We start from the raw sequence: 128,703 nt of genomic DNA, 5'->3' as shown, positions 1-128,703 counted from the left end.
CCAGCTCTCTCCTCTTCTGCCAACTCGACTGCTTCAGCTGAGACCCACCTCAAAAGCCCCATTCTCTTCCCATTAGTATAGTCCCCACACTTGCCCTTCAGCACGCCCTTTCCTGAGTGAGCCCATCGGCCCGCATGGGTCCAAGGATATTGCTTTACTCTTGTGAGTGTGGGGCTTGGGCCACTGTGACTGGTCATGTCCACCCTCCTGGATTTCGAGCCAATAGATCTGTGTTCATTCTTGAACTCTGCCTCTTATTCACTTGGCCCAGCCATTTAATTTCTCTGAGCCTCAGTTTCTACATCTGTAAAATGGCAACAATACTCTGAGCTTCTACTATCTTACAGGCTCGGATGGAGCCAGTGAAGCCATGTCTGTGCAAGCTCTTCTCTGGATGTCACAGCTTTATTCCTTCACTTTGCAAGTTTTGTTCATATTGAAGACCTAAGAGTAGAGATTCTTCATTCTCTTTTATATTCTTACTTTCTTCTCATCCTAACAGGCCTGGGCTTATTCTCTACATCTCGCTGCCAAATCCCCCAGCTGAGAATAAATTCATTTCTGGTACCACTGTGTGATCAGAGCAGGGACTTGTGGTGGGGAGCCCGGGAGGAACGTGCAGCCCCCATTTCTGTGGCTGAAAACCTGGCTCCATCACTTACTACATGGAGGAAATCGGGAATGTCCATTCAACCTTTATTGCCTCAGTTTTCTCATCGTTAAAACGGGGATAATAGTACACATGTCCACTACAGAAGGTGGTTGTGATGCTTTGGGACAATCAAAGGGTGTCCAGTCTTAGCACAAGCTGGGCCTGGCAAATGGTAAGCACTCAACATGTCCACCCCTCAGTTACCCGTTACTACCCGCCTTTCTGCCCCACCTCCTTTTTCTTCTTAGGTCCCTCATTCTCTGTTTCCTTCTGTCATCCCTGTCCTCCTGGCGCCCACAGGCAGTGGTGGCTGGTGCTGCCGGCACAGCCAGGGGCCTCTCACAGGACCCGGGCCCCCAGGTCTACTCCTCCCAACTGCACATTCTTCCCTGGCGTCCTCCCCATGTTTTCCCTGTGCTCCTGATTAGAGCGTACTTCAGCAGGGCAGGATAAGTCACTGATATATTAATTTGTGTTTTTATCTCAGCGTTTGCCCCGGAGGCCAGGCCTTTCCATGCCCCTGCCTCAGGGGAGGTTTGTGTTAAGAGGCCAAAGCCCAGACACCTGGCTTTTGTTTCTCCAAAGCCCCAAGCTCTGGGTGGATAAGCTGCCAGGAGGAGGGGGAGAGAAGCTGGGGGAGGGGGTTTGAGAGCAGGGAGAAGAAGAGAGGGACAGAGATGGAGGAACAGAGAGATTGATTTTGATAGATGGAAAGGAATGAAGGGCAGGAGACCGGGCTCCTAGCCAGGCCTTGGTCCCATCTGTGGCCGCCCCCTGGGGAAGTAGCTGGGCCACCAAGGAGAGCTTTAAGGCTGTCTAGATAACCAGACCCTATCTCGGGGCTCAGTAGACATTTCGCCGCTGTCCCTACACCCAGTGCACCCATGGGCAGCAGAACCACAGAAGCTGTGACATGCCTGCAGGCAGGGACAGTGGCAACCAGAGGGGAGAGCAACAAGATAACACAATCGACCATAGCATCCCACGTCTGCTGCCCTGAGACTGTGCCAGGGGCAGTTCTAGGATCTTCACAGGTATTAGAACAGTTGCTCCCCAAGACAAGCCCATATCCCCATGTACACAGACGAGGAAACCGAAGCCCAGAGAAGTCAAGAAACTAGCCAAGATCACACAGCTAGGACCCGGTGAAGCCAGGAGTCCAGTTCAGGTTGAAATGTTAAAAGAGGCCACCGATTTATTGTAAAATGTTAAGGATGAAATGCCGCATAGGCCAAGTAACAGCAGTACTGAAACTAAAATATGAGGCACTCCGAGTGCCATTGGAGGGGGTGGTGGCAAAGCCTGCACAGCAGACCTGCTCCCTTTCCATCCAGGAGCCTATTTGCAGACTTCACCAGCTCTGTGGCCCTGCTGAATTGTATTTCAATGATGGCAATATCGTCTTGGTTCAGATAAAGCAGAGGTGCAGAAGCGCAGAATACGAAGGGTCGGCAGAGGTAGCCTGGGTTCCCGTTCTTCCCCCTTCCGCACTGCCGCTTCCTAACTTACCCCGCATACGTTGCTTGACCTGGCAAGTCTATTTTCCCATCTGTAAATTCAAGATAAAGGAATCAGCTAGCTCAGCCGTTCGAATGACTGTCCAGTAATTAGGAATCACCATCACCATCATCACCTGAGTCCTTCATCGTGTGTCTGCCAGGCAGGCTCTGTGCTGGGTGTCGGGGGGTCCCTGCCATCGAGGCATTGTGGTCTAACCGGAGAAGAGTCATGAGGCAGCGATCTTTCAATGCAGTGTGCTAAGTGCTACACCTGGGATTATCCCAGCATCCCAGGGGGGCCAGGGTTAGGGCCAACAAGGAGCCTGCAGGGTGGGAAGGAGAGTGGGTTTCCTGCAGAAATTAATGGCCCGAGTCTTGACAAACAACGCTAACCTCTGCCTCTCAGTGGGAAGCGAGCTAGGAGTCTCCCCGCTCCCAAGCACACTCCTGATACAGCTCCAGCAGTTAATTTGAGAGTTCTGAGCACGGCATAACTTTCATCATACTGGGCCACGGACCAAGCCAGTGGTGGAGCAGCCAAGGCAGCCCCGAGCTGCCGGCGCATTCCATAAACCCAAATCTCCAGTGCTGCCCGGAATAAGATGTGTAAAGGAAATTTTCCATGTGTCAATTAAGCTCGTTGACCATGTGACATAAAGAGGAAATGTCAATGAGGGAGCCTGATTGGCAAAGTTCAAAGCCTCTGATTTGGATGCCCAGATATAGATCTGCAAGCTATTAAGAGCACTCGGCTTCCCAAACCCAGAGGTTGTAAAGAAATGCCTGCTTGGCACATAGGGCGGGGGCGGGGGGGGGGGGGAACACAGCACTGACTGGTAGGCTTGGGAAAATACTCTCCTCAGTTCCCAGAGCAAAACATACACAGTCAATGAGATCCAAAACCAGCTCCACTGTTCTCCTTACCTATAATTGCATGTGTCCCTGATGGACGCTCCGTTTCAAAGAAAGGGCTGTGCTTTTTGACCATTTTTCCCCCCCTAGATGTACTGGACTGACACAACGTTGCAATACGAAGCTTGACTTTGAATTGCTTTTCAGTTCCTATTCACTGTAAACTTAGCATCAAAGCCCGACCCCTGAGCTTCCTCAGAAAGTCCGTTCTGTTGCTGGCACAGTGATTGAGTCCACTTGTCTGTTCTAGGACACAGGAGGTATAACTAAGACGGAACACCCCACGTCCAGCCCATGTATCTATTTATTACCCATCTCACTGGGAAAGACAAGCTGAGAAAACCTGAGAGGCATTTATTTATGTGCATCAAGTACAGCAAAAGCCATCCCCTCAGACACAGGCGGGACAGACAGGATGCAAATCCCCTCACCGTGGTGGCGACTGGAGCCAAGGAACGGTCCCAGCTGCTAAGATGGGGCTCTAGAATCCCGAGCTCCTCCCCGGCCCCCAGCCCAACCCTCAAAGATTACAAAGACAATCGGTTGTGACAGATTGCTCCCCAGTCTTCCGCCTTAAACGCTATATGATAAATTCAACATGAAGTGACAGTCACAGCAAATGTTCAGGGCTGAATCTAAAACCAAAAAAAAACCTAATTTTACTGAAGTTAGAACTCAATGAACGAGAAAATGTGGATGTACACCTAGGGCATAATGCAAAGCTTTAATCTCTATGAATGCCATAATGGTTATTTATGGCCAGGATGATATTAATATTTTAAAACCCTTCAATAAAGAAGCGCCCTGAGACATTAACATTGTATTGTTACGCAAAGATAATACTATTTCAATGGGTCCTTCCCTATGTGGGTGTGTTAGTGGAGCAAGGAAAAGAACTGCGCAGGCTCTTGGTACCCCAGCGGCCGGCATCGCAAGGCTGTCATAGGTTGAATTTCTAAGAAATAGCTCTTCTTCCTTTTTTTATTGTTTGGGGGTGGAAAAACGTGTTGGGCCGCCATTGTCTGTTTAAATTAGGTAAATGCAATTAGGATGCGTCAAATCGACAGAGGTTCCAGTAATGGTTCAAATGAAAGTCTCCAGTGGCAGCCCTAAGCCAGCTCATTGCTTACTCTCAGTTTTAGCCATTGCAAGTCCACAGAATGCTGATGTCTTGCTAGTGTTAGGGTTAATATAGGCCGACTGGGTAACTCGAGATAAACCCTGCAGGCTTGCTTCAACGTGCAAACACTTAACACTGACATTTTTGCAAAAAGGAAAACTGGGTTCCATTCCCCGGGACTGACTCAGAGACCTTTCCTTGGTTTCCTGTCCACTTACAGAAGCCAGAGAATTTTTCTTTTCTTTTTTTTGGTCAATTTTTGTTTTTCCCCCACCCCAAGGATCCTTGCGCTTGCTGTTGGTGTCCATTTCTTGCTCATTTCAAAACAGAAAGTTCTGCGTTTTAATCCTCTGTAACAATTGCACTTGTCTCCCTTTTCATAGTCATAAAGATGACATTGTGTTGCCTGATATTATTTTACTTTTGTAAAGAAGGCGTTGGTTCAGGTAGCCAGTAGATGTGAAGAAAACACTGTGCATGTAAAAAGAAAAAAAAGAAAAGGAAGGAAAAATAAAGGTTGACATTTACAGCCAGGAGAGAGGGACAAAATTGCAAAGGTCATCAATGAGTAAACAGATATTAATGGTTAGCCGGATAACTGGTACATAAACAGGTCACATTAATAATTAACACCAGGAAAAACTTAGCACTTTCCATCAAGCTCAGGAAAGTAGGTGCCAAGTAAACTGTACCCCCAGATGGATGAGAAAAACCCAGCGGTGATTTCTGGTTGTCAGAGAGGAAAAAAATTCCAGATCCATTTTTACGTTTCTCATATTCTCACCAAAAACCAGTTGGAGATGCTGATGATAGAAAGTCAGTGGGATCGTGGAAGAAAACCTGGGGCACCCTTTATTTACACTGACTGTTCCCTTGTTTCAGTGTGTGTAAAATTCCTCAGGAAATTTATTTGATCACTAACGTACAAGGTCTCCCTAAAATGATTAGCTCCGTCATTTTGTTATTATGCCCACGTGTTCCGTTAAAACTTCTGAGGCGAGAGGGTTAAATTTTGCGTGCATCGGTTGGCATTCACCCTTGTTTTTGTTGTTGTCGCTTTTTAGAGATTTTATGTTTTTCAGAGCAGTTTTAGGTTTGAATTAAAATGGAGAGGAAGGCGTCGGGATTTCCGTAGTTCTCTGCCCCACACATAGCCTGCCCCACTATGAGCACCTCCCTCCAGGTGCTTGTTGCAGGTGATAAACAGACAGGTCATAATCACCCAGAGTCTGTAGTTTACGTAGGGTTCGCTCTTGGTGATGTAGGTTCCGTGGGTTTGGAAGACACATGACATGAACCCACCATCGTAGTATCATACCAAGTATTTCACTGTCCTAAAAATTCTGTGCTCCACCTGTTCCAGTTTGTCCCTCTTGCCACCCCCCAACCTCTGGTAACTACTGGCCTTTTTACTCTGTCCATAGTTGTGCCTTTTCTAGACTGTCACACAGTTGAAATCCTATAGCATGTAGCCTTTTCAGACTGGCTTCTTTCACTTAGTCATGTGCATTTAAGGTCCCTCCATGTCTTCTCATGGCTTGATAGCTCGTTACTTCTGAGTGCTGAATAATATAAAAAAATAATATGTGGACCAAAATGTATGTATCCATTCACCTACTGAAGGCCATCTTGGTTGCTTAGAAGTTTGGGCGATTATGAGTAAACTGCTATAAACACCCGTGTGCGGGTTTTTGTGTGGACATAAATTTCAGCCCTGTTTTTTATGGGGAAAAGTCAAAGCCAGATCTTAGGCTGTGATGGTAAAGGCATTGGTGGGTGGGATGGGGGGGCAGGCGGAAACTTTGGTGAGTGAGACGCCCCCCACAGACGTCGGAGGGAAGGCCCTTGAGCCCCTCAGTATCATCCTGGGAGCCCAAAGCATCACATCTTTTGATTTGTTTTTAAGGGAACCAGATGTTGTGTGAAATCTCCAGCCTTCTGGACTTTTAAGCATTGACAACTTTTTGGAACAATGCTTGGGCCAAACAATATTCATGTGCTATAAGCCATGATGTCCAGTTTAAATCCTGCGTCTACATTAAAAATAAACAAACAAAAACTTACCAAGGAGGAAGAGAGTCTGAGTGTATCTTTAAAATCTATTATACAGTCTCTCTCCTTTAAATACATAGTTCTCTCTATAGGAATATTTAAAAAAAAAAAGAAAGAAAACTAATAAAATAACACAATAGACTTAATAGAAAACTGGAACATCTATAATGACTTCCCTTTATTCTCAGAACTATGCGAATAAAAGTCAGATGAGATACTTTGATATACGTGGCCTAACGGTTTACAGATGAGTGGGTAGCACTGCTTTAAAATAGAATGTGAAGAAACCAATTTTTAAATAAATGTGTAGTTTGACTATCGAGCCCACAGGAGATATTGTGACATACCTCACCCGAAAATCAAATTATTTAAGGTTGGTTATACTAATAATAGCCTCTAATAAAACCAGACTAGCCAAAGGCAGCAAATAAGGTGGGTTTGAGAAGAGGACACGAGAAAACCAGGTAAACTGGGCTTGCTTGCTAGTTAAATGTGGGATGGAGTTTAACATTTATGAACCACAGCGGGTGCATGGAGCTGGTTCCGGAACGTGTCGTGGGAGAGGTGTTGGTCTAACGGCCTCGTGAGCTGGCCCCTCTCTCCTCCACAGCTCCGTGCCCACGCCGCGGTTTCTTCTCACCATTTACACTCGGCCCAGGGAGCCATGCTTTCCCGTCTTTCCCAGCCTCTCAGCCTCAGGCCTTCTTCACCCACATCACCCTCACTTTTGACACGAGCAGTTCCTTCTTTGTTCCATAATCTTCAGTCAAGTGTCTCCTCTTCCAGAAAGTCTCCCCTAACCCTCTCTAGGCGATCAGGGTGCTGCCCTTCTGGTTCCCAGAAGCCCCTCTGCCAGCTTCTGTCTTAGCCCCGACCTTGCACTAAGTCATGGGTGCCCTGACGCTTCGTATCTATGTCTCTGGGGAAGGCAGGGGCTACGTTATCATCCATGAGTGTCCACAACCTAGCTCTGTGCTTGCAAAACAGGAGGGCGGGGACGCCTTCCTCACCGTAAATGACATGAATGGACCTCAGGGCCATAATGCTGAGAAAAGAGACTCTGATAAGTAAAATCATAATGAATGAACCTGGTACACCTCCTTTTTTTTTTTCTTGATCTAAATCTTTGTAGTGTTCACTGCAACAGCATTTGTGATAGCAAGTTTTATCTTATGCATCTTATGAATCACGATAATAAAAAAACCAACAATTCATGTCTTCCGCTTCCTTATATGTCGCGTGGAGATGGTAACACCTGCCATGCTAGGCTCAGGAGGTGGCTGAGAAGACAACCGAAAATGATGTATATGACCCTATAGGAACAGAGTCACCCTACAAATGGGAAAGCCCAAAATGGGTCGTCAGCCACCCATCTCTGTCCACACATCTCTGTCTGACGCTATAAAAATTATCTGCCTGCGGTCTGTGGCCCAATCTGTATATGAACAAAGACTCTGCCTCTAATCTCAAGCACCTAGTAGGACACTCAGTGCTTAGCAAGTGCTCCCTAAATGCTTCTAATACAACAAGGTACATGGCAAACATCGTGGTAATTTCATTCATTCCAATGGTCCTAGACAACATTAAGTAGAACAGAATCTGAAAGGAAACTGGGAAACAAATGATTGAGCAGCTACCATTTATTTACTGGGCACTCTATCTTTTATCTATTAACGGTAACCTTGGGATGTAGATAAACTTGTCCTTATTTTACATGGAAGGAATCTGAGTCCGAAAGAGTTGGGTGTCCCACCAAAGAACACACAGCTGCCCACAGGACTGGGCCCAGTACCCCCACACTGGCCCCCCCCCAAGCTGAGTAACAGTCTCCAGCACATCTGCTAGCACAGAACCAGTGCCTTCCAAAGGTGAACAGAAACTCGGGGTGACTCTAGTCCAACCCCCAGATCATACATGACAAAATGAGGTCTGTGGCCACAGCCACAGAGACAATAAAAAAGATAGTAAAAAAGACAGTTTAAAATTTTAATATGTTCCCAGTCACAAGTTATGTTACACTTATATACTATTTGCATTAAGTTTACAAGTATATTTCACAATTCATAAAAGTGTTTAAATAATCCTACTTCGTTTGACTTAATGGACCTTTATTTAAAATAACATATACTTTCCATTTGGGCAGAATTAAATCTTTCATAAGTAAACAGTTAAGGTTTTCCTCACAAAATAACCGGTGACCACTGTCTGAAAATATAGGCCAAGACTACTGACTGAAAACCCAGCCGAGAAAGCTTAACTCGACAGAAAAAGGCCTCCTAAACCATAATGAAAATAATAATTAAATAGTAGAAAAGAGCAATCCTCCGCTCTTTTAAAAATTGAAAAAAAGAAAATAAAGCAAAACAAAACCAGCCCTCTGTGAAAACCACCTCAGTCCTCTATAAAAGCTTCCCCAAATTCCAAACGGCCCTGTTATTAACGATTCTTAATGCACGAGGTAGTCATTTAAGAATAAATCTTTAAGTAATTCAAAACAAGGACTCTTCAGTAAATAGTTGAAATTAAGGGGGGAGTTCGAGTCATCTGGTTTCCATTAGGATGATAAAATAGTTCACTTGAAACCTTTTACAAGATGCTTTGTTACTGGGAGGTGTCTGTGCATCTCACCCCATCACTGGCCATTTGACACAACATAAAAGGCTTCGAAAGCCATGTTAGGCCTCTTAATCAAAAACTAATTGTAATAGATATTGGGGAGTGTTAACACGGTGACCGCAAGGTTGTAGCCGTGGTATGGAGGCTCGGTGAACATTAAACACAACCCGAGTTGATAGAGCTTATCTCCGTTTCAGAGCTAAGTGCTAAGTACTACAGGCCCGTATCTCCTAGCTCTTGCTTTGTACCACTTTCAGAGTTAATTGCCCCATAAGGCTTCTCCTTCCTAATGAAATTTATAGCATTGTCAGAGAACTTGGGAGATACTGCTGCAATTTAGGAGATTTTACAGAAAACAGAGACATAAACAGAGGTGAAAAGAAAATACATACTTGGAGCCTAATGCATCGATAGCCTTCGCCCAGTGGAGCAGGACTGGCCAGGGGCACGATGAGGGTGGGTAGGCACGCAGCACGTTAACTCTTTCAGGCCTGAAATGGAATATTCACAGAGTGCACACTCGTGCAAAGTTACTACAACAGCTGCTATCCTAGGGCCCTGCTAAGCATCAATAAATACTTAGTGATCAAACTTGGGAGACCAGAAACATCGGCAAGCGAGGAATGGGAGACACCTGTGTGGCCCCATCCCTACCACAGTATCTGAGACCTGGCTGGCCCTCTGGAAATGCTTTCTGAAAGGCTGATGAATGAGTAAATGATCTTGCTGCAGGAATATTCTTTATCATTTGCAGAGTGCTTTTATGTTTGGTGCCCACAGCCATCCCACTTGACAGGCCTCAGGTTTCACTCAGGACAGGGCCAGGCCTCAAGGAGGCACTTTGCACTTCCCACCCCAGTCTTTTGGACTTCAGACGGACTGGGGGGATACTCTGTGAATACCCGGTCCTCTAAATCCGGCGAAGGAGGATTTCAGATGTTAAAGACCAAATGTGACTTTTGGATCCTGGACTGGAGCAGAAAAAATAAATAAATAAAAGAGGAAAAAGTGGCAAAACCTGATAAAGTCTGCAGTTTAGTTAATATTATAGCATTATACTTAATTATATATCTATATATTAATACACTTAGTTACTTTCCTGGTATCAGGATTATGTAAGAGATTAACATTAGGGCAAGCTGAGTGAAGGGTGTACAGGAATTCTCTGTACTATTTTGAGTTCCGTAAATGTAAGATTATTTCAAAATAAAGTGTTTGAAAATAATAACTGCACGTTATCAAGATACCAAAGCACATGATAGAACACAATGACATATAAAACGGAATGAGAAATCCTATTGCCTTTGTCCACTTTCAAAAGGTGTTTTTAACTAGTGCCCACCCCACCCTCTCAGTCTTCCTGTGACCCTCCTTACTTTGTGTTATTTCCATCTTTTTAAATGTATATATACATATATGTGTGTGTATATATATACACACACATGTATATATATGACCTAGTATGGTCTCTCCCAGGGATTGCTCCTCATGCTTGAGAAGAATCTGTGTTCTGCAGTTGGATAGACTGTTCTACAGATACCTGTTAGGTTGATTCGGTTTATACTGTTAGGTTGATTCGGTTTATACTGTTAGAGTTTTCTGTTTCCTTGTCGAGTGTCTGTCTCATTGTTCTATTTTTGAAAGTGGGGTATTGAAGTCTCCAGCTATTATTGTCAAATTTTCTACTTCTCCCCTCAATTCTGTCAGTGTTTGTTTAATATCTTTTGGGACTCTATTTTCACATGTGTATATGTTCGTAATTTTTAAGTCTTTGTAATGGATTCACCCTTTATATTGTAAAACGTTCTTCGTTATGTGTGGTAACAATTTTTTCTTAAAGTCTGTTTTCATCTGAATGAGTATAGCCACTCCCTTGCTGTTTTGGTTACTGTTTGTCTGGTATATGTTTTCCTATCTTTTTACTTCCATCTCCTCTGTGTCTTTGATCTCAAATGTGTCTCTTATTGACAGCATATCGTTGGATCACGTTACATCTATTTTGCCAATCTCTACCTTTGAATGAAGTGGTTAGTCCATTTACCTTATGCAATTACTGGTAAAGTGAAATATCTGCCATTTTCCTATTTGTTCTCTATGAACCTTATGTCTTTTTTGTTCCACTATTCATCCATAACTGCCTTCTTATGTGTTAATTAGATATTTAGTAGTATAGTATTTTAATGTCTTTGTTATTTGTTTTGTTTTTATTTTATTTTATTTTATATTTTTGTCATTTTCTTAGTGGGTATCCTGGGTATTATAATCAACACCCCAACTTACAGCAATCTTGTTTGTATTAATACCAACTTAATGCTAATAGTACATGAAAACTTTGCTCTAGTATATCTCCATTTCCTCCCCCGCTGTGCAATTATTGTCATACAACTTGTATCTTTACATGTTATGAGCCCATCTGCATAGTTTTATAATTCTTGCTCTATGCTACATGCAGTGGACTTTTAAATAAAATAAGAGGAGAGACTATTTAAAAATAAAAATACATTTATACTGTCTTTTATATTTGCCTATGTACTTACATTTACCAGTTGCTATTATTATTTCCTTTCAGCCTGAAGAACTCCCTGTATTATTTCATTAGAGCAGATGTGCTACCCACAGTCTCTCAGGTTTTGTTTATCTGGGAATAATTGTATGACATATTTAGGTATGGATCTCTAACTTTATTCTACTTGAAGTTTGTTGAGATTCTTGAATGAACAGATTCATATTTCTTATCAAATTTGGAAAGATTTCAGCTGTTATTTCTTCAGATATCCTTTCCACCCCTTTCTCTCTCTCCTCTTCTTCTGTGACTCCCATTATCTGTATTTTGGTACACTGAATAAGGTCCCATAGATTTTTTAGGTTCTGTTCATTTTTATTTATTCTTTCTCTTCCTGTTCTTCAAACTAGACAATCTGAAGTTAGCTATCTGAAGGTTTACTGATTCTTTCCTCTGTCAATTTGAATCTGATGTTGAGCCCCTCTAGCAATTTTTTCATTTAAAGTTTTGTACTTTTCACCTCCAGAATTCCTATTTGGTTCTCTTTTTATAATTTATATCTCCATGTTGGTATTCTCCAGTGGGAGAAACATCATTCTCAGACTTCCCTTTAATTCTTTAGATATACTTCCCTTTAGTTCTTTGAACTAGTTATAGTAGTTGATTTCAAGTCTTTGTTTAGTAAGTCCAACTTTGGGCTACTTCAAGGACAGTTTCTATTCACTGTTTTGTGTTTCTAGATGTGGGCCATATTTTCCTGTTTCTTTTGAAACTGGACATTTAAAAAAATATATAATGTGGTTACTATGGACATAAGATTACCCCCCACACTCCGGGTTTATTGTTGAATTTTTTATTGTTGCTGCTGCTGGTTTGGTTAGTGACTTTCTTAAACTAATTTTGTAAAGTCTGTAATGTTTGTCATGTACTTTATATTCAGCTAATGATTAGATAGAAATTTCCTTATTATTTGATCAATAAATCTCCCTGCCTTTCCCAAGAAGCTCTGAAAAGGGTGAATACTTTGAATGTTCAGCCAGCCAGCTGAGAACTCCACTTTGGCTTTCAGTTTCTGATTACACACAGCCTCAAGGTCAGCCAAGGGAGGGGGATTAGAACCTTCTCAGGTCTTTCCTGGGCATGTGTATAACCCCATACTTGCATGTGGGTTTCTAAATCCCCAGGAATATGTTCAAACCTTTCAAAGCCCTCTATAGACATTTCATTACCCAGTTTTTCCTTTTTAGTGCTTTACTCAGTCTCTTGTAGCTCTAACTATTATCACCACATCAGACAGCTGTATATTAAACAAAAAGCCACTAATTGTTTTTAACAAACACCCTAGTGAAAAGGCTATTTGTATAGAGTGGGTTCTGAGTCAAGTCCAATAAAGACAATCTCTGAGAAAGGTCAAATAGTGAGTTTTCTGGCAGTGGGGCTTTTGGGGAGTTTTGAATCCATTTTTCTCTCTTCAGTTGTTTTCACAAATACCATGCTGTTGGTTTTCAAGTCTACTGGAGAACTGGGGAGAGTGAGATTGGACTAGGGCAACTTCAAAAGCTACAATGCTTAGTGTTCTTAACACTTTCTTGAATAAACACTCTTCAGATTATTGCAAGCCTTTGGCTAATTTCCAGAGTTCTGAAAAAGTTTCTATTGATAATTTTTGCCAGTATTCCCATTGCTTTTATGGAGGAGTGGATTTTTTTACATACTCACTCTACCATTCCAAAATTGCTTTTCCACATGTTTATATTTTAATCTAAATAAGTTTATATCTTCAAAGTTTGTCATCATGGCTTGAGTTGGGTTAAAATATAACTATAGCAGGGGATAGTGTTCCTTTTGAGGTCCAAAATAGTTCTTAGCCAAACCCAGACATGAGTCACTTCAGAAGCACTTTTGTAGAAAATCACTTAAAATTATAATCTTAACTTTGTTAGGATACCAACAGTGATCCTCCAAATATTTGAATTTCAGTAAACATTTATGGATTTTATATTACATGCAAGGTCCTATGCTGGTTGCACTCGAAAATCCAAAGATATAATACACAAGATCTGCTCCGAAAAGACTTCAGGACTGTACATATCAGAAGCTAAATAATAAAACAAAGATATATGCCTCCCATTTGTCCATAGGTGATACAGGCCCAGAAAACAAATAGAATTATAAATACATACACATATATGTACAAATACTGGGGGGTGCCAAAAACAGTATACACATTTAAAAAGATGTTATCTTAAACTGTGTATATGTTTTTTTTGACACCCTCTGTATATATGTACATACATGTCTGTGTATGTGTATTCTTTGCCTCTTCCCTCCTCTGCAGTTTGCAGAAACTCCAATTCTCACCTTCGTATACCTTCATATTTCCCCAAGAAATCCTGAGTTCTTCAGGAGGTATCCCACCATTTAGACCCCACTTAACCCAAAAGCTGTCAGGTCTAGAATAGGTTAAGAATAATGTCCAAACTAATCCTGTTTAATGGAGGTTTAATGGGCTGGGTAGCAGAGCTTGGGCTCCACGAAATAAACGATCTATTTTGAACCCCTCTTCCTCCCAAGACTCATTCAAACTCACTCCTCAACCCGACTTGATGTGGGCTTTGGACTCAGGCAGAGCAAGATTTTTGTCCCCACTCTCTCCTTCTTAACTTCAAGATGTCAGACAGAGTCATCAATTTTGTCTGACTCACAAAAGGGGAATACTAATGCCTACCACACGGGTTGTAAGAATTAAATGAGATGAAACATTTACATTGTCTGGCCCATGGAAAACACTCCATAAATGTTTATTCATGTTCTCAAAGCACAAAACCCTTTCTGGAACATATCCAGGAGGGAACGAGTCTTATCCTGATGGTTCCCCAGATTTGTGAAGACATCTCTTTGCCATCATTCTTGTCTCAACTGAAGTGTCCCCTCCCCAGGGAGTACTTCCCCGACCACCCACCCAAAAAATACCCCCTCTTAGTCACGCTCTTTACCATAACTGGAGTGGCCAATCATCCCAGTTTACCTGGAACCGAGGGGTTTCCTGGAATGCAGGGCTTTCCATGCTACACCCAGGACACATTGGGCAAACTTGGAAAAATCAGTTACTCTAGCATCATCCTTTGTTTTTGTTTATTTCTTTTCATAGGCTTCTATTTACTTGTTTGTCTTCTCACTTCCTTCAAACTAAACTGTAAACCCCTTGAGTGTAGGGATCAGATTTTGTCTGTGTCATTCACAGCACGATTTGGAGATGGCCAATGCTACTTGGCACATAGTAGGCCCTAAATAGCTATTTGTTGAAAGACTGAGTGAGTTGTTGATTAATTGACTGACTCATTTTTATAACACTCACCCTTCTATGCTCCAAGTTTAACAGCATAAACGCATAAGGGATACAAAGTTTTGTATGACACCACAATTGACTTTAAAAAGCAGTTTGTATCCTTTTAACGACTGAATTGTAAGCACTTGAACTTGTGTGGCAGTGAGAACTTCAGGCAGCTGTGTTCTTTTTCTTCTGAGCCTAAACAATCCCATTAAAGAGGATTCACTGAAATGTAGACGTTCCTACCATTCACCCTGGAATGTGGGCTCTGTCCCATATGACCCAGTCTGTAAATATAACATTAGCATCTGTGATGGAAAAGCTCTCCTCCATAACACTGCATGCAGAAGGAAATCGCCGTTTTTCTTTTCCCCTTATAGCAACAGCAGCGTTACTTGTTACTTGTACGGCCCATAATTACCTTCAATGTTCCACAAGGATAGAAGGGCTACAAATGTTAAAACACCACCTGAGACCATCTCTTCAAACTCGACAAGGAGCCAGATAAAAATGATCCCCTCTCCCCCACTATGAGTTTACTGTATAAATGAGAAGACATAAAATAGTTGTCGATTTAATTAAAGTAATTGACTGAATTGCGTTTTGTAGTTGTGTATTGCCGTTAATATCCTTGACCTCTCTGCCACAGAGATGGGCCAGAGAATTTTTCCAGTGGATATTTATTAGGAATATTATCACCAGGAAGCAGCATCAACATATTCAAATTAATTTTCACTTCTTTATGGAAGATTGAAAGCGTAACCAGCTGCCGAAAGCCATCCATTCTAAACCATTTTTTATCGATTCAACACGGCTCAACCTCACGTACAACTAATAGGGAATTTTAGGTGTGTGTAGACAGGTTTCTGTATATATACCTACATATACATATATATATAATATTTAATTTTATTTTATATCTAACGCTGGCCGCATGGATCCCGTAAATCTCCAGAGCCCCAACATTCATTTGCTCTTTTGAGCACTTACCCGGCCGTCCTCACGCCAGCGTGTTTTATGTCCACGTGCATATTCCGCGACACATGGACGGTTGGTCTTATTTTGACTGCTCGCAAAGAGCTTAATAAAAGACAGGCTTTAGTGCATCAAAAGAACTTAGTCCACAGGTGTTCTGAACAGGGCTAACTTGTATGTAGAACAAACAATTAAGCGGCTGGAATTTGAGACTCTAAATTGTATCAGTTGAGCACCCGTCCTGAAGGGAGGAAAAGGCCTTTCATTACATTACCTGCGGGCACGCCGGCTCTGGGCTGTGTAAGGTTACAGCAGCTCCTATTCAGGGGGGCTAGCGAGCGAGCCGAGACGCTGCTGCCCCACGGCTCCCAGCTGAACGTCTGGACAGAATGCACCTCTGTCCCCATCTGTGTTTGCCTTCCGCCCCTTTGTACCTCCCCAAATCTTCTGCTGTCACTGCTTATTGATTATGCCCTACAAGGCAGCCACTGTGCGCACGATCTGACATACAGCATGGCTTCTGATTCCTCCCCACAGCACTGCCAGGCTTAGAAAGGCTAAGTTGTGTACGTAGGGTCACGCAAGTTTGAGTGCTGGAATTGGGGTTCAAAGCCAGGTCCGGTGGCTGCAGGCATGAAGCCTTGACCACCATACTGTTTCCTGCGCGGCGAGTATGCAGTGACCCAGGCTCCAGGCCGTGTCCCGGCCAACCTGCTGGCTACTCGTCCCGTCCTTAGTTCTCCTGTTCTCTTGCAGCTCTATCCTTGGTCCTCTTCTTTCCTTTCTCCCTCCAAGGAGCTTCCTAATTGTCCCCTTCCACTCCCACGATGGCGCCAGTCACCAGCCACCAGCTTAAAACTCTGTCTCTCTCTTGCACTACAGGCCTGGAAATGACACTTGCTGCTCCCTTCGCCACATGGAGAGGAGGGGGTGTCTCATGAACTCCCAGAACTGACCCGAGTGAGCGTCTTCTGCAGCAAGTCTGCTTCTGGGCGCCTCTCTCTTTCTGTTCCTTTTGCTCGCCGTCATCCCGTTCGTACCCTCTCTATTACCATAGCCCCCAACCCATCTCTCCATAGCCCCTTTACCCTCCTCAACCCATCCTCCCCTCCACAGTGGATCTTTCAAAAACTGAAATGCAGGGCCTCGCCTTAAAGCCCACTGATGGCGCCCCAATTCCCTTGCACACGAAATACTGACTTGTTGACTTGGCCAGAAAATCGGGCCTGTTTCTTTCCCTAGCTTCAAGTCGTGTATTTTCTCTTACCTCGGCTTTCTTCTCTTGCCTATTAGGTCACAGGGTCCTTCTCCTTTTCAGAGTTCCTAGGGTTATGACCTTCTCACGTTTCCTTCACACCTTTGCTCACTTGTCATCCTAACCCAGAGGGCTCCCCAGATGTCCCTAACACCCCAGCCCCCGGACTCTGCTTTGCTTTTCTCATAGCACAGAGCACCACTTGGCACATTCTACATTCATCTGCGTAGTGTTTGTTCTCTGTCTTCTCCAGCCAGGAGCAAGCCCCATAACGAGAGGGATGTTTCTCTTCTGTGTACTTTTGCATCACAACTACCTATAACTGGTTAGCACATAGTGGGTACTCCATAACATCTGATGCTTGAATAGTAACATGAAAAAATATATATGCATGTATAGTCCTCCTTTTTTTAAATTCACATGTAGTTATTATAGAAACTATAAAAGGGCTTTTGACATTTTATTTTGCCAAATTACCCTATCCTAGACAATCACATGTCAAGATTCAAGTGAAACCTAACCACGAAAGTGGTGATTCTGCCCAGCCAGTAACTTTTAGCTGCATGTCCATTGATGTCCAGACCACGTAGGCCAGGTGGTCACGTCAGCCACAAGCAGGGACCAAGCACCTCTTCACACAACTCACAGCACTCATATTGAACCAGAAATCAGAGGCAGTGGACTAATTCCTTGTTTGCTGATGGAATTTACTATGCAGATCTGGGTGGAGCCGAAAATCCAGAAAGCACAGCTGTTACAGCCACGGGTCCTTCACCTCTGGAGGCAGACCATCCCTTGCTAGGCAAGGGGTGTATCTAACGTACCTTCTCTGCCTTGCAGAAAGGAAGGCAGCCTTTTTAGATGCCACAATATCATAATATTCAAAAAATGTGAATGTCAGTGACTCAGGCAGTTGGAGCTCCATGCTCCTAACTCCGAAGGCTGCCGGTTCGATTCCCACATGGGCCAGTGGGCTCTCAACCACAAGGTTGCCGGTTCGACTCCCATAAGGGATGGTGGGCTGCACCCCCTGCAACTAGCAATGGCAACTGGACCTGGAGCTGAGCTGCACCCTCCACAACTAAGATTGAAAGGACAACAACTTGATTTGGAAAAAAAGTCCTGGAAGTACACACTGTTCCCCAAGAAAGTCCTGTTCCCCTTCCCCAAATAAATAAATAAATAAATAAATAAATAAATAAATAAATGTCTAACCACTATGCTGTACACCTGAAACTAGTATAGTAGTGTTGACTGTAATGAAAATTTAAAAAAAAAAAAGTGAATGTCCCGGAATTTTGGACATGTACAGTCCCCATAACAATAAAAGGGAGGGTTTTTTTTGTAGTGGTACTAGTAACAGAAGTAGTAGTAGCAATAGTAGTAATAATATGCCGCTGGGTTTGTGTTATCAATTTATTTGACTAGTGCACCACCTCCCCTACCCCATTTGTGTTTTTTTTTTTTTTGCTTGTTTGGTTTTTCACAGAGCACCTGATAACATCTCCTCACACTGGCATTCTGTGGAAGCAGTTTCGGAGGTGCTATTGTGCAAAAATCCTGGGCGACAGCATAGGGAAGCTTGACAGGGGCTGTTTCCTGGAGGGCCTGGTTGCTCTGTTAAGAAGCTCTGTGGTCACCGACCGGAGAGCTGGTGAGCTTCCAGACAGGATATGACATGACCAGTTATTGGAAAAGAGTCTTCTGGCAGCAGAGGGAAGCCTCAGACCCAGGACAACCAATGTGGTCCAGCTGCAAGGTTGTGAGGGTCCAAACTCAACTAGAAAAAGAGTGTCTTCATCCTTTCCCATTTCTCATCACAATAGCTCTTGTGCCCTCATTCGTTTTGTGAGGTTGTTAGAAAACGCCATGGCCATAGGCAGTAGGGAGAAATGGGGCATCTAGAGAACCCTGTGAGGATCTGAAAGGCAAGCCCTAGAAGCTAACTGATCATACCATCTGCCGACGTCAGTGGCCTCATTCCTCTTAATATTAAAAATGAAATATTGCCCCTGTGTGACTGGCCCCCACGCCTCCCATCGGTCTCCCGGTGGGACAGCAAGTGCCTTCCCTCCTTGGACATTTCACTGGACTGTAAGGTCCATGAGGTCAAGGACGCACCTGGTTTTGCTTCTCCTGGTGAGCAGCACATAGTAGGGGCTCCACAAACATTGCTAAGTGAATAGATGGACAGACGGCTGACCCTCTGGAACAGACGTGGTGTGTTTTGGAATGCTTTCCAGTGGACTCAACCGACCTCCAGAACAGTCCCCCAATACCAAGATTAACACATTATAAAACAGAACCTTCTGAGTGCATATATAACTCTTTCTGTTTGACTTGCTATCTCACGTGAGTTCTCATGTTTCTGTGAGTCAGAGCCTCAGCTGCCAAGGACCCTATTTGTCACTTCTCAGCAGGCAGAAACCCAAACACCGCCATCTTGGATGCCTTTATCCTTTTTCCTATTCACAGATCTTCCCTGGGAGGCAGCATCCACTATCTCTGTCACGTACACCTGTAGCATCTGGACTTACCTTCCCCGCTGCTAACACCTGTTGAATTACGAAACAAGAGTTAGTCTATTTCTACTCTGAATTCTTTGCTTTCCGCAGCCAGAATTTCAGGTGGAATTCAGTCACGGAATTCCACGTACCTGTCCCCACCTCGGACTCTGGAGGAATTGAGACCTTCCAGTTGAATTGCTTATGCAGGTTAGACTACACCACCATTTGTGTATCTGTTTCCAAAGACTATTCAAGGTACCCAAGGCCTCCCATGTGTGGCCCCAGCTACCATTTTTCTTCTCATCTTCCATGATGTCCCTCAGTGAATGTACAGGTCAGCCACCCTGGCTTCTAAAGAGTTTCAACATCCAGAGTCGTATCTCATTTTCACTCGTGTTTCCCATTGCCCAAACTGTTTTTACCACTTTCTGTGGGTGCTCGTGCGGTTGCCTTCTTTCTCAGGCCAGCCAATCTGCTGCATCAAACTGAGTAGGGCTCGTAGACACTGATTTGAATGGGGGTGAGGTGAGATTTGGACATTTTATGCCATTAAGTGAGTTTTGTTACTGCCGCTGTCTGTGGAGGAAACCAGTGGGTCCTTTGAGGCTCCTTCTGGAAGAAATTTCTCCCTTATTAAAAAATGCCAGATAAAGCGCAAAGATATAAGGAGTTAAAGACAGATATGTGCACGGTGCTGGGCCTGGAAATATTTCTCTGCTTTGATTCTAGACAGCAGTCTCCCCTGATGACTCAGCCCCAGGCACACCTAAGTGTCACCACACCATACGTCTCACAGCGAAAACATAATTCTGTGCAACTCTAGGCTACCTTAGGGCAGAAGTGGGAAGAGATTGTCTCCGGACCCAGCCCAGCCTTCTGAGGTCTGGTTCATGGTGTGTTGAGAACTGTCTAAAAATGAATGACCAATTCGGCCATCCTCTGCTTTCCCTCGGTCTCCAGAAACACCCAGAATGTTCTCCGAGATGCCTGGGGGTAAATTTTAAGTTCCATTCATCTGTGTACACTGCCTAACAGTAGTCAGTCAACATGAACACATACCTTTGGACATTGCCCAGATAAGTTATATTTGATCTAGTGACCTAGAGGTGAATTGTAGGTTATACTTCATTACACTCGTGAGCCAAGAGTAAGTTAGTAACAAACCTTCCTATTTCGCTCCAAAATACTGTGAAACTCCTTAGGGGGTCCACTGATTATACTGTAGAGGTTTGTATGAACCAACTAGGGTAAATAATTAGACTATATTTTTAATTAATATTGCAGTGCCTTCTAGCACAACGATATTTAAGATTATGATAGTCTTGGAATAACAGCAAGTGAAGGCGCAGTCTTGCTCTCGACGAAGCCAGAAAGAACAAAGACAGTTTTGTCAGACCGACAGAAATACCTTGCGATTTTGGCAACCTTATGTCAAAAGTTTCTGGTGTGTTAAAGGAAGTTTTCAATTTAGCAAATGCTCTGTTTGCCAAGGTGAATATTGGTCTTTATTACCAAAAATAAATCCAGAGAAAATGAAAGGCAGGTACTGTACATTTCTAGTTGGCATAATTGCAAAATTTTCTGTAATCATGTGAACTTTATGGGAATAATAACAATTAACACAGATTTCATAATGGGTACCATTTCAGTTTTTCTTTCATTAAGCTTCATAAAAATATAAGCTCATGAAAAAGCCAGTTCAATTAAAGCATGAACTTTTCATTATTTTTAACACATTTTACCTATTTTTAATTGATGAAAGTGTTATGTATTTTGCCAACCAAAGAATTTTTCACACTTCTTTAATTCAAACCAGCTTCATTTTTGCAATTCAAATAAACAGGTTATTATTTCGTATTAACTGGAAATCAAATAAAGTAATGGTAAAATTTATTAAATAGATTACAATGCACACATTATTTCCTAAAGAAATTTATTTTATACATTCAAAATACAGTAAATACATTTTTGTTTAACCCTAGCTAATCCTCACAATTCCTTAATCAGGAGTTATTCTACCAATAATATTCTACAAATGAGAAAACCCAAACTTTAAAGAGTTAGATAGCTTGCCCAAGATTGTCTAGCAAGTAGAAGACGCAGGATCCTAACATATGACAGGTGATATGACCGCTTGGAATATTTCTGTAAGCTTAAGGTAATAAGCTCCTTGGGCAAAGGTTGTATCTTCTCTTATTTATTTGTTTATTTATTTCTATTTTTGTTTGCTTGCTTTTTCCTTATGCGCTGTTGCTGTGCTAGGGACATATCAGTATCTCAATAAATACAGGTAACAAATCATTTGTATTCAGCTTTCTAGTAAACACAGCTCTCTATAACTTGCATTTCTATACGTTTATGGTCAGCAACCCCAAGACACTGCTAGAAAAAAAAAATACTAGACAATGTATCTCCAACTGCTGGCTGAGTTGACCAGCTGTATCTATAGGTCTTACATCTACCTCAATTATATCATGTCCCAAAGTCAATTAATTTTCTCATCTTCTACCCAACATTTCTCTTTACTGTCAAGCATCCCAATTAGAAATGCAGACGTCACCCTCTCTTTTTTCTCATTCATCCTCCATAAGGTCATAGAGTAGCCATCTCACCTGCTAAGTACCTTCCCATTCCATTCCCTCCTTTATATGTTCAGTGCCTTAATTCTGATCCTTATTTCTTTCCTGCCCAGAATTTAACAGCCTTGCATCTGGTCTTTTACCACTGGCATTCTTCTTCCCAGGTGCCCAGAGTTTCTTTCTGAAATAGAAACCATTCCCTTCTGAAAGACTTTTGGCAGCTGCCTCTACCCTAAAGCAGTATTTTCCAGTGTGAGATCCATAAGACCCTGTTAAAAACTGTGGAAAGGGAAAGACAAATGGGTTTAAGACAAGCTCTTTGAAATTTATAACACAGAGTGGCATGTTAGATGCTCTGAGAAGTCCTACAGGAAAGGACCCCATGTAACAGCCTAGCCCAGCGTTCCCCACATTTGATTTGCCCTTAAACCCCCCATTTTCCCAGACAATACCAGTGAACACGAGTGTTCTCCTAAGCACGGTTTGAGAAAATACCATCCTACCAGCTAAATTAACTACAGTGTCAGCTCTGCTCCAATAAGCACCACCTTCCTACCCCAGTGGTACCATGTTTGTGGCCATTGCCAAGGCGATCACATACTCTCAAGTGAAATGTGAGGTTTCTTTCAAATAGAATGTATGTTCCCCAGCCTGTCACCCTGAAGAACTCTTACTAATAACTTGAAGACCCAGCTCAAGTGTTACTCCTCCCTGAAGCCTGGCTCCAGTTGTTCTTGTGCTTGCTTAGCTGTGAGCCATCTTTCAAACCTTGCCCACATTTGTTCTGAAGTTCACCTTCTCTCCAAGACGACTAGGCCCTTTTATCTTTGTATCTGGAGCACGTAGCCCCATCCCCAGAAGGGAGCAGACACTCAACAAACGTTGCCTGAAGGTATCTTTTATTGCATTTGAATTCAATATCTCACAGATACCATGCTTCCCGAAAATAAGACCTAGCCGGACAATGAGATCTAATGCATCTTTTGGAGCAAAAATTAATATAAGACCCAGTCTTATTTTACTATAAGACCGAGTCTTATAGTATAATATAATATAATATAATATAATATAATATAATATAATATAATATAATATAATACTTGGTCTTATATTAATTTTTGCTCCAAAAGACACATTAGAGCTGATGGTCCAGTTAGGTCTTATTTTCGGGGAAACACGGTAGGAGGTTTCAGTGCATATTTATTATAACATTTCCCAAGAGAAGTCAACGTGGCTTTAAAGAACCTGTAACCCATCCTCACTGCAGCTGAGATCAAGGTATTTTCCCAGAGGGAGAGCCATGTGTGGCCTGCTCTGTGTTGAGGGACAAGATTCGATCTGTGAATCCATCTGGCCGTTTGGTTATTCCTGCCTCCCGCAACTTCATGAGTGTACCTCCCGCATCTGTACCTCACTAGAAGAGGTCCGTCTTCCCCCAAAGAGGAAGAGAGATGTTTTTCAGCCGCGGACATAGTTAATCAGTGGAAGACGCTAGTGAGCACAGGGTTTGGTGGCGGACGCCCATGGAGTGGCTGTCCTCAGCCAGAGGTTCATGGAACTCAGTGGCCCTCGCGTTATAGAGGCTTTCTTACTTCTCCCTAGTAGGGCAAGGTCCACCGAGAATTACTCTAGCTCTGCGTGGCTGGGAAGAAGTTAATTTTCAAAGAGTTGCGTCAAGTCTTTCTTTAATGATGAAGCCGACCTGTAAAAGACTCTGCCACTTTCCAGCTGGCCAAGCTCTGTCAACCTCTTCGCATCCCTTTTCCTCATCTGGAAGATGAGGATGAATGAGGCAGCGTTTGCAGACATGTGACACCTTGCTTGGCACATCGCAGGCAATCAGTAAAAGTGATTCGATTCTGCTTTCTCCTGAATTTTACAGTTTATAAAAATAAAAAGAGGAACCACTTACATGAAATTAATAACCAACTCAGAAATCTGTTACTAAGTATGTTTTGGACAGATCCATTTGTCTCTGCCATTCTCTATGTTAAATTAAAATTAAAACACACTCTTTAAAAAGCCCTGCTAATTCAACAGAACAGCATTCAAAATGATGTGGGTGAGCCGTACATTTTAATGCTGACGGACTCAATTTATTGTCCAAAGTTTAGCAATGTGAGAACTCAATGTCTGTAAAATAAGGTTCTGGTAGGACACGCGCATCAATAGAATGGTTCTGTCATAGGCGAGTTAGACATACTGCTTCGAATGGCACAGAAAGCCAGTGTTTCCTTTGTGAGCTTCCATTCTCTTGGAAGGGAGCAAAACGCATGAGACAATTTACACAAGCTGGGCAAGGAACAGGCCACAGCTGTCACTGGGGGCTGGACCAAGTCACGCACAAAAGGTCTGGGCCACTGCAGGCTAAGGGTGCCGGTGCTTAGGAACGTGGGGCCCCCTGGCACTGCAGTTAATGAGGCCACTGGTTCCCTTATTTTCCTTTCCAGAGATTATCATGATCAATTTGCATGATGACGATGGAAAAAAATTAAAACATTATTCCCAAAGATGAAGTTAATCAAGGGCTTGGAGACTTAGAGTTTCCTGGAGGAGAAGGGTATATTGAGAGGAGCCAGAGTTTGGTTCAGTGAAGCAACAGTGAATTCCAACCCCCTCCCCACCCCACCCCCTACACACACACCTTTTTTTATTCATAGCATCTTCAACCTCAATTAAACCCTTGAGAACCTCTCTCCCTTAAGAGCCTGTAACGAATTTAATACAAATTCGAACGGAAATAAAAGGAGCAAGGGGGCCAAAAAAAAAATATTCGAATGAAGAAATGAGAATATGAAATTGTGGGATGTGCTTGTGGCTGAAAAGCCATTTGCTCTTCCTTCGGCCCTGTGACAGATTCTACATGTTCTAAATTCAATCTCAAAATCATTCTTCCTTTGATACTTCAAGCCCGCCTAAGAGCTGGATGTCTGCAAGTGGCTCACTCTTTTCCTTGGGATGTCACTAATGCAGTGAGTGCCTTTGCATACTCAGCAGCAGTGCCTTTTTCAGATCCATTTTCCATGTCTTTTGCATGAAACTGGATCCAGGTTTCTTCCTTCTAGAGAGCCGTGAGTTTTCTCCACCGCAGAGAAAGTGTTGAACCACCTTGAACACAGGCTTGGAAGGGGAAACCTATGAAAAGAGTTCCCATCCCAGTTCCCTTTCCACAGACTGTCCCCTTAGGGGGAGTCATGGTCAAAAGCCCAGCACATCAGGAGGGAAAAAGCAAGAAAGACCTGTAGTCTTAACATTTCTCTTCATGGCGCTACCACAGAATGAGACGAAATAAGAATGCAAAACGGAGACTGTGCCTCTTCCACCTCGTATTAAGGATTTTACTTTAGCATCTAAAGCATCTTTACAGAAAAAGCCAAAGGAAAACAATAGTTAAACCAATAAATAGTCTGTGTCACAATTAACTTTCCCTGAAAGCTGTTTCAATTTCTCTATTTCATCCCCCTTACCTCAGCTTAGGGAGCCCCATATGTGTAAACACACACATGTTCTTTAATTATTTGTGTCACCTCAGTTTCTTCACCCTTTCCTCTTAATTCGTGCTACTCTTGATTCTCTGTGGTTCACGGGCCCCGGTCACCAACAAACAAAAACAACCCTCACAGTTTACGTCCAGCGAACCCAGAAGGAATGAAATACTGGATTTTTTTCCATGATTGGCCCAGAGGAAGAATCATGTTAAGAGGACAAATGGATACTGTTATGGTGACTTTTTACATTTTATCCACAATTCATCCATTAAGTGTTTCCAGTGACAAAAGTAATCTCTTTGAAAAACGCAATGCCATTATCCTAGGCCTAACAGCAACTGTAATCATTGAGTTTCAAACATTCATGTAGTAGGTACGTTGAGCCAAGCACCGTGTGAGGTGCCAGTGGGGCGTCCACAGACAGCTGTACAGGTGGCACCCAACCCGAGGGTGCCCAGCAGAAGGGACAGCTGAAATCCAGCTTGTTCTGCCACCAAGCCAAACACCCGGTGCTGGTTACACCTGGAGGAACGGTACCTTCTGGAATTCATCTGTTTCCGGATAAGCTGATTTGACAGAAGAAGCTCAGCGCCTAGGGATACAAGGAGTTTGTAACCTAATGAAAGATGTTCACGGAGGGTGGATAGAAATGGCGTGAAAAGCAGTCCTTACAAGAGACAAGGTGACCAGAGGGGGTGGCCATCACTTCCCCCTTCGTACTTCTAGCCTCTTTCCAAGCATCGAGTCTTCTCACCTCTGTGAGCACGAGTCCGAGTCCCCTTTTTCCAGCGGAAGAAAATGAGCCAGAAGTAAATCGACTTACCCCAGCCACCCAGCAGCTAATAAGTGACCCCAAGATCGCGTGTCCTCCCAAGGTAGAGGGACCCAGAAGAAGGAAGGTGGAGGGATCTGGTTGGAGCAGGAACCCGTGGGATTCAGCACAAGGAGGACCCTCCGGAAGTATTCATTGAACTGAACTCAGGGAGGAAGGCTGGAGAAGCACATTTGTGAGCAGGTCCAGGAGGCACCGAGGGTGTCACAGCAAGGAGGCCCTCAATGTGGGCTCGTTCACATCATCTAGTCCCCACCCTGCTGCCCCACCCCACCCCTCACTCTCCCATCAGCCCTCCAGGGTTTGGGGACTTTTGTTTCCAAGTCTCAGGGACAGGCAGGAGTTTGCACTGCTCACCCCAGTCTCACTCTTGCCTGCTCACTGGCCCTTCTTCAAGTTCACGGCCTTCCCTACACCAAGAGACAGGAAACCCCTTGAGGAAAGCTTCCCATCCATCTTCGTGGAGGTCTTTCATTTCTTTGCCAATAAGGCGATGTGCTTCACGACACATTCGATATACTTGACATCTGTCATAAAACCCAGGTCAGGCGTATCTGTCTTCCGTTAAAATAAGCCATTCGACTGCACTTCCTCTGCCGTGAGAGCCGCACCAGAAATAATTATTGACATATTGTCCGCGCGTCCAGCCAACCCCTCTTAATAGGAGCCGTAAATTACTGGGCCTGGTTTTCCCCGCTCTCATCAGAGAAACAAGGTAGCACTTACAGGACCAGCAGGAGACACCATGATATTAAAACTTGAAGGGGAAGCTGGAGCTGAAGTGACTGGCGTGAAATAAATACCTTCCTTTAACATCTTTCAAAAGTTAGTGACTGCGGCGATACACAGCTGTTTCTTTGTGGTGAGGCATGAATTTGCTCATAACACGTTCCTGAGATGAGTCTTACGTTCACACAGCCCAGAAAGAAGCTGATAGAAGTTTTCTGAGTGACGGCGATTCCTCTTTAGACTTAGAATGGTTCCACCTTCTAGGAGGAGTCCACATGGGGGAGAATTCTGGGCGCCTGGACTCCGCTTGCTTACTATGAATCCAGGAGAGAAGCACCAATCTCTTCTGATTCTAATTGTTCCCATGAGAGGCACCCAGGAAAGAAGCATGTCTCAGTCCTCCAAAGACCTGCCAGCTGGAAAACCTGTCACAGGATTATTCAAATCACTACTGCCCCTGAACAAAACACGTAACATGAAGCAAATATTTTCCTTACGGGAAGGGAGGGGGCTTGGAATAGGCGAAACTGTGGGTACATTCTAGATTCCAGGTCAACTTGACCAAATAGCTATTTGGTGGGCAGACATGGTGGGAGTTTCTGGGGACCAGGAGGGGTTGACACATCACAAAGGAATGCAAAGATGAAAAACCAGAGGTGCCCTTTGTTGGGGCCACCAGAGTAGACGAAGCAAATCTCTAAAGCCCACGCTAATAAAGTTGTTCTCAGCAGACCCAAATCGGACTTGTAAGAACAGAGGAAATTTGTGCAGACACAAGAGAAGCCCCCCAAATATCAAGTAGGGGGACATAAAAAATAATGTTTCTGGCTGGTAACATTCTTTCCAGGTCCTTCTTCTCACCCGGCCCTTGAAGAGATGCCAGACATTTGTGTCGGCACCCACAGGGCCTGCGTGCCCCATCCTTACATGAGAGCTGAACCGTCGTGCTCCAACTGGGATACATTGTTGACAGAAATGCAAGTGCTTAAGTGTCTTCTTCAGGACCAGGAAGTCATCTATCATTTGGACTTTGAGTTGGAGCATTGTAAAGAAGAAACTTTTTCTTTACACTTTACACTTGTGCTGCTAAACCAGGAATAAAGACTGCTGTTGAAAGAGATGCTTTACAAGTATCTGGGTGAGAGATTAGCTCTACAAGAGGCAGAGGAAATCGCCTATTTCCCCTTGTCCAACCCACTCAACTCAAACCGCCCCAAACTGTCAGTGGATTTGAAATGAGAGGAAGTTGCTAATTTGATGACCTAGAACAACATGGACGGTTAAGAATGTTAAGATAAGGGTGATGGAATTCATGTTTCTCACTCTCCGAGCAGATCGGTTGCAGGAATCACAAAAGCACCCGCCATGACAACTGGCTCAAACTGGGCAGCCTTAGTGTTCCAGACCCCAAGTTTTCAGAGCGATGTGTGTGGGGGTCACCTTAGCCCCAGTGGGCAGCCAGGCTGCCGTGGAGGTGGAAAGGGTGCTTCTTTACCGGGGTCCAGGCTAGACAAGCCTGTCAGTGCTGGCCAAGCCTTCCAACCGATGAAGGGGCATCTGTTCCCAAACTCATCTGTTAGCTGGCGACGTGTTGCCCCATGCCAGAGTCTGCTCTGTGAAGGGTTGGTAAACAGCAGGCCACCAGCAGGCAAGAGCATCAGGGCCTCTCCCACGTACTCACTTTCCCTTTCATGTGTAAAGGACCTCAGCAGGGTGACTGCAGCTAGCTGGTACCCGTGAGCAAGCGTGGAAGTCATGCCAGCAAGGTTGTTCCTTTTGCACTGGCAGCCACGGGGTGATTGACACACTGGAGAATGTTAAGTACTTTTCACATCAAAGCTTTGGCATGTGGCTTCCTTTGGAGGTTGGGGTGGGGGGGGAACCCATTCCACTGAACGCGTCTACACGTAGCAGATGTGCTGTGGACGATTTATCCTACATTCCTGCCAGATGTTGACATGTCGCCTAATGCCCAATGAGCGTGGCTCTTTTCGTGTGACTGAATATAAGGCAACATGGTTTCAGGCCAGCGCTGGCTTCTGATCCCAGGAACTACTCTGGTATTTGCTGCCCATGTGCCAAGAACAAAACGAATGTCGGCTTCCCCTTCTTTCAGGGTTATTGCTTCCCCGTGAGGCTCCGTACCAAACGTGAGCAGGCCTCTCGGTGTGCTGCTGTCATCTCTGCGATTGCGCTTTGGTTTTCATCATGTTTGGCCCAAAAAGCGCAGGACAGGGGTTCAGGTTTTGTGCTCACACACTCCTTTCCCGTGACTCGCTGGCACTGAAACACTCTAAGACCACACTCTTCTCCTGGGTTGTCGTCATCTGCTGAAGCCCAGATCTGTGGCTGTAGACTGCCTGCCATTGCCCGATAGCGGATGATAACATTTCCGCAGCCATAGTTAAGCTTCTTAAGTTTCTTCTGCACCTCGGGAGTGCTTAGCATATCGTGTTCTTAGAACCATAGTCAACGTGCCCCTGGGTAAAGTAAGAGTCGATACCACGTTCATGGGAGATTATCCAGGACTAAGCCACTGAGCGACTCGCAGGGTCTCACTCAGCCGGGCTCCCCGGAAGCACACCTGTCTACACCTCTCAGAGGTACACTGGGTCGCTGGATGTTGTCTGAGCACATCTGGAAAATAGAACTTCTGGAGGGCTGCATAGCTCTCCTTGTTAAGGCGGAGGGGATAGACCGAAAACGTGGATGTGACACGTACCAAATGGTACTAAGGCATCACTTGTTTGTAAGCACCCAAACCGTTCGTTATCCACTTTCACTTCAGATGAGGGGGGGTCGGCGAGGACGCTGAATGCAGATACAGGCTACTGCTCCCACCCAAACTGCAAACCCCTTTTCTGGCATTTTTAGGTGATCAAGACGCTGTGTGCGGCTGCCCTGAGATTCCACGTTCCATCCTCCACCGTTCTGCTGGACCACAGGGGAGCAGAGGACCGAGCCACTGAACACAAGAGCCCACAGGTGAGCTTACAGCAGGTATTCACAGGAGTAGACAGGACAGTGTCTGTCCATGTGGCTGTTTCCATGTTAATTGCAAACACGACCGTGTGTGAAAAGCAACCAGCAAAATGACTGCCCTTCTAACACGCTTCCTTCACTGGCTACAGTACTTGTCTATAGGTGGAGATTCAGACATTCCAGGTATGAAAAGCCCTTCCTTAGCATCTCGTATTCCAAGCCAGGAACTTCTTAAATGATTGAGTAATGTGTTTTAAGGTTCTTACTTTCCTTAAAATAGTAATTAAGAAAGCAAATGAGAGCTTTTCCTTGAGGGGCGCGCTGAGGGTTAAACGGGCTGGCCCGCCGAGCTCACCAGACTGTGCTCTCTTCCTTGACGAGCACGGGTGCCAGACTGTTCCTTCAGATGAAGACAGTATGCTTGTAGTGACGAACCGCACTGGCCATCTATCTTTCTTTTGTGATCTGGCTCTCATCGAGCTGAACTGAAGCCATTTCTCTGCCTGTGGCTGATTAAACGCAGAGTAAATCCGCATCTCTGACGAGGCTGTAATGATTCTCCACAGCCCAGCCCACACCTGCAGGATCTGGCTTCTCCATTTCCATCGTCAAATGAAGCATCTGTTTCAGAGAGGTGGGCTCTTTTTATCATCCAGAGTACCACTCTCGTCGGAGTGGGTGCGCCACCCGGGGTACACAAGGCTGCCCCTCAAGGAAAAGCTCACATTAGTTTTCTTAATTACTATTTTAAGGAAAGTAAGAACCATAAAACAGGTGACGAACGGTCTCCCAGGGAGTCTTGCTGTCCTCAGCATGAAAAGGACACAACTTTGGGCAAACACCTGTGACATCGACAAAAGTCTCCATGGCTCACATGCCATGGTCTTCTTTTAATAAAAACACGTCAGGAAATGTCAAGGGGAATCTTTGGAATAAGGCAATCCTTTATTTATCAATTTATTCTTTCATTCATTCAGTAGCTACTCTCTGAGCAACATCTATGAGTGATACGTGCTCAGTAAACCATTTGTGAAACGTGTACATCAGCTCGTACAAGAGACAAGCCAAACTGCTACATTGTCCGTCCCAGAATTAGCCTGCGGGACTTGGTTGAATGTTACACCTCTCAGCTACAACTCAGAGAGACCAGAACATTTTGTTACATAAATCCTTGTACCCAAAGATACAAGGTAGCACGTGTTCCATGAGTCATGCTCCTTGAGGCTGACCCCTTCTCAATGCAGCTGCCTGTCTGAGCGATAACTCCGTCTACAGTGAACGGGACCAGGTAAAAGTTAGGTAAAGATGGTCCAGCAACACAAGGGCGGTACCTGAAGCTTAAGGAAAAATGGCTGCTCACTTTCAGGCCAGAGACACAGGTCTACTGCCATCCATTTGGCAACCTCACTGCCAATTCCACCGTGGTCTCCTCATGGCTATGCTGAACATAGTTTGACACCCCCTCCAGCCCAGGAGGTCAGGAGCCAGTGGTGATGGGAGAACTCCTGTGACTCTAGGAAGACTTTCATCAACTGTCACTGACCTGACATGTGAATTCAGACACACCATTTGTCATCAGTCCTTTTCTTGCCTCCCTCGCATGGTAACGTTCTCCACTCCACATAAGGCGTCCAGCTGGGGGATGCAAGAAATGGGTGGATGAAAGACATGGAGGGGAACCCCCATCACTCGCTCTCTCTCAGGCTCAGATTCATCATCTGCGAAGTAATGATTGTAAGCCTTGCCAAGTCCACTCACCAGATAGATTTAGGAACCATACAAAGTCACAGGCAGACATCTTCAGGCGCGTCAAGTCTATACGAGTATAAACTGGTGTTTGATTTCTCAAGAGCCTTCTTTGTGAGTTCTGTCACTAGCTGTGACAGGGTTAACAAAACGAAAAATACACCACCCTTCAAAGTGCTTGTAGTCTAGTATATATGTCTAAGCACATTGAGTTAAAAAAAAAAATCTCATACACACACACAATTGTTTTGCTAGCAAATATCTTTGTAAAGGAAACCAATACAGAGCTCACTGAAGCACAAACTAAACCACCTCTGTTTGATTTTTTAATACCCTCAGACCATTCTACTCAAATAAGTCTATAACAATTTCCCCTTTTAGAAAGGAGGAATAAAGAATATATAAACAGAATCCTTTATGTGAAATTGTGTACGAGCTATGTCAGAATCAACCATAACTAAAATGCATCGGAAAGAAGTCCCAGGTTGTATATCTCTCTCTTCCTTCCTGTACGGGACCAGGTGGCCCTACATCCCAAGCTCACCGCTTGATAGACAGATGTCAGAGATGGCAACACACAGCAGAGAACTTGTGTTGACCAAAAGGTGTGTTTTTTTCCTTATCAAAATACAGGCATTGTTGATATATTGCCAAAAGTGCTTAAAGCAGATTATATCTGCATTTGATTTTGTGGATATACTTTGTGCACTTACTTTTTGTAAGTGCAAAGACAAAAATCTTTGAAATTTATAAAGATTTCTGGATTTTTCTGCTCCAGAGGTTACAAAAAGCAACCTTCACTGACTCTCAGACATACTATAGCTTGAATGTTACAGGGACGTGAAATATATGTACTGTTGCTGTGGCTTAAAATTTCCATCCTACTGCACTGAGTTGGAGTTTACAAAAATAGCATCTGCAACATTGCCAACAAGATCCTATAACCTTAACACAAAGTAAATATAAAAGTAGAAAGGAAATGTAACCTTTTTAAAGTTCTCTCTATGTAAATATCATGCAGAAATCACTGACTATAGAACACTCCAACGTCTCGTAATATCTGAACCATGCCAAAAAAATCACCATGCAAGGACGTTACTTTGCTCTTTCACAGATTTCTTTAAATTCCTATCCGCTTTCTGTGATGGTCTCTGTTAATAGTAAATTTAAGAGTCCAATAGAGTCATACTCACAAAAGCAACTTTCTATAAAACTTCTGGGTCTATTTATCTGTTGACACCAAATCTCACTCTATGCTCAAGCCATCTTCTAAAATGAATGACAAAAAGTCAACTGAAACCAGCTAAAACCAAGAGGAATTGATTAGTTCACATGAGTGACGCGTCTAGGAAGCTTTGGCTTTGGTCACGGCTGGATGCAGGCACTGCGATGGTGGCATCTCGGCCATGTCCCAGTAACTCCTGCTCTGCTCCGCTCTGCTTCTCGCTGGCTTCCTCCTTTGTCAGGCTCTCTTCTCCGGAAGTTATTGGATTAGATATGGCTACTCGAGAAAGGAGAGCACTTCTTTCTTTCTATCCCCCACCCAAGTCCCGGGGAAGCCTTGAGCTGGCTTAGTCTGGATCGTATACCCATCCTTGAAGTCATCACAGCCCTCAGAGCCATAAGGCATCCAATTGGCCAACCAAGAAGGAGGAGAAGGAAGGGGGGAAAGAAGCCCGAGGACTGCAGAGGAGAAGGAGATGTTTGGTGACAAATAGAAGTGTGACCCAGACTAGCTAGGCTCTCTTAGCCCAGAGGTGTCCTGCTCATTTTTATCTTCAATGTTATCTCAAAAGTTGAGCTCCCAATAAAGGAAGTGGATTATAGATCATTCCATCCTCATTTTTAGATTATTGATTGTATTGAAAGGAAATGAACACAGAGCTTTGAAGAAGGCAAGGCTTACGTGGATGACGGAACTTATTCCGTGGGAGGGAAATTATTTCTCTCCCAGCTTCGTTATACCTGGTGGAAATTATGATCCGTGCCATGGCACTTCCTTATACCATTCCAATAAATCCACACTCATCTTTCAATTCGTAAATTGGCAGAAGGAGACTACAGAGCGTGCCCCATTACACACTTACCATTTTTTTCTCAGATTCCAGAAAAACGATGGGAGTTCCCCCGTGGCCCTTTCTCACACAGTCATATCCCTCTGACCTGTTACACACAAAGGTCTCATTGATTGACAGAGCAGCTACACTGATTTGCAGGGCCAAAGGGTTGGGGATCCCGGAAATTCTCAACTGGTTCAACAAGAATGGGCACCACACCTTCGCAAAGCTCGCCAGTGAACAAGTCACAAAAAATGAGAACTGGGAAAAATTAGGGAAGTGCCTCAGGCAGCCAGGGTCTGTAGCGATGGAGCGTTCAGATAGGAGCAAATGAATATCAGGCAACTTTGCTTCATTCCAGTCTCTTATTTTTCCAACTAGGACTTCTGGACTTCTTTCAGAGAGAGAAAGAGAGAGCGAGGGGCCAACCAACCCAGGGGAGAATGTCCTCATGCCCTAATCCTAAACCCCCCACAGGCATTGCTCTTATTAAATTCTCTCCGTTCCTATGAATTTTTTTTTAATTGAGACCATCACTTTTTCCTTGATATTTCCTTTTTCCCTTAGATCTTTTTAGATCCAGGGGCAATAGCATTGCGTCAACTCATACTCCTCTATTCATAACATGCTATCATTATAATTTTGTGCCAGGCCCTTCAGCTCATTTGTGTATCACCTTTTGTTCCATTTCCCTTCATCTATTTTCCTCCCCCGACCCCTGGGCTTTGAAGGCTGTCAGGTTTGGTGATAGCCTGGAATTTGTATATCGCATCATGAAACACAGAGTATGTCCACAGATTTTGTTCTATTTCACTTTCTTTCTCTTTCACCCAGCACGGATTTTATGATCTATCTACACTGCTTCCAACTGCCGCACGGCATTGCACATAAGTCTCCTGATGTCTTACAATCTGTGTCCCCCAGTGCTGACCCCTCGTCGTCACCATGGTCTCGTCTCGCCCCCTCAGTACCTGTCTGAGACTTTCTCTGGCCTCACCTCCCAGGGACAGTGGGATTGGGCTCCACCTGTTTCTTGCTCACGACTCTTCTCTGGGGCGCCTACCATGATGACACTGTTGTGTTCCTATCATGTACACGGGAGAATCTGAGGCTCAAAGATGTACATTTGATGCTTAGTTTTATGAAATTCTCTGACTCCCAGGTTTGCACCCTTCCACCGAACCCACTACCTGACTTCCATGGGGGTCTTTTGATTCCAGGGCCTGCGCTACAGGCAGCAGGGACGCAGTAAGGCCAGAAAACCATCCCTTCCCTTCACCAGCATCCCTTCCCCCAGCCCAGAGGGAGTGGAGGCCCTACCCTGCCACAAGGGCCCAGGACTTACCGTGTTTCCCCGAAAATAAGACCTAGCCAAACCATCAGCTCTAATGTGTCTTTTAGAGCAAAAATTAATATGACTCAGTCTTACTTTACTATAATATCAGACCGGGTCTTATATTAATTTTTGCTCCAAAAGACACATTAGAGCTGATGGTCCTGCTAGGTCTTATTTTCAGGGAAACACGGTAGCTTGCGGTCAGCAGCGGTGTGTAATCAGAGGTGAGGGATAGCCCCGTTGGCCAGGGGCCAGGCGCGCTTAGCCCCCCCACCCCCACACACACACCCCGATGCAGGCAGATTAACAGCTGCCATCTGGCAAGCAGAGTCTCTCCAGGCAAACTGCAAACCTCTTCTCTGGGTGAATCACTAGTGTGTCCAATACCAGTCAGGCCCGGTGAAACTTTGATGGCTCTATTAATGAAGATGAAAACTTGAGATATGCCAAATACAGATTAAATGGCATCTTGGTAACATGATTATCTCTGAATTACTAGCTGCACAGTGAGACAGCCAAGTGACTAATCCCGGGGAAGGCTGGGAGCGTTGGACAGAGGGTTCCCTGGATCCAGCCTCCGGGCGTCCTTTATTACATCATAGTCCTACTTTACTCAGAGAAGATTTCATTTTTGAAGTTCTGAGGTTGCAGATTTAGAGTGGTCTGAAACAAGACGAGCGGGGGTGCGGGGAGTGGAGAAGGATAGCAGCATCTGGCAAATGTTTCCGTACGCAGATAGCACCGTTGATGAAAATTGCAGAAATAAAAGGATACGGTAGGAATGATATTGAGGAATGCCTCAAAGCCACAAGTCACCGTCTCCCACTTTCTTTCTACTTCTGTCTGCAGCTTACTATTCTAGTGAGTTCTGCTATGCTAGTGCTTTCAGTACCTTAGCTGCATTCATGCGTGTCATTTCAGTGAGTTAAGTATTGTCATTCCCATTTTCCAGATGAGAAAGTGGTTGTACTCTTAAGGAAATGCCATGTTTGACTTCCTAGTTTGCGGGACTTACAGAGACTTTGGGGAGGGTTCCAAAGATCATTTCCAAAACACCAGCCTCTCCAGAGAGACTTTGAAAATGTCATCGCTAAGACACAAGATTGAGACTTTGTCAAGTAGTGTTGTTAGGGGCGTAGGGGTGTTTGTGAAGATCTGTGAATAATTTGACAACTAAAATGTCTTGCAACTTAGCTGGAATTTTCTAAGAAAGTGTTTACTTGGCAACTGTGGAACGGACTATGAAACCGGGGAGAATCCTATTCAGACCCAAATGTCTAGAAATCTCCTTACAGTTGGATCAGAAGAGGCCAGAGGCACGGAGCATGGTTCAGTCTGTGTATCGTATTATCTAACTGCATCTTGAGAAAAACCCCACTCTTTCTCCTTTCTCTTGAAGTGCATTTCTCACTCTAATACTTCTGATACACTCTACCTTCCCCACCAGGAACTTAATTTTTGGTGAAGTCCTTGAAATCCCTTCCTGGAAAAACAAATGAGACCACATCCTCCATTCTCCTGGTTAAGAGTGTCATTATCACACGCAGATCCTCAAGCAATCAGCTAAATTCCATTGTCAGGCTGAATTTCTTCCCTTTCTTTTGCGATGCATTCACAAACTTATTCAGTCTTCTGCCTTCTCAATGGAAAAAAAAAAAAATTCATAGAAACTACCAGAAACAGCCCATAATTGTAAATGGTTTTAAAAAGCCGTATGGAAGGATGAATAATCTTCCTTTTTGTTTCCATCTTTCCTAAATATTCCTTTGCTTTGTGTTTGCAATACCTTCTATACCCAGCTTTGGTCAAAATTGTTGTTGGCCATTTGCCAGTTTGAAATGTCCTACAAAATGAATTGCTTCTTTTGTAAATAAGAAAAAACTTTGGAAAATATTGCTTTGAAATATTGTGCTGGAGTTAGAACTAGCCGGTAGCACTTTCTGTGGGGACCAAGGAGGGTGGTGAGTTTATTGTCTGTTTAACACGTATAAATCACGATCTGGGTAATATTGTGTGCTTGCCTTCATCTTCCAGTGTCTGGGGTTTGGGGGATCACACATATTCTCTCAGGAAAGAATCACATATTTCCTGTGTCAGAAAGGCCTTTCATTTTGGGTTAAACTTTCAAATGACACCAGTACCAGAGAGAAATTGGGACAAATGTTTAACCACTTGGCTGAGGCTTAATGAGGACACCATAATTTTCAAGTGAATGAGTTCACCCACTTTTACTGGTTTCCTTTTCTTATTTTTTTTTTACTTTAACAAGTTACTTTATTCCTCTTATAATTTAAATGACAACTTTTGCTAATATTATTCTTGCAAGGTAACTTATGATTTGGCTACTCTTTATCTTTCCTCTTTTCCACATCATACTATGCTTTTTAGAAAAATAAATAAATAAATAAATTACCTATATATGTGTATGTGTGTGTGTGTGTGTGTGTGTGTGTGTGTATATATATATATATATATATATATATATATATATATATATCTTAATGGTATATCAAGGACAAGTATCAGAGTTGTAAGATCATTCTTAAACCAAAGTGTTGTCAAAATTAACCCCATAATGCATTGCAGGGCTGTTCACTTGTAGGACACATTTATCATATAAATAATAATGTCTTATGATTTTATAAACTTAGAAATGACAGTGGAGCACACTAAAGGGAAAATTTTCCAAGCTTACATTTTTAAAAGAAAAATAGTTCTCAGTTTTTGCCCCTTTAAACTCAATGTAATTATAGATGTATATACACTATGAATCACTGTGCAGGGTTATTAAAATAACTTTCTTTCAATAATTTTCTTTCCTAATACAATTCTTCTTGAATCATACATCTTAATATAATATTCAAAATTATGAGGATAGAATGAAAAAACTTTATTGAAAAGATGGACCATTTAAGGTAGGATTGGATTGATAGTCAATTAAAGCTGTATCTCCACACTTCCATTCATTATGTGGTTTCTTTTTTTTTTTTTCCACCTCTGAAAATTAGCTGAAATAAGATATATTATGCCAAGATATCTGGGCAGGAAATTGCCACTAGGTGTGAACAAGAGACATCCAATCTCTCCCTTTTAATGAAAATACAATCAGTCATATCTATACTGAGAAAAAAAGACAAAATATGCCAAAGACGCAAATATTTAGAAAAGTGCGATTGAAAATCAGCACAACCTTTAATGAGAGGACCTGAACTAATCAATGAATGAGATCCAAAATCAATGAATGAGATCTTAAAAGCCTCACTGATTTTAAGACCCTCTTTCCACTTAAAAAAGTTAAGAAAAATCTATTTAAATGTCTATCTAAATTCAGGAAACAAACCAACTGTGTGTGTGTGTGTGTGTGTGTGTGTGTGTGTGTGTGTGTGTGTGTATATATATATATATATGCATATATATGACATCTTGGCTCTCCTCAGACACATTAAAAAAGAGTAAGAGCTATTCAATATATAAATTTATGAAATCATGTAAATACTCCGTACACACGTAGCCAAATCATAGCCAAATACTGAGCAAAAATACAGTTATGAGAGCCAGGTGGATAAGAAACACAGAGACCCTTGGTTTTTCGACACCACATCTCAAATGGCATTTCCTCTCAAAGCCAAGTTTCATGTTGGGAAACACTTCATTTTAAAGACCAAGGCCCAATATTCCAGCATCGTAAGGTTAAACAGAGAAGGTGGACAGAATAGTTTTAGTGGATATTTTAATGGAGAGTAATAGTTACAGATGTCACCACAAATAATATGTTAGCTTGAAACCTGTTAACCAACTCAGGCTTCACAGGTGTGTGTGTGTGTGTGTGTGTGTGTGTGTGTGTGTGTGTGTAAATTCAAGTGTTTTCTACAAATAAACTTGGCCATAAAACTCTTTCTTTAGTTACTAAGATGTATTTTTGTTTTCATGCGTGGCCCTGAACGCATTTCTGTAGTTGTGAACAACTACATTTGATTACAGTCTGTCAGATTTATCTTTTTAGCAGGAGAAAAGTAATATGTGTTTCTCCAGAAAGGAAATCAATGTGTCTTTATGATAGATGCGGAGGGGAAAGCTGGATGCTGTCACTTTAAGTGAAGGAGCAGAAAGACAGGGTGGCTGCCCGGCTATCGCCATTGGCTGCTGACATAACTCTTGGGAGGCAAAGCCCTGTTTAAATCTTATAATCCTTGTTTATAGGACAGACTTCCAGTCACTGACCTAATAGTTACGGCTCCAAGTTGTTAAATTACAAAGTCTTGCATCTGAGGTGTCCCCAGTTTGCTTTATTTAGATTTTCTCAGCCACATCTTCTAGCCAGAGCTCTGCCTGGTTGTTCTTAGGCACCGTGAGAAAGTCCTCCCCGCCCCATAGGAAGGACCAGGTCTCAAGGGCACACCCTCTTTCTTTCTCCATCAAACAGGAGGAGGAAACCTCGAAAGCAGCATCCAGATCGTGCCAGAGACAAATGCAGCTGAAAGCATCCTCAGAGGGATGTACTGGGGGACTTTGTGACAAAAATATGCCCAGAGATCTCTTCCGTCCTCTTGGGACCCACCCACCTCCCCAGATCCCCGAGGGGCTCCAGATAGAGCGGAGCTGGACAGAAAACAAAGCATCTGCCCTGGCATTGTGAGGTTATAAGATTCTCCACTCAGAGGTGGCCCCACCCCGGACACTGAGAAAACCAGGGTGAGCAGGGATGTCTTAGCAGCATGACTGCTTGTGCCTCTGACCGTTCTGATGAGCTTACAAAGCAGTGACAGGCTCTCTGAACTCACATGTCTTGTCTCATGAAGGACATCTATCAATAAAGTATTTCAACTGTTTGTTTACGGCCAGTTTCAATAATCACATTCCATGTATAAGCCCCTCTCCTAAGTTACTTTTTTTTAAAATGGTAGATTGGGTTTTGTTCCTTAAGTGATGGATGTTTCTGGAAGGCATTCTGTTGATGTGAGTGTGTGTGTGTGTGTGTGCACTCGGGGTATGAACCCAGACCTGATGAAACCATTAATGACACTGTATACAGAGCCCCTCGCCAAGGGTTTGGAACACAATCAATATTCTGCACAGGTCCATTCACTCCTTCGTTATCACTGCTGTCTCCCACTTACGTACCCTGCATAGTACATAAATAAGCGCAAATACGTAATGCACCTGCCGGAAGCTAAAGGATTCCCTCCTTTTCCCCCCAACATCCTCCTTCCAGCATCCCCAAGTTATTCAAGAATCAGGGTTTAAGAAATAATGCTTAATTTTTTTTTTTTAAAGATGATACAGGAACTGCTCTGTCGCATGGAATATCCTCTCTTGACAAACAATAGTTTCCAATTCGGGCACATAAACCTTCTGAGATGATGGTACCCATCCACATGTCTTCCTATACATATTTTAAAGCAATATCTTGACTTAGAGAAAAGCTAGACATAACCTGAATGTTTAATAAATGTGAATTGTTTAAATACATTAGTAAATCCAGACAGTGGAATCGTTTGAATCCATAAAAAGCACACTAAATAAATAGGTCTAGTGGAAAGGAGGTATTTGATGTCACATGCAACGGAAAAAGCTGCTTGCAACATAAACGCAGAGAGGATGCAGATTTCTGTATCTGCAAGGGTTTATTCCAGTGGCATCACAATGGCTGATTAGTAAGGAAAGGGGAAATTCACTTTTGGGGCGTTCTTAATCCTGCTCTTTGTCTATCCTAAGTTTTCTCTGTAGCACATTTCATTGCTCTTCTATATCAAAAAACAATAGAAGAAACTACATTTTGGTGGAAACCGCAGTTGGGCACTTATCTCCACCAGCTGAAACCGTCCTCAGTTAAGCCTTTTAATCTGCCATCTCATCAGCCTGTGCATTTGTTTGATAGATGGCTCCGTTGCCTCTGGCCTGTCATATTGTTATTTGCTTTGAACTCGAAACATCTGGGTGGCAAAGACTGTAGCTGTCTAATATTGTTTTTTTAGTGTTTGAATATACAGAAAAATACGTAAAAAATCTTCTGCTCATCAAGATGATTAAGAACAACTAGTCCTGTGTGTTGAAAGGAAAATCAACCTCATAAGCTTGGTAAACAAAGAGAAACAAAGGTTGACCCGCGTCACCGTCCTCTGTCCCCTACAGAGCGTGGCACGCTGAGTGCTCTCAAGTGTATTTAAAACCACCATAAATGCCATAGGTTCCTTCACTGCCTTGCATTTTCTTCCTGGTTTAACTGGAGATGCTTCCACTTCCCTTTGCTTCATGCTCATTAATAATTTTCCAAGTTCTCGTTTTTCTTATCCCTCTGAAAGTACACTTCCTATATTAAAAGGTAATGAACACGTGTTCAGGAAATAGCAAAGAGCTGAATTTATACTTTTATTGAATTTATATTTTATGTTTACATTTTCTGATTACAATCAAAAGGGTAGCTGGTATTTCATGTACTTCTTAAGGAAAGAAAGTCAGGGTTGGGCCTCTTCAAAAATTAAAATGTATCTGAAAACTGAAGATTTTAGTTGAACATCCAGACATATCTTTGTAATGTCAAATATACGGAAAAGAGGATTCAAGCAAGAGGGAACTGCGTGGTCGCAGGCATTATGTCACCCTGATGTGCTCAGACAATATACGTCTGTGTGACTAGAGAGCAGGATAGGTGGCATTTGGTGGCATTGTAGCATCAGACTTTAGCCAAAGTCTTCCTTTGCCATGTAAAGAAGTTTGGGTTTTGTCTCCAAGGCGATTGTAGAACTCCTACTGTAAGGATTTTTTTCACGGAAATGACATAATGCTATTAGCATTTTAATGTTTAAAATATTGTTCTGGCAACAGTATGAAGAATAGATTGGTAAGGAAGTAATACTGAAGGCTTTTGCAATATTCCAGACAAAAATAATTATTAAGGTTATGGGGTGGAGAAAAGGAAGCAGAGACAAGCAATAGTAAGTAGCTGTAGCACTAACAGAATTGGGAGCTGCTTTGGTGAAGGAGAAAGAGGAAGGGAAGAATCTAGAATAATCCTAGGTTCTTGCCTTGGGCAACAGAGTAGGTGGTAGCACATTTTCCCAAATAGGCAATACAGGAAAAAAAATATATAGTTTTTGTGTGTGTGTGTGTGTGTGTTTTTTTTGTTTGTTTGTTTTGTTTTTTCACGGAAATGAAAAGGAGGGTGGTGATTAGGGGAGATGATAGTACATTTTTCTAGGCATAGAAAATATCTTATAGGTACCTATAAGATATCTAAAGAAGTTATGTTTACTAGAATGGTACTAAGGTACTAAGAGCAGAGACCTTGCTGGTTCCGTTCAACCAATCAGACATGTGGCTTTCAAAATAATCATTTTTAGAACCTCCTCTGATGTCCACCAAGACCATTTTACAACCAGAAATATGGTGATTGTGGTCCACTCCCAAAGGAGTGATTGCAAAAATCTGACTAAAATTCCTCATGGTCTTACTACTCTTTGTTAACAGATATTAGCAAGGTTGTTTGTTGACTGGCCGAAAAGCAGAAACTGCACAATAAATCTCTGAAGTGGTCAGACTGGGCAGAATGAATGATAAAGTCATAGCGTTGGCGTGAGTTTCTGATATTGTTTAATCAGACATGTGGCTTTCAAGTTGCCATTGAAATGGTTAGGAGAGCCAAGTGTAATTGCTGTGATCTACATATACATAAAAAATTCTAAAGGGATTGTTGCATTAGCACGAGAAGCAGTGAGAAGTAGATAGCTCAAGTAGAAATCTGGAAAAGACATTAAGAAAAAAAAAAAGAAGAAGAAGAAAAACCTAGTAAATGGCTCTGCTACTTAGGAAAGTTGGAACAAATCTTCCTCGCTGGAGAAGCTTGAATTACCTGCCTAGCCCTTTAAGCATTTTCATGTACAAATCAAACACAGATGGCCCATTACGTTTATGACCTCCTGTCAATTACTCTAGATGGAGCATGCATTAATTATTGAAATATTTTCATTGTATACAAGTTTTTAGTGGTTACATTGCCACAGATAATTTCAACTTTCTGGTTAGAAACTGGTCTAAACAATTTTATTTACAAGAATTAATCTCTTGAATGTAGTAAAAACTACAAATACAGTAGTGGATTTTTCTTTTTCCATTTAACAAAACTAACCTAGAAATCCTGGGCCTCTATCTTTGGAAGTCAGTGTTATGTTAGCGTTGCATACAATACATAAACTCTGCCAAAATCTATTACAATTGTAGTAAATTTTGATTATAGGCGTTGTTTGTTATTTACGTCTATAAGATAAACATAATATTAGGAATAGCCCTCTTCTATTCGATGTGTCAATTACATCCATAAAATACGTTGTTTTGTAAATAGTAAAACAAAAATTTTTTAAAAGACTAAACTTGGTTTAAGCTTCAAATTGTTGCATCTACTTTAGTTCAAGTCAGGAAACACTTTAGATTATGTGAAAAGTCCACAGAGTGTTTAGATTTTGTAATGTGCCACTAGTTTTTGTCTGGCATGGCACACAAAATCCTGGGGCCATTTAACTGTCAAAGAACAACAGAACAGAACGGAACATTCCCATGAAACCACACTTGCAGAGAGTGTGAAGAAACACTTTGAGGAAACAGAGAAAGACATGTAGTTTCTGTCACTCTGGAAGGAAGCTATTCATTCAGCAAATATCAATTGAGCACCTACTATGCGCAGGGAAATTTTCTAGGCATTTGGAGTACATTGAGGAACAAAACAAAACAAAACAAAAAATAAAATTGATCGCCTCCTTTATTTACCTTTGCACAGAGAGAGAAGCTGAAGGTTAGAGAGGTGAGCTGACTAACCCAGGGTCAGCCAGTGAGAAGGTGTGGACGCCACAGTAAGAGCTCAGGCAGCCAGAGACCATGTTTTTGACCCAACATCACTCTCAAGCCTTTATTATTTCCAACTCACCTTTTCCAGGCTCAGTGGCCTATTAATCTGGGTCTTTGAGAAGTGAATACTTAAATGTAGTTAGCTGGACTTTCTTCAGGAGAAGTCTTAAGTTAGGCAGAGTCACCCTAAAAAAAAAAAAAAAAAAAAAAAAAAAAAAAAAAAAAAAGGTTGTCTATATCTCTTCTCTCAAAAATTATAGAAAAGAATGTTTAGGCAAAGAATGGGACAAATGAGATTAGCATCACAGGAATGCTGATTTCACAGCCCAGTGGGATGAGGGGGCCCCTGGGGGCAGCAGGCAAAGTCAACATGCAATCTTTGGCTCCTTTCTCTGGCCAAAGCCAAACAGGTCTTGAAAAATTTAATTCTAGCGAGGCACAAATGGAGGGGGCTGAAGGCACTCTGTGATCCATCGCGATAGGTTTGCACACAGTAGGAGAGACCAATTCTCACCCAGCTCGATGCCACTAAGGCTAAAAAACTATGGTCCCCTCTAGAATCCTGTAAGGGGATTTAGCATATGTGTCAGGTGAAAATCATGTACCAGTGATCAATGCTTTGATATTGGGCCCCTCTCACAGACATTCATAGGAAACACTGCTAATGAGGAGAATTCACGTTAAAATGAATGTCATATTAGTTAAGAGCTGTTTCATAAATTTGGGATGATAATTTTGCCAAATGGCAAAGTAGTGTATTTTCCTACCACTGATAATGAAACTCTCCCAAGTTTATTTAGCTCTTCATACTTTTTAAAAACTTTTTTGCTGTTGGTGAAAGAGAGAGGGTCAGATGGCTTGTCTGAGGTCACATCAGATTTGACAGAGAACAGCCTAGAATGTTTCCTGGTTTACTCCAGGCACTGAACACTCTTTAGGGCGTCTTCTTATTTGATCCTCACCGAAACAGATAGAGAAGGTGTTACCATGTCCACTGACCCCATGAGACTGGGGCACAGAGTGAGTCAGTGCCCAATTCTGTTCCAAGTGGCATCCCTGAGGATACAAAGTCCACTGAGGGTGCGTTGGTGAGAAGGAGGATATGGGCAGGAGAACCTAAGGCCAGCAGCCGCAGCGTCACCTGGGAGCCTCTCGGGAGTAAAGAATCTCACCCCACCTAGGCATAGGGACTCCGAACACCCCCTTTCCTCTACACAGTTCAGTTTAAAGAACACTGGTCTGTGGCATCCCTCTTCTACTGTACATTCACCTCGTGAGGACAAAAAATAGGTCGGCGTGACATAGACCAGTCTTAGTGAGCCCATGAGGGGTCCACGCGAGCTCTGCTTCCATCTCTAGCTTCCTTCCCAGTCTAATACTCGAGATTTCCATCACCCTCCGATAAAGCATTCCAGAATAGCCAGTTAAATTCTGTCGAACCTCAACATCAGATTCAAGGACTATGCAGTGTCTGGAGCATTTCCAAAGCTCACCTTCGAAAGATCTGGGAAAGCAAACCGCCATCTGCACATCTCTAAATGTCCAACCATCCTCCCAGGTCCCACTGTTCCTCAGAAACGTAGTAAAATACGTGGGCAAGTGCATCTACTCGTTTCCTTTGCCCCTCGTAAGGCCCACCAAGGTCCGAGAGTCAGGTGTGTTCACAGCTGCTGGCAAAGCTTGTGTGAAGTTCCTTGAGTAGAATCAAGACAGCTTCTCCTTGTTTGCAAAGTCTGTACTCTTCCCGATCCAGGACAAGCCCTCCAGCTGGTATCCTGGGATAAGGGAGGAAGGAATTCTCCTCCAGTCTAGCTCTCTCCGCTCAGCTAGGAGCAATACTGCTGGGGTAACACTGGGATTTTTATATCCATCCATTATGACAACAGTCAAAGAAATAAAATTACTTGCAATCTACCATCCCAACAAGTTCATGGTCCATATACATGTAAAGTTAACTTTAGGTATGGGTTTGCTTTTTAACTTTCCTTAAGAGTACATCATAAACCCTTTTTTAATAGTGCTCTAGACTTCATTCCATTTTAATGTCTGCGTGATATTGCAATATTGATGTGCTATGTGTATATAATCAATCTAACGCCTGGACACATATAGCTGGCTTCCAATTATTCATTATTAGAAATAAATTCTAAAAGCCAACTTTAGAGATTTTAGAGATTCGATCCCAATATTCAATCCCAGTGTGCTTAGATTTATTTATCTTTTCTAATATTTGACAGTTATCCTTAAAGAATAGCAAAGGCTGGCCCACGGCCAGGATTACTTAGCTAACTTCCATTAGTATAATATCGTAAGAGTATATACCATTAGTCACGAGGGGGAACAGGCAGAAAAGTATAAAGAAAACTATAAAAGATCATTCCTTTTTATCTTCAAAATCAGCTGAAAGTACATGTTCTCCTAAGAGAACCCAAAGGATCATTTTCATCTGTTAATTACTAGAGGTAATATAGACTAAATATGTTATTAATGTGTATGGCGCTAGCTTCCCTGTACTTAAAGGTTCTGAGTTACAGACAGTTCATAGTAGGCCATTTCCTGATTAGATGCCTGCGCTGTGGTAGAGCTAAATAGAGACTTGCTGTAGCCGAATATTTTAATACAACTAGCATCTGATTACTCTGTCACTTTCTGTTTTAGATGGTAGACAAGAAAACACAGAATGGCCTTAACCTTTATGTAGATTCCACGACTCCAGCCATTTCACATAGAGCTGGCCCAACATCTGTCTGACTTCTGTCCCCCGCCCCGTCCCACTCCCCCCCCCCGCCATTCAAGTACCTGTCGTTGTCCCCCAATAATGCTGACACTCGTTTTGGAGCCGGAGAGAAGACAGTGGAAGCCACAGGTAATAATCCAACTTTCCAAGGTCATTCCTGGAGTTGAGGAAAGGCATGGCAGGCCATGGGGAAAGCAGAGACAGAAAAGTTTAAGGCAGTGAGACTGTTTCGTTCTGCTAAGTAAAAGATACATAAAGGAAAAGGAGAAAATGCATTTTAAAAGACTGGTTTGAAGACACGTCGTGGAGGACTTTGAAGGGCAAGACAAAGAGTCTGGAGAATAAGAAATAATTTTAAGCAAGAGCAAATCAAAACCAGATTTGTGCTCTGTAAAGACGGAGCTGGGTAAAATGGATGGAAGAGAGAAGGGCATACAGAGACAAAGTGGCAATGGAGCTCCCAGAATGGTGAGAAGCTGGTAGGGAGGTCTGGATGAAGAGGCAGGAATGAGAACAGAGAGGGACGTGGGTGTCAGAGGCTACAGAAAGGAGCAGAAACCACTGTGTGAAGGGACAGGAGAGCAGTTCTTGGCAACGTCCCCAGGACCACCTCCTTCCAGCGCCCTCGGTCCCAAGCGGCCACCATGTTGTTAAAAGGCCATCTTCCCAAACAGTAAAAGTCTGTAGACCTCAGGTATAAAACTGGCTGAAACTGTTGTCTGAATTTGGACACTAATTCTCTGATTGAAATGGAAATGCATTACTGATTTTATCAACACAGTTATGGAGGACTCAGGGTATGGTTGGGTTTTTGGACCGAGTCCCCCCCAGTCTCTGAGTATCTAACCATCTCAGTGGACCTGAACAACCCAATGTCTAAACATCAGGCCAGTGATCAGGCTGCTGCGTGCCCTGGAAGAAGGAAAACTCAGTGGGAAAGGCCCTTGGGATGGAGAAAAACAGGCAGAGTTTTAACAAAGAAGAAGAGTGGCAGGGAGGTTTGAGTAGAGTTGAGAAAAGTTGTCTCAGAGAGTCTGGTAGGACTTTCGTTTAAAATTAAAATTACTAGATGATTTGGCAGTAAGGATTAAAACACAAAATCCACATACTCAGCCATGTCACTTTATGTGACATGCTAGAAAAATACTCGTGGCATGAGTATTATGAGTATTACGTATGTGAGTGTATGAGAAATACTTGAGTACATAGGAAGTATGACAAGATATGCACTAAAGCTGGAAGGAATCTACGTGCATATTGCATGGGAATGACTCTGGGAGCAGTGAGATAGCCACGCCGTGGGAAATTCTCGAAACATTCAGAAAGAATGATGCGTATCTGTTTCTACTGACTAACAAGGTGAGACCTCCAAGACCCCAATGAGTGAGAACGTCAAGTGCACAGTGTCTCTCCAGTGTGACACATGGTTTAGAGGTTCGCTTGGATGGAAAAGGGGAAGGTGGGCAGTCGGGGCAGGGAGTACTTACCTTCTAATGTTTGAATATTTACAAAGAGAGCAAGTGTGTGGTTATTGGTTTGCGTTTCCAATTTTATTTGAACATTTTAAATTCCTTGCTCCTAAGGTATTGCTTTTCAGATATCTGATCTTACATCAGAGACGTCTTTCCCCTAAATTGATTCACTTTTTAAAAAAAAAATGAGGCACTGGTTTAATCCAAAAATTAATGATTGAATAGTGATAGAAAGATAGATGATACATAGATAGATAGATGATAGATAGATAGATAGATAGATGATAGATAGACAGACAGACAGACAGACAGACAGACAGACAGACGGATGGATGATGATAGATAGAGATAGGCAGACAGACAAACAAACCTCCCATTGGCTAATCCCCATTAGAACTACCAGTTTTGTGCAGGATTACCAAGACAATTCTATTCAATATAACTGTGCGCCTCCCCCACAGCTTAATAATACAGCCAAATAAATATCAAATGGCATGCCAGTAAACTGCCACGGCAGGAACGTCTCTGTGTGTATGTCATATTTAAAAGGGAGCGTGAAGCATCATACCTGCCTGAGAGGAGGTCCTCGAATCGAGCCGATGGAAAATCAGAACTATATAATCTCCCCCGGAGTTTTATTCCCTGAAATATTTTTTTTTTTTTTTGGAATAAGGGGGGGAGTTCAGAAAGAAATGAAAGCCAATTATTTTCTAAATTAGAAACTTTGTCTACAGTACCTTTATATTGGCTCCAATTTTAGAGCACCAGGTAGAGCTAATGCGATTTTAATATAGTTTAGCAGACGGTGATTATTGCAAGGTCTTCTTTTGCCCCCTTAGGACTTTTTCACTTAGGAACTTGATGGTGTTTGAGGTAAAGTGTTATAAGAGGGACTCTAGCACATGCCAGAAAAGAAAATATTAACCCACTGTGTAGCCAAGAGCTGGATTAATCTTTTGAGCAATTCAGAAGAGAATCGGAACGTGAACCCTAGAAGCCCGTTCACATATTCTGAAAAGTGCTCAAATATCTCTACTTGCAACCGGCCACTTGGGTGGATTTTTAAGTATTTGGGTCCGATTGCTTTGCCTCCTTCATTCAAAAGCAAATTTTCATGTAAGTCATTTTTATTTTGCATGTGTTTGAAAGTAACAAGCACCGACACAAGTTTTTAAAAATATGTGTGTATTTTTGTGAGCCTAACGTTGAATACAGTCTGCCTTGCTGAGCACTCTGGGAAGAGGGTGTTTAATAAATAACTTTGCAGTGAAAAGGCCTTGAAAACTTCCTCTAAACATTAGACCCATGCTTTCTTTCTGAAACACATTAACAGCCTGCAGAAAGCTCAGAGATGCTGGTGATTCTGTCAGGCTGACTTCAGAATCCCTGACATTTCACGTGCATGAAAGGGTTTGCGCACATGCTCCACCCATCCCCACCCCTCCCCACCCTGTCCCTGCTCTCTGCCCACCCCCACCCCCACCTCTACCCCCAGCCAGTGTTTGGAGATCATGTTGACTGCAATTCTCCTGGAGAGAAAGATTGATAAAGCAAAGCAACCGGAGTTATTTCCTATGCATGAAATTGATTAAATGCTTCACTAAATGGCTTATAAATTTGCTTCTCATATTTCTGTCACCCACTGAAAAGATTACAGAAACTCTACATATAACCATGTTGTATACAATACCAAATTACAAAAGGTTGTAAAAACTAATGTTTTGTTTAAAGTTTTGAGCAGGACCATATGCCTTCAGTGACCTTGAGTAAGCTATTTTAATTCAAAACATTTCAGAGATTAGAAAGGGGAGAAATATTCAACTCCATAACCAACCAGATGAGTGGTGGGTAGACCTCACTTAACTGTTGCACTTCTGCTCCATACAGGGGCGTAGAGTGAAGCGCCTCCTGCCAACGCCTGGGTCTCCAAAACTTTTCCCAGCACATGTGGTGTCACCAAGGATATCGTTACAAAGGAGATAGAAAACGGGGCTCGAAGACCTCCCGAAGTTGAGTTTGCTCTATTATTTTTAGTTCAGAGACACATCCTAATGAATTCTGAGTCTCGCATGGCCTTGTAGGACTACAGAGAAAAGCTGACAAGTATTAGCCCGGGTGGTGGGATTATTTTATTTTTAGGTTGTTTTGTTTGTTTGTTTTTAATCTTTCACATGTCAGTGACGTGCTGTGCTCTCTTCCATGTGAGAATTCCATCCAACTCTTGTGCAACAATTGGGGGGATTTTAGCAAACAAGCGATTTATAGGCAAACATGTGACCTACAGATGTTACTGGGGAAACTAATCCCTTTCTTAACATGGCCTTAAAAGTACCTTTACTTCTGCAGGAAAAATGATATTCTTTCATAACATTTATAAGACATCATGTCCCCAGCAAGAATTAACATTTGGCGTTAACACACAGCTCTGGCAAGCACTTCAAGAGAACGAGTTTTACAACCAAGGATGTGCTTAAGATCCGACTGGCCTGACCTCTGTGGTACACGTCCCCAACCTCCTGTCACCTTCAGGGATAGCCAGTGTGGGAACCAAGATGCTGCCACTGCCACGGCCATCTGGAACCCAGCGAGGTGACATAACCAGGGCAGTTGTGTGAAAAGGGGAGTTTCCGTGAACTTTCTGAGTACATGGACAGAGTTGCAATGGAATTAGCTCTCGTTTGTGAAAATATAACGTAATCTCACTAGTAAAATCAAGGCTTTTTTCTTTTTTTTTTTTTAATGAGTACCTGTTCTGGGAGATACGCCAATAATTCAGGGATGATTTAACCAGACCATCAACAGCTGGACGACTTATTTAACTCTTTGGTGATGTTACATGAACCTTCCTGTTGGCTTCAAGCCACCACGTAATTAATGTTGACGCCTGGCACAGAGGGTTTCATAAATTATAACAAAGAAAGAGGCTTCTTATTAACAACCCAGAATAACTAGCTTCTGCCCGTCGGTGTATACCACCTTAAAAGGTGTCAATCCACGTTTCCTGAAGTGTAGTCCTCGGGACACTAATTCTACAAGATTACTCTTTATAAAAGAGTTTTGCTGATCAAATGGGAAACTCTCTCCTGGGGTATAGTCATGTGTGAGAGGCCGCTGCTGCAAACAATCTGATTTAACTCAGTTTCAGCTAGAGTTTCTCACTTGACCCCAGATTTTTTTTTCCCCACTGACTCTATTCCCTAAGCTGTACTCCACATCCTGTGACTATATATATATATATATATATATATATATATATATATATATATATATATATATTATCATTGACATTCATTATTATTCAGCTTCAGCTTCAGGTGTACAGTGCAGTGGTCAGGCACCTACACGGTCCATGAAGTGGTCTCCCTAATGAGACAAGTGTCCATCGGATACCCTATAAAATCTTTACAACATTATTGATTATATTCCCCAAACTGTCTTTCTTATCTCCATGGCTTTTATTTTATTTTATTTTTTTATTATTATTAAGGCTTAGAACCTTGCAATTGTTCTTTGAAACATACTCTGGGAAACACTGGTTTAAACCTACTACACGTCTGGCAGACTTGTCCACCTCTTTTGAAAGTTTGTCCGGCTCTGGGCTGCCCCTTCTATAAGATGCTCAGCCAAAAGTAAGATAATTCCCTGACCACACGGCAAGAAGGCCTTCATCGCTCCCCTTTCCCTGAGATACGGTGGCTCTGGGCCGTGCGCCTTTCCTCTCCTCATTAGCATGGTTGTGTGTTCTGTGCTATTTGCTCACTACTCAATCCAAGAGCCATTCGGCATCAAATGCCCTGATGAATATTAGTTACAGTGATGAGTAAGTAAATGCTTCACATACATTGATTTTTCTTGGATTCTTTTTTGTCTCTTAAGATGACGAACAAATCCACTTTCCCTTTCCAGTTTCCATAACAGACAAAAGTTTATTCTTTCATTTCTATAGTCAGAGTCACTCAAGCATCAGGGTCACTCAGGGAAACATAGTGGTGGGCAAGAGAATGAGCGTGACATGATTGTGGAGATAAGCTGGGATCTGCCCTCATCTAAACTTGTAACTAAATCATCTGTGCACGTCAGCCTCTTGGCGAGTACGAGTAACAAATTGCCCACGAGCAGCCTCGGGGTGACGGATGATGGCACTGCATTGCAACCCCTTGACTCTATGGCCTTGGTTCCCAAACCAAGTGACTATATATATGTATAAAATTATACATATATATAGTGTATATATATGGTGTAACAGCGGCCGTATTAAAACACAGATCTCTGAGCCACACCCCCAGAGTGTCCGATCCAGCCAGTCTAGGTGGGCCTGAGAATTTGCGTTTCTAGCAAGCTCCCCAGCGGTGCTGATGCTGCTGCTGGTCAGGGATCCCACTCTGGGAATTACAGCTGGACAGCAGTCCCGAAGCTGCCTGGTCAAAGTTCCCAGCGCCAAGCGACAGCCTGACATAGAATCTCTAGGAAGGAGACTCAGGAATCTGTATTTTCAGTAAACTCCCCAAGCGACTCAAAACATCTAGGTCTGGACCACTTCAGCCAGAGACGCAGGGCTTGCGTTTTAGATCAGGGCCTCGGGTCTCGAACCCCTACCTGCATCTGAGCATAGGGCGTCTCCCGACCGGAGGCCTCTTCAAAGTGCAGGGAGACTGAAGCCCTGTGCATGCCTCCTCCAATAACTTGTCTGGTAATTGGCATATTGATTGCTAATGTCATCATGTTTTAGTATATATAAACCCCTCACTCTATGACACAGCCCCCAACAATCCAAAAAGTCATTGTTTATTCATTGCAACTCCCAAACTGGCCCTTGTCACTGGCTGCTGGAGGGCTAGCTGATAAAAATCAGCAAATCATTGGATGCACACATTCTTAACATGACTGACCCATGACATCTCCGAGGGCAGCCAGGGAGCCTGTCATTACAGTACAATACTTTTCTTTCTTCCTCCTTATCTAGCCCCAGATGACTTTGAGATTTTTATTAACTCATTAATGACTGAAGATGTCATTAGAGCTAGTGGAAGGTTTTTGTTTTTTTTTTAATTTTCTTTTTTTTTTCCTTAAGTGGGAATAATGTACAGTTCGCTCATGGTGGGAGGGGACAAGCTCATTGATGAAACAGCTAAGACAAACGAAGGGAGAGACCCTTTTCCTTTATTAGAATTTGAAATCTGATTGACAGGTCCTGGGATTGAAGATCTGCAGACAGAAATACCATGTGGCTTCAGAAATATGTTGAGTAAGAAAAACAAGGCAATGTGATAAGGAAATAGCCACCCATAAAATTCAGCAATTCCTATTGTGTTGTGGACCCAATCTTAACCTAACAGCTAAGTTGTTTTATTTTGTTTTAATTCGGAGTAAGGCTACTGAAACCTCTAAATGTTTCTCAACCTACACATTCATTAAACCGTATCTTGTTTCTGCCTGCCTTTAATTTTCACATCTGCAGAATTGCTTTTAAAAATCAAATTAGATCTTTTGAAGGCACTTAAATTGCAACAACCTTATGTTTTTTTATATACTCTTGGGTTTCAGCCTTGTCTTCTGGGTTGTGTGTCCAATTAATGGCATATCTCAAGGAAGGACTAATCATTTCGAAAACTTGAGAACAGAAAAAGCAAGCAGACTATTTTCATTATAACTGATTGGATTGAGAATAAGCTACAGAGGAAATGTTCAAGAATTATGATAACTTTTCTTAGATGAGATCACAAAAAAATGTCAGTCACATAAGGTGCTTTTCATGGCAATGAAAGCTTTGAAGTCCTGTTTGAGTTGATTCATTTTCGGGGTTCAGCCTCGGGCATGTCAGAAGTCTCCTTAGAGACTAGGCTTACGCTGACTTTATCAGTCTGTATAATTCACTTGGCAAAGAAAACGTCTATTATTAGATGTATCTCATATGTTACTAAGTGTTTACAAAATTTTACTATTGTCAAAATGCATTGTAAATTAACGGACCCTCATAACACGTGGAAAAACTACTCCCCAGGAGAGAAAATTGTCTGAAGACCTAAAAAGATTTTTGCCCAAGGAAATTGCTGTCAGTCAACTATGACCAAGATTTAAATATGCTTGAAGGCCAGTTTTAGTCTAGCATCACCTAATTACATCTTTCTTTCTGTATTTATTTGCCTAGTGGAGAATTTTATTCATTAGATGTTATGTTCAGTAGAAAAATTAGTTAATATTTGCAGATTAACTAAATACAATAATCTTATCTAATTCAGCAATAACGGTATTAGTTTTCTTCCCACCTTTCTGTACGTGATGCCAAAAACCTGGGAGAAAAACAGTCAAAACCCCAGATGCTTTTAAAGACCCAGATGTCAAGTAAATAAAACATCAAGGATTTTTACTAATTTTTTTCGATTTTCATCCAGATGTTTAGTGTCATATGGACACAGTCTGAATCTTTCAGTCATAACCACCGTGTCCTTTAATATCATTTACCAATATTTGAAAAACTTCTTCACCAAATTATCTCTAAAAATGCTGTTTAATTCATTCACAGTGTGGTGTGGGGGGGTGGGGAACACAAAGATATTTTTTTCCGGAACAAAACTATAATGCCCAGTAGACTCATAACATAAGAGAACCAGCCAGAATGGTGCCCACGTCTTTATGTTGGAAAACACTTCCTATCTGCGCTTTTAAATGATGGAAGATAATTCAACTTAAATGGTTGGAATGGCAACTTAATTTTAATTGACCTGCATGTGCTAATTTCAATTCTAGTAATAGCTTGGGAGAGTAACAGGCTCTCAAGACTAAATGAGGGCCATCTTTTCAGTGGGCCCCTTTCCCAACTTATTCACTTATTACTAAATCCCAAACAAGAAGATTTGACCTTTTAGAAACAATGTCTGCTCTGGTGACTTTGGGTACATAGAAGCACTGGCCCGAGGATTTAAAGACTTGACATTGGATCCCAGCACTTCGATTTTCTAACTGTGTGGCCACTTAAACTCTGAGCCTCAATTCTCTCTTCTTTAAGATCGGACTAAGAACCCTGCCTCCAGTTAACCTGAAGATCTAATAAAAGAACTTTGGAATGACAAAAAGCTGCAAATATAAAACCATCATTAATATATAAAATATTTTATCATTAATTTTATGTATTAGCAATATGTTAATATTACTATGTAAAAATATCGCTAGTGCTAATATGGAATTCGGGGGCTCAGTAGAGATAACCATGCTCAGAAAGATCTGGTCAACTATTTACCAGTTACAAAGGATATACAGGAATGACTATATCCTTACAAAACAATACCAGACTCTACCTATCCCCTCCCTGCACTTCACCTACCTGAATGGAGAAATCGTTTTAGAGATACTCTCTTTTCAGTAACTAAATAAACAAATCATAGAGCCCATTAATTGGGTCTGTATTACATAGGGCGTGTCTGCCAATCTAGACCTGTTTCCTTGGCCAACTGGTCGACTTAACTTTCATGGGCTCATACACTCTCCGGGCCAAATCGCAGACTCAGGCCTTTGCATACAGCAACTTTGTGGCTGCTAAATATTCAAACAGACCTCATAGTTTCTAACAAGGGAGATTGCTTTCTTGCTTGCTTTTGTTGTTGTTGTTGTGGCTGTTGGTAAAATGTACATCCTGGGAAGTTGTCATGAAAGAACTGGCCAACTTTCCTCCCCACAGTATAAGAGAGTTTCTAGTGCAAAATCAACTCATGTTCTTTTAAAATGCTAACACTAAAAATCTTTCAAGCATTTTAATCTTACGCTTTTTTGTCACAACTCCAAGATATTTGGAAAAAAAAAAAACTCAAAACTTTTCAGTTCTACTTTTAAGCTATGGGAAGCTTCTTGAAGTACAAAAAAAGAAATAACATTAATAAAATGAAGACAACGTAGTTAACGTTAAATTAAATTTAAAAAAAAGAGATCTGCAGTGTCAGAATGCCACAATAAACAAAGCTCACACATTAAGAAATTTCCTTAAAAGTTTAGTCCAACTTTTTTCTCGATTATGTGTCTATAGAGAAGATGAGATAAATAATCAAGTTTTAGTTCCTCAACTTTTCAAAGTCACAAATCGCTCATTAGCATGTTGCTATATTTGAACACTTGCTCTGAAGAGCCAAAAATCAATACAAAAGGAAACCATAATAATAAAAGGAAAGATTTCTATGGTCATAATAGGGAAAGGTGTGTGAGCTGGAAGAAAGTACAGTACAGAAGCCCATGACAAGTCATGATAAATGGGTCGTTATAAAATTCATGTTTAGGCAGCACCAGGCCGGGGATAATGCCATTCGTCATGGCAACACTAGCCCGCTAATGAGCCCTCATTGCATATTCATGTATGTGGTGTTTCTTCTCTCCCTCCCACCCTGAACTGGTGCCTGGAAATATCTCCAGCTCAAACTGAAGCTCAGTTTAGGCCTCTTCCACCTCCTCCTCCTTCTTCTTCTTCTTCTTCTTTTTATTTGCTATGTTGCAGCAATTACACTGTAAAAGTGCTGCCCGAGATTGATTGCTCTGATCTGTAGTTCAATTGTAAATTAGAATACACATCCCCCCAGGGACACACGGCCCCTATTTGTGATTAAGAAAAAAGCCCCATAATAGACTAATAGCTAAAGTTCCCTCTCTTTTACTTTCAGGCAATTAGCTTGATGAAATGGCCTCTTTTTGTGTACCCTGGAAGTGTAAACCGATATCATAATGAAGTATATGGTGTTTATTCTATTATTTTCACCTTGCCGGGTATGCAGGAATACATAAGCAATGGCTGCTTTGTCTGGTACGTTTACTGATTCACAAGTAAACTATTTCTTAAAGATACAGTGTGTGGGCTCGGAGGCTTGAGTTAAGCAAACCCTCACTGTGGGGTAACCTCCATGCAGAGGACTCTTCTGTTACAGAAGAGGAAAAACAACAACAACAACACTAATTTCCCAGGGAGGGGAGAGAGCAGGAATCTGACATTCAAGGGCCATCCAGGTACTGAGCTGCTCTGGGGTGAATGGGGTGACAAAATACAAATGGCAGCACTCAGGGTCAGTGAGGTCACGCAGTGGCTTTATGCCCAGCGAGACTCCCCCTGACCAGAATGAGCTCCTCAACTCCCCGGTCCGTTGTGGAACACCGACTCATGGCAGCCCTACACCTTTTGTATGTTATACAGCCATTTTTCAGTGAGCTGCACAACCACCCACCCTCCAAAAAAAGTCGTATCTTTTCAAGATCCAGAACTTTGATCTCATAAGTTGACCAGGACACATTCCTCAGCTTCCTCCGTGCACCAGCTGACAGAGGTTTGGACCAGTCGGCCCATGAGCTCAATCACGTGTGGAGGTGGAGCATTTCCAAAGCTGTTGGTCTTCTTCTTAGGCAATATTTGAACATTTGCTTTCTTCTTATTCATGAGGGTCTCGAGAGTAAAGGGAAAAAATGGTGTCCCTACTGCCATGATAGAAATAGAAAGAAAGAAAACAAAAAATCTCTCTGGGTCTGCAGTGGTTGGTGGTGGGTTACTTATCAAGATGTTCGTGAATGTCCAATTCTAATTCCAGTTCCCTTCCACTAGTCAATAACCAGTTTCTACCACCCACCACATACTTCCTGGGCTTGTGTTGTCTGAATAAACCCATCCCTCTCCTCTTCTATATGAACCCTGTTGGAGTTCCTAGAGAAAACCCCTTTTAAAACAAAAAGATCTCATTTTTTAATACTGAATTGGATGTGAATTTTCAGATTTGTTATATTTTTTTCAATTAATGCATGAGATAGTCTTTTGTTCCGTATAAAACATATTTGCGTTTCTTCCCAGTTACTCTCGCCGTTTCCTGGTTAAATAAAACCTTCGGAGAAAGTTTATTACTATATCCTGGAAAGTGATACTAATGCTATATGATTTCCAAAAATAATACAAAATGAGTTCCCCAGAAATAGTTCAGGAAAATTCACTCGATACCTTTCTTGCTGAAAATCTAGAGGTGTTTTTTTTAACCAGTCTTCATTTGGGGTTGACTTCCTCTTTAATTTTTACAACACTGAACTGCCGTATAGATTATAAACCTGCAACGTAATACATGTACATTTCCATTCCTCCTAGAAAGGTTTGGATGTCTGGCTGCCATATTTGAACTATGCTGTTGTAAACTTTCAAGCGACATTGAGACGTAGAGTACTTGTCACATTTTTTAAGAGTACATTTATTCTATAACAATAATGCCTCATACTTACAGAGTGCTTCGTAATTTTTGAAGTTCTTTCCTATAAATTACATCATATAAATAGTCCTGTGAGATAAATAAATAATTTTATTATCACCCTAAAGTTTGCGGGCAGAGGAATTGAGGCTCAGAGAGGTTAAGTAACTTGCCTCAAGTCACAAACCAGTAAGTGCAAAGTGGAACCTTGTCCCCAGGCCTTTAACTCCAAAATCTGAGCTCCTTCTGGCAGGCCATGCTTCCTCTTTACTAGCTACACATTCACCATAAGCAGACTCTCACAGCTCCTGCCACAAACAAATCTTGTGATCTTTCTTTTTACCTGGACAAGACTAACATATGACTATAAAGACACACACACACCCCTTGTTAAAAACTTACAAAGAAAGTGATGGCATTCACATTGCAATGTTACCTACCAACCTGAATTTAAGATAAATCATCTATATTTGATTACAAATATACGCTTACATTGGGTAGAGAGCCACAAAAATTGAAGCAACTATCTAAATAATTCAAATTTGAGGGACTGGTTGAGGACCACTCTCTTCAAGAGACATGGGTTTGCATCCACATTTCCCAGAGATTTCTGCTGAGTGTTTTCACCCAGTGTTTCTCCAAGACCTTTGTGCATGCTACCCCCATTGCCCCACCCTTACCTCGTGTCACATTTTCCCGCCGAACTGACTCAGCTCTGACCATCAACCTAGAATCAGCTCAGAGATCACTTCTTCATGCAGATGGCACCTGACTTCTACCTGTGTCCCTGTTCGACATACCTTTTCGATCTGATCTCCACAAATGAGCCCACTTCACCCCAGTAACAGCCTCTCCCGTCTTGAAGCCAGTGAAGACAGGATTTGGCTCTAGAATCCGGCAGATACAAACTCTTTCCAGGGAGGGCCCGCCATACCCCAGGATCCCTGTCACACCAAAATGCCATGCTCAGAGCCCTGTAACCCTGTAATTAGTAAACCAGCTCTAGGCTGTTGTTTGCAAAGAATGGCCACCGCTTTGATGAGGGACAGGCTACTGACCAGGGTTTACCCCTTGTTGGCATGGCCTGGAAATGACAACTACATAGAAGCCATGGGCAAAATGAAAGGTGAAATCACATCAGCCGTGATTTCCTATGAAAAACTATTGCTGCCTGAACATGAGAAACCCCAGAAATGAGCCCCAAACAAATGATCCCAAAACAGTGTACAAATGTGTCCACATCCCAGATCTGACATTACCTAAACTCCTGGGAGAAGTGGAGGATGTGTCATTATGTCATTTCCTGCACCCCTTGACCTGGGAACCCCCACCCGCTAGAGCACTCTGTTGTCGTTACTTGGTAATGGTCTTCTCTCCTTCACTCGGTAGTGAGATCCACACACCAGAAGACACATACGTCTTATTGACCATTTTTATGGCTAATGCCTGGTACGGTGGCTGTCACTTGTTTGTTTCATGTGCTGTGGCATACCACACTGTGTTGTACTCGTTGGCATGTTTTTCTCTCTCCTTATGTGAGCTCTTTGAGAGCAGGGTCAGTGCCGCCATCTTTGTCTCTCCAGTTGGCCCTCGATAAAGGACTTTTTTTTCCGTTCATTAATATACGGATAAAGCAATCAATATAAAGCCTCTTCATTAATGCCAACAACTCGACCTCCTCTTTAGTCAGCCACAGGATGTATAAAACCACATCATCTGAGACTCTTGCACACACACTGTCAGTACTCATTGGAGAGACACTGGTGGTTAGTGCATTTCTACACACGTATCAATATAGACCCAACAAGAGAAAGCACAGGAGAACTGCTGAAGTCCAGAGAAAGCCTATAACTGGTTAGCAGCTCCTTACTGTTGACAAGGTACTATGGTTACGTGAGATGTTAATTTAGGGGGAAACTGAATGAAAGAAGTAAGGCTCTCGCTGAATTATTTTTACAACTTCTTGTGAGTTTTAAAACTGTTCTAAAATATTATAACTTCTTTAAAATAAACAAAACATATTTTTGTTCTTACATTTATACATCTTTATACATTTTTTACTTTTATATTCATATATTTTTATCGTCACAGATACTTCTAGAACAGATTGCATAATATTTTTCTAGAAAGAGAAAAATGGCAATAATTAAATGATGCTATCACGTACCACACAGCATACAGGAAAGGTAATGCCCTAATTCCAAGCAGAGTTCTTCTGGTCTGGCCAGGTTGGCATTTTAAATATGCTGGGAGAGAAGAGCAGTGCCTTACTTTTGCCTGATTCAAGCATGTCCTCCAAACGATGTTTTCATAAACAAAGGGCCGACATCTATGATCTTGACTTCCCTCCTTTCCCTTTTATCCCAACTCAGGTCCATAACAAGTATTTCTGCTCTCTTCTGCAGACTCTAGGTTTAGGAAGAGAGAGAGAGCAATTACAAGCTGCAGGGAACAGTGAGTGAAAAATTCACACAAAGCCAGAGCGCTTTTACACTTCTTTCTACTTAGCATTGTCCTTTCAAGAAAAAAATGTCAGTTTTAGAAAGAGATGTTTTAAATAAATAAGGTTGGTGTTTACTCTCCAACAATGTTACTGGGGTTTTAAGTTATGGGTTTAAGAGCCCAGGGAGAACAATGTGGGTCATTACATCAAAAATCTGAAGCATAGTAGGCAATTTTTCTACTATTACGAGATCTGAAAACCACCAACAAGAAATCCATATGCGTATAGATGTAGCTAAAAGACCAATTTATCTTAACTGCTTAAACATATAAGTTCAGTAAGGACTTCCAAAGCAGAAAGAGCTGCAATTTCCAATACTACTCAATTACTAAGCTTTCTGTAATCCATATGAGGATAATTACCCTGTTTCCCCGAAAATAAGACCTAGCCAGACAATCAGCTCTAATGCATCTTTTGGAGCAAAAATTAATATAAAACCTAATGTTATATATTATATTATACCCAGTATTATATTATATTATATTATATTATATTATATTATATTATACCCAGTCTTGTAGTAAAATAAGACCAGGTCTTATGTTAATTTTTGCTCCAAAAGACTCATTAGAGCTGATTGTCCGGCTAGGTCTTATTTTCAGGGAAACACGGTATGAAAACGCCTGCAGATATTACAAACATAAAGTCAAATTCAAAAAATGTATGACATTCCCCAAAGTCTCCCTTCTTTTCCTGAAAACTGCATATGCTTTAGTAGGTATATCTAAGAAGTGTACCTGCTCAGAAGTCCCTGTAGTTTTGTTTTAATTTAAACCTCTTTAAATTAAGTTTAGCTCAAGGTATGGTACTGCAGTGTCATCTCAGGCTTATCCAGAAAAGATTGTGAAGGATACAGTATGATAACCAGATGCCAGAAAAGAATGCCTCTCTGATTGCTAGAAACGCTCATTAGAGGAGGGCATCCATCTTTACTTCTTCAGGATAACATCCACGAGCTGTAAAGACAGAGTTCCACCCAATAAAGGAAAAGGGGGGGGGGGGGGAATGCAAGAATGTTTTTTGTTTTGTTTTGTTCTTAATATCTGGCTTATTGACTCATGAATCAAAGATGAAGAAACTGTAATTACCTCTGGTTCTATCAGAACTGAGAGATTTCTTCTACACAATCTTTTGTGTGGCGGTCACACAGCTTTCTTCCAAAGCAAATTCACTTTAAAATATCCCGAAAGAGATAAAATACCCACAAGATTCGGCAGCTCTTTAATGCTTGCCATGGGCCAAATCGTGCAATTAGGATCAGTCACTTTAAGTGCTGAAGTCGTATAATGCTAATAGATCACTTTATAATGTGAGCAGTTTTTAAAAGTCGTATTTAATTTTCCATTATTACTGTACTGAATGGTAGTGTGTCCATCATAGATTCTTAAGTCCGGGGGTGGGGGGCGGGGGGGTGGGAGGGGGGCAGACTGCTGCTTGCTGACACATTGCTCGATTCTGGTTTCAATTCTCAGAGACCTGAATTAGACCTCTAAAATAGACCACATTTCAAGTTTCTTCCTAAATGTGTTTATTTTTATTTCCAAACCAAATGATGAGGGCGCCTTTTGGTTTCTTAATTATTTTATTTCAAAAAAATATGGATTGAGCCAAAAGCTCCGATGATGTGTGTGTGTGTGTGTGTGTGTGTGTGTGTGTGTGAGTGTGCGCGCGCGCGCGCACGTGTGTGGTTTTCGGAAAGAAAATGAAATGAACCATAAAATAAGCCCTTAACAGTAACCTAAGAAATGAAACAAAATCATTTACAACACATGGGATTGTTGTAGGATATGTCAAGATTAGATGGTTTAAGGAAGCACTCCTGAATGTGGAAGCAATTATAATGAAATTCATGACTCATTAGCAAACATTCCATATTGTGTTTCTCATTTCTGAGTCAATGTTAACTAGGAAATACAGACTTCGGATTTAGCTGTTTCACTGGCCTCAGTGCTAGGTTACAGGTAGTAGGACCCTACAATGATACCAAGCAAAGACCGCCCGGTTTCAAAGCTCTTCGTTTCTCAGTTGGAGGCAATTCGGTCCTGGAGGACCAAAATAACCTCCAAAGTGTATTGGTCAGAATTAAGTGGGTGCTGGGAGGGCTGTCTGTAAATGTAGAGTAAGAATTGCATGGTGCAAATACGCACCGGCGAATGTCGATGGGAATCTCACACACACGTTGCTTGGTATGCAACATGGCTGGTGAACTCAAGTACCCAAGACTCTGTGTAATGGGAACCAGATGTCTAGCAGAGAGAGAAAAATATTTTATAGCAATAAATGTGACATTGACTCTTAAAGGGTTTGCCGCTGTTAAACAACTTCCCAGTCTGATTTTCCCTCATATTTTCAAATAGTGTAAGTAGATTGTATGCAGAATTTGTTTTCAGATTTTTAACAGAGAAAGTGTTTAACGTGCCACAAAGTTCTAAAATGCATACATAAGGAGAAATGATCTGCAAAAGACAATTTGGAAATGCATTCATTTATGAAAGCACTGGGCTCAGCAATGCAAAATATCTATATTAAGGCAAATAAAGCATAATTCCGCCTGCCCTTTAGAAACTTAAAAATATACGAGATGCGATAAGATGTGCGCAACGATTGTGCGGACATGGAAAGAGACGCAAAATTCAGAGGAGGAAGAGGGGATTCCTATGGCTCGCAGGTCCCGTGAAGGGTCCTCCTCCTCCATGTATCCCCTCAACCAGCCCCTTCTGCCCTGGGAAAGACCCTGCACTGCCTTGCCCAGTCCCAGCAGTGGTGTCCCCGCACCTCTGCTCTCAGCCTCCCCCACCCACTCCCAGTGCAGCCCTCACTGTGCCTCTGGGGTCATGTTCAGAAGCCCCGAGATCCGCTGGGTAGGACAGCATCCTAGTAACTGAGTTGCCACCTCTGTAGTTAGGCCTGGGGTCCACTTCCTGCTGGTGACCTTGGGGAAGGTCACTCAACCAACCTCCTTCTCCCTGCACTTTCTCTGCGGTTAGGTGAGGATAATGAAAGTCCATGCCCCATGGGTTTGGTGTAAGGATTTAATGAGATTCTGCACATAGCATGCTTTGCAAGGTGCTACCGCGGAGTCCAGAGTCAGAAGAAACTCTTTCAGCTGTTTTCCTATCTACCATCAGATCCAGTTTTCATAGGACAAAACCTGAAGTCCTGAGGGTGGCACGTGATATTATAGCTCCAGATCCCAATAGCGTCTGATTTAATCCTAAGGAAACAGAAGGTGCTGACTTAGCTGGAGCCCGATGTCCCCCCTCCCCAGGTCCGGTCAGCTTGAGGGAGCAGAGGTTACAGTTCAGTAACAACTGATTCTATAAAATAGCAAAAGGCTGGCAGGAAAGCACTGCCCATCTAAGTAGGAATTCTGTCTTTTGTAAGTAAAAACCATAAATACAGAGAGAAAAAGATGGGAAGCCCCCACCCCAAGGTATTAACAATGTTGACATCTACATTTGCCTTCTTATTTTTGCTTCTCTGCGTGTTCCAAATTGCCCACAGTGGACATGCGTCACTTTTGTTAAGGGGAGAAAAGGGGCCCAACCTCCAAGAGGATGAAAAAATGAACGTCTAGAATGAACGATACTTGAAGACCAAATGTAGACACTTTGGAACACACAGAGAAGCAAAGAGGAGAAGACAAATGTTGCAGATTTAAACATTGTGAATACCTTAGTGTGGTCCTTTCCATGTTTTTTCTCTCTGCATTTATGGCTTTCACTCACATTTACTACTAACTACATTCTGCCTGTGGCCTCTGTGTATGGAAGGGTTCCTCTCCTGCCCCCTTTGGTACATGCTTCTCTATCTATCACCTTGCTCTTCTGAAGAATAGATTTTTCACTGCTCTTCATTGATGACGTAATTGACGGTCGTAGCGCCCATAGACAGGAAGCTCTTGGAGATTGGGAGGTGGGGACAGCTGACATCGTGATTGGGCACTTGAGCAGTTCTAAGACTTGTCCACAAGTCCTGCAGTGCTCCTCAGATCCAGAGGACGGGGGTCTGTGTGCCCTTGAGTGAGTGGCCTGAGTGAGTGGTGGGCCAGTAGAAGGTGTGCCGTGGCTAGTCCGTAAGGGACACGTTAGCTTTCACCTTGTTCTCCTGGACACTCGTCCTTGGAGCCTTGAGTGGCCAGGAGAGAAGTGCAAGGATGAGATGCTGTGACGCTCAGACCACACGCAACGACCAGGCGTGCCAGCTGATGGCCCCAGCTGAGGTCGCAACACGTGTGAGTGACAGGTGGCTCTCGCCTCAGCCACCATCAGACCTCGTCCCCATGAAAGGCTGCATGGGAGCCCTCAGTTGTACGCAGTCGTCGCTCAGAACCGTGACAGATGATACTGCTCATTGTGGTTTTAAGCGAGTAAATTTCACAGTCATCTGTCATACAGAAATAGGTAACTGGAACAGACATAGCTGGCTCTCAACAAGTGGCTGTTCAGTTTGATTCAACAGCAGATAAGGGAAGGCATCGTTTTCTCCAGCTTTCCTTCCTGATTTTCTGTTCCATAGTCAGGCTCTCCTTATATCCTGACCTCCTCCCCACTCGTATTCTTTTTCTCTCTCTCACTCTAGGTGAATCCAGAACTCTCCCCTTCCTTTTCATGGCCAGGGCAGTTATAGAAGAGAGATTGACCATCCAGATAACCAGGGCTCGCTCTATTCCTATAAAAGGCTTCCGTTTTCTCTCTCGGTGGGAAAAGAAAACAAGCCCAAGTCATTAAAAAAATGAACTGTTCCCATTTTCCTGTTCTTTACTGACTTTATCCCTCCTTCCTGAATGATCTTTGAGTTTTGCGTGTACTTTGTAGGTTGTAAAAACTAAGAACAAGAGACTCTACCCGGTGACGAGCTTGGCTGTGATTTCACCCTCACCTGGAAAGCGCTGCTGTGCTGGCCTCCTTTGCGTCCTCCCATTGCTGTCCACCCATCCGCCGCAGGGGTCAGGACTTGCTTCCTCGGGCGGGCAGTCCAGGGGCCTGCAGGCCGCAGCTACATCGGGAGCCTGGGTGGGAAGACAGAAAGCGGGGTGGTCAGGATCCTTGTAGTGACGCCCTGCGTGCAGCTTCAGGTGATGTGTTAGGTGAGGGAAGCTCAGGCCTGGTGGCCTGGAGACCCGCCTCGCTCACCTGGCTCAGAGAGGGAGTGGCACGCAGACCGGCCCCTGAGCAGCTGAATAGCGGCTGAGGGATAGGCGAAAACTAGACCAGAAAATGTCCCCACCCCCTATGTGGAATGGCCTCCACTCCATCTGCGCTGTCCCTCGGGGGTAGCCTGAGCCACCACCTCAGAGCGTGGCCTGTGACAGCCTAGGAGGCTGCAGGACAGACCCGTGCCCTGGCACAAATGCGCACACTTTTGGAGCACAGACCTGCTCAGCAGGGGGCTGGAGAGGCAACCCCAGGAATGGCAAACTCGTTGCTGAAAGGACCACGTGCAGGGCTGGCCTGGCACACCCATGGCAGGCAAAGTAATATCATCTCAGGTCAAGGAGAAAGCCCCACAGCCCAAAATAGCTGTCCTTCCCAGTTGCCACAGGGTCTAAAATTATACCATTGAAGATTTATTCCTTTGCACACCTCACTTCCATTGGGTGCCGGTTTGGGCTGGGGCAGACGCATGAAGTGCCTGTATATTCAGATGCAAAAGGCCTGACAGCTTCCTGGGGGCGGGAAAGGAGGGGAGCGTTGAAAGGAGACAAACAGGCGAAAGAAGTGCTGGGGAGGGTTCCCAAATGAAACTTCTCCTATTTCAGTTTTACCCGGAAGGAGCCTGGCTGGCAGCTACATAGTAAAACTGAGGCCTGAGCAATGTGCCAGTGAATTTGAGCCATGCATGTAAACAATTCTAATAATTTATTCCTTGAAATGCCCTTCTAATACATTATTATGCAGAGCTGCACTTGCTTCTACTTCAAATGGCCTGTCCTCCCCGCCCCCCCCCCCAAAAAAAAAAAGGAAATTAAGGGACAATTAGAAAAAATAACAAAAGGAAACGTGAGGCAATGGTATCCGCCTAATCACACTGCAGGCAGGTGATCTAATCATCCCAACCAGTCTCCATTTCTGGGGGGTGGCGCCCTCAGAAATTCCAGCAAGGCCTCTGTTTTCATATACAGAAGTTTGGTTAACCTGAGCCCAGAAGATTAAACTGTAAACAAAAGAAAAGCAAGCAGGCACATTGGAAATACACCTCCAGGCCACTGTTGCAACAAGCAACAGCTAGCTCCATCTGATCCCATTTTTAAAGTCCCTAAGACATAGACGAAAATTTCATTAACGTCTGTCCCCTCTAGTTAAGCCACCCAATGGGGAAGAAGCTAGGAACCCCGACACCACTGAGCAGCTTCAGACAGAGGCAGGGTTAAAAGTAGGGAATGGTGACAACAAGGAAGGCAAAGGAAAGAGAGAAAGACGAAAGGAAGCCTGCTGAATGCTGAGAATAACTGCTTCCCATGAAAACCACCAAATTTTCTACACCATTTGGCAGGTTGTAAAGAACTGCCACAGAATTTTACCTCTAACTCTCCAGCCCCTATGAAGGACGGAAGTTTTACTCCCATTTGCCCGGATGAGAGGTTAGGTGACTTCCCCAAAGTCATACAGCTGGGGACATGGGCAGGTCTTGACACCGAGTCTAACTAACTAAATCCCCTGTGTTTCTGATTCCAAGCAGTCTCCAGAGTTACCGAAGCTAGGCATTCCAGAAACTATACTGCAGGGTCTCTGAGTAACTTACTAAATGATTTCTGTTGCTAGGATTTCCCTTCTCAACCTTGAGTCATTCATTCACTCCACAAATGACGATGGCGTCTCGACTAGTGCCAGGCAGTTTCTCGGAGCTGGAGTTCATCTTCCTGGAGATTTCACGTAGATGGCTCCTTGGTGGCCGGTCTCAACTGTCCCCTTTTCAGAGAGCCACTCCCTGGCCGTGCAATCTGAAGTTGCCCCTGCCATCCTTTTCCAGACACTCTTGATCGATTCTCCCATATTCCTTAAGACCACCTGACACCATGTCCATCATATTTGGTATTCACTGCCTATTTTACTCTATGACTTCTCTCTCTAGAAAATTAGGTCCTTGAGAACCTAATTTTATGATCCTGTCTCATGGAAAGCTCACTCTCCAATGCTTAGAGCAGCTCCTGCACACAGTAGGTGCTCAGTGACTGTTCATCCAGGAGAGCTTTCTCCATTCCAATGCCTTCCATGTGTTTACACACCAATCACCTTATGGAACCAAGATTAAATAGGCCAAAATAGAAAATACAGGGAGAAGATGGGGTTTTCATTGTGGCACAGCCAGTGCTTAGCAGAATTAAAGCTCCGTTTGAAATGCCTGCCCCCTGTGCCAACTTAAAGCAAAAACAACGGCCATCTTGTGATGTGAAAAGGTAACAAACTGTAAACGAATAAAATGCAGTGCTTTTTAAAACAGCGTGTAATCTACCTGTGGAATTCACTGCCGCAGGATATTATTGAGGCAAATAGTCTAGCGAGATTCAAGAAAGGATTAGACATTTATATGAATAGGAATTATATTGGCAGTTACACTAACTAGGTTAAAAAGTTACAAGGCATGTCCGTCCTGGGCTCCAAGGCATAGCTGTTCACCAGCTGGGGTGAAGTAGGAATTTCCTCTTGTGACAGAGCTTTGCATAATTGGCCAGATGCATGATGGTGTGTGTTTCGGCCACCTTGGGTAACCCAGGCAGAGGCCACTGCCCGGGGCAAGTTCTGCAGTAGGACCCGGGACCAGGGATCTCTTCACAAGACTTTTCTGCCTTCTCCTTGCACAGTCCTGATCGGAGGTAGAGAGGACACATAAAACCTTTGGGGATTGGTGCCTGAAAAAAAAAAAAAATTCTCAATTTCAGGAACCAGAAATAGTCAAAATAATGTTCTTCTTCCTGGCGATGAAAATCTTTCACGGAGAAGGAACCATGTCCTAGCTGTGATTGCAGTGGCACGGCCGACAGTGCCAGGAGCAGCGTCCAAACTCAGAGCATCAGAGCCTTGGGAGAATGTCATACCAGAGCGCGGTCAACCCACTTTCAAGTCCATCTAGCACTGGGCTGTATGCACATGCAGTGGACACGTGTGTGTGAAGAGCGTGCGCTTCTGCAGGTGTGCTCAGAACACTGGTCATTGTGCTGTCCCCTCACAGGCCACAGCTCTTCTCTTCGCTACAGAGTCACCTCACACTGCCAGCCACAACCTTTGATTCTCGGTGATGTATGGCGCACGTGGTTTTCATCCTAAAATGGAAAACCCAAAAGGCAGCTGTTAGCCAGGCATCCGAATACAAGTGCGCATATAATATGCTATCATGTTAAAGAAAACATTGAAACTATCGATTATATTGACTTTCCAAGCCTTAGTTATCCAGGTGCAGACAAGGCTCTGAAGAAACTATCAGTGTTGGAACTATCAACGAAAGAACATTCCCCCAAACTGGGGGACAAAGAACCTTCCGCAAGCCAACACAGAAAGGGAAATTTAATTTAAAACCTCAAGCCAGCAGTGGACCTAAAAGATTTCAAAGATCCCTGAATAAAAGTAAATAGATACACCACAAAAATGTTGTATAAATGTTAATGGATGTAGTTTGTCTGGAGCAAGAGAGAGCGAGAAAGAGAGACAGACCAGTCATATTTTCAAATATATTGTCACACACAAAATGTTAAGAGCACAGTCCACAGAAAATTTTTAAGTCACTCTAGACAAATTCCTTCAATCTGCCTGTCAGATTTGTTCCCTCGCAAGATTTGCTTCCTTAAATTGGCAGAATAATATTAATTAAATTCTCTTAGTATAAGATTGTACATATAGTATCAAATCCCATCCAGACTAGAGACCTTAAAACATTTCAATGTTGCTTCAGATAGCGGTCCCTTTATTTGCTGGTTGAAGACAAGCCTTTTCAAGTTGGGCTATCTTCTCTTGATCTCAGCTTTCCTATTTACTTTTTCATGGCATTATCATAAAACTTGTCAGATTTTTGTTTGTTGGTGTTGGGTTGTTTGGGGTTGGGATTTTGGGGGGCGATGTTTCTTTTTTTGGTGGTTGATGTTTGTTTTTATTATACTTAATTAACCACATATCATGAGGAATTATAAGTTAATTAAAAGTATAAGCTCTCTAGTCAACCAGGATGGCGTTCAAATCTCAAACCAGCAGTGTGACTTCAGATGAACGAATTCACCTTCTCCTGACTCTCTTTCCTTGTCTGTAAAATGGACATATAATAACATCTGGCTTGATCCAGTGAGCAGATTACAGGAGACAGTGACATAAAGTGCCTGACATATTCTACCATATATTCAGTAGACAGTAAACATTACCTAGTATTATGATTGTGAATATTTTGCCTACATAGTTGTAATGGTTTGGAATTTATATCCTATTTCTATATCAATACATCATTCGTGTAGCAATCAACCTCAAGCAAATATTTTATAGTTCCATTTCCTATATTGTTAGGTTTACATTTAGGTTCTACCTACTGTAAACAATATTTCGATGAACACATTTGAGCTGTCATCTTTTTGGTACTAAGAATGGATTCCCAGTAGTAAAATGATTTGGTCAAGGGTTATAAAACGTGTTACGGCTCTTGCTACACACTGCCAAATGAGTTTCCAAGAGGGTTTTGCCGACATACCCTACCACAGCAACAGAAGAGTATCCATTTCACTGTTCCTTGGTGAACAACGGCAACCACCAGGCATAAAAAAGGAAAAATATAAAAATTAACAAAAAGACTTGTCCAAGTAAGCTTTTGTGCTTCCAGGCCTAGGAAAAAGAATTCTGTAAATGATGCAAATTTCTATTCCTTCAAATCAGCCAGTTTCCTTTTAAACACTTTCTCAAGGTATCGTACTCCACTTCTCAGAAACATACCCCACACACACACACCTCGTACTTTTCTGACTGAGCAAAGTCGCAGCGGGGAAGAAACGGTTTCCTGGTTTTCTGCCAGACATCCAGGGGTCCCAGGAAGGCCAGCGATTCAACTGCCTGCCGCTGGCATGAAGACAGTCAGACAGGACCACGCCCAGAGGAAACGGGACCTGGTGAGGCTGATATATAAATATTTTCTTGCGAGGTGGAATAACGTAGAAGGACACAGCCCACATCTGACCGCAAAACATAGACGGTGTAACCCAAGGAGGCCTATTCCCTGAGCTCTGACAGGGATAATAGGAACAGTTGGTCCGGGCAGCTTTGCAAGAGACCTAAATAATACCTGGTTTTTGTGGGGAGAGGAAAAAAAACAAAGACAAGAAAAGAAGAAAAAGAAAACACCTTGGCCTCTGGTAGTGAATTTACCACATGTGAAAGGTGAGGGATCGACAGTATTGAAATGGAAACGTTTCCACTGGAGGTGACCGAACAGAGGCTTTTTTTTTTACGCCTTCCACACGTGTCCTGGTGATTCCTTCTTTCTCTTGAAACAAGTTCTGATGAGTCCCGAAAATTCATTGGAAATGTGTGTGGACATTGTTCTCCTAAGATAACGTCTGACCTCCCTGCTCATCCGCCAAAATGCCGATGAGAAATGTCTTCTAAGTCGCCATCACTTATAAGGCTAAGTCAGCGGGCTCTCCCGGCTCAGTTACAAAAGAGGATTCCAATAAAAGGCGGAAATCATGGTATGTTTTGCTAAGTTCCAGAATCTGGTGCTGCTTAAGCAAGCTGAGAGGATTAATCAGTCCTCTGGGGACCCTTGCCAGGGCGTTTCATCCTGGCTCCGTGGATATCTCCACACCTGGTTACACAACACACCTAGAGGCAGGAATACAGACTCAGAGCTGTGTGACCCTCTGTAAGCCGTTAACCTCTCTGGGCCCCTGCAGTAACACCTGCCTTACAGGGTTATTGTGAGGAAAGCACCAGCTTCAGGTACACGGGAGATTTTTATGTCCACACACATACACACACACACACACACACACACACACATACACATACATGTGAATACATGTGCAAACACTTGTGTTTCTGAAAATCACTTACTCCTCTCCATCTTTGTAGCCCACAAGGTGATTTCAGAAAAGTCAATCAAGAAAGGAAGGAAAGAGAAACATATTTTCCTCCCCCAACCAGAAAAAGCAATTAAATGTCAAATATTAACTGTTCCTGGGAGTAAATTTGTTTAATGGGCTAACGGCTTGGCCATCATAGCCCTCCAATATGCCATTTCTAAGAAAGGAGCAGGCGATTTTTTTTTTTTTTAATTAAGTGGAAGATAAAATGCTAGAACCAGTGTATCCATTCAGAAACCACTTTTTTCTCCATTTTCAGGAGCTTCCCAATTGCATCATGCCTTTTAAGAGGCCCAATCTGGTTCACAGCACTTTATTTTAAACCCTCACATGTGAAAAGCATTGATTTATGATCAGGCTGATTAAAGCAATGGTGTCTTAAGCAATAATGATGTCAATTATAGGTCTTCCACCAATGTGCATTATTCTGATTTGTTCTCCATTCTTTCTACATTTTTATTCACTAAGGAAGGGAGGATGGGCAGGTGACATCATTCTGAAAAGACTGCAGACAAAGTTAATATCAGAAATCTATAGACAGGTGGACTGATGAGCCCTTTTTGGTGATGGGGACGTACTGCATTTTAATGTGCTCTGACCAATGCAAACAAGTCCCTGCGGAGCCCCCACCTGTATCAATAGGGTAATTTAGGGCCCCCCCAACATGCTGCCATTATAGGGGAGGGCACCCCCCCTCACATTCCCTCCGAACCCACTGCTCAGACTCCCTCTGTGGGGCTGAAAAGACAAGCCACACTCAGACCTTTAACTCATACAAATTGAACGGCGGTAAAACGCAAACCGAACGTTCTCTCCCCACCTGAGGGCCTGTCCCATGGACCAGGCTGGTTACCAAGAAGGTGAAGTCATCCTTAGAGGTACATGCTTGGGAATGGTGGCAACAGGGGGACGGGGGCCGTTGTCCCTGGACCCCCGCTACCTGTCAGCACGTGCCGCTGGGGACCAAGCAGTGCCACATCAGGTGACAGAACTTTCCAAAGAATCCAGAAACCCATACAATTACGTGAAATTGCAGATTCTCGATTTTTAAAGGTGAGACAAATGCTGGCCAGACTCAACCTACAGGCTACCTCTGCTATGCTTCCTAGTAATCGGGGAGAAGATCGACCCCACAACATCCTTTAATTAAAATATTTTTATTGGGCCATTTCACAAACACGTAATGGAAATCTCGTATGTGCTGAGAACCATATGCTCGGCGTTGGGAATGCAAAGTAAGGAACAAGATCCATTGTCTGCCCTCAAGGAACTGACAATCTAGCATTTATATGTGTGAACTATGAAGAATTTCAGGTTTAAAAAACTAAGGAGACACGCACCCTAACATCAGGGCTCAGTCCACCACATTGGATTTTAGTATCTCCTCTGCTCTTCACATAAGTTAGTTTGTCCCTCTGCTGTGCTTGGAGCTCCATTTTAATTGGAGGACATGCCCATAAATACTGAAGTCCACGTAAAGTACATTCCCAGTCACATCCCCAACAGCAAATGGAAGAGAAAATGCCAATAGCACCTTGACAGTTTTTCCCCATTGAATCAACTTTCCAGATGTCTTAATTCAGTTCAATTAACTGGATTCTTGCATGACTTAAATCTATTCTATGAGAGCTGACCAGCAAATGATGTATGCATTAGTCTCTCTGGAAAAATCACCTTACTAAGTTTTTAAACTTCTTTTTTTTTTTTTTTTTTTTTGAACAGTAGAAGTCCCAGATGCAAATGAAAGCATTTGGGTCCAGCCATTAGAATTTTCAGCTCAGCACTTGAAAAATGATGTACCTAATTGCTTTATAGAAGAAAATCAGATCAAAGTTAAGATTTTTCCTTTTAAAGCTTTGTAATTATTTTTCAGACTCCACCTTGAGATGCCTTAAAAGTATTTCCATTGAAATGTATATGGGCTTCTTCCCGCTTCCTTTCAAATATGCTTTGACTTTGCTGCATTGCCTTCCGTTGCTCTTTGATGGCACTGCCTAAAAGGAAAGCCCTCCAATAGCACCACCACCACCGGCAGGGTATGAAATAAAGAAAACAGGTGGTGCTGTGCTAAGAAGGCATTGCACCGATTTCAACACAGCGTCTGATACGTTCTAAGTTGCTCCAAAACGGGCAATCACAGGTGACCTCGTTTTCTTCTTTGTATAGAATTCCCAGCCAGGCCTCAGCAGAGATCCCCTTAGCAAGCTGGTGTACTTCTCAGCTCTAAATCGTAGTTAATGCGCTCTACCTGCTCTGGGCACCGGGTGTGGAGGAACGCTGAAAATGAACCTTCTCATTGGCTTTTCACGGCAGGCGATTCTTACAAAGGTCGCTGACTTTCTCAGTTAGAAGCTACTTCGGTGATTCTTCTCCCACCCCTTCATTTGACAAATGAAAGAGAAGAGACTGAGAGAGAGAAGTGACTTGACCTGCTGGCCCTTTGACTGTCTCTGCTCCCACTCCCAGCCTTCATATTGTACGAATAACAGTTCTCAATACAGGGTTTTATTTAGGATTCATGATCAGAATGAATTGATTATAAAAGCATTGATGGCCGCCAGTTCTGAGCCAAGTGTCACCCACCTCCAGTGACTCAGCAATGAATGGGGAACATTCTGATTCAGTCTCCTGCTGATGGCTTCTCCTCCCTGAGGTGATGCAAAGTCATCATTGGACGTTGCAAAGAGCAACGTAAATGCTGGGAGGGACCTTAGAACTTTCTCCCCAACCTCTCCTCGCCTCCCAGAGGAGGAAGCTGAGTCCTGAGAAGCTGTAGAGCTAGTTCACGGTAGAGGCAGGTCTAGAACCCATGCTCTGATCACTGAGTCACGTTCGCTTTACTTCAGTACATTCATCTAATTCAGAACACAACCTAACAACCCAATCTGTCACATTTATCACAAACATCCCCTTTGTCACCCTTCAGGGAAGTTAGTTTGTCCCTGTGCTCTGCTTCGAAACTCCATTTTAATTGAAAGTCTACCCCCATGAATACTGAAGTCCATGTAAGGTACATTTCCATTAAAATGCCCAACAGCATTTGGACAATGGTCCCTGGGACCCAGGATTTAGCCACCTAGGAGACAGAAGAGTGGTGACTTGGCAGTCGCTGCCTGGGGACAGCGTATGTCCACACTTTTGTCTCATTCGAGGCAAATCCAGGAACCGGTATGATAAGCCAATATCAGCAGACACACTCAGGTTAATTTCTGTGCCTTCACCATTCTAATGGAAATTTTTAGGCTTGCCTTCGATATATTTAAAATAGTAGCTACAGCTTATACGTATTTTCCATGACCTTGGAAATCAATAGTGTTCAATAATTTCAGCTGAAACTGTAAATGGTAACTGGACCCATTAAAGAAGAAGTTAGATCTTCTTCCTTTTTTTTTTTTTTTAATGTGGTGTTCCAGAAAGCTGCCTCTGGACATAGCTACAGAAAATTAACACAATAAGTAAAGCATTATAGAACAGCTATTAACTGATTACGCTAATAAAAACCAAATGGGGGCCTTAATTCTGGCCCTCTGAGAGAGAAGGACAGATAAAACAAACAACAGAAAAAGAATATGGACTAAAGGATAATTGATTTTAAACAATAATAATACAGAAACCTCCCACTAAGTTAAAAAAAAAAAATCCAGATCTCTATCTGTACTTTGGGAAAGATAGAAGAGAATTTTTATTCTGCCTTGTTAAGACCTAAGTTTGATCCTAATTAAGGTGTTTTTCAGGTTAACGAATTGGAAAAATTAAGGCTTACCGCCAGGAAGTTTTCAAACGCCAGGCACACGGCACCAAGGACGATCTGACTATGTCATCAAAGTGAGGAGACTGTCCTGTCCCCCTCAGAGGAAGCCTAAATCATGCTCCCCTCCCCACAGAGCGGTACAAAAAACAAGGTCCAATGATACTTGTCATTTGGGCACAGGCCAGGCCAGACAGAGGAGAAAAAAGACTGGGGCAGAGGCAGGGGTGGGACGTGGCCCTTTAGCACGGCTTCCTAAAATTCTTGAGCGTGTTTGGGGTTAATTCTACGTAGAAATTCGTAGTAGAGAAGGCTCTTTACTTTCCATTTTGTTGTCTACAATATGGCCCTGCCTTCAAACCTAGCCAGGAGCTAACGGTTTCTCTCAGTAAGTGCCTGCAAGTTGCCAAGTATCCCACCACACGTCGTTTCTCATTCTCACATTATGTTTGCAAGGCCAGTGATGAGCCTCCCTTTACAGTTGAAGAAATGGAGCCTTGACGCGTCGCAGAGATGCGTTCAAGTTCTCACCGTGTTAGGCCGGGCCGCCTCAAAGGCACTCACCTTCACCCTCCCCGTGGGTAACCTGGCACTATTGCTGACTGTTGCCGCTCTTCCTTCTCTCAATCGATTTTCTCCTACTGTTCAAACCAGTCTAACCCATGAAGCCCAATCCTTTTGGCACGACAGATGCAAAATCCCAGCTTATTTTTACTTTTCACTGGCAAAAAGTCAGCAAATTCAAATGACATGATAATTTCTACATGAGAAAATAGTTCAGCATTTTCTTAAAATGCAAATAGAAAAACAAAATCTTACACAAGACCCTGAGTTTGAAGTTGGCAGAATATAGCCTCAGAGGTTCATTTCATGCACAAATAAAACAACAGGGGTTCAGATTCGTAATGTGTGGCTCTGAGACCTGGAGGAGAGCCCCCCTACAGTAAAATGTCAGTGTTTCGACTAGAACAAAGTTTCAATCGGTGCGTAATAAGATTGTCTGTTTAGAGCTAGAATATTCTTATATATTAAAAGGGTCAGACTTGTCAGTACTGAGCAGAAGGCCTTAGAGCCATACCAGGGGACCAGTTAGTAGAAGATTTAGGGAGGGAAATTTAAATTTGAAGCCAAAAACACATTCTGAAAGCCAGAACTGCTCAGCGGTACAATGTCAAGCCATAATACTTGGTAGTGAAATGTTGGAGGCATTCCAAATAAAAAATATGTTAAAATAATTTGCAAGTTCTAATATTTTGCAGTAAGACAGGAAGAGATGAAAAAAAGTATATAATTTGGAGGAAGGGGATACAATTATCATTGTTTTCAGATGACAATATTTACCTAGATGGCTCAAAAGAATCAACTGGAAAACTGATAAGAAACCAGTAAAGTGGCAAATACAAAATGAAAATGCGTAAGTAAATAACTTTCCTTGGCAAACAGTTACAAAATTTAATAGAGAAATTCTCACAATAACAGTGAATACAATTGAGACTATATTGAGAAGCTACACAAAGAAACTACAACTTAACAGAAGTTTATATGGAAAGATAAATGAAAAGGCACGCTTTATTTCTACCTGACAAAACTCAATATTAAAAGACCTCAAATCCCCACATATTAATGTACAAATTGCATTCTCTTACATTTTAAACTTGATGAGCTCTTATGGAATAACAAATAGGGGAGCATAATCCAGAAAATTAATTGTAATGAGGAAGAACTTGCATTACTGGATATGAATAAAGTATAATAACGGAAAGGGAGGTAATGGCAAAAAAAAAAAGTGATGGAGACAAAAAGATGTTGAAATAAAATTTTAAAACAAGGAAATAGGCCCAATGGTATGCAGTATTTAGGTCAATGAGGAAAAGAGCTTTTAGTAAATAGGTTCTTACCACATGGACCAAAATAAATGAGATTTAAATGTTTTTAAAAATAAAAAGAGCCACAAAAGCACTAGTGGAGAATATATGCAAGGTCTTTCTAAACATTAAAGCAGAGGAAGAAAAAATAAAAGAAAATGTGTATAAAATCCTAAACATATACATTAAAAATCCATTAACAATTAAAAATCAAGCGACAGAATGAAGAAAATGTTTGCAATAGATGGTGGTGAAAGGGTTAATGAACTTAATATGTAAATAACTTCTGCAATGTAATAGAAAATCAATTTTTAAACAAACACAAATGACAGGCAAATCAAGTCAAATAGGCAAGAACCATGAAGAAAGTGGACATGACAGATAAAGAAACAGAAATCACAATTCTAAGTTTCTTATCTTAGTTTGGGCAGAGCTAATGATGGTTTGTGAATTCTGCATTTTACATTCACTACAGATGGGAATATAAGTTGGCCTTCATACTTGGGAGGGGCAACTCTGCAAATTGTAGCCCCCAAAACATGCTTTGGGACCCAGGAATTTTGCTTGCAGTCATTGCCAGAGGAACTGGAGATGCACACAAAGATTTTAGGAAAACGAAAAATTTCAAACAACGTACATAACTAACTGGAGGTCAAATGAATTATGATACCTACAAATAAGGAAATATGATGCCATCATAAAAATCATGTTTTATGGTATTTTAACAACATGAGGAGATATGCATTATGACTTGTCAGATAGGAAAACCAGATTCCAATACCGTGGATTCCAGCAGGGCTTCCGTCGTACTTTGCGCACATTCAAATATGGGTTAAAAAGTAGAGGAAAAAGATTAGAAAATGTATAGACAATGATTACACCCCAGCAATGGGGCGATCGGCAGTTTTTACTGACTTCTAAGTGCTTTTCCGTAATTTCCAAATGTTCTACAGGGACATGTATTATATTGGCAATCAAGAAAAAAAAAAAACAAATATTTTCTTCTGCGTTTTAAGTCCTAGTTCACTGGAAATGTGGAAGTCTCAGGGAGACTGCCAGGAGAGGGTGCTGCAGGAGGATAAAGGGGACCCAGGCTTCTCAAAATTGTGAGTCTCTGCCTTCACCTTATTCGGGCCTGTTGTTGTTGTTTTCTTTTTTTTTTTTTTTTTTTCCTTTCTTTGGCAAGTCTGTTCTGGAAAAGTTCGCAGCTTCCATCACCATTTTATTTGCTCCTCCTTTGAGTGACAGAGCAGAGTGTCCCAACAATACTTAATGTATTTTGTGTCAGGAGCCCATGGGTCAGCAATAAACATAGCCTCTTGTTCTAATTTAGGTCCCTCCTCTCCTTCGTGTCTCTCTCCTCCTGTCCTGCTTTTCCTTTCGCTTCTCGTTCTGTCTGACCCTTTTTCCCCTTCTTCCTGATCCGAAAATTCTGTCTTCGTTTCAACTCAACTTCTGGCACTTTTCCCATAATGCTTTGCTAAGTTGTTGTTGGTCCTGGAGCTCTCAGGGGGAATTTAAATTGGGGGAATATGCTTAGTGTCCTAAATCAATTCGATGCAGGCCAATGTGATACTGGGATCGGACATGCCCTGGAGGGTGGAGGGAATATGTAAAATGAAGACAAAATGGGGATGAGCAGGGGGAGTGCCTGGTTGTTGTTTTCTTAAAGAATTTCTCTTAAACAAGATTCACTGACCACAAAATGAGCCAGAGTTGAGAGGTGACTGTGATAGCCCTACATGAAAGCAAGGTTGGGAGGCAGAAGGCAGCTTTTAATTATATTATTTTTCTGTTAAGATGAAAAGAATTTAAAGAGTTGATTGCGGATGTTTGGATGTGTGTTATTTCAATCGTATTTCCCATGTAGAGCTTGATGTAGTACCTGAACTTCTATTTGGAGTAAATCTTGTTTTATTTTTGCTGCTTGTATTACACAAACAGAAGTGACCACGTTGTCATCACCACGACCAAAATCTTACACACACGCTCTTCAAAGCCCCTGAACTTTCTGCAAATTTTGTTCAATTTTTTGGTCCCTTTTAACATTTGCTAACTGCAGCTTCAAACCAGAGATTACATTGGGAACTGAGAAAAGTCCATGGCTACACACACACACACACACACACACACACACACAAATATGTATGTGCTTTTTCCAAATTTATTAAACTTCAGTTATTACTTTCTTCTAATAAACACAATATTGCATCTCCTAGCTGAGCTCTCAGGGAGTTACAAGTGTCAAAGGGAATTTACTTAACAATGATAAAGCAGTATTTTTATATGGGAAAATAAGTAAAAAGAAATGCATGATTCTGTGTTGAATTATTCATACTTTTCAAATTAACCTATTGCACTGTTCCGTATTCAAGAACGCATTATTTTTTAAATGTGACCTAGTCTACCTTTTTTTAGAATGAGTGGAAATCACTTAGCATGATGTCATTTTTCAACACAGGATTAATTCTATTCTACTCCCAATTAGGGCCCTCGTATTGAAGAAATGGGGGTTGGGGAGAAACGAAGATATGACGAAGAATTTAATTTATTCAAGAGAAAGATAGTTTTTGATATCTGAATTCATTATCACAAAACATACCAATTTTATAGCATTAAAATTGCACCTGACTTTTGGTCTTCCCCACATTAAGAAAAAAAAAAAAAAAACCCTACGTGAACTTTGAATCCGTTATGCATTTGACGTGTTAAAATGGTAACCCCCGACATTCACAGTCAAAGGCAGGGGTCCTAAACTCAGCTACAGTCTCCATTGGAAGTAGCCATTAATCAGACTGGACTGAATGTCTAATTTGGTTCCTTGCTTACTCTTTATTTTTCCATTTTCCTTTTGACTAGCTTATTCTTATCTGTTCTATCACACAACAATCGAAGGATGATACCTTTAAATGTGTCATGTGAAATGTCTGGTCATTTGTCACTCATGGGATAATATTTAATTAAGGTATTTTCTTGAAAGGCAGTATTTTTCTTAGCATCCATAGGCTTGCGTGAGTGTTGACTCACTACAAGGCAATGGTGAGGGGGAGATTTTACTGAGTGCCCCGTGTGTATCACACAGGATGACATTTGTGTGCATGTCTTCAACGGAGCTTTTCTGTTCTGCTGAGTGCCTCACACATCCTTTCTGGTGTGGTCTGCACAATATCACAGCGAAGGAGACATTGTTACCCTCAGGAGACAGACAAGGAAACCGAGGCTTAGAGGCAACATGCCCAAGACACACAGTGAGTGCGGCAGGAAGTCGGGATTTGAACCCAGGCTCTGCTCGCCAAACTACAGCACTTCCAATGCTGATGAACAGACTTCCCTTTTCTGTTTCCACTGCTGAGGGTTTGGAGTAGAGATTAAGGCCTAGAGTTTACTGCGGACTGAGCTTGAGGTCCGTGACACCTGATCATTTGAAAGGTATGATTTGGGGATGTGTGAAAGGCAACCAAGAATCACATCAGATGACAGGGCAGAAAACATTAGGAGAGGACTAATACAGCGATTCTCATATTCGCGTGACAATAGGTGTGTTATTTTAACACCCACGACACTCTGTAACTCAAAAGGGACACACTAGTGACTTTCAAAAGCGTGGCATCTTCCTCCCCTTGTTTCATGTATTTTAAATATTCTATATTTAAAGAGGGTCACTGGTTCTAAGCTATCCCTTTAAGTTTGGATAAATGTGTTCTGAGGCGCCCCTGCGGGGACTTTTCCCCTCACATAACAGGGCTGGGTGCAAAGCACTGTTTCATGCCCTGTGGCAGACCCTTCCTTTTCATGCCCAGTCTATTTCAGCTGTTTCCTAGTCCAGCCTGGGAACAGCAGGTTGTGGGACGAGGAGAGCATGCAGTGTCGGGCTGCAGTTCTCAGGGCCCGAGGGATAAGATTTCTTAGCAAAACTGGCAGCTTTTTTGTTCTTCCTCAGCCTTTTAAACACACAGCCCCAGTCTCTGTTTAGCTGCGCCTGCTGCGGCTGTGACTGGACTGGGCCCCATTTCTGCTGCTGACAACTCCCGCTGAAGTGCCACGGTGGCACAGAATCCGTGGGAGTTGTGTGTACATAAGCGCGGGCAGAGCTGGGCCCGCTGAGTGTAATAGCATATCTGCCTTGGGAGATTACGGGTATGATATGGGCGACGCGTAATGGATAGGGCAGTCTGTGTACAAATTTCAAATGACTCGCTACACCCCTTTAGGATGGCTGCTGTCAAAAGTATGACACACAACAAGCCCATATCGGATGACGGGTGGCCCCTGCTCCCCCAGAGTGGCTTCTCCCACACCTCCCAGTTGCTGCAGGGGACCTACTGAAAATACACGGAGGAGAAAACACTGGCGAGTTTTCTTCTTGGAGCTCGGCTGTATTAATAGAGAAGAAGGAAAACACCGACCGTGTTTCAATGAGCATGGACGGAAGTTCAAAGGGAATTATGCGTAAAAGATATCTCTGAAAGATTTAAATTTTCAACCAGAGGAGAACTCGGTTTAACCTCTCCTGAAGCCACACCAAAGGGAGCATTGTGTTGCTAAGCTTGAATCAAGACTGACCCTGATGTCAGCACTTCATTTGGGGTGTTAATGGAAAGGTGGGGGGACGCAGAAGCCTCCATGCCCTGGGTGATGTTGGAGACATTTCATTTTTTCAGTGTATCTTTTTGACTGAGCCTGCGTATGGCCGGCAAACTACAAAAATGTAGAGAACAGGAACATCTGACACAAGAACACGAGCATTCTTGGGAGAAGCGCCTTCTCAGGCTAAAAACAGACAGTCTCCCCTCTCACATTGATGCAAGCAAACTGACAGAACCCTCCCTCTTTTTCTGAGTTGAGCGTGAATGTGTGTGATTTTTTTGGTCTTGCGCACTAAACGGAGACATAATAGATTAGCATCAATATGGGCATGAGTGACGCTGATGACCAGTCACAAAAAAATGAGCAGCCAAATGACCGCCGCAACAACAGTCTGAGGTTAAACTTTCCCTGGTCGAGATCTTTTATATAATGATATCGAAAGTCTGTCAGCATTAGAAACTGTAGAATGGCTTATGTTTTCTCTGCGTCCAGTGTCTAGAACACTATGGAAACCCACTCATTCATATACCCAATCTATTATTAGCCCCAAATACATTCTAGACACAGCGCTAGTCTCTGGAGATCCAAATATACACGAGATACTTTCCCTGTCTTCAGGGGTCTCGTCTTATTTTCTTTGTGTAATAAACAGTGCATGCTATGTGCCTGGCACTGGTCTAAGTGCTCTATTATATTCATTTAATCATCGAAACAACCATCTACCTTGTAGTTACATTATTATCCCCATTTTACAGATGAGGAAACTGAGGCACAGGTAAATCAACATGCTCAAAGCCACACACCTAGTATATCAGCAGGCCCAGGATTTAATCCAGTTCCAGAGACCCTACAACTAACTACTGCATACAAGTTAATTGAAGAAATAAACCCGTAACTATTTTCAACATAATCACTAGTGACATCAAAGACCCTAAAATCCCACAAAGCCTGGCTTCTACAGTATTTAGATCAATGATTGGGCAAAACTATAAAAGACAAGCTAGTCAATTTGTAAAAAGTAAAAGATGAGAGACAGACTCTAAAAGCTCCCAAAAAGCCAAAACAAAATGCAGTTTAATGGGAATAAACAGGAGATGTTTTCAATGCGGCAGATCCGCTATACAGCCCTAAAGGGCACTTGACTGGCCCATATGGAGGCTCCTCCCTGACTCAGGGCTGTAAAGCCAGTCACATGGTTTGGTGGACATGCTGACCACTGGACTTCTGAATATTTCACTTGTCTGGACACTTCTTAAGTGACTCTGGCAAACCAAGGCCAACTCAGGAAGGAAAACAAAACCTCTGTGTCCATGCCATATGGGGGATTCAGTCAACAAAACCACAGTGGTGGCTTGAGGGGGTGGGGAAGAATGAAAGTAACTTTCAAATGTTTGAAAGTCTGTTGCTTGGTAAGTGAATGAGGCTCAGATGTATTCCTTCTGAGGACAATATCCAACCCACAGGAAAGATGGCCCAGAGACACAGACTGGCTCTCGTCCAAGCAACAAACCTTTCTAAAAACTAAGCCCCCAATCACAGTAACCGTGGGGACAGGGAGTCATGTCCCTCCCATCTCTCGGGGTGGCTGGCCCTGGCCCAACTGGTAGCCTTCCTACCTGCCTTGAAGGTACAACTCCTGAAAATGGGTGACTCGGTGTCTGCCTGACCATCTGCCTGTCTCCTGACCTCTGGGTTCGTTGGGAAGTTGGACCAATGCTCTCCAAGCTTCTTTCCAAGGGGAAGATTCCATGACTTCTGGATTCCATTATGGAGCCTTGAATTCCAAAACATTTTTTTAAAACCGGTTGCCCCTGTTTTGTAGAGGGCTGAGTAACCAGCAGGATTAAAGGCAGATAACGTCTCCCCTCTCACACCTAGATTCCTTCTCACACTTGAATAACTACTTCTACACAACCAACCTTAGCATTGTTACAGAGCAACTTAGTCCTAACCTTATTCTAGAAAATTGGCCTGGTCCCCAGTGGCCACTATATCATTTAGCTGAGAGCTTACTATCATTTCTAATTTGTGAGTTAATTGTAAAAGTCAGGAAGCTCTGACACTGCAGAAAATGTCAATTATTGAGATAAACCAGGGTCAGAAAATTTCAACATTGAATAAAGTTGCTTTTGATCAGTTTTTATCAGAAAAAAATATATATATATGTGTGTGTGTGTGTGTGTGTGTGTGTGTGTGTGTGTATATATATATATATATATATATATATATATATATATATATATATATTGCCATGAGAAGGGACTGGCGTGGCATCAAATTTGAGCTGCCTCAGAGGATAGCCCTTCATTAAGTGGACACTGGATTATTGGATAAAAATATATATATTAAGATTCCCACAATACTCGACAATCATAGCCTCAATCACATTTTCATCTAAATGACTGTCCAACCTATAGGACATTCAAAAGGAGAGCCTGGTCCCTACCTGTGGGTATTTCCAATTCGATCGTCTAAAGTAGTATTGACAGTGGTTAAATGATAAAACTCTGAACACATATGCATTCCGGCTGCCAGTGAAATGAGGACTTGCCTTTCCCACGAGGCTGTGTTCGGCAGGCCTGGTACTTCAGGAATGGATGCCTCCCATTTCTTCTCTCTGCTGCTTGACCTCTGTGGTTCCTTTCCCTCTGGCAAGGTCAAGCCCTTAACAACATGTTCAAAAAATGAGGACTATTCTCCCAAAATTTCTGGAATGATCAAGGGTGTGCAAAGTGGGCACTGGCCCTTCTCTGTAAAGGGCAAAACCTAAATCTCAAGCCCAAATGATTCAGCCTCCATGTCTGGGCCAAAGGTTGTCTCTTTTTTGCCCACAATGGCTGTATTTGCCATGATCTCCGTCTAACCTTTTTCAGCAGCATTGATTCTCCTGGTACTAACTTCACTATCCACCTTTGCTACTGATTAATCCACAGTATGTTGGAAAATGGACTTAAATCGGGGTGCTAGGGTAATTAAGCAAGAGCTATCAGAGAGCCTTTATTTTCTAACTTCTTTTGCAACAATCATTGTTTACGAGTGGCAAGCTGAAAACCCACCTCCTGACCCATCATACACAGTGAGACTCTTCCCTGAGTGGGAAACCCATGCCTCCTTGCAGGGGACCTGTGTGTCCAATAGACCTGGAAGACCATCTTCAGTTCCCCATTCAGTGAAGCTGCAGGGCGAGTAACAGGGATTTTCCGTCTGCTGTGCTCTGCGCTCAGACACGCAGTTCACAGGAGAAGTCAGCGTTAGGCTGAAATTTCTGTAATTTACAATCTCCAGCTTATGGGCCAGAGTCAAACAGCTCTTGGCTACAAAGTGTAAACAGAACATTGTTTCCTCTTAATCTGGGTAATTGGTCCCAAATGCTGTTGCCACTTTTCAGATCAGATGCTTTACATACTTTTGAAGAACCTGGAACTTTTCTCCTTTGGCAGGGAAAAGGTTAGAGTGTAACAATCTTTTCATCAGCATTAAGACTCCTATAAACAGCCAGGTGATTTCATTTGGGGGCCTGTAAACACAGGAAACTTGGGGCCTGCTTTGAGAGTTTCGTTCTGTGTTTGTATGTTCATCCATCTATCATTCGCTCCCCCATCCGAGCCAAACTGTGGTATGTTTGCTTGACATCCACAGCTTCTGCAAGAGCTGAGCAGACCGGGCCACCTCCTACAGGATGGCCGCCGGGTTGCAGAAGCAAGGCTATACATTCCAGTATAATGGGTTCTTATCGGTACGTTCCTTAGGGGTGAAGCACCGTAATCAATTTGGCTGAAACCCAACTGTTTTTTCACATCATCTGGACAAAGTCATGGGATGTTGTGTGAGAGATGATAGTGTGTTGTGTGGGCGGGACTCGGGGGGGACTACAGGCCGTGTGACCTGGGCAAGTAACACAACCGCCCTGAGCCTCGGTGTTCATGTCTGTAAACTACCCCTTGTAAATTCATCATGAGGGCTAAATGAGAAAGTGAGGGCATTCCACATACTATTTAAAAAGCATTTTTTTGAAACCATATTTTTAAGCCTTTGTGTTTCAACCTACACGAGGCAGGGAACCTTTTTTTTTTTTTTTTCCTGCAGAATCTCTGGCTTGGGCTTTAGTATTCCAAGAAAATATAGCTCGTATTATGGGTCTTGTAAGACAATGACAAAATCTGAGTTCCCGTAATTTGTTGTTCTCTTACATCTTCCTCTTGACCTCTTTCCCACCTCCCTAGTGACATTTAAGGCCTTCATCGTTTTTCTAAATTTCTAGAATGGTATTCAGTCCTATAATAAAGTACTGCTTCTCGAAGTTTTACATATTTAGTTCTTTTGATCTTTCCTCCCAGGTCACTCTCTTCGCCCTATCATTTTTGTACTTCTTTCTCTTTGAATTCACTCCCTTTATCTCTATCCCTGTGGCACTAAAGTATCCTACATAGGCGGCGTTCCAAGTGGAAGCCAGCAAAGCCTTCTGGGAGATTTGGGAAGTCAACTCCCTTCCCTCTTCTAGGATACGAAGGTTAGACAAGAATGAGCTTTCTCTTGTTGGGCTTTTCCTACTACATTTACTATTGTTCCTTCTAGTTAAAAAAATGGAGGCATATCTCTCCCATTCATAGTCTGTAGCCAAAATTGCTTTTCAAACAACATCATAATTGTATTTTCTCTGGAAGGCACTATGGCAGTGGCTTAAGCACAGAGATTCCAGAAGGAGACATCCTGAGGTTCAAATCCCTTTTAGGAGCAGTATAACCTTGGGCGAGTTATATAACTTCCTTGGGCCTAGCCTTTCTCATCTGCAAAATGGAAATAACAGTGTTTACCTGATACTGGTATTAGTTTAGCTGGTTTTGGTAAACTAATTGAGTAAATACGGTGCCGGAAACAGTGAACACTCGAGAAATGTTAGTTAATAATATTTCATCTAGGTTCTCCTTTTGAAAACAAAACAAAAAAACTTTATTTATATTTAAGTGTTGATTTCCCCTCTGGGTTCTCATATGTGGTCCTCTTTCCACATGCATCATTGGAAATTTGTTTCATACATGTTTTCCCTACTTCAGAGCATTACAGGAAATACGAAATAAGACAAAACAGCAGTTGCAAAAACATCTTCTAGTTCTGTTCCCCGGCCCATCATGTATTCATCATTAGCTAAAGTGGGATGAAAGTTTTATTATGAACCCAAAACACAACTGTAGTTTACCCTAAAGTTAGTGAGTCTGGGTTAGGTTTGGGAAAACCTGGTTTGAATTTTAAGTGAATCTCCTTCGACTCTCAAATGCCAAAAGAGGATTTATAGTTTCAGGTGGATACCAAATGAAATTTGGGAAGTTCATCTGAGTTTTACTTTGGGTTTGTCATTTGAATGAACTCAAATTTCATGCAGCCTTAATCCTTATATTTATGGTTTTTCTGCCATTTTCACCTCAGTCGATAAAAAAATAAATAAATAAAAATTGAGACTTGCTGTACAGTATTTGAGCAAATTGCAATATTATAGTATGTATGCATTTTTGTCTCAATAGTTAACATGGAAAATATAGTTTCAGTAACAGTGAGTCAAGCTATTTTTGCAAATATTGCATACTGTGTTTATTTAGCCTGGAAATTCCAAATTGATCAGATGATAATTAACAAAAGCATTTATTTCTGTCAACATTTACAGATATCCAGTGCATCACCTTTTATCCCTGGCTCAGTTAAACTGTGACTTTCAAATTTTAAATTTGTGTAATTTAAGCTTTCTCCATTTTTGCAGTTTGTCCCCCCAAAGTCAGAAACACAGACTTTAAGCTAGCTGATTTTCTCAAATTATATGCTAGAGGGTGGGGGGGATTTGAGGATAGCTCTTTTATGTCAAAATGATAGGTTCCCAGTCTCTGATTGATGATTGTGTACATATAAGTTATATATGTCCATTAGATCAGCCAGCTTTCTGGGCTGAGAAGACTACGCAAAAGTGAGCTTAAAGAAATTTCTAAATCCTACATTTGCAGAGATATGAGCTTCCAGTTTTATTATAAGGCAAAATAACCTTAAATAACTTACATACGGAGATTAATGTATCAGTGAGTTCTAAAATGGTCACTTGCCTAAAAATACGCTTTTTTTACTCCAACAGTTATATGGAAGCTTTGTAGTTATATTGCTTTGAATATCTACTTTTTAATTTAACTATACAAACTTATTCTGGGATATATTTTTTTTTCTCTTAAGAAATGTGCAAGAGATAAAAATTCCCCCCAAACACTCAGGATACCTTTTCATAAATGGACCACATTTTGAATTAGTTAAAAAATTAAAATCTGAAAAGACAAAAAAAAAGTCAGGGGTCTTTTCTTCTTCTAATCTGTAGTCCCCAAACGACTGCTCATAAAAATAACTTTACAACATCTTTGAGAATCCCAAAGAACCCCGGTCAAAATTTTCTTTGGCTAGAAAAGAAAGCAGTTTTAATATTCAGACATTTGCACACACACCCCCTTAGCCAATCCCCCAAAGAGCAAAATCAGCTAATCTTAGAAAGATGGTAAACTTAAGCGATTCTGTAATTCAAGTTAGCCCTCGATCATGTTTTAAAATATGATCAAACAGTAGAGACTGGGGAAAAACACAGAAAGTTTCAAAAATAACTTGAAATAGAAAAATGGAGCATTTCTTTAAGAGGCTTTTCTGTTTCTAAATTAGAGAATGAATAACATCTTACTGGAAAATAGCAAAGTTTGTGCTGGCATGCCCACTTCATGGTAACAAAGCAAAACAAACCAAAAAGTCCACCTCCTGCATTCTGTTACTGGACCATCTAAAACAGTATTAAACATCAGCTTTCTGCTGGCCTGGTATTCCAGGTGTCACCCTAGAAAGCAACATTTGGACATGTCCATACCCGGCCGGGCTCTAACCCTCACACAACCCACAACCCGGCGTGTGCGCACGCTCGTACACACATGTGCACACACAAGCGTACACACGAAACCAGACCAGGCTTTGCTCTGGGTGCTTGGTAACTTGGCATATTGTAAGCCTGGAAAGAATTGTAAGCTACATGGTTTGAAAATAGGGGCCTTTAAAATATGCTGCATACAATCTGTGATGGTCATCGCTAAAATGCTGCTCCATTATCCTATTCCATTTGGAATGAATGAGACTAATTAATTTCAGGCCATACTTGATGAGGTCAGCACCACACGAGGTTGTGCGTGCTAGACATTGCTAATCTCTTTCAGCTGAGAGTGATGAATTAAAGATGAAGCAGGCCTAATTTAGAATGTATATCAAAAACCTACACCAAATACTACTATACCACACAACAAAGGAAAACTTGCTTGCTCTCAGGCTCCCTGAGTTGTGTGGATTTTAAAGACATTTTCAGTGCTCTGGAATTCCAGCTGTGGATGGGTGAACCATATCAAGAAAATCACACATGGCCATGTGGACAAAAAGTGGGATTAAAGGAAAGAAAGAAAACAAAAACAAAAGACAACAATCGGGGTTTGATCCCTTGTGTGTTAAAATTCCACCTACACATTAGGCTTTCTTTTTATCCAGAGCTACCAGACTGACAAAGTTCCCAAATTAGCAATACCTATATTCAAGCAGTGGCCACCCATCTCTGCTGCGACATTTCAAAGCAACATGCTAAATGAGGCAGCCTGTTGTTTTAAAGCAGATATCCTAATGAGGCTTATTAGGTTTTTCCATGTCTCTATTTTGAAAGCCAGGAGAGATTGACCAGGTAGATAATATGATACCTTTTATTAAGCCAAGCAAGAAATTGTAATACAGATGCCTCCGGGCCAAAATGTTCTTATGAAAGTTAACGCTAAGCCAACTTCCTGAGTTGTGAAAAGGGAGGTATTCACTGATCTAAACTCTAAAGAGAAGAAGAAATTAGTCATAATTTCTCAAAGATAACTGGTCCAAGTCCCTGAGGGTGGCAAGAAAGGGGGTTCACCCTGGAGACTAGAGAATACCCCTTGCAAAAATGATTTCAGCGTACCTAGTAAGACAAATCCTGACGTGATTGTAATGATTCAGAAATTCCAACTGGTGGCCACCGCAGCTCCTGACTTTGTATCCCAGTAGCCCTCATTAGGACAAAGCTGCTTCGAATTAAGTCCAATCTACATGCTGAATCAATCTTTCATCCTTTTGATTGCTTCTGAAAATATTTATATTTCTTAATAATGCACATTTTGTCTTGCAACTTCTGATTAAACCCAGACGGGGGTTCCCAAAGCAGGCAATGTATGTGGAAGGGTGATTTGGGACAGGAAAGGGAAGATAAAAAACACAGGTTTTTCCCATTGGGGAACCATTAGACAATATAAATCTAGCAATTTTGGTTATGTAAGCATCAGAGGAGGGTTGTAATAAATACAGATTGAAATATTAGAGTGACCTAATGGAAATTACAGAATATTCTTATTATTGTGTGATTTTTCATTGCAGCTTTGACTCTTTGGCTGATTTAGCCTAATAGATTTTATGAAAAATTATAGTGGGAGAGATTTAGGAAGATTTCAAATTACAACCAATAAGTTACCATACAAGTTACCATATCATAAAATAGAAAAGTAATTATAAGATGGACACGACCAAATGAACTAAAGTATGTTTTTTGTTTAAAGAGAGAGAGAGAGAGAATAGCATGGGGGTGTTTGGGGCACAGTGGGGGTGGATTCCTGGTTTGAGGACCAAGAGAAAAGGGGTCTCTATTTTCAACTCTTGTCACCAAACAGCTGGGTGACCTTAGGTAAGTCACCTAACCTCTCCAGGCCTCAGGGCTTTCTTCTTGCTTTCATCTGTGAAATAAGGGAGGTAAAGATTTTTGTAAGATTTTAAATTCTGTAGTTTTCTAAAGCACCATCGTTGTGTTAAGTACCCAGTGTTCTCCAGACGCAGAGCCATCATCGAATGCCTAGGGTCCCCATGCCAATCTCTCAGAGACAGGAGCCAGGCCTTCTCAGAATGCCCTCATTGTGACTCGTCCCCACGCACCTGCTCAGGGATGGATACTGCTTCTCTGGTCCTCTCCTCTTTCCTCCTAGTGACCATCACAGAAGGAAGCACCCCAGAGCAATGTCCATCATTTCGTTTGACCTGATCACTCCATTTTAGAGATAAGGAAAGTCAAGGCCGAGGGTGTTGCGTTCACGTACTTAGTAACAGGCAGAGCTAGACTTTAAACCTCAGCTAATTATATTCCAAAAATAAATGGGATTTCTTGTGACCTCTCAATATAATTGGAAACAGAAACACAGGACATGGCAGTGGCTTCGAATTCAGACTTCCTGGATTTGAATAACCTGTCAGCAACTTAGTAGCAATGTCAGTTTCAGACAAGTCCCTAAGCCCCATGACCTTGTTTTTTTTGTTGTTGTTGTTTTTTCCCCCCCTCTCTTGGATAATGAAAATAATAACAGTATCTACCTCAGAGGGTTGTATACAGATTAAATAAAGTAACATATGTATATGTTTACCATAGTTCTGGTACATAGTAAATGTTAGTTGCTATTAGTATCATCTTCTCCATTTATATAATGACTTGGAGTAAAAAGATCCTGAAAGGAACAGAGGAGACCTACATACAAAATTCTGACTGTGTTCCCATTAGCTTCTTGGCCTCAGATAACTCTCTGAGCCTCAGTTTACTCATCAGCAAAATGGGAATTCAAAATATCTGCCTGTACAGGATTTCAGTAAAAATCCAATGAGTTATGCAGGTGAGATAAGTTTTTAAATAGGTAGAACCCTATAAAAATACAAGGGTTGTGGCTTGTATGAAAACATTAGTCTTGCTACATTGAAAAGCCTCTGGAATCAGTTAACAGATAATGGAAGAGACAATGCCACTGATTTGTTTCTCAAACAAATCACCTAGAAATGAGATATATGAAACACCATTAAATCATAAAAGAATAAATGCATTTCCTTGATTATCGCTGTCATCCATGTAACCCTATTCTCCTGTTCTCTACCTAAACTTGCTGTTCTGTCATAATTTCATCTTACCAGAGGATTAGATGACAATTAGTTCGCAGGGATGGGTTTAGAACAGGAAAACACAAACCTGTTCTCTTCTTTGCCCGCCAAGGAGAGAAATATCTCTAAGTAAACACATTTTATGCGATATTAAATGGTAGCTTCCAGGATGCCTTCATACCCAGGCTAAAATACTGTCAAATTTTGCTATTGACTAGCTGTCCCTTGAGTGGGAACTTAAAAATATATTCATTATGGAGATATCATTTTAAGCTAAAAAAAAAAAAAAGGCATCATGGGATGGGGAATTGTTTTCAGAGCAGATTATTAAAGACTTGGGGCCTAAAGGTGTATGTCTATTTTAAAAAGAAATTTTCTGATTGCAGATAACTTCTCAATTTGATTTAGTGTCGAACCATAGTGATGGGGTTGATAAGTGGGCATTCATCGGTAATTCATCTTGTGCTGGTAGAAATTTACAGCAAAGCAGTGCTTTCCCAACAATGACAAGCCCTATTAATCTTCTTCAGACACATTTCAATAGGTGTCCCCATCTGTGGCCAACATCTAAACACTCTGGCATCGCTGGCGACTTGAAGACACCTTCATTTCAAGTTACACTAGTGAAAATGTGATACTAGATTGTACTCTATTTTTTAACCTAATTCTCTTTCTTCATTCAATTAGCCTTTCTTGCCTGGATTTTCTGTTCATGTGTAACGTCATTTCCAAGGGAGAGTTCTCAAAGATGTGGTTTCTCAGAGGTGCACAATCTCCCCCAAGGTTAACCAACAACAACTTTTTTACACATTAAAATTGCTCAGATTCCGGTTCTGACGGTCACTGGCCTCTGATTTCATGTGTCTGTAGAAAGGAAAACCTGCTCAAATAAAGCCCGTGCGTGCATTGAGAGAGCTTAGGAGAAGGGGAAAGCTATAAAATCCATTTGTGCTCATATTCAGAGCGCAATTTATTACCTTCAACTGTGATGTTTAATTTCAGTACAGGGGAATTCTGGGAAAAGAAGAAGCAATTAGGAAAAGAGGGTGGTGAAAAAGAAACCCCGTGTTTTAATATCTGCAGGCACTCAACATATTCGGTCCATAGGATGAAACTTCGCATCTGCTGGAGGACATCCCGTTAGAGAAGGAAAAGCAATAATCACTTTAGGGACAGACCACTTTACTCAAATCACCTTTCTTCTCCAAGCAGCATGTTCTGTCTGGCTGCAAGGTTAGTGTAGGTGAAAAACGCGGAGGGGGTGTTGGATTTTGGATTGCATCTAAATGCTGTTTTGTGCCATTTTCAACCTCGTAATGGGGTTGGTCTTGCAAAGAAATAGGATTTGCACAGCATTTTTCTTGTGCATTTTAAAAAATCTTTCCAAAGGGAAAAACTCTGACGCATTCTTATTTTTGGAAAGGTTAGGCTTCAGCTGCGTAATGAATGGAATTTTTTAACTTCATTGAACTTTTTTGTCCATACGTGATCTGAAATATATATGTGTTACTAGTATGTGTGTATGTGTATCTATACATATGATAAAGATAGATATTATCAAAAATGTCTCCCTCTATCATGCAAATTATTTTTCACAATAATCATTTGAGTTTGTTATCGATCTCAGTAACCTTATTGCAGGTGGCAGGTTTAAATGTGCCATATTAATAACTTGTTACCCAAGACAAATTAAGTCCTTATGTGTCAAAAGCACTCGGCACTGGATTATCTACAAGACAAGTATTTATTGAATAAATGTTGAGTCCAATTTCATTTTAATGTGACTGACTGTATGTTTCAGCCTCTTAGGCAGAGATAAAAACACTCAGACCTATAAATGTGTTGCAACATTACACCTAACTTGTCTATTTCTATTATTGTCTCCTAACTTAGAATATGGAAAGAAGTCTTTTTTTTTTTTTTTTTTTTTTGGTGGTTGTTGTTCTGAAGAGCAAGGGGAAAGATAGAAAAACGGCTGGCATTCAGCCTAAAGAGAAATCATTGAAACAAATTAATCCTGTGCCGTTTAAATTGACATGGTAATCCATCATCAGAGAAGGCAAACTCTGAAAAGCAATCTAGAATCTGCCCTGTTCTTTCACTGGCCCTAGAGGCACAAAGATAGATAGTAAAGGAAGGGGGGGGATCATAAAAGTTAGGAACGCCTTCGAAAATAATAAAATTGGTTATATCAGCTCTCACTGCCTGGCCTCTGAAAACCTCCTTTGGAAAGGAGAGGTGAACTTCCAACAGTTGTTTCCCAAGGCTTTTCCCCAATTGGGTAGGTGTTCAGCAGTCAAGCTGTGAGAATCGGCCTGCTTCCCCAGGCTGCTGACTAGGTCTAACCACCGTCTGCCAGCGTTTGACAAGTAGCCCAACTGGCAGCCTTGGCATGACCCATAGTTCCCCAGAAACTTTCCCTACAGTGGTAAGGGGCTTACGATTGGGGCTTGGTTTGGTGTTTGTTGTGGTGGTTTGGGTTTTTACTAGTGAAAGAGTGGGACACCATATTTTTCTTCCTTTTTTCTCCTATATCATCCCATTTTGCACTCAATGAAAACAGCATGTTATTGTAATCTTTAAAGTAAAACTTTTGTAACAGCTCTAAAAACTGAGGCATGCCATCGTGCCCTGTCACTGTACTGTGACTTTCATTTTGGAGGCTTGTTTTTCAAATCTTCCTTCACTTCAAAAAGCTTGTGATGATATGTTGTTAAAACTTGCTTAAGGTTCAAAATTTATATGTAAAACTGAAGTGTCCCATCTTAGTAGGTAGTTAAGATGGAAAAAACCCTCTCCACTTTGAAAAAAAACACAAAAACATGCCTATATTTTCAATACACTGAATCTTAAGGGTATTTTTTGTTTTGTTTTTTGTTTCATTTTGTTTTGTTTTGTTTTTTAAACCTCTTTAGCCTATCTATGTAATGTTTTTGTTTTTGCTTGTCGGGTTGGGGGGTAGAGAACCTCACCTCATCATTGCCTGAACATACAAATTTGCACACAGAAATAAAGGTTGTTTTTCAATTTAATAATGCATTAAGGTATAAAGGCAAGACGATCTGAAAATAGTTTTTAATCTCAAAAATCCACTCTGTTAACAATAGACAGTGTGTGAAGACAAAAACCCAGATACCGTAACGCCAAAGCCAAGAGACAGAAGGACACGGATATAAACCATACCCAACAGCTGCCCTATTTAAGTTTATCTCGGGTAAAGTTTCTTCTAGTTTATTAAGAAAACTTTATATGTTCCTGTTACTTTAGAGTAAACATCACACCTCTTTTCTGTGAGTAGAATTTTTGTTCACTGGTTTTTAAAGGGGGGTGAATAATTCTTGCATATTAGCTAATGCTTTTTAAAGTTCTTAAGCATGAAAGACAGGGTAAACGATAAAAAAAGAAAAAAGACAGGGTTAAAAGCTCCTATATAAAGATATCCATCCACAGCCAAGCTAGTTGCAATTTTAAGACTTGTTGGGAAAGAAGACTACGTTGGGGTGTTTATGAGTATGCTTGTTTTTAACAGAACCTGGGAAATTTAAATAGTAGCTCTTCAATAACTGGACAAGCACACTTTCTGAAAAAGATCTGATGCCTTTGAATTTGTTTTTAATTTATAGACACTGTAGATTTCAGCAAAGTAGGATATCATTTTAAAAGCCATTAAAAGAACCAAAATTATATGAAAAATCAATGACTAAATAAGCATAAGTCAGAGGAGACTAAGAAAAAAAAATCTTTTTAAACCACCCCTCTCTCCCTGTCCAAATTTCACAATGCTAGCTTCTTTCTAATTGCTTGATAATACAGCAACAAAAGTATATGCAAATAAAAATTTGCAACATAAATTTGGGAATCAATAAATAAGTTATTCATCTACTTTCTGCAGAGAAAAAGGCTGCCTAATTTTCACTTCTTCTTCCTGACATGTGATGTGATGTGGTCCTGTCAAGAAATACCCAATGTGACAGTTTTCACAGAAGTCAGTATTCCCTGCCTTTTACGTTTTCACTTTTGCTTTAAACTATGTGAAGTGATATCATCTCAATCAATTTGCCTCAGTCAGGCACATTGTAATCTCTTTGATAAGGTTGATTAATTTCTTATAAATTGTCATGGACAAATAGGAAAAGTACCTTTCTCTATCCTGTGTTTAAAATTAATAAATATATAAATTGTATTTAAATGTTACACTCTGTAAACTCTCCAGCAGGCACTTCCTTTGGTCAAGGAGCTGAATATTATGTTTAACAGCCTACTCTTAATTTTGCACATAACTCTTTTATTTTTAATGTGTACCTTCAACATTTCAAGAAGTCAGCCTTTTAAGAGGAGAAATGCAGTTGATTATTAAATAATTAGTCATATTTTCTAAAGTCACACCTAAGTTTTCACTAGTATAGCAGCGTGTCTGTCTCTGTCCTTCCTCTTACTTCTCTCCTCATATGCTTTATGTTGAAACTGGGTTTTTCCGCCTTCTAAAAACCAATATAGTCCATAAATTATTTTTCTCCTGAAATTCACCTTGAATCTGTGGTTGAGGGAAATTAAAGCAGGTAAATCCCCCTTTTTGTTCTGTTTGTGTTTTCTTTAAGTACATGGATGCAACTAATTAACAGTATTAATTTCTCTGGATATTTGCCTTACTAACACCTTCACATTTAAATGGCTGACACTTGATACCATTTGATTAATGCTTTTCTCGATGTATCAAAAATGAATTGTCATTTTAAAGATTGCATTACCAGGTTCTTGAGAAAGAGAAACACACAGAATCAGGCGATCTTTCCTCACTCTGTCCACTTCTAAATAAGAACTGAGTCCCCATGGCTTCAGAGGTCATTTTAGAACTTTCTCAGCAGGAGTAGCCTTGCAATATAATATTAAAAACATGGATAGCCCACATCAGACTTGGTTAAATGGTCAACACGCTCCTTATCACCTTTAGCTAAAGTCTATTTTCTTTATAGTGTTCAACTCATTGAAAAGCAAAATGCACAGAGCAGCGTATTGTTGAATTTTTAAATCAATGTATCAGGCAAAAGATGCTCATCTTTCATTTAAATGCCCTGCCAAAGCTACCAAACTGAAAATTGACATTCTTACTTTGAAGAGTCTTTCTATGACTCTGCAAGGTACAATGGCTTTACCATTGCCAAGTTGCTTCAGCTTGTATTTCAACAATAGCGATGGCTCCAAGGGGCTCTTCGAGACCCCCAGCATGTACACATGAGTGACAGCCTCTAGCTAGTGCCTGGTATATGGACCTTTAATCCATCATGGGATTAAACACATGGGATTCTAACACCATAAGAATATACACATGCCCAAGTGCAGTCACCTTATATACGTATGTAATACACATAACTATTACATAACTACGCATTTAAATGCCACCAGGGTGGAAGCCAGCAGAATATATCCTAATCTTATCCAGATTTTATGGCTATAATTTGGCTGCTGACAAGATTCTAAATTAGCTTAAGTGAAAGGAGGTAAAATATGTACTGAGTTTGGGGTATTTTTTAACCCCTCCCCCCACACACACACAATAATCTATTGTTGTACACATGTGAGAAATACTGTTTGAGTGAACTGGATGGTCAGTTAGATGGAAGAAAATATTTCTCTACATTATGTTTTCTTATTCCCCAAAGTCCATCTCCAAGACGTGAGCTGCCTTGATGGATGAGAGCGTTGTCACAGGAAGGGTGGGGGTGGGAGAGGACGAGAGAAGGGCCGAGAGCTCTAAAATCCTTGCAGCTAGAGGGGATTTCCCTCCCTCCTGCCCTCCCTTCTTTCCTTCTTTTCTTCCTTCCTTCCTTTTTTTATTGCTTTTTTCCTTTTTTTTTTTTTTTTTTTTTTTTTTTTGCTTTCTACAACCCCTTTGGTATATTAGCGTAGTTAACCTTCGCTGGCCAAGACCCAGAAGGGTTAATGGAGGTTTGGTTCCTGACAGCCCCCAGGGCAGCGATGTCCCAGCTCCATCGCAGGAATTAGAAGATTATCAGGGATGGAATTCGAGGCACCAATCACCTCACACCTGAACAGCTCGCTCCAAACCACTGGGAAAATCCATTAAAAAAAAAAAAATTCTCCCTTCTGGAAAACGATTAATTGGATCAGTAGTTATATGTCCTGTTGCACGGAGGAGCCAGATACGGTGGCCTGAACTGAATTCCTCCAGCTGCCAAGAAGATCGAGCAATTAGGGGAGAAATAAATTAAATAAATAAATAAATAAATAAATAAATAAATAATCAATCAAGCTATCAGTTTCTCCAGGAAGAGCAGCTTTTTAGGAAAAACTCAGGAGCGGGAAAAGGAAGAAGAAACGAAAAAGATTTTCCCACTTCCTCACCTTGCGCCCCCCCAAAAAAAGAAAATTAGTGCCTTCCTGATTCTTTGCAGCTGTTTGAAACCTCAAGGTTGGTCCACAGTAGCCAGCGAGGCTCCCGCCTCCAGATATGCAAAAGCATCAGGATTTTGCTGCCTGAGTTCGGGGAGAAGGTGTTCCTCTCCCCCCCACCCCCAGTAAACTCCCCCCAAAGCCTTGCTAACTTCTGCAAACCCTGCAGCCTTTACACCTTTTCAGGTTCCTGCACCCCGCCTTGGGGCCCCATACCGACTGCCATTGCTGGAGGGTGGCTTTCATCCCCCCAAAGCTGGTTTCCCACCCTGGAGAGAACGGAGACGGCCTGGGAGCCTCGTTGCTGTGTGTCACCCTGCCCCTGCCTTCTTCCTCGGCCTCAGACTTCCTCCCACCTACCCTGGAGCCCGGAACCTGGAATCCACTCGCCCTGCGGTCCTCAGCGGGTTCCGCCACCCCGCGGCCGCTCTGGACACTGGTGGACGCGAGGGAGAAACAGCTGCCAGGCTGGGCCGCTGCATCCTCTTCACAGACATGCAAGGAGGCGAGGGAGAGAGATCTGTCCAGGAGAAAGTTCGGGGATGCTGCGGCCCCGCGGAGCAATGCAGCGCGTTTGGGCCACACCTTGACTCCAAGAGGCTGCCTGCAGAGAGCGCGCCGAGGGGGAACCTGCCTGGGTCCCCGCGCCGGGCCTGCGATCCACTCCAGTGGCCACCTGGCCACTGCCACTCGAGGCATGGAGCCCGTGGCTCCCAAACCCTCGGCCCCGCCGCGGCCCTCGCAGCCCTCACGCGTCCCCACGCAGCCGGTCGGTGGCGGATGCCCTGCCGCTCCATGCGCCCCGTCGAGGAGGAAGGGAAGAGGGCCTGCGCCCGGGAGCTCCCTGGCGGTGGTCGGGCCGCCCCCCTCGAGGCTCACTCCCCCCTCTCAGCCTCTCCAAATCCCTGAAAGCCCTGGCCCCCTTCGTCACCCCGGGGGCTTCTAATCACTCGGTATCGATTTCCCTAACTCTTTTCATCCCGTTGAAGACACATCTTAAAACACTCCAGCGCGGAGTGTGCTCTGGGCTTTATCCACACTAATAAAATGATTTACCCTTGTCTCTGCGCGCTCCGCACAGAGGAAAATCGTTCGAGCCCTGCTATTTGTGTGTGATCAGTAAATATTTAGTGCGGTGACATCCTCAGCTAGGCTTCGGATCGATTCGGGGCCCACCGGGAGGTTCGCACGGTCCGGGCGGGGCCGCGCCGGGCCGCCGAGGGGGCTCCTCCCGCCCTCGCCGCCGGCCGCTGATTTACGGCCTCTGCAACCAGCAAAGGGGGGCGAAAGCGCGCCTGGAAAATTGGCTTTTCAACCTTTTTACTTTTGACATTCAGCCACCTCTCCAGGCTCTAATTCTCGCCCCTACTCCCCCCAGCCCGCCCCCGACCCAGGGCGCCCTGTGCGCCCCGCGCGCCCTTCGTGCTGCCGCGCACCGCGCTCTCGCCCCCGCGGCCAGGGAACCACCTATCACAGCCCTGCGCTGCGACGCGGGGAGGCCCAGGCCCTGCTCTGGGGGTCGTGGCCTTCGGGCCAGATGCACTCCGCCCGCCCACACCTCAGAGGGCGGAGACGCGGTGGAGAAGCCCCGCGCTGTTTCCCCCGAACCCTGATCAGCTCTCCTCGCTACCTTTTCTCCAGCCCCCGGTCATTCCCCCATTTCTGCGGCTGGGCCTCGACGTCCCTGGGCCAGATGGCGTCGGGTGGCAACTTTACTTTCCTCACCGAGGAGCTCCCGTTTCCTTAGAAGCGAAAAAGCGCTTAGCTTGAAGGTGCTGGAAGGGGGCCTCCTACCCAGATCTTGGCTGCCAGAAGGCTGCGGCCGCGACAGTGGCAGTGTCCGTGCCTCCCGGCCCTGCTGGTCTCCCCTTATCTCAGGGCCTTGCCCTGCACCTAGCTCCCAAGCAAAGGCCCGACCCAGAGCGGGCCTCTGCACGCACTCGCCACCTCCTGCGGGACCCTCCACCTGGGACGGCCACGTTGTCCGAGGAGGAGAACGTAGCCCAGGCCCCTGGGCTTCTTCCACCCGGGACGCTGTCGCCCACCTGTTACCGGGCCTGTCCCTCTCACCTGGGGCCCGGGCCTCTGCAATTCCCGGGGGAAGACAGTGAGCGACCTTGCGGGGCCCACGCACCCTCCCTGACGCTACTGCCCTCTCCTTTGTCTCACACATGATTTTCTAAACCGCCTTATCTGCAGACTATATCTTTATACTAATGCATACTTAATTGGTCCGTCTTGACTGTCCTTATAAAACAATTTAATTAGGGTGCTTTCTTGCTTTGGAGAGCAAAGGAAAAAAATCTGCCCAGCGCTCATTGTATTTAGCACCAATACAGGCAGAAAATGTAGCACAAGTTTTTGGTTGAAAGAGCACCTCTATGCCCATTGAAGGGCGTTGATCCGAAAAGGCAGAAAGGACAAGTAAAATCGATTTGAAGCGACCCTCTCTGTCCCTTTCACACCATTCAGAAACTCCATTCCTTCTAAGACAAAGACCAGCGCCTTGGGAATTCTCAGGGAAAAAGCCTAGGGCACTTTTTAAGAATCCTCAATATTGCACTTAAAACCCGCTCTCGGAGCGGTGCCCCCAGTGCGGGTTTCACAGGCACCCCCTCGGAAGCGCCCGGTGGTGTGGCTGACAACCCCCACTCGTCCGGGCCTCGGCCTTCGCACCAGGCCAGACCAGCCTTTTGGGGTTAGTGCAGCCCTCACCTTTGACCCCCGAGAACGGAGAGCCTGCCAGAGGGTGCGGAGCCACCATTCAGGCCGAAGTGAAAACAAAACAAGAAAATATTTCTCTACTCCCAAACCCAGGGACACCGGCGGGGGTTCCGCCGCCTGAGCCACCTTACCCAGTAACCACCTCCACCCTCAACTTTTTTTTTTTTTTTTTTCTTCTTCTTCTGTTTGCAATGAACTGCCCTAGCCACCTCTGAAGGAGAAAACTGAAGTTGTCAGGGCTGCATCGCCGGGTTGCAGTGAGTTGTCCTGCATTAGAAACCCGCACGCCAGGCTATCGGACAGGCGCCCAGGCTGACGAAGGCGGTCATCCATCAGACCTGGCAGGGAAGGGAGGAGGGAGAGGAAGGGAGAAGAGAGGCTGGGCTGTGATCACCTTCACCTGCCCCGAGCCCAGCCCCCTGTTCAACTGCCCCTCGACCTTCTCGGCTGGGGTTAAAGGAGGCGGGGACAGAAAAGGAGGGGGCACCCCCCGAGTTACCCCAGTGGCCCCCTCCCAGAGGAGCCTCACCATCCATCCATTCGGTATAACTGATGAGACAAACCGCAAGAAAAAACTTCTGTAGCCCATATTTATGGTATTAATGAATAGTTAAAAAAAGATTTACACGTCTTATGATCAATATTCTGAGTTATTTCCCTCAAAGTATATAATTACAGTGTCTTCAGACTTTTCATCATTGTTTGAGGTGGCAAAACCATTTGTAATTTTCATTAGCCAGTAAACATGTAATTAACATTCAGCGCTGTGTTTAACTTAATTCCTGTTTAAGACCAGGACAAGAAACAGCCAAGAGCTCTAGTTCCATTTGTCAAGTCTGACATACATCTTACCATAACAGTTTCCTAAAATAAAAGATCCGTGTTTCCCCATTATTCTTCTCTTAAAACAAAACAAAACAAAAATCCATTAGTTAAAACTGTATTAAACTGCGAAAGGCAGCACACTTTATTCTCATTTTCTCTAGTTATTGTATTCCTGCTTCCTTTATTCATTTTTTGGGGGGGTGGAGGAAAGGAGGGGTGAATTAAGCATCCATTATCTGAAGACAAGAAATGGGGAACCCCTCCCCCCAAAGAAATAGGTTTCCTCTTCAGGAAAGCTCTAGAATGGGGACTGGGGAAAGGGGGGCAGGAATCTACAGGGAAGAGGAAAAAAATCACTTGGGGGAACTTGAGTTAAAAGTAGAAAATGAGGATTCCAACGGATTCCTAGGAAAAAACGTTGCCCTCCTATTTCAAGTTCTATCTTTGATCCAGGGTGAGGGGAGCCAGTCTGCAAGGCTGCTGCTTTTCCCCCTCCTCTCCCACCTCTGTTTTTTTCCAACTTGCTTTAGGATTAACCGCCATCCCTCTCGACCCCAAACAGTGGAATTTGGCTGTGCCTCGGGTCGTCTTGCTTTGCAATATCGCCTAGAGTTGTTGGCAGTTTTCTGCTGAGGCTGAGCCGTTTGCTCCAGCCTCCGACTAAACTCATTAAGTTGGGAGATTTTTTTCAATTGGACGGGTGTTTTTAAAGTCTCGTCTTTCCAGCCCCAAACAAGGTGTAACAACGCACTCTTCCTTGTAAGGAATGAGATGAGAGACGAGGATCACTCCAGACATCTCCTACCTACGGTTTGGGGGTTTTTTTCTTAAAGGCGAGGCTTGCATTCCTCAGCAGCTATGTACAAGCTCCCTGAAACCTCCTCTCTCTAAAGTTAGTGTGCAGGGTTTTCCAAGGCTGAGAGCGCCTGATACATGGGGAAGCATTTCCTTAAGGTGGAAGATCTTTCCTCTGGTTCCCTCCTCTCCTCTAGTGCCTACTTTTTATCAGTTTGCACAATCGCTTAGATAAACACCGAGGAAGAGAGTCTCTTTAATTATCAAAGACACATCTTTTCAGGGGTCCAACAAAGCGCTTATTTCACCCGCCAAACTAAAGGAGAGTTACTCCAGTTTAGAAGGAAGATGCAAGCGATTTGGGACCTTGAACAAAGCAAATATGGTTTTGGTATGTTTACTTACAGTATTTATTTCTCTCTCTCTCTCTCTCTCTCTCTCTCTCTCTCTCTCTCTCTCTCTCTCCTTTCTCACTTTCCTCCTTGTGCTCTGTGGGGTTGGGGGTGACTTGGGATTTTTCAAAAAAACGGATTGCTATCGTGTCTGAAATGCCTAGGACTGTGGTTTAAGGGGTTCGTGGAAGGGGGGACAGTCAATTCAATGCATTGCCATATTTTATTACATGTGTGTGAAAGGAGGGGGGGAGAGTGGGAAAATACAATTGCAAAGCTGCCAAAATATGATTAAACCAAAGCGTAAAGACTGCGGTGCCTCCCCTCTCTGCTCGTCCTGTCTGCTCAAACTCATCAGCTCCGATAGAGCAAACTGCAAACCAGTCCTCTACGCGTGTTTTTCCAAGCAATAGACGACTCGGTTTTCTAGCGAAGGAGCTGCTAGGCTCGCACTAAGTATCAGAATTTACTGTTCGATCTGCCACTGAGCTGCATTTTGCAACCTTGTGCAACTGACAGCCAGCCAGGCAGGGAGGGAGGCAAGCTGTGCCCGGCGCCCTCGGCCGCGGCTCGGGGAGGCGAGAGCTCGGCTAAGCTAGAAGGGGAACCGCAACGAGAAGGGTACTCACCATCGGGCGGGGTGATGGAGCTGGCGTGCGGATTTCAGGCAAACGTGTACCTTTTGGCTGTCTATTGCAACCGCGTCGGGCTGACTTTAAAAAGCAATTCTGGGCTCTGTCCAGAACGTTCAAGGAACGGTTCCTCATTTTTAAAAAGCCAGCGAGAGAGACGACAGAGACAGAGAAAGAAAAAAAGAGGAGGGGGTGAGGGGGACGCACAGAAACCCAGTTCAGGGGGAAAAAAAAATCATCACCTCTCCGCCAGTGACTCGGGAAACTCTAGAGGTGGTGAGATCCAGGTCCGGTCCGACCAAGCCAGAGCCAATTAATTTTAAATCCTGGAGAATTATTCAGATTAAAATGTACAGAAGTTTCATTCTCCTATGCCTACGTGAACCTCAAGTCGTTTCCCTTTAAGACCTTCTTTTCTTTTAAAGTTGAATTTTAGGCAGCGAGGACTCTTACACTAGGGGGCAGACAGATACTGTACTTGCTCCAATCTTAAGCAATTTTTTCCCTCCCAGCATATGCTCTGATTTAGCACTGTAAATTTTTCAGAGGACCCAACTCTGACAGCCCCTGGTGATTTTCAAAGTACCACAAGCCAGTGGTTAAAAATTGCATTGACTTGGAAGTTTAGAGGCATACAATGGCAGCCTCTTTTCCTATTCATGGAGCTCCAGTGGGGTGGGAGAGAAAAACACACACGGGCTGGATGGAGGGAAAGGAGGAATTGAATGAATCCTGGTGGACAGAACTGGTTTCTACTGAGCTCAGAGTTACACTCAGCATTTGGTGGGGTCTGTGTTCATAGCATGATTTAATCTCTGGAGAATCACAACCGTCAGGTCACTTTCTGTAAATATATATATATATATGTAATATTCCTGGGCAGATTTTCTTTTTATTCCCAGAGTAAGACAAATGTTCTTCTAACTTTCTCCAGCCAAATTAAAGCTTGCCATTCTTCTCATTAAAATCAATTTACATCTGCAATAAAAGACTGGGTTGGGATTCTTTTTTTTTTTTTTTTTTTTTGAACAGTAACAATATATTGATATTTATCATTCAGTCTTAGAGCGGTTCAGAGGAAATGGGCATCTCTAAAAAAAGACATTTTAAAATAGTTCCCTTTTTCTTCTCAGTCTGCAGTCCTATGCAGTAACATTAACTGCTATATATATACATCTATAGGTATAGAGTTATATATTGGTATATATGTGTAGATGTAGTTTTTTAATAGCATCTGAATAACTATGAATGAATCCTAAAATACAGAGTGAAACACTTCTCACTTCATGGCAGCTTTGTGGTCGTGTGCTTAGCCGGCTCCAGTCGTGTTGGAGATGGCTGGGAAATTCTTCATTTTAAATCTGAGCTCATCAAACCCCGAAGGTCTCTAAGTAGACTGGGAAAACTCTTCCTCCTCAAAAATGTTCCCACTCTATGTTTGTAAAGTGTGATCTTGCCTTGGAAGTATCTGTACAACCAGGCAAGATAAAGATTCCCCTATAACCAATTAGTCTCTCTTCTATTACATTGAGATGGGGGTGCCCACCAGCTTTCCTGTTTCAACCCCAGCCCCACCACAACTCTGCTAAGTTTGCCCCTAATCTACTGACATTTGTAAAATTAGTCAATTTCTCAAATTATGGAAATTGAAAGGTGAGGGGAGAAAACCTTCCCTGAAATAATTTCTTTTCCATCCTTCTTGTTCTCTTTAGGAGAAAGTTATAGTGAGTCTCTAATCAACCTGAAATTCTCAGCCTGGCTTCGCTTTGTGGCAATCGCTTTACTCACCAGGCTTATGATAGTTCAGTGTCCACTATAGAGTGTGTGTGTGTGTGTGTGTGTGTGTGTGTGTTTTAACAACCTTCAAATAATCCTAACACCTGCAGCTTTCGTGAAATATGTGATTTCAGAGGAGAAAGGGTGAGAGCTAAGGTTTCAGAAATAAAGCGGAAAGAGGATTTTTCCTTCCCTAAAATCTAGCCCCTATCTGCCTACCTCTCAACTTGGTCCCTACCTTTGTATTCTGCCTGTGTCTGTAAGGGATAGTGAATGCAAAATGCAATCTACACGTGACAGTTTTATGTACGGTTTATTTTCTTTTAAAAATTCGTCATCTCGGTTTTTTGAACTATCAAAGATGCTTTCCTCTGGTCGTTAATTACTGTTTCTATGTGTTCATGTTTTCTGCAGCTCACCGTGTCTTTTGTAAAATATTGTAATTGTTCATAAACCTAGTTGGCAAACCAGTTTACAGGGTTTTTTTTCTTGGTGCAAAATGTGTATGACGGAGTCACAGTTTTCGTCTGTGAATATGGAATAATCATAATCCACTAACTTGTCCTAACCCAAGAGAAAGTTTAGTGCATTGGAACAGAGTGCCTTCTGGGGTGCAGTTCTAGATGTTTGATGTTTAAAACCCAATGCCCTGGAATTCAGAGACACAACCTTCCAGATGATTCTAGCCCATTGAACAGAATGGCAGAGGCTTATGGAGTTGGTCTTATTGCACTGGCTCTCTTGACATAGGATATGGCTGGTGTGAGGTTCTTGTGAGTTGCTCTGGTCTTATTCCCAATTTAGGGCAGGATCTCTGGGTGTGTTTTAATGGCTATATGAATACTTTAAAGAAACTTGAGGAGCAAGAAAGTCCGTGCTCAACTGTTGTATGACCTAGAAGCATAGTGGCTGAAGTCTTTGTCTGTGTACATTGCCGAACGTGTGCGCTCACATGTGTGTTCAGAGGGTATGCGGGGAGTCTGGGAGGCTGCCTCTGCTTGTCCGTCAGCGGACAGGTCGGTCTTTTTCCCTCTCACCACCACTGGCTGCGTGGCAGGACGTTGGCTTGAGAGTTCGCCAAAACCAACGAAAGAGGCTAAAGTTGAGGAAAATTGATTTTAATAGCGTCATGACAATGAGATGAAGTCTATTTCTGCTTCTCAGCATCCGAGATGCTTTATTTGAGCAATTAAAATGTCAGGCCACATACCTGTGAAATGTTAACCCTACAAAGGAAAAGACAGAATGGCTCTTTTCCTCTTTAAGAAAAAAAAAAAGTCACTAAACCCAGCAAGTGATAAGAGTTGACTGAGAAAAGCGTCTCCCATCACCCGGATTTGGCCAAATCTTTCGTTTGGAAAATGCCTGCAAGCTCGGGTCGCGGCACCTTCCCACCCCCACCCACTACCCCTCTGCAAAGAAACCAGGGAACTTTTCTCTTTCTCTGGCGTCGTGCGCCGGGAGTCCCGGGTGGTGCGCGAGCGGCGGATTTCGTGGCATCGCCAAGTTGCGAGAGGCGAAGTCCTCGATTCCATCCAAAGCCTTTCGCGGAGCCTTTAAGAGGCGTTGTGTGTGCGCGCCGCGCTCCTCTCCCCGCTGGGGCGGAAACCTCGGGTGCGGGGTGCGGGACGCGGAGAGCGCGGGGGCCGCGCGCCCCGGGCCGGCCCGAACCCATCCCCCGCTCGGGGGCGGCGGGGGCGCGGCCGCCCCCCTCCCCTCCCCCTGCGCCCCCCGCGCGCCCCGCGCCGCGGCCGCTACGCCGCTCGCGCTAGGACCGAGCTGAGCCCGCGGCCGCCATGGCGGGGCCGCCGCGCTCCGGCCAATGACGGCGAGGGGGCGGCGCGCGCGCGCCTGGCCAGGCCAACCCCGGCTGCTGCCTTATAAGGCGCGCCGTCGCCATGGCAACGTGCGCTAAGTTGCAGCAGTCGTGTCAAAGTTCACTATATAGAGAGCTCAGTGAGCTGATCGCGGAGAAGCCACTTCTGCCAGCCCCGGCGCCTATAAATCGCATTCCCTCCCGCGCCCCCCTTTTTAGCATATTTGATCACTTTGATTCTCTGTTCTTTTCTCTCCGCGGTGTGTGTGTGCGTGCGCGCGTGTGTGTTTTCTCCTCCTCCTCCTCTCCCCGAGTTGCCTCCTTTCTCCGGGTGCCGTGCTGCCTTTTTCCCCCCTCTTTCATTCTTTCTCTCCGTCTTTTTCTCCCCGCTCTGCGCACGAAGGATGTGCTTCTAGGTGGTGATCTGCCCTCCTCTCTCTCTTTTATCGTTTCTCCCGCGCCGCCGGCGAGTTGACTCTTTCCCTATGTGTGTGAGGCGGCGGCGGCAGCGGCAGCAGCAGCGGCTCCGGCGGCGGCAGCAGCGGCAGCAGCGGCTTCAGCGGCGGCGGCGGCGCTAGACCCGGCGGCTCCGGGCCCGACCCGGCGGCTTCGGCGGCGGCTCCGGCGGCTCCGGCGGCCCGCAGGGAGCGGCGAGCGGCCTCCATCCGGCGCAGGCGGGCGGCGGCGGCGGCCCAGCGCCAGGACGACGCCGCGCAGCGCCCGACGCGGACCACTTTGATGCTGATTCCCCCGGACCCGGGCAGCGCTCCGGCCACTCCGCGGGCCGCCGGCCTCCGCCCCGGCCTGCCCGGCCCTCCGGGCGCGCCCGCGACCGGCGCCTCCGCTCTGCTAGTCCTCCCGATTGCGATGGCTTTCCTGAATGGCTGACTGTGGGCTGCCCTGGACTTGGCCCCCGGACAGTCGCCTGTCCTCCTTTTCCTCCTGCTGCTCCGACTCTCCGGCACCGCAGCTCTGAGAGCGACAGCGTGAGCGAGAGAGGGAGGGAGCGAGTGAGAGCGAGCGAGGTCTTCGGAGAGATTTTTTTTTTTTCCTCCTACTTCTGTCTTGAAGCCAGACAATCGACTTGCAGCTCTCCCTCCCCTCCCTCTCTCTCCACGTTCTGCTCCCACTCGCTCTCCCCCGGCCCCTTCCCCTCCCCTCCCGGCGGAAAGCCCCCCGAAACCAACCAAGCTGAGCCGAGGGACACAAACAAAACAAACACACCGGGCCAGACAAGCCATCGACAAAACTTTGCAAAAGCAGAAACAAAAAAGGAAAAACTAACCAACCTCAACCAACCAGCCCCCCCCTCCGAGCCCCTGGGGCGCCCTCCCGCGCCCTCCCGCACCCGCGCGCACACAAAAGGCGGCGCGCCGGAGCCCGCGACCCGGGAGCAGGAAGTCCGGACGCGGCCCCCATAGATATGGCAATGGTAGTCAGCACGTGGCGCGACCCCCAGGACGAGGTGCCCGGCTCGCAGGGCAGCCAGGCCTCGCAGGCGCCGCCCGTGCCCGGCCCGCCGCCCGGCGCCCCGCACACGCCACAGACGCCGGGCCAAGGGGGCCCGGCCAGCACGCCGGCCCAGACGGCGGCCGGCGGCCAGGGCGGCCCTGGCGGCCCGGGCGGCGACAAACAGCAACAGCAGCAGCATATCGAGTGTGTGGTGTGCGGGGACAAGTCGAGCGGCAAGCACTACGGCCAGTTCACGTGCGAGGGCTGCAAGAGCTTCTTCAAGCGCAGCGTGCGGAGGAACCTGAGCTACACGTGCCGCGCCAACCGGAACTGTCCCATCGACCAGCACCACCGCAACCAGTGCCAGTACTGCCGCCTCAAAAAGTGCCTCAAAGTGGGCATGAGACGGGAAGGTATCGGCCTCTCATTTCTCCCCCTCCTCGCCTGGGGTCCCGGGGCCCTGGGTGCGTTTGGCTAGCCTGCTCTGGGTAAGGACGCTGGAGCCCCCAAGCTCCTCTCTTCCCCTGCAGCTCGAAGGGGTTTTATACTAGAAGCAAGTTCTGCACTGGAGCCCAGACCCCCCAGATCCGCATGCTTTGGCCGACTGATCTCCTCCTCCACTCTCTCTTTGGGCCGTTTTCCTGATCTTTGCGTGGACTGCGAGTTCATTCGAGTTCGCCTTTCTGCAAAGGACGGGGTGGTGGTTGCTGCTGTTGTTGTTTTAAAGCCTGGTTTACTTCTCTCTCTCCTCTCAGTTTCTCTCTCTCTCTCTCTCTCTCTCTCCTGGTTTTTCCTGCATGTTCAACATATGTCCCTCCTCCCCACCCCTCTCCCCAGCCCCCACCCTCTCAAAAAACACACACACACACAACCTGAGATTGTACTTTTGTACAGGAGGTTCAAATTACAAATGGCAATTTTATGCACTTCGCCGTATTAACGCTGCCGCCCGGGCCCCGCTCATGTGACCCTCCGTGGATTAACATTCTGCTAAAAAAAAAAAATCCTCTATTTTCCTTTTTCCTTTCACTTTTGAAAGGAGGAGAGCGCGATAGGGAGTAGGGAAAGGGTGGGCGAGGGCCCTCGGCGGCTGCTTTCGCTCTGCGCGAGTTGGGTCTTTGTGATAGAAAATTTCGCCGAGTGCGGCGAGCCGGGCTCGGCCAATGGCGCGCTGGGCTCCGGGCGCGGGCTCCGGGCTGGGGCGAGCGATCTCCGGGGTTTCTTTGTGTTTCTGGGAGAGCGGATCTCCCGGTCCGGCGTCAGATAACAGCCCCGGCCCGAGCCTCCTCGGCTCTCCCCGGCTCTCCCCGGCCCTCCCGGGCCCTGCGCGGGCTGCGCCGGCCGCTTGCTCCCCGCCTCTCCCCGGCTTCCTCTCGCTGCGGCCGGCCTCTCTCCGCCCTCTCCCTCCGTCTCCCTTTCTCCGAGCACTGATTACGCTGCCGCCAGACCTCGGCTCTCTGCTCGTCTCTCACCGAGTCCCCGCCCGGCTGGGGCTGGGACTGCGGGGTTTGGGGGAGAGCCGTTCCGGGGCGGCCTCAGGCCGTCTGGGGTGAGCCCTTGTGTCTTTTGCAAAAGCGTCTCTCCCTCCCCCTCCCCAGACTCGCCCCTCCCGCTCCCTCTCCTCCAATCAATAAGAAATATCAGCTGTTTAGCAGTAAAGAAGAAAGATGTCCCCAGAATGCTACCTCCCACCCACCGTGCCGGGGACCCCGAGGCAAAGTGGCCAATTCTGGGTCCTCGGCGACCCAGCCCCGAGCGGGCCTCGGAGGCAAGTGTGCCGCTGTGACTGCCAGAGCTGGCCTGGGTGGTGGTTGGAGAGGAGTGCTGCCGGGCTCCCGGCGACTCCCAGAGCTGTGGGGCCTGGCATGCTCGTTGGAGGGGCCAGCCGGCCCGTCCTTTCTAGGCGCAGGGTCTGGGTCAGGTGGGGGTGGGGCTGGGGCAGGCCCTGCCAGGGGCGCTGGGGACCAAGGCTGGCCATTAACGTCGCACCGTCTCCTTTCCTCCCTACAGCGGTACAGAGAGGCAGGATGCCGCCCACCCAGCCGACCCACGGGCAGTTTGCGCTGACCAACGGGGACCCCCTCAACTGCCACTCGTACCTGTCCGGATATATTTCTCTGTTGCTGCGCGCCGAGCCCTACCCCACGTCGCGCTTCGGCAGCCAGTGCATGCAGCCCAACAACATCATGGGCATCGAGAACATTTGCGAACTGGCCGCGCGGATGCTCTTCAGCGCCGTCGAGTGGGCCCGCAACATCCCCTTCTTCCCCGACCTGCAGATCACCGACCAAGTGGCCCTGCTGCGCCTCACCTGGAGCGAGCTGTTCGTGCTGAACGCAGCGCAGTGCTCCATGCCCCTCCACGTCGCCCCGCTCCTGGCCGCCGCCGGCCTGCACGCCTCGCCCATGTCCGCCGACCGGGTGGTCGCTTTTATGGACCACATACGGATCTTCCAAGAGCAAGTGGAGAAGCTCAAGGCGCTGCACGTTGACTCCGCTGAGTACAGCTGCCTCAAGGCCATAGTCCTGTTCACCTCAGGTAGGAAGGAGCCCTGCCACCTCCCGCCCAAGGGCTCCCAGCCGGGAGTTAGGGCCCAGAAAACTTGGGAGTCCCCAGAGCCAGCCCAAGCTCCCCACTGAGAGGCCAAACTGTTGAGTGCAACTTGGAGTGAGAACTTTGCCTAGCTGCTGGGCCCCACCAGGCCTGTCGGGGAGAGGAGAGGAGAGGAAGGCTGGGCTGCAGGAGGATGCTCCAGACAGACTCTCAAGTGGGCCAAGGGGACGCCTCTCAGGCCTGCCCCCTCCTGCCAGGCTGGGATGCATCCCCCTGCTAACCTCCCTCAGCCCAGGCCCTCTGGGCCCGCTAAGCCTGTGGAATCTTCTCTGCCCCATGGTTCTGTCTGCCACCCTGGCTGAGCCTCTGGGAGATGCACTGGGCCGGTCTGGCATCATCGTGCAGGGGCAGAGTTTGCCTGTTAGCCCAGTAGGAGTTGGGGCCCCAGGCACGTCCAACCTGATGGCACCAGTTTTCCAAATCCTATTCTCATTAAGACAATGCAGACTGCCCTGAAGGGGCAAGAGGAAGAAAGGGGCATCATAACTCTTCAGCATGTCTGCAGGGGGTGAAGACTCTGGCCTCTTGCTTCTCCTGCCCAGGCAAACACTTAAGGCAATTTTCAAACAACCCAAAGTGTCTGCCAACTTGGGTTGGATATGAATGTTGCCGGAGATATAAAAACCATCATTGTCTGTATTATGAAATCTAATTAGTTTGCATGTAGTTTAACCTGTGTGGGTAATAGATCTAATATTAATTAACTCTTGAGACCAAATGAGTTTTGAAGGTGTTTGGCTTTCCACTCTGGGCCACACCTGAGCCTTTTGGCTGCCTCCAGGCTGCAAGTGCAGCCTAGCCCAGGTGGGTGGAAATCACCCCCACCCCCACCCCCACCTTCTTGTTCTAAGTTGTCAGCTGATCCCTTTGTCACAGCTGAGAGGGGAAAGGACTTCCTAATTCAGCATTATGACCATTTGGACAGTGGTGGGGCTTGCAACCTAGTCACCCACTGGTTTTTGTTTGTTTGTTTTTTCCAGCTTGAAATCAGGACACTAGGAGAGCTTTGTAGTTCATGTGGCAGACAAAAAGTCCACAATCTCTTCCTTATTGTTCGAAGGAAATCTGGGGACCCAAGTCATTCGCTGAATCTCTTGCAGGTTCTGAGCCCTTAACCCACTGTCTTTCATACATTGGTGCCTTTTCCCTAAAACCCCACACAGCCACCCTAAAGTCTGCCCTCAGAAGTCCTTGGGTAATCAATTAAAGGGCAGTGTCTGGAGCTGTATGCAGAGGCTTGAATCTGGAGGCTTTTTCTCAGGGGACCTGTCATAGCTGGAACGTTTGCCTGATGCAAATGTACAAGCAGGGTATCCCCTACCCCACAGCCACCTTCAGCCTCACACCCCCACGACCCAGCCTATGATCCCAGATGATGGGTTGGCTGTTAATTTCTTGATATCATTGTTAGCTCTTAGCCTTACCCTTGGTCTTTCAAGGAAAGAAATGCCTAGTACTGTCGTAACACTTTAATTCATTACTATTTGCAAAATGTAGAGGCCTATGTGGAGAATGCAAATCACCCCCCAAAGAGATAAAGGTTCCTGTTATCTGATTCAGAGGCCGATGCAGAGGGAAGGAATCCTGTGCAAACAGAGCTGTTCATTCCTGACCGTTCACACCTAGACAGCCTGTAGCCATGCAGAGCCCCAGAGAGGATCCCATGTGTTCTGGTTCTTGGGGTGGAGGTGGCGGTGGCTGTTTTCGAAGATGTGTTTTGAGGTTCACAGAATGCATGTCTTATCTGGGGAGCCCCGAAAGGTCAGCTCACAACCTGCACCATCTTCCCTGAGAAGTGCCTCATTTCAAAGGCACGCATTGTCTTTTCACGTATCGGAAAAAGAAAAGTGTTTTCCTGAAGATAACGGGGAGGGGAATCCTTCTTGGAGGGACCTGCGTTTAAAAAAAAAAAATACGGGAGGGGTGGTAAGGAGAAAGAGAGAGAGAGGAGAAAAGGGGGGAAAGAAACAGCTCAAATGAACAGAGAGATCACAGTTTGCATGGCTGCCCTTCAATAGGCTAAACTGACAAGATCAGTTTTAAAGGGCCACTTAAATCAGTTTCAAAGACTGGAGAAAAATGAGTCGCCCTCTTTGGGGAGAATCTGAAGCTGGGTCGTGGACGCCATTACTCGGGGCTGAGCCAGGTTGTTGCCCCCCCACACACACACACTATATAATTATAAGCCTAACTATTATTTACAGAAGAGGGGGGGAGGGGCACTGGCAGTTTGGGTTTCATCTGTTTGTCTCTCTGTTTACTGACTTGGGCCAGATTTCACCCAATGCACTTTGCTTGGGCCTCCCAGTGACCAAGCCTGAGGACCGGGACAGTGACAGCAGGCAGTGTACTGAGCTGTGTTTTATTTTTAAGCAAATAGCCCAGGACCATTGCATGCTCTCCCCGCCCCCACCCCCCAAGTTCTAAGTACATAGGCATTTGCTCCAACCCTGGTCGGGGCAGTTGGACAGCACTGTACACACACTTCATGTGACCCATTTCAAACCTCTTAATCTGATGACTAAATTCTTCTTTCTCTCTCTCCCTCTCTCTCTCTCTTTCTCTCTCTCCCTCTCTCTCTCTCTTTTTTTTAAACTTTCTTCCAGATGCCTGTGGTCTCTCTGATGTAGCCCATGTGGAAAGCTTGCAGGAAAAGTCCCAGTGTGCTTTGGAAGAATACGTTAGGAGCCAGTACCCCAACCAGCCAACGCGATTCGGAAAGCTTTTGCTTCGTCTCCCTTCCCTCCGCACCGTCTCCTCCTCAGTCATAGAGCAATTGTTTTTCGTCCGTTTGGTAGGTAAAACCCCCATCGAAACCCTCATCCGGGATATGTTACTATCCGGGAGTAGTTTTAACTGGCCGTATATGGCAATTCAATAAATAAATCAAAATAAGAAGGGGGAGCGAAACAGAGAGAAAGAAAAGGCAAAAGACTGGTTTGTTTGCTTAAATTCCTTCTGTAAGGAAGGATGTAAAAGGATGTTACAAGTTTGCTAAAAGAAGAGAGGGGAAGAATTTAATGGACTGTGAATTTCAAAAAAATTAAAAGACTGTCAAATGAACTTTTACAGAATGCATTAAAAAAAAAAACTCCTGTGTCGGTCAGAACAACTTGCTACTTATCATTTTTGTATAAAAAGGAAATTAGTCTTTTTTCTTTTTTTGGTAAATTTTTGAAAAATATTGCTAAAAGTGCATTTAAGGAGATTGGGAGAAAATTAGCAGAATGGAGAAAGTAAGTCTTTTTTTTTTTTTCCAAATTATTAATTGTCCTGTGTCTATGTACCTCTAGCTGTTCTTTTTTGTACTTTCCTGGTTCCAAACCAGTTTATTCTGTGGTTCTTTAATAAGTTTTGATATAATCTTGGCTTCTTAAAAACTGTGTATCCTTAAAATATATGTTCTGCAAGAATTAAAACTGAGTCCATGAAAATATCATAGGAAGACATAAAACTTTAGAAGGCAACTCACAGATGATGGAAACGCACTTACAAGTGGTGACCAAAAAATTTAGGTGAAGTTGAGTGCTCTAATTTGAGAACTGGAGGAACCACATTACAACACTTAACTCCCCCTACCTGCCCCCCAAAAAGACACCATGACAAACCTAGCTTTTTAAAAAATATTTTAAGAAAGAGAATGAACTGTGGAATTTATTGGCAGCCAAGGAATGTGTCCAAGACACACGCTGAGGTTTTGAATAAAAAGTGAACTTTTGTAATTTGAATTGGGTCCCGCTTAGTTCTTGAATTGTTATGAAAATCCTATATCTGTTTGTATATTTGCAAACCCTTTGTATTATAATTGTTGATATTTTCCCTTTTTAAAAAAATACCATTGAAATCAGCATGACAAAATAACACTGTTGGCACTTATAGGTAATGTGATTGATTCAGTATCTTAGAGTTTACAGTTTGTGTTTTAAAAAAAACTGAAGGTTTTTTTTTTAAGTGCAACATTTCTGTATACTGTAAAAGTTATAATAACTGAACTGTTTGGTCGAGTCTTTGTGTGTTATATTCCAAGGAAAATTGAAAGTATTCAGAAATTAAAATATTATTTGATATCTGAAACCTGTTTGGTTGTCCCCACTCACTGTATTTCTATGAAGAGCCCCTGTGAGCTCTTGCTGAGCGGGGCTGGGAGGTCCATTTGTTTTTGAGCCTGAGTCAGTTTGTTCAAAGGTGGACTAGTGTATTTGTCTGCTTAATTTGGGTGTGTGTGTGGGGGAAGCTGCAGTTAATGGTTTATCTATGGTTTAGGAAGTGCCATACTGATATAGTAAACCACCCCCATTCACCTAATCCTCTTTTTAATTAAAAATGGATTTTCCAGGAAAAAAAAAAGGCCCTTATATTTGTCACACTTAAGTGCCTGCTTAGGGAAGGTATTGTGAAAGTATTAGAAATCTTGAGATCAGTATCTATTTTATGATCAGAAAAAAGTGTTTTGTACATTTCTGACAGTTATGTAGAAGACGGTGCAAGCAAGCTAATCACGGTATTGTAAATAGAGGGCAGTTGTTTGCAATGAGTTTTTCCTGAAGTAGGTGTGATTTTTTAAACATATTCTGTGGTTCTCATCTAGCGTGGTTGTTGAGAGATTTCAAATTCAGTGATACAGCTTCCAGCGCTGAAGGGTCTGTTTTTAATGTATATATAACCCGCAGTTGGTCTGCCTATCCCCTCCCCCCTTACGTTCATTCTGTGAGAGCATGACCACAGGTCAAGAGAATCTTTTCCATTGGAGTTATGTACATAAAAACACATCGACATTTTGACATTTCAGATTGTGTAGATACAATCTGTACTGCTCTTGGGATCCTTTGTCCTTAGAAGCCAAATGAAGAAAAAGGAGAGAGAGAGAAAGAGAGAAAGAAGGAAGGAAACTTTACAGGGTATGCTGACTTGGAAGTAGGAACTATTTTGTCTTGGAGTCTCTTTTTTTTCCCTCCCCTCTTTCTCTTTTCCTGGTTTGGAGAAAGCTCAGTTCGTGGGAGCTTGCAGTTTGGTTCCTATTGAGGCTTTCCACCACCTTCCTCCCCATATTTCACTATGTTATGTGGTTTAATTTTAAAAGGGGAGGGTGAAAGAAAAGGGGTCATTTTGTAAAGCGTATCAAACTTTGATGCTCAGTTCTAGTCAATACATGTAGACGAGAAAAATCTGTCTGATTTGTGCATTTGAGCAGTTCTCCATCTGACCCTGAGCTTCTTTCTGTAGACGTATACATACACAAATATAAGTGTGTTCTTACCACAGGATATCGCTGACCTTTAGATGGAGGTTTTGTAGGTTGTTTATTTTCTCCTCTTGCAAGTGCTATCCATGTGAGTGTGTGAAGTTTCTCTAATAAGTAAAACACAGGCCCTTTTCCTTCTTTGTTTTGTGTTAGTTTATTGTAAACAGCCATTTGTTGTAAATTATTATTGGCATTAAATTATAATTTATGATTTTCAAAGCAAAAGACAGTCCCTGTTTTATTATGCTTTAAGCATGTGTTCTAGACGTTGGGAATCTCACTAAGTTTCAGCAGTCAGCTTGGGGGCTGCGAGGGAGAAAAACAGGAACCCCAATTTTTCAAACGGTTAAAACAAAACCCCGTGTATATGTTTAGAGTGGCCGGAGGAGGATCTGTTTAGAGTCTTGAGCTTGGTTTAAGTTTATTGCATTTAAAGAAAGTTTTTCTTTTCACGCTGAGTTAGAACAAAAGATCTTTGCTGCGACTGAATTGGACAAAAGACGAGGGCTGGGACCCAGCGAGTGCGTTCTGTGTGAAATTGACGAGATCTTTAAAAAAAAAAAAAAAAAGCTGCTAAACATGGCGACTCTTTCCCTTTAAGTGTCTCTTTTTCCTTGCTGTTTTTTTTTTCCCCCATCTGATCTGAGCTCGCTTTATTTCTTTTCCCAACCCCGCTCCCCCTCCTCCTCTCGGCGCTCGGGGGTGTGAGAGAACCCAGTTAGACGCGAAAGGCAACAATAGTCCGAGAGAGAGGGGGGCGATCGCTGCTTCTCGCCACTTTCAAACAAACGTGGGGGGACGGCTGAGCGGTGGGGGGGATTCCAGCCGGATCGCTCGGCGCGCGGTCGCCCAGCCTCGGCCTTTCACCAGGAGCTCTGCCTGGGCCGGGCCGCCAGGGGCTGGGGCGCAAAGTTAGCGGGCGGCGTCCGGGGCCGGTTCCGCGGACACGGCCGGGGTAGCATCCGGCGGCAGCGGGGCCGGGGGCCTGGAGTTGGCAGCAGCCGCGGGAAAGCGCCTGCCCCCCCCGCCCCCGCCCCCATCCCCACCCCCCACTTACGCACGGCGGAATTCCGCCCGCGCCCCCCGGAAAGTCCGGGGTGCCGGGCGCGCGGAGCTGCACTCCCGGGCTGTGCGTTCGGCGGCGGCAGGCGGGGGGGCGGGGGCGGGGGGCGGTCAGGGGGAGCCGGAGCGTGTGAAACTCTGCCTCGAAGCTCGCTTTTGACTTGGTTCTATGAGCTGAGCCAACATGGCGTCTCCCATCGCTCCGCGAGCGCCGGCTGCCAGGCACGGCAGGGCCGGGTAATAGGAAACACATTGGTTCCTAAACAGAAAAAAAAAAAAAAAAAAAAGGTGGTGGTGGTGGGGGGGCGGCTAAAGGCCATTCCATCTGCAGGCAGAAAGCACTCTTTTAAACTCGCGTTGGCCGAGGAGTGCGGTCCTCGGTGATTCTGTAATTAAAGCAGCAGAATTCGTAGGGGAAATAGGGGTCATGCAGGATCCCCTTCTCTGTTCGCCCCCACCCCCCACCCCCAATAATCAGGAGAGTTTATTTCATGCCTCTCCTCTCAACAAGCATCATATTAGGAAAAGCGAAAGTCTGGATCCTCCAACGATCTTAAGTGTTTTAATGCTATACGGGGAGGAGGAGGGGAGGCCAGTGTGTGCAGACCTCGGTCGCTTCTCGCGCTCATTAATGCAGGGGCTGCGCGGGGCTTTGCGCGGGCCGAGCTGGGGGTGGGGGCCAGGCTGCGGACCCCGCCGGACGCGAGCAGAACTTGGTGCTTGCAGGTCAAAGTTGTAGTGAAGGTGGCTTTCCGGGCGGAGGGCTGACTGGGGGCGCGCAGAGGCTGAGGGTCGGTTCCAAGCGGGTGGTCGCAGGCCCTAGAGAAGTGTGAACCCGCGTGGACGGCGCCCCTGGCAGGAGCGCGCTCTTAGCGGAGGGTCCCCGTTCTCTAATCGCTTTGAGAGAGGGAGAGGCCGGCCGTGGGAGAGACCTGGCCTCCCAGAGAGGGTCTTCCGAGGGCCTCTGCAGAGACCGAACTCGCAGCGGATGAGGCAGTTGCCCCATCCATCCAATTCCAGCCTCAGCTCGGGCCTGGAGACCCCTACCCTCAGCCGCCTGGGAGGGAAGCGAGGTACTCTCTGAATTCCGGGCCTCATCAAGATTTATTGAAGTTGGGTTTAAAAAACGTGCTTCAGATGATTTTTCCCATTTTCTCAGATTTCAAAGGCTCCCTGCAGTGCGGCTGCCTAATTAATGGTGAAATTCAACTAAATCTAATTATGCAGTAATTTTAAAGCAGTTAGTGCTGGGCGTTGGTTTGTAATAGGACCCCAGTTTTTTAAAGTTTGCTCACTGTGTTGGTTTAGGGGAAAGCCATCTTTTGTACGGCAAAGAAAGACGGGGAAATAGTTTTGCTGCGTGAACCACAGGCCTGAGAGCCGCTTCCCCCCACCTCCATTTCCATCCCCACTCCTATCTCCTTCTCTCTCTCTCTCTCTCTCTCTTTTCCTCTCCCAAGCTCACGCTCAGAAGCTGAGCGAGGTGCTAACCCAGCAAGGAGACCTGGTTTGATAACCAAAGAGAAAGGGGAGAATTTTTCCTAAGGAGACACAAAGGGCTTGGTATCTGCTCCCCTGGACACATCTGTAAATGCCCGAAAACAAGGAAGGGACTCTCGTCTCAAATAGAGAACAGATTTCCTCCCCTTCACATCCATTGTCATTAAGGCGAAAAGCTGACTCTTGGAGTTATAAATCTTATCGTCCTTCTGATAACACACTTGTAATAAGTTAGCGTCCTATTCAAAGTGAATTGTAAAACTGCCTCATTTAATATGGCATCTGTGTCATTAAAACTTTTATTTTTTTTTTCTTCCCTTGCGTCTTGCAGGCCTGGCGTTGGGGCGAGTGCCGAGGTGCCTACTGGGGTAGCGCTGAGGGGGAGAAAGGTGTGAGAGATGGGCTGCCTGGGATCAGGCTCGAGATTTAGTCTGGGGTGAGACACCCCTGAGGCAGAGAGGGCCTGGGGGGTAGGCCCCCTCGAAATGACGTTCCTTGAAAGAAACATGCTTGTGATTAGCTAAGCAAACACATCTGCTTTCGGAGTTGGGCCTTCGTTAATTAGCTGAACAAAGGGCCGTTTTGGTTTTTACCTTTTGCTGGGGGAGAGTGTGTTATTTCAGGAGTGTCGCGGGCCCTCCTCTTTTCAATTGCAGCCACGACGTTAATTTTATTGGGATTACTGATGGGAAATGAGGTGGCGCAGGCTTCCGAGAGGAAAAGCTTGATCATTACCCTCTTTGGGACTATATTTTCCCACCCAACCTCCTGCTCGCGAGGAGGGGGGTGGGGGGCGAACTGCGCAGTAAGTTCGGAGCAATTGGAATCAGGCTCGAGGTACGCTGATCTCGGGTGACAGAGCGTGTGTTGAAGCTGAACTCTATAATTTGCGCTTCTGTTCCTTTATTAGGCCTGGACAACGAACTAATGAGCTTTGGCCCAGCACAGTGTCACTTGTATTTATTTTCTTATGGCAACTTGGAGATAGCGGAAGTGTTCCTTACCAGGAGCCAGGGAGGGCCAGGAGTCCTGACAGGGTCTCTCCGGGCCCAGGTCGGTGGCGGCGTCCCGGGGGAGCGAGGACGCGCGCAGAACTGACGCAGCTCAGGGACTGGGCCTTTAGGCGAGGCCTTGGAGTGACCAGGAAGGCCTTAGGCCCTTTGGAGGCCCAGACACTCCTGCAGGCCCAGCTCCCTGCGGTTGAGGTGCGGGGGCGCGGGACAAACCCATAGCAGGTCCCCAAAGTCCAAGATGGTCAGAGGTGCAAAGGTGGCACCCGGCGGAGGAGGGATCCACGAGCGGAGCGTGTCAGGCCAGGGAACCCTTGGAGCGCGGAGGCCATCCCACCCCGTGGCCAGGCGTCTGCTTTGTGCGGAGGGAGGCCTGGCTCAGCTCTCTGGCCAACTGGTTTGGGGGTGGGTGAGGCAGAGAGGATGCTTTAAAGGACCTCTTAGGGTCTTGAAGTGCGGGGGCTCCCTTCCCTCTCTCCCTAGCTTGGCTGATCCAAGGAATCTCAGTTGCAGAGGCCTGGAATAAAGTGAAGGATGAATGTGAGGGGTGGGGGCAGAAAGGGGTCGTCTGAGGCAGCACGAACGTCCCTTGTGCCCTGGCACAGAGAACAGGAGCCCCCCACGCCGTGTGGGGTAGGGGTGCAAGAGAAGGGAATGCCTAGGGAACTGGGAGGCCAGCGGGGACTTCTCTGCTCTGCCGCCCGCGGCTTCCCGCGGCTCTCGCCTCGCTCCCCGCCAGGCAGCCCTGGCTCATAACGCCCAGGCTCTGTGCCCCCGCCCGCCCGCCAGCCCCACATCTCCTGGCCTCCCCTCGCTTCATCCCTCGGCCTTACTCCCCCCTCCCCGCCTCTTCCTTCCTTCCTGCAAATGGGTGTTAACGTGGGTCTTTATGTTCTGTCTATAACTAGTATGTAATCACGCGCCCCATGCCTCTCTCTAAAAGCATTTAATAAATGTCTATTAAAGCGCTACAAATGTAAGATGAATTTAGTGGCGCGGCTGCCTCCCTGAATCCGAACGGTAATGATGGATTTATCAACGGGGATTCGCCTTCGGCACAGCGAGGGAGGTTTACTCAGCAAATATGTCGGCGAGCACCCACCCAAATACAATCATTTGGTCCCCTGCGGGCGCCAGCCGCCTCGCCCCTTCCTCCGCCCGCCTGGCGGGCCTGGGCCGAGCTGGAGGACCACAGCCCCCTCCCCTCTGCTGTCCCTTTTCTCGGCCTGCGGGTCTCGTGGCGGCTTGGCGTGGGGGACCTGGCACGCAGGTTGAGAGGTGGGTAGCGGGTGGTGGCAGGGCGAGAGCACACGGTGACAAGCGGCCTGCCCTGGCTTTGCTGGGAGACCTCAGTGGACGCCCTTGTGCCACTCTTGGTTTTGAAAGGGTCACAGTTGTTCCTGAGTCTGCGAGGGGACTCCTGAGGGTCCTGGCTTTGACCGAATCTTAAGTCGTGGGATCCTCGCTGGGCCTGCCGCCCAGCCCTGGGTACCATTCTAGGGGAGGCGGCCGGCCACGAAGGCCGTGGGACCCCATGCCCGCCGAGGGGCCCCGGCTGTGCCCACTTGCGTGTCCGCTCCCCTTGGGTTCCCTGGACCCCGCCAAGCTAAAGCAGAGGCGGCTGTTATCCAAGGTTAGAATGTAACCTGAAGACCCAGGCAGAACTTCCAAGACGCTTTCCCTGAGCAGCCCAGGTTTCTGCCCACCTGCCCCGGCAGAGCCCACCCGGCCATTTCAAAGTTTCTGTGGCTGTGGATTTTTAGAATTTGGTTTGGACTGTGAGCCTTAATGCGCACGGCCCCAGTGACCACCCCCTCTCTCTTTTTGTCTTTTATCTTTCTCTTGGAGGGGGAGGAAAGTGCTGGCCTGTTCCATCAAGGCCAGTTCGCATTTGCTTTGGCCTCTGATTTCTCTTTCTTCTTTGGAAATTTCATTGAGATGTCTCTGTGCTTCGCTTGTCACTTATCTTTGTTCCTTTTAAATAAAGGGCTTTTAAATGGACTTATTGCTCCCAGCGTGGGTTCCTCTCTCTAAATGTTAGAAAATTGTGCCATCTACCCGCTATGCTGAGTACTGTCACACTCGGAGACCTCGGGGACCTCCGGGCGGGCTTCAATGCAGCCGTGTCAGGGGCCGCGGGCAGCGGGAGGAGGGGGCGGCTCACGTGGATTTTTACAGCTCTCGGCCTGCAGCCGGCCCGCGTGGCCACGCCAGGGCACGGCGGCGAACTTGGCGGCCGCGCCTGATCTCGGATCGAATCGGAGGCGGGGCTGGGGCTCGTCCCTTCTCCGAGATGCCCCGGGCCAGGGGAGGGGGGCCCGGGGGGCCGGTTCTAGACGCCAACAGCCACGGGGGTCCCGAGAACGGAGGACAATGCGGGGAGGCTGCCTGGGAGGGGCTGAGGGGGGGTTCGCAGAGCCGATCTGGAGCGCTCTGCCCGCCGCCAGTCGCCCGTCTCCCTCGGGGGAAGCCGGGCTGAGAGCGGCAGCGCAGCCGGTGGCGTCCCAGCCTCTCCGCGAGCGAGAGCGAGGAGAGCGCGCGCCCGCCAGGCCGTGCGGCTGCAACTTTCAGCCCCGGCTTCCCGGGGAGAGACATTTCTGGTGGCTTTTGGAAGGCCAGGGCTTGCTTCTCTTTAAGGGAGTGTGGTTGAGCTGGACCGCGTTTGAACAAGTCGGACGTCTGATGTGGGGGTCTCCTCACCCGGACCCCTCCCCCGCAAAGCATCCCACCCACAACCGCAGGTTCTTTTTGAATGAGTTAAAATGGATGAACGGTTTAGATTTTATTATGTGGCTACCCTTTCTCAGAGGCCGTTTTGTTTTTTAACCCATTAGGAGTATTAGCTAAGATTTCCAAGTGTCAGTTGGGTATTTGTGCTTGTGTGTGGGGGGGATCCCCGATAGGGTTTATGACTTTTATTACATGTTTCACACTGTTCGAGAAATGGAGTTTTAAGCAACATACAATTAAATCTATATTGCTCTTTGGAGAAGGGCCAAGGAACTTGACAATCAATTAGTTTAGATCTTCGGATACTTGTTGCTAAAATCAAAGTGTAGAACTGCAGCCCCCACCGATAGCTGCTTCCCCATTTTCCCTGCAGTCTTGGAACCACCACATAAAACATGGCAATGGCTTCCCAACGTGTTTTTCTTGATTATTCTGCACAGATTCGTCTTTTTATATAAAAAAAATCACACAGTTTTCTGTTTTTCCCCTTTCTCGCTCTGACTGCAGTCTCTCCTCTCCTGCCTTTTACCAGCCAGATTTAGTTTTTAAAAATACGTTTATTTTCAATTTGTATTATTTGAAAATGAATTTTCCATTCATCCTCTTCCCCTTACCTGACACTAAGAAGGAAAACTCTGTTAATAATCACAATGGTACAGTGGTTTCCAGACAAAGGCAAATTATAGTCTTTATAACCACAGCAGGACAGAGATAGGGGGTATATTCTCTCCCCCCACCCTCCGCATCTCTCATCTGTCTCTTTAAATAAAGCATCTTAGGAAATAATCTCCTGCATTGACCAGAAACTGCTTCCTCCTTGAAAATGCCACCGTTCCCACTGCCTGGCTTTCTCAGGCAATCCTCTAGCTGCCTAGCAGCCGCCTTCCTGCCCTTGACCCTGGCTGCTGGTGGGGGTGCACCTATGGAGACGGGGGCTCCTGAGAAGGCTGGGGGTCCTGCCCACCTGTACCCGGCAGCTGATAGCAAGTTCCAAAGAGGGCCTTGCTAATATATTCAATAATTCTTACTTCCCCCCAGCATCCTCTCCCGACAGCCACCCAGGTTCCCTGAAAGGAAGGTGGGAAGAGGGTAGGGGCTGCGCAAAGACCCCCCCCCCATTTCCTAGTCTGCTTTCCAGGCCCAGCCATCCCTTCACTGCCTCCTCGCTAATTTAAAAACACTGTGGCTTTGGGACTGACCAGGCCAGTCGTTCAACTGTCATCTCTACCAGGATGGACGTCTACAACATCCTGTGGTCTCAAAAAAAAAAAAAAAAAAAAAAAAGAGATTCTGAACCAAGTGAAGTGATTGGGTGGAGTGTCATGAACCTCTCTCCAGAAGCTTCCTTGGCCTCCTAGGGCACCTGGGGCGGCAGGAACCTTTGCCTCCACCCGTGCTGTGCCCGCCCACAGGCTCTGCCCTGATTGGAAGGAAGGTCTGGGAAACATTTTCTCTGCACTAATTTTATATTTCCCCTTTCCCCCTGGCAACATTAAACATAATTTTGCGCTGTCATTGTCACTAAGATTGCGGTTTGTTGATGTCTCTACTTGGAAATACGACCCTTCCGCCTCCAACAGGGAGCCCTCCCTGTATAGTTTCTGGGAGGCCCCTTCTCCATCAGGGAGCTCAGGGTTTCTGTGAAAATGGAGAGAGAGAGAGAGAGAGAGAGAGAGAGAGAGAGAGAGAGAGAGAGAGAGAGAGCTCTGCCAGAAGGGTCCCTAGCAGAACCCCACAATCCTTTCAAACCCCCTTCCCCTAGGACAGCAGAAGCTAATGGGGTTTTGACGTGTGTTTGGTTGTTGGCTTGTTTGTTTAATAAAATCCCTGTGTTTTTTAAAGTCTGGGTGTCTATGACGTGTAACCACAGGCACTCCACTTTTAAAATGTCCCTTTGAATTTTTTTATTTGCTTTAGTGTCTGTCCCCTTCAACTTCTGTTCTTTATCCCTCTTTCTCCTACCCCCCGCCCCCCCATACATTTTCTCGGGCTAAGCAACACTCTGCAGGCCCAGTGGCCACGGCCCTGGCGATAAAATCCATTTACCCCCAGTTATCTGGGCCTTTGGTGACAGCCTGGAGCAACAAAGATGAAGCTATTTCTCATTCCCCAGGCCCTGCTCCTCCTTTTTCTTTAAAGTGCCAGCCTAGAGGGGCTCCGGAGTTTGGGCAAAGGTGCCCCACGCCCCTAGGTTTGCTCCCTCTGCCTGGTCATGGTTCTGGTTGCTTGTCGTTTGTTTTCCTTGTCTTTGGAGGAGGTGCTCTTACTGTCCACCCTCCACAACAGGGTTTCAGAGCCTGTTTGCACCAAGGCTGGTGGGTTGCAGAGCGATTATCTCATTTCGCTGGCGCAGAGCAAAACCGCTTGCAGCCCCTTTGCAGCCCCTGGGTCAAGCATTCAACGCAGGGCCCATGTCACAGACCCAACCCGAAGGTTAATTTTCCCTCATTAGCATCTCCATAGTTTGCTGTTGCCCGGATCTGGGCCCTGTCTTCTCCCTGCTTCCCTCTCGAATATTCACTCTCATGGTCCGCTCTTCACAACCTCACACTGTGCCAGACTCCTATTGGGTCCTTAGACTAATCATGGAAACTCCATCGATTTCCAAACAGTTTGCCTATTTCCATCCTAGGGCTCTTTTCCTCCATCCACGTCTCTCTCCGTCCTCCATGCCCGTCATTTACAGAGACATATTCTGCTTTATTTGAATTAGTTCACTTCTCCCCTTTTACTTTCTCTCCCCCCCCTTATTCTTTAAATAAAAGCAAAAGCTACAAAATGGCCAAGTTCAGCTGCATTGTGCCAGGGGGGAGCCACCCATCCCAGCCACCGAGAACGAAGCAGGGGGTTTGTAATGACAGAAGAAACAACAAAGGAAAAAGAACTGCGTTTGCAGCTTAAGTGGGTGAATGTGTTTGTGTGTCTGTATCTGTGTGTGTTTTTAAGATTTCTTTGAACTGCCTTTGTGCTGACGACAGTGGCGTTTGCCGAAGCTAGTCATGGTATAGGGACTTTCAGTTAACCTCTTATATCAAATGAATCTTTTAATTTAGAGACCAATATATCTCCTTCTCTAGATACCTTTTGTAGACCCAGCCTGAGCTCGGTGACACAAGACTGGGGATTATAATAAAGACCAGATAAAGTTTGCCCAAGTTATTATCTTTTTCCCTCTCCATCCTTTTTTTGCCAACCTGAAAAATCCCCCCATCCAGCCAATAAAAGTTGAGGTCAGTAGCAGCGTTTCCTCCCAGAGCAGAAGGTTGGAATTTCTTTACCTTTTCCCAACAAGCCTGTTGACTAAAGTGGGTTGGTTTCTAAGCTCAGACACTAAAATGATTTATAGTTTTTCAACAAGTCATTATTTTGGTGTGTTGTTTAGGTGGGGCTGAGACCATCTAATAATCAATGGAAGGCTGGGGGGGAGGGGATTGTCTGTGACCAAGGGGACAGTTAACAGCACAACATAAAAGCCAGTCGGGTCTCCGGGGATGGAATTTGGGGAAAGAGCCTGCACACGTCTGCTCCTGGGCTGTAAAGAAACACATTGTTAACTAGGGCACCACAGACAATACCCTGGGCTCTGCCGTGAGTCGGAGCTGGGCTACTTTCAAGATTTTTTAGCAGCACTGTTCATTTTCATGGGGTTTCTGGACCATTTGAAATTCAACCTTTAGCTAGCCCGCTCCTGGGGGTATGGTTACAGAATTCATTTTCTGATTTACTGCCCCTCCTCCTGTATTTGCTTTATTTCCTGATGGTCTCCCAGGGGGCTAATCTTTTTTTTCCCCTTTCTTTCATATTTTCCAGTTTTGTTCTCCCCGTAGCCGGCTCACTGGTTTTCCTGTCTCTACTGATCACTCATTTGCTTCCTTTCTCTCTTTCCTTCCTTAAGAGAAAGAGGAAAAGAAAAAGAATGGCGGGGAGGGGGGGTTTCCAAATGGTTCCCTTCTAAGTGTTATTAATTACTGTTACAAGGCAGACGATTCTTAACTAATAACAAAGTAGTAAATTACCACTGACTTTCAAATATTTCTCATTTGTCAGGTCTGATTGATTTGATTAATATTCCACTCTTTGAAATAATTTTAGCCGCTCTGACAGTCAGCTCTACCCACGAGGCAAAGAGCATGGACCCTGCCCCTCTGCTTTTACTCTTCTTGTGAAGTTTTGGTTTTCATCCCGAGGCCCAGAATTCTGACCGGGAAGCAGTATTAGAAAGGTTCACAGGCAAATGAACTGCAAGGGAGGTGTGGACGGCAGACCTGTCTACGTTCAGTGATTTACATGTAATTTTGAAAACAGGGCCGAGCAAGTTAATTGTATGGAAAGAACCAAACGGCGTGCATACCTAGGTCTCCCGAACATTTTTTTCCCCTCCAGATTCCAGGCTAAAGGGATGGCTTTTTAAAAAGATTCCTAAACCCAGGAAACACACCCAAGCCAAGCCCTATTTCTCCTTGTCCATCCGGATACCATTTCTAAAGAGGGATCTTACTCTTTGGGGATTAGTGGTGTGTGTGTGTGTGTGGGGTGGGGGTGGGGGAGGAAAGGTGTGTGACTGTGGGAGGGGGCAGGGCCGAAAGGGCTCCCACCTCTGGAGCACCCAGAAGACCTTTTGGGAAGGGGCTTATATATTCCAAAGGCCCTTTTCCCTCCCACCATCATATCCAGAGTGCACTTTTTTGACGCTATCAATACCCGCTGCCTCCACTACCTCTTGAGTTTTAATCTTAATTATATTATTAAGTGCTGTCAGGGAATTGAATGTGATTGATGACGTCTGCCTATTAAACGATCGATTGTGAATATCGCTACTATCATCTATCAATATTGCTAGGCCGGGGGTATTGCTCGCCCCGCGGTGGTTATTTGTAATCCCGAAATGATAGACTGCAGGGAAAGACCATTTCTTCTTCGCAGGACTAGCGTTCCAGGTGCGGCAGGGAGTCCGGGCGGGGAAGCAGGGGACTCCCCGCGTTCCCACCACATCTCACACCCAGAGAGAGTTTAAAGACTTTTTTAAATGATAAAACCAGTGAATTCTCCCTCGGATCTAGTAGCTGGAAAACCAGAGTCGTTTTTTAGGGAAAGAGGTAACCTCTGCAGGTCGATAGCGGAGCAAGCGTTTTCTAGCTGCCAAGTGATTTGCTGTGAGACTAGGAGGAAAAAGCCAGCAGCCAGGGGACCCCTTTACAGGAGGGTGTTTGGATGGGGGCTGGCGGGGGGTACTGGGGGCAGACTCTATTTCTGGGCGGTGGGTATGTCCTTCCACCTGGAGGTGTCCAGTTTGGGGGGGGGGGTCACTCAAGGCTCTCTACTCCGAGCCACCCCTACAAAGACACTTTCACCTGCTCCCGCCTTCTCTGCAAAGGTGGAGGCGGGTGCGAAACGCGCAGCGGCTGAGGCTGGAGGAGTCTGAGCGCCGAAGCCTTTTGTCTCCACACAGAGCGCCGCAGCGCCAGCTTCTTTCTCGGGGCACGGCACGGGGTCACCGGCGAGTCTCAGCCCCTGCTTTAGGGGGATGGGAAGGCGATGCGGTGAACGGAGCCAAACTCCCGCCTGGGACGGAGGCTGG

General features: G+C 44.4%; 2 protein-coding genes and 1 long non-coding RNA gene across 17 annotated transcripts; 2 read left to right on the top strand and 1 right to left on the bottom strand.

Moving 5' to 3' along the window:
- Positions 1–24,724: 24,724 nt before the first annotated feature.
- Positions 24,725–104,308, bottom strand: LOC141568278 (uncharacterized). Of its 12 annotated transcripts, XR_012491388.1 has the most exons (8): positions 103,922–104,308; positions 67,659–69,177; positions 65,796–65,925; positions 61,652–61,870; positions 60,683–60,819; positions 46,809–46,903; positions 45,503–45,784; positions 43,906–44,195 (listed from the first exon to the last, which is right to left on the bottom strand). It is a non-coding gene; the product is annotated as an uncharacterized LOC141568278 (long non-coding RNA). The 12 variants fall into 12 exon arrangements; XR_012491391.1 differs by lacking the exon at positions 61,652–61,870 and adding an exon at positions 24,725–27,475 and having other exon boundaries at positions 44,089–45,784; XR_012491394.1 differs by lacking the exons at positions 45,503–45,784; positions 61,652–61,870 and adding an exon at positions 24,725–27,475 and having other exon boundaries at positions 44,089–44,195.
- On the top strand, positions 29,929–99,652 carry LOC109444957 (uncharacterized). Its single transcript, XM_019726756.2, has 3 exons — positions 29,929–30,035; positions 78,597–78,686; positions 98,743–99,652. The coding sequence occupies exons 2-3, from the start codon at positions 78,613–78,615 to the stop codon at positions 99,500–99,502; spliced, it is 834 nt and encodes a 277-aa protein (XP_019582315.2). The 5' UTR covers positions 29,929–30,035; positions 78,597–78,612; the 3' UTR covers positions 99,503–99,652.
- NR2F2 (nuclear receptor subfamily 2 group F member 2) lies at positions 102,855–115,655 on the top strand. Of its 4 annotated transcripts, XM_019726682.2 has the most exons (4): positions 108,830–109,381; positions 110,567–110,736; positions 110,979–111,506; positions 114,188–115,655. In XM_019726682.2, the coding sequence occupies exons 3-4, from the start codon at positions 110,996–110,998 to the stop codon at positions 114,460–114,462; spliced, it is 786 nt and encodes a 261-aa protein (XP_019582241.1). In that variant the 5' UTR covers positions 108,830–109,381; positions 110,567–110,736; positions 110,979–110,995; the 3' UTR covers positions 114,463–115,655. The 4 variants fall into 4 exon arrangements, with proteins under 4 accessions (XP_019582239.1, XP_019582240.2, XP_019582241.1 ...); XM_019726680.2 differs by lacking the exons at positions 108,830–109,381; positions 110,567–110,736 and adding an exon at positions 102,855–103,291; XM_019726681.2 differs by lacking the exon at positions 110,567–110,736 and having other exon boundaries at positions 107,476–109,381.
- The last annotated feature ends 13,048 nt before the right edge of the window (positions 115,656–128,703 follow it).

Source organism: Rhinolophus sinicus, linkage group LG13 (genome assembly GCF_036562045.2).
Source record: "Rhinolophus sinicus isolate RSC01 linkage group LG13, ASM3656204v1, whole genome shotgun sequence".
NCBI lineage: Eukaryota > Metazoa > Chordata > Mammalia > Chiroptera > Rhinolophidae > Rhinolophus > Rhinolophus sinicus.
Note: the sequence above shows the minus strand (reverse complement) of the source record. Positions and strands in the feature narration are given on the sequence as shown.

Coding starts and splice junctions, on each gene's coding strand:
- LOC109444957 (XM_019726756.2), top strand. CDS start 78,613: ATGTGGAAGTCTCAGGGAGACTGCCAGGAGAGGGTGCTGCAGGAGGAT. Junction 78,687..98,742: donor GACCCAGGCTTCTCAAAATT/GTGAGTCTCTGC, acceptor ACACCTTTTCAG/GTTCCTGCACCCCGCCTTGG.
- NR2F2 (XM_019726681.2), top strand. CDS start 108,940: ATGGCAATGGTAGTCAGCACGTGGCGCGACCCCCAGGACGAGGTGCCC. Junction 109,382..110,978: donor AGTGGGCATGAGACGGGAAG/GTATCGGCCTCT, acceptor TCCTCCCTACAG/CGGTACAGAGAGGCAGGATG. Junction 111,507..114,187: donor CATAGTCCTGTTCACCTCAG/GTAGGAAGGAGC, acceptor ACTTTCTTCCAG/ATGCCTGTGGTCTCTCTGAT.